General features: G+C 37.0%; 1 long non-coding RNA gene across 1 annotated transcript; it reads left to right on the forward strand.

Annotated features, from left to right (window-relative positions):
* Positions 1 to 55,631: 55,631 nt before the first annotated feature.
* On the forward strand, positions 55,632 to 121,091 carry LOC120504095. The gene is made up of 3 exons (XR_005627935.1): positions 55,632 to 55,724; positions 55,976 to 56,067; positions 120,244 to 121,091. It is a non-coding gene; the product is annotated as an uncharacterized LOC120504095 (long non-coding RNA).
* Positions 121,092 to 124,381: the final 3,290 nt, after the last annotated feature.

The following is a 124,381-nucleotide window of genomic DNA, read 5'->3' on the forward strand; positions in this document are numbered from 1 at the left end:
CTTTTCGTGATGATGGAAACCATAATGTGGCCTTTTAACTGTAGAAATTAACTGAACCTGCTTGATAAACTAATCCATCTCCAGAAGTGCTCTGAATTACTCTGTAGTAGAATTAAGATTTGTCTGTTTCAGAAAAGCTAAATCATTCCTGGCTCTGAGATAGAAATAAATAAAGAAATATCTGAGAGGTACCAGCACAGATGTGTTTGTGCAGCTACAAAGCATTACAACTTTCTGACCAAAGGGGTGAGCACATTAGGGAGGTGTCCAAGGTGCTGGGAAAACACCAACATAACAAAAAAGTATGTTTATGAAATCCCAGAGATTTCTGTAAGGTTTGTTCCTAAGACAATTGTGTTGACCTAAAAGTGTGCACGTAGAAAACAAAATCTATACTGTTACAGCACACGCTATAAAAATGTAAATGCAGCTTGGACCATGCTTTATTCATGAATGTTTCAAACTACTGAGACCTTAAAGGAAAAAAAAAAGATGAAATAGTTTCCTCTTTAAAAAGCTTGAAGATAAAATATGTATTTAAAATAATAAATTATACATAAATCTGATTTATAATTCATTGACTATTAAAGTTTTATCACAGAAACAAAGAGAATGGGATATATGTAAATACAAAAATAAGTAAACATAAGCTGGATGCTTGTGTGAGGAAAGAATGAACTTTTGGGTTGGTTTTTTTTTAAATATAGCTGTAGTCTAAAGGAAACACTTCTAAGACTGCCATCAGAATAGTATAACTCAGAGCATTTTTTTCCATAAGAAATATTATTTTTTCTGCTTTGTTGTAAACCCTGATGCTCTCTGGCATGCAGTGCTGGTGTTTATCCAGGTCAGCAATCTTCTGTAAGGTAAGGCAATGGGGACATGTCTAAAATAGTCAGTTCCCATATTTGTTGTAGTCAGTTAGCCAAGGAGTCCTGATTTCACCCTGTGATTTTTATAATGTGTCTACCTGAGCTGCATGTCAGAGGCTTGACAGAGCTGCATATTTAATAAAAACGGATGTGAGAATCAGAGGCCATAAATGAGGAAACATTTCAAGCTTTCTAGGCTAATCCTGCAAACCTGAGCAGGGCTCATGCACAGTCTTAACATCACTCAGTGTCTTCCCTCTACTTCAATACAGTGAAAATATGGGCTACATCTAGGCCTATTTAAATGTATGTACATATGTATAATTAGGAATTTAATGGGCTGTGTTGTTCTGATTCATTCAAGATTAGTTGTTAACTGTAAGAAATTGGTTACAGTCATGACTCTCGTACAAATTGATTTGGCAGTGGGTATAGAAAACAGACCTAGCAAGCTTGTTAATAATGCTATCAACTGCATTCCAAAAATATTCTGACTGCTCTACTTCATGAAACCTTCCTGAGCTGTGCAGCTGCCAAGGCCACACAGAATGAAGGCAATAAATAAGGGTTTCCACTTGAAATTTTGCTGTCAAGCTCATGACTCTTTGAGACTTGTACAAAGACTGCCAGGTTTTTCATGCTTGCCCACTGTTCCATAAACCTGTTAGAAAACAGGTTACTGGGCTTTTGGGGGGTGAGTAATATGAATTACTAAAAAAAAAAAAAAATCCCAAAACTTGGTGTTCAGATTTTGAAGAAACAAAAAAACATAATACTTGATTTTATATTTAACATTTTCTAATAAATATTTTAGATCAGAAGTTAAAAGAGGAAATGCTTGTAGTTCTTCACTGCATTGAGGTGATCATTTTTACCAAAACAATGAATTGATGATGAAATATCTTGAAAGCACCCTTATATTTTAATTATCTTAAAATGTAGTGGAATTTTTCATTTAGTAATGAATTTAGTAAAGAAAATTGGAGGAAAGTAATAAAAGAGTAGGACTAGAAGTAGTTACTTTTATGATCCCCTAAGGTATTAGAGTCCAAAAGAAAGCAAACATCTTAATAAAATATCCTTGAAAATAAGTAGAATACTAATAAAGACTACTTGTCTTTTGGACAAGGGGTAAATTACAGCAGTGATTTTCTGTTTTTTACTATACCAGCTTTTTTTTTTTTTTTCTTTCTGTGGCTGAACCCGAGGGAAGTATTTTGTATGCAGGGCAGCTTGATTAAGGCTAAACTACTGGTAAATCATGAGAGTACTTGAAATATTTTGTCCTTTTCAAATCACAATGGCACAAAAAGAAAATCACTTAGCAACATCTAAGGATGTAAGGCCAGACCCTGAGAGATCATTGGAATGTCTGCACTGCTTTTGTAATTTGGCCAGTTCTTTTACAAGTCTGGTCTCTTTTTTAGCCATCTAATATTTTCCCATTAGTGTTGCTAAACAACCCCTTTTCCTGATGCACTCTTCAGATGCCTGTCTCAGACTGTATTTAATTTCATTCTTTCTTTGAAAGGCTGTAATCTTGCTTCTCTTTACTCTGTTACAGCTGTGTAAATTTAAGTTAATTTATTTTCTTCTTAGGTTTATGCAGCCAACAAAAGAATTCCATCACCCCAAGATGCTCACTGTCAAATATTTGAGTGTGGCAGCCATAAAATGGTTATGAATTCTAGGTCATTGTTGGAGCCCGGATCTTTCATTTATGTTCTTGAATAGGAGTGGAGCCTTTTGTAAAATTTGGTGACTATAGCTAGGACAGGTGGTACTGCCAGTATAAGTTACAATTACCCTTAAAATTTTCCTACTTTAATTGTTACAGAGAATCCTCTCAGGAAAGCTTATTCCCTCAAGAATATGAGTTTTAAGTATCTAAACTGTGCCTTCAGTGAAACCCCATGTGAAGTATTTTTGTTTTCTGTAAAACCGTAGGCCTGTCAAGGAAAGATCCTCCTGAATATTTACAATAAATTTTCTTCAATTTATTGTGTGTTTTATTAAAGAAGAGTAATGGAAAGTACCTGGAGTTTTTGAATTTATTGTAAAACTTCACTTCCAACAGCTTTCCTATGAGAAAAAATTGTGGTGACTTTAATCTTATCCCAATCATAATCTAGGATTAGTACAGGAATTACTGAATCTTTGCATTTCTTTGATGTACTAAAAATAACTCAATTTCTATAAGAAAATATTTGTCTCTTCCTCTGCTGACAGTTGCTGTGCTCCTGGCTGTTGTTGCTACCATTTACCAAGGTAAAAAGAGTCTTTTATTTCTGAGGCTCTGAGCCTTCAAATTGGTAACAGAAAAATAAAGGTGATAGGTTTTTAATTTTAGAATTTCTCTGGTTTAATAATATTTTGTTTATTGAGAAGCTAATACTTTCAGAATTAGATAAAGAAGTGCCAAGGCTGAAAAGTCAAGTGATCTTAATTAATAACTTAGAAGTACAGCCAAAGTTTTTCCACCTTTGTTTGGCTGTATGTTCACAGTACCCAAACAATATGCATATTGTTTTATACATATATATATATATTGTTATATATATTATTATATTATAATTATTGCTCAGTCTCTGGTATTTTAAGGTGCCTTTTTCAGAGATTGGTGTAATTTAATGAAGCATATTTAGGGCTAGATTTTTGTTAATTGATGCTTAATTCTGGAGTGCATTTCTGAACAAAGATTTGCTAAAATAGGTGTTTAAAAATATATATATTTTAGTCTTTAGACACACCCTTTAAATCTGTGAGGCCTAATATATTTGTATTGAAAGCAGGTAATTGATGTTTACCAAGGTTTTCTAATTACTTTTTTTTGTTTTTAATTTCAATTCTCCCGTATAAAAAAAATTAGATTTCATGATTATCTATTTTGTAAGCTCCTCATCTTCCAAATCTCCAGTCAGGCAACACTTGCCATGCCAGCAACATTATTCTAATATCCATGCTGATTTCTCTTTTCTTATATTTTATGAAATATGATTGGATACTTTAACCAAGCTAAGTTATGTTCAGAATTACTAATGCAATTCTGTGATCTAGTTTACTCATAATTAAAGCTGCTGTATAATATTACCTCTTCAGAGTTGCCTGCAAGGCTCTGCCAGAGAAGCTAATTGTTTGGATTAACTTAAAGTAAAAGTCTAGCTTATGATCATAAATGTGCCCCACAGGAATTTAGTTACCTGGGCTGGGGCACATTACAAACTGTGGTTTAAGAACGTGCACTTAAATGCACACCTATTAAGGCTCATTCTTTTCCCATTTATGCTGGTATAAATCACATTGAAATTGCTAGAACTACACTGCTTTTACAGCATTATACTGGGAGCAGAGGAAAGGCTGATTAAATTTATGTTAATTGACACTAATTGGCAGTAAGGACTTGAAGAGGATAAAGTTTTTAATAAAGCATTAAATAGACAGATGATCTGTCTAAACCAACCAAAGGCATTTTCTTAATCTAAAAATCCTGCTGCCTTATTATTCATGTCCTAAAGCTAATTTCTAAACCAAAATCAGATTACCAGTCCTGGACTACATGTAGTCCTAGAGCATCATCATCATAATTAATGCTGGTTTTGTTCTCCCATCTCAAATAATTTTCCTGTTGGTGACCTACCTCTCCAGTGTCAGGGCTAATTCAACACAAATCTTTGAGGAACATTTCCTTCCCATCTCTGTAGCCTCACTCCATTGCTCTTGACTTGGAGCATCTACTGAATATTCCATTCCTTTCTTCAACTGCAAACCTATGTTTGCCAGGTTACACTTGCAAGAACCTTCTTCCTAATTCTGTGTCCTCAAAGCCTCCTCGAAGTGATGTCAAACTTTCTTAAAAGTTGAAGGAAAAAAGGAATGACAGAAGCTGTTGAAGAAAATAATGGCTCCTTGTAGCCCACACAGCCTTCTGCATTTCCTTCTTCCTGTGGATGTTACAGAATCCTGCTGAATTGATATTCAGTATTTGTTCTGTGTATGTGTAGTCTGGAAAGCATTCAAGAGGAGGCAATGTACCCATGTGTGCATAATATATATTATATATATATAAATATATATAAGTATGTATGAAATATTATATATTAAATATAGTGAAATAATATATACAAAATACATATACATACATATGTTTATATTTATATTGATATTTATATTTGTACATACAGAATACTTGTATATAGACATCATGTATTTGTGTGTAGATTTGGATTCACTACTGATATCTGGTTCAAAACAGCACTGATGATCTCCAGATGTGTGATGTGTGTGTTACTGCTCTGTCCAGTCAGTGATCATCAAAACTTCCTTGTCCCTCATGTGGGAGTTCTTTGGAGCTCTATCCAAGTGTCCAGTGAAAATAAAAAATATTGAGTTGTTCTGACAACAGTCCATTCCAAATCCTAGAAGTGTGATTAGTCCTAATTATGCAGAGTATAGGTAGCCAGTAGAGACTGTGTTGGAGCCTGAGGCTCTCAGATTTGTGGTGTGATCCTTCTGTAATCTGGCTCTTCTGCAGAAACAGTGCTCAGCTGCTTTTTTGTCATTGTTTGAAATTTTGCAAGTTAAGGTTAAAGCATGAAGCAGTTTTGCTTTTGCTTGGCTTTACTGATGAACCCTCTAGAACATAAGTGTACATTTTTTGGTACTTATTCATTATTTAATCCTGTTACAAACCCACTGTTTTCACTGGAATTCTTTCCCTGGTATGACACCCATATAACTGCCTCCTTAATTATTTAAAATTACTTTAAATGATTACTCTCTATAGAATCTGACTAGGCTAGATATTTAGAGTACTGGACAGTGAATCTTATTCTGTGTTCCATACTGCTGAAAACATTCATTTTCAATTTAAATTTGGACTGTGGGTTTGCAGATGTAATATTTAAGATGTAATTAAACACAGATTAAAAATTTGATTGCAATTTGATGTAATTTAAACACCTAAATCCCATGTTCATGTCCACTTATTAAGGATTTAGATGCGTGCGTACAAATTATACAAAATTCTGTCATAATTTTTCAGAGTTGAGTCTCCCCAGGGCTACCCAGAGCAGGAAAACTATTTCTTAACATAGTCACTTGGTGCTCTGAATATTTTTTCATGGTTATTGGATTAGTACTGATATTATTTAGATATTTAAAAATCTGAAGATGGAAGGAAGAGGGGAGAAAACTCCTGCTGAACTCTGGCTTCTTATTTATTCTTTAATACTTATATGCATCTCATATTTCTCCATTAGAATCAAATCAACCAGTTCCTGACTAGAAGTTTTAGAATAAAGTTTGTCACAAAGCAACTTTTTCCTTTAGTTTAATCATGCATGTTAAATTTAAATCCTTTAGAAAATGACTGATAAAGAAACCCTGACAGATGCTCTCATATCTGCAGCAACATGAAGATATTGCCATACTACTAAAATTCCATCGTTTTCTTATTAAGTGAACATTCATCCTTCTAATTCAACTGCTTATTCTCAGTGGATCCTTGCTAATAGCAACCACAGGAAAGGGGACCTGCAGGGAAGTGCTGTATTTCTTTTTCACATTCAGCTCCTGAGTTCTGAATATGTTACTTTTCAGAAAAAATGAAGCGATTTCTCCCTGGTGAGATTTTTAGCTTCATCCTCTGTAAAATCTGTATCAAGCAGCCAGGTAGAAAGAAGTATCAGTAATTTACATTACTGCTATGTGTCAAGCAATGCTGCTCCAAATTTAGGAAACAAAGCTCTGTGACAGAGAGGAGGGAAGTAGTACAGGTTTTTAAAAAGCATTGAATCCCTTGGATGTTGGTTATGCATCACTTGTCTTACTATTTCCACCATTGCTTTCCCTACTGTCAGCCTTCCCAGCCTTACTGCACATTTTCTCTCTCATTTATTCTCCAGAAATTACATGACACTTAATACTATCTGATCTGAAGTATAACTCTTCATTTTCTTCATGGACCACTTCAAGTTCTCTGCACACTTTAACACGCAAAGGAAAATTCCCCAGTGTATATCAGACATTAATTTTTACAAATCCGTGGAGAGAAAAAAATTTGGAAATAAATTAGTTTTCTACTGCAATTCCAGGATCAACAACAGCTTCATGTACTTGGCTTAGGCAAGCATCCAGTACAGTGAATGAGCGAAGTCTGAGTTGTAGCACCTGCAGACTGAGAAATATTCTTTTTTTGAGGTATACTTGTAACATTTCATGATTTATCTTTTTCTGGACTGATTCCAGGCATAATCTAGTTATTCTCTGTTGCTTGTTTTCATATTTGTTCACAGACTGCTGTTCTATGAATAAACTAAGTAAGGTCATGCCATCCTTTCCATGAATTTGCCAAGCTCTATGGCCTCCTCAGTATCCAAAAGCTCTCAGTGATCAATTCAGCAGATTAAAAGCCCATTTACTTCTCCATGACAAGCTTGTCTCCCTGATTTTCCCTACTTATGCAGGAAAATTTTTAATCATCAATGAAAATTATTTGTAGATCAAATACTTTTAAAAGACCTCTGTACTTTGAACCAGGCCATTTATCAGTATATTTTCCTGATATCTTAGATCCTCACCATTTATTGATGGAATCTCTTCTCTGACCAGACTTAAAAGGAAAAAAAAAATAAATTGAGATATCCCCAAGATCTAGAATGCCACTTCCAATTTAGAATTATCCCCTATCTAAGTCTGTCACAAAGACAGATAACCCCATTTAAATTTGAATGGATTTGGGTCTTTATAATTAAAAAACCCAGGCAAGGAAAAAAAAAAACCAAACCAATATATAGCATATACCACAATTTCTGTAGCTGCCTAGTGCACCTATAGGACCTGACATAGTTCTTCACCAACAATTATTAAAAAAATTATAATATTGCCGTTGTCCACTTTCATGCAAAAATAAAGTTACAGCTTTGTTTAAATTATACAGTTATATTTAATTCACTTGAACCTAATTGTTTTTTATTTATTTATCATCTTTTCAGATAATTATAAATTGTGAAAGATCACAATGATGACATTCAGATGACACTTCAGCATCCAGAAAATGCAGATGAAAGGAAACCCAAAATGAGCACTACTTTTGTTAAGTAATAAGGATTCTAATAAAGAGCAGAGAATTAAGAATATGCCAAAGCAGGACCTTTTTGGAGTTCTCTAGAATAGAAAAAAAAAAGACAAAGTAGGCCTAGCAGCCTCTGTAAACTGTAGTCATTAATGTCTTAACAGGTCTCAAAATCTGTAAGATTTGTCCTGGCACAAGCATCTGTGCAAATGAGAACCCCTGATTCAAAGACATCATCCTTCAGCTTCTCTAGGCTTTCTTAGGATTTTCTAGTAACTGGCTAGGTTTTGGATTCTTCAGCTGAAAAGCCCTTGCAAGAATGAGCCAGTCCTTCTTGCTCAGTCCTGTATGGTTTATATTAGGTTACATTAAAAACTAAGAGCGTGACCAAGAGGAAAAACCACTGAAACCTGTAATAAGTTTGTTTTAACTGCTGTTCTTCTGCTGTTTTTATCTTTTAGAAGATTTACTGATATACAGGTAATCTAGCCGTTGTTGTTTTAGATATTCCAATACACTTTTCAGTTTAAAGAATTGGAATTTTTGAGTATGACTTTGGCTGTTATCCATGTGGGCGAAAAGAAGCCATGCTTATGCAGAAATATTTGTTTGAAGTAACAGACTAAAAATGCACTTGCAAATCAATGCTTCATTCAGTATAAACAGAAAAACATAAAGATTTATGTTTGCAAAACTGAAAGCATTCAGACAGCTCCAGCAACAGAATTAAGTTGTAGTCTTCCTTCAAAAGCTAGACATGGTTTCCTGTTTTGGAACTAAAAACAATAAAAAGTGTGCAAAGCAGCAAAGTCAGTTACTTGTTAAATATTTTTCAAGAAGAAAGGGGTGAGCTCATGTGGCATTTCTAATGTCTGTATTAGTTACTGGAAATATGAAATTGAAAAATCAGGCAGGGTAAAGCCCTCTTTTCGTCAGGACAAAAAGGGAAAGTACTGAGAGACAGTAAACACTAATTCTTGGAAGAGACTGTTTCTGGACAAAGAGCCAAACCATAGGAATTACTGGAAAGAGGTTGTTCTAGAGAAAGGGTTATTTTATTCCAAGACTTTTGTGTAAGAGTCTTTTAAAATAATATGCTAAGGTCACACATTTTTGTGTAATGAAACCACCACAATTTCTACCAGATATAATCTTAGTAGGAGTAATTTGGCAAGAAGTAAATCTTAATTGCATTTTCCTTTTTGCTCTTTTTCCCTTAGAAAAAATTAAAAGGAAAAAAAAAAAGTGATACTTCAATGTTTTCTAGCTCATACATGCCATAAACTCTTTGGTACAGTGCCTCAATCTCATTGATTCTTACTCAGATGAAAGATTCTGTCTTGTCTTTCAAGTTTTCCTGTTATGACCTCCTCTTCCTTAGAATGCACTTTCCTTCAAATCAGGACTTTATGTTCTCACTTGTCAGTAATCAAACCCAAAGCTGAGTAGAAATTATTCAGATTTATATTGTGCATTGGACTAGACATTAGATTGTCTGAAGTCAGCTCTGGTCCATAGGGGTTTTACAGCATTTCACCTCAGAAGACCTCAGAACCCAGGTAAGACAGCAAATGCTGTGGGGCAGAAGGGATTCACTGACACTGAGATACCAGAGACACTCATTGGAGGATAATACAAAACCAGCAGCAGATGTATGGGGCATCTGTATTCAGTTCTGACTGAAATAAAAAAAAAATATTCTGTTCTTCTTGTTACACAGATCCTTTGGCATTAGTATCAGATGGATCCTCATTGATATAAAGTCCCTGGAGGTAAATGAATTTGTAACATCCATTATTTCTCATTGAATACACAGGGAAGTGTTGAAGAAATACATCGTGTAATTTGAAATGTCTTGTGAAGAAAAGAAGTTATTGATGGTGAAAGCTACCACATGTGGGACAGTGAAGATAAATGCTGGTCTAGTGCACATCTGCTAATTATCTTTTCTGTATTTTTTCCTTTTCAAAATAGTGGGGTTTTTCACACTGTTGGTTGGGTTTTTAATATATTTTCTAAAGATTTTCAGGTGGCAGGTGTGTTGTCAAGAAAAGAAAATGTCCCTCATCAGGCGAAATTAAGAAACTTCCCTTTTGTGAAATAAAGGAACTTCCCTTCTGTGAAATACAGAAACTTCCTCTCCTAGCCCTCAGCAGTCTCAAACTCAGGGAGAGAGCAGTGCTGTCTACAGCCCTTTGTGATGACGGGATGGAGATTTGAGCAGGAGCCCAGAGTTTTCCCATGCAGAAGAAAATAGATGCCAAATCTGAATTCTGGTGTCTGCAAGGATTCTGAGTTGGTGCTTTTCACAGAGGAGCTCAGCAGAAGGTGGTAGCAGGTAAGAGCTATTTTTACAGAAATCATATTGCATTTTTGAGAGGTATGGGCATAAGTCTCTCACAAGAAACCACAGGAATCTCTTCAGACCTGCAAATTTCACTAGGTTTGAATGTCAGGTGATGGCAACTACAGATACAACTTCCCTTTCTATCTCTCTAAATTGCCTTCTCTATAGAGGATCTTGAGGTTGTTCACATGAAATTAAGCACAGTGTTGTCAACTCTAAAAAATCCCATAAATCTCCAGCTCCTTTCATTTTCGGGTGAAAGTTTCTCTATCCAAGTCTTAATAATTTTATTTTTTTTCTTGAGATGTCTAATTATTCTTTCAGAGACATGCAAAGGAATTGGAAGAATAGATTTGCAGGGAGTTGTTTCAAGATCTGGTTTTGTTCCCGTGTTCTGGGGGGATGAGGAGAAGAGTCTTACTGATAATAAAGAGAATTTTCAATTGAGGCAGTATCAAAGATTATCTTCATAAACCTCATTCTGAATTAGTAATGTAAAATGTGGCTGTCATATCCATCAAGAAGGTAAGCCTTTCCTATTATTCCTCTAATCACCAAAGAATATATTCATTGTGAGAAAGTATTACTGCATTATTTATACTACTGTGTGTTGAACAACTTGTGTGGGACTACCATTCCATTTTTGTAACATCATGTTTTGGAGATCGTACTTTACCAATAAAGCCTATGATGTTCAAAGTAAATTAGAAATGTAAATTACACTTTGTTATGGCAGAAAAAGAGCTCCATGGTATATATTTTTGATGTGTCTATGTATGTTTGAAGTTCAAATGATCATAAAGTATATAGTGATCCCTATTATTTATACTTTCCTGCTTGGCATTTAAAATATCAAGCATGAACCTAATTTCATTGTGATAAATACAGACTTTGAGTAGCATAAATTAAACAACAACAACAACAGCCATTCAGGATATAAAAGTCCTTTTTAAAGACATAAAAGCAGTGATGAGTTAAAAATTAGAGAGTGAAGACAGTTTTAGTTTTGAGATGATTCCTTCTGTATTGTTACTGTTTTTCTTGTGTTTCCTTCTGTTACTACAGTAGTATATTTATTTCTCAAAACATATATGCCAATTAAGGAAGATTTACCCACCACTGAGCAAAAATATACCCTACTGAGCTACAGTGATATTTCTGTTGTCGTAATACATCAAATATGCATTTAAACAATTAGTAAAAATTGCAATAAACATTTTCACTCTTTTGGCTTATTAAATGTAAATAACAAATACACTGGAGTAGCAAAGCAAAATATTCAGAAGTTAGGAGAACTACAAAATTAGGTTGTATATGAAAGCCTTTCTCTTTTTCTTTTAAAAATAAGTTCTTGAAAACTAAAGACTAGAATAAGAGAGTTTGTAATGTACTAGAAGAAAAGAGTTTAGATTTTTCTTCTGTATTTTGTGTACTTTTTTTTTTCTGTTCAACCCATCAGACAAAAAGACAATAAAATGATACAAATCTGCTGCTTCAAGTCAGCCCACCAGATGAAAATTGAGCTCAGGGCATTAAGAGGAATTTCTAAATAAGTTTTCATACATCCACTCAAATTATAAGTTTTGTCCTGAAGGTGGAAGTGACCAAGAGTACAGGTAAAAAAAGCAAGCTAGGACCAAACATAGGAGAGTTAAAAGTTTTCCCTGCTGTTGGAGAACTGTGAGTGTATGATTGAGAGGTCATTGATGTAAACTAAGTATTTTTCTTCCTTTTCTGAGTGCTTGTCCTTCCACAGGAATTTTCACCTTTTTCAGTCTTACAGAGAGGTCAATCTCCTCTTTTCAGATGTTTAATGAATAATGGTTATTAATACCTACACAAGTTTATTGGACAGTAAAAGGGTTTTTAAAATTTTTTTCTCTTGGGAAAGACTCACCTTGGAACCGCAGAAGCTGTCCCCAGTTATCAGCAGAATTCACTGATAGACCTGTGTGTGACAACTCTGTAGTGGTTTAAGCCCAGGTGACAACTTAAGCACCACATTCCCCCACCAGTAGGGAATCAGAGGGGTTAAGGATAGAAAATTCATGTATGGAGATAAAGAAATTTTAATAGGGAAAGCAAAACAAGGAAACACACAAGCAGATCAAAACAAGGAATGGATTTACTGCTTTCCATGGTTGGGCAGGTGTTCAGCCATCTCCAGGAAAGCAGGGGTCCATCACACATAACTGACTCGGGAAGAAAAATCATTCCACATGTGCCCCCCTTCCTCCTTTTTTCTCTACTTTATATCCTGAGCATGATGTCATATGGTCTGAAAAATTCCTGGAGTCAATTCTGGCCATCTGTCCTGGCTGTGTCCTCTCCCAGCTCCTTGTGCCCCGCCAGCTCACTCACTGGCAGGGTGTGTGAGAGGCAGAAAAGGCCTTGGCTCTGAGTAAGGCCTGCTCAGCAACAACAGAAACATCTCTACATCATCCACAATCATCTCAGTACCAACCCAAAACACAGCCTCATACCAGCTATTGTGAAGTAAATTAACTCTACTCTAGCCAAAACCAGCACAAACACTTAGAAGTGTTTGTCTGATGCTTTAATAATTGCAGCTCTTAATTATTTCTCCCCCCCTCCCCTTTTTAATACAGTGGGCATGTAGCCTTAAAAAAAACAAAACAAAACAACAACCAACCAAAATCAACCCCAACAAATCAACGCAAAAAGCAATCCCCTAAACAAAAACAAGAAACCTGGCTGAACATCCAGAGTCCTAGTCATTAATTAGAGGAACTCACAGCAGAGCAGTTAAATCACACCTGTGCCACACATGTGGCCTGTGTAAGCTGGGTATATTTTTTTTTAACAATTACAACATTAATTCTTAACAAAACAGCAGACATCTGGTCCACTTTGAACAAAGGATCATAGAAAAAAGCCAGATTGAAACAGACCATCTAGTCCATTATACTACATTTAGAGGTAATCTAAACCTGTTGCTTCTAGAGCAGCCAGACGTGATCTGTCGTGTGTTACAGCAAATGAACAACTGCTCCACTCTCTGCTTTTCCTAGGACTTCTGTCAGAAAATTAATTTTCACTGTGGCTTATGTGATAATCAGAACAAGCTGAACTATGCATCAAAGAAACATTGACATTTTTAATATGATTGTTTTCTTTCAATGAATAATTTCGGTAGATGTGGTAGCTATTTCTGACAGTATGAACATGAGACTTCAACAAACGTCAGCTTGTGAGTTTGTCATATACTCTTCAGGCATTTACTGTTCATGTTAGTCATGGCTTGATTTCTTTTTTTGTGCATAGTAGAGCTTAAATTGCTTCCAGGAATAAGAAATGGTATGTCTGTACCTTCAAATTCTTGTGATTTCAGATATAGGATGGTACTCTGGAGTCCTTGACCACAGACAAACCTGTTCAGGTTTTACAGAGTGGGTTGACCCTGGCTGGATGCCAGGCTCCCACCAAAGTCCCACATTACCCCCTGCAACTGGAGAGGGAAGAGAAAATATAACAAAGTGTTCATGAGCAGAGATATAGACAAAGAGAGCACTCAGCAAAAAATGTCATGGGCAAAACAGACTAGAATTAGAGAGATTAATTGAATTTTTTCATAGCAGAATCAGAGCAGGCTAATGAGAAGTAAAATAAGACCTTAAAAAACACTTTCCCCACCACCCTCTTCTTCCCAGCTCTACCTCCTCCTTTCCAACAGCACAGGGAGACAGGGAATGGGGGCTACGGTCTATTCCCACATTGTTTCTACTGCTGCTCAGGGAGAGGAGTCCTTCCCTTGCTCCAGCATGGGCCCCCTCCCAGAGGAGACAGCTCTCCATGAACTTCTCCAATGTGAATCCCTCCCACAGGAGCAGTTCTCCACAGACTTCTGCAATGTGGGTCACACATGCAAGGGGTGAGTCCTTCAGGCACAGCCTGTTCCAGCCTGGTCACAGGTCACAGTTCCTACTGCCAAACCTCCTCCAGTGTGAGCTCCTCTCTCTATGGGTCTGCAGGTCCCTGTCCCCAGCCTGCTCCAGCCCAGGACTCCCACGAGGTCACAGCCTCATCTCAGACCATCTCCACTCTCTGGAGTGGGTCTCCTCCATGGCTGTGGGTGGATCTCTGCATCCCTGTGCCCTCCCTGGACTGCAGGGGCACAGCTGCCTCACCTTGGTCTCACCAGGGGCTGCAGCTCCAGTGCCTGGAGCACCTCCTGCCCCTCCTTCTGCACTGACTTTGATGTCTGCAGGGCTCTTCCTCTCACATGTTCTCACCCTGCTCTTCTCTGGCCACAATTACCTCTGAGCCAGAACTTTTTTTTTTTTTTCCCCTTCTTAAATGTGTTCTCACAGAGGCATGACTACCATTTCTGTTTGCTCAGCCTTGGCCAGCAGCAGGTCCATCTTCCAGCCACCTGGTATTTTCTCAGGTGGACATGGAGGAAGCTTCTGGCAACTACTAACAGCAGTAATCTCTGTAACCACCCCCCAACTACCCAATACAGGATTTTAGTCAGGTATTACATTATAAGACCAGTTTGGGGAAGTTTCTGGAAAGAAATTTCTTCATGTGAAATTATTTGTTTTTTTCTTTCACATATATGTTGATGATTAGTTTAAAAATATCAATGATTGCATAAAAACATGAAGGTTTTCAATATATGCTATCTTCCCATATCTTTGGAAGCTTCATTGATGTTAAAAGAAAAAAAAATGTAATTAATATATTATTTCATTTTTGATTCCGTGTCCTTACATTAATGCAACATTGCTTTCATCCAGACTTCTTCAACTCGCTTAGAAGCTAAATAATTTCCTTACTACCTCTGCATCATCCTGTCTACTGTATGACTCAATCTTTAGATTAAGATCTCCCTTCAAGAAGTAATAATGAAGAAAACAGTAAAAAAGAGAGAGTTCTGATCTGTCTTCAGCTTGCTTTCTTATGGTTTCTGTCTTAACATTTTCCATTGGCAGAGTTTTGAAAAGACTCAGGTGTTTATATTTTCTCCTGTCAAGACAGAGTAGATGAAAATGTTTTCTCTCAGACAAGTATATTCAATTGGCCATTTCCCACTTAACAGTAGAAAGGAAATTAAAAGAACTGGAAGTTGTATTTATTCAAGGTCTGGAAGTGCCAGACCTTTTAAGAAAAAACATTTGCTCAATATTCTGTAGTGCTTGCACAATGCATTCTAAATAATAGCTAATTGCATCACCCAAAGTATTGTTAACAAAACATTTTTAAGCTCAATTTCTCTAAACTGCAGAGTGAAATATATGGGTATCTACATATGCGAGTAAAATGTATGTATTGTCAGTATCTCTATAGATTTTGCTCTCATTTTCAAAGTAATCAGCTAAGCTTTTGCCACACAAGGCAGTTTTGGGAGCTTTATGTAGAAGTCCATGAAAAGGAGAAAAAATATAATGAAATAAAAGTATTAGTAAAGCTCTGTGAAATACAGAGTAGTAACCTCGTCATGCCACATGCATTCTTCTGGCCCACACATTACTCAATATAATGGAAAAAGTCCAAAGAAATATTAACTGGGAGAAAAACAAAATTGAAAAACAGCCTGCAGCTGATGGCAGAGGTAGCTGTGGATGGCAGCATATAGTTCATTCACCAGTGTCTTTGAAGAAAGGAGTAGAAGTGACATTTTAGCACAGAGATAATTGTCAAGGAAAAGAAGAAATTTCCATTAATGGAGAGCTGAAAACTAGCCTCAATATCTGAACTTTCTCTTTAATAGAAATTGAGTTAAATATGCATTCATGTCTCACTGAAAAAATTCTAGGCTCTTGTTCTGATATATTTCCTGTCCCCATTCCCTGTGTAATTGGGACTACAGATATGCTGCATGTTTTCAACTGAAGCTCCCCAAGAGTCTGGTGACTTCTGCTTCCAAAAGCAAGGGCAAACTATAAAGGATATCCTCAGATCAAATGGATTTCTTCCCTACTGTATACTTCGAAAATGGCTAGGGGCTTCAATGGTCCTATGAATTTGTTCTAATGTTATATCTAAAAAAAACTAGGTTCTTCGTTAGTATTCTCCATTTTGAATATTTCTCTCTTTTCCTTTTGGCCCCTCAGGGGTAAAAGAAAAAAAATATATACTACTTGATCTTCTACCTTTCTATTGGTTTGGTGTTTTTTGGATTTTTTTTCCATGTCTTTCTTATGATGCAGATTTCTGCTGTGATATGTGTGTGCCAAGATCAGGTAACATGGTTATCAGCCATGTAATGACAACATGATTCTTTTCATACACCATTCACACTAGTGTAAGTCAAGATAGTTTATTTCTCCTCCTGTTTTACTGGGGAGATCAATATCACTTTGGTGTCATTTACCAGGTACCTCTGATCAGGTATATACCAAGACTGATATGAAAATTATAATTTCCCTGTAATATTTTCCCTGTGAATGCTGCTTCTCCATTGTATTTGCTTTAAATCAGATTCAGCACCTGGCAGCCTTATTTTGTATTCCAGCTCAGACTGTAAATGTGGATTGAATTTATTTAATTGAAAATGAAGTTAATGATAGATCACTAAATTCTATCATATGTCCCTGAATGTTGAAATTATTTACTATTGCTAATGTAGACCATAAACCCAAATTCCTCTACAGTCATCAATTCTGGCTAGAAATTTATTCAGGGTGTCATCTTCACCTCTTCACTGCTTGATTAATGTACTCTCGTGTGGTATGTTTAAAGAATGTAGAATGGCTGAGTTGGTTGACTCCTATGGGGTCTTTGCCTTTTCAATTCCTTCCATCTCTTTCAAATTCCAGATCATTCTTGTGCCACGTGACTTTTGTTTGTTCAGAACAAAACTTCCCCTGCACAATCATTCAGGAAAGGTCTAAGGAATTCATAAGACTCTGAGATTCTTGTCTGCCAAGCACAGGAAAAAAACCAAACCATTGGATGATCGCTCAAACCACCCAGTATTTCTTTCCTCTTGTTCTTCCCTCTTTACCATCCCATGCTCAGATCCTGTTTGAATTATGAAGAAATGTGTTTTAAAAACATGCCAGAGATTGATGTGCAAATAAACAGCATGAACATTTGCATGCTGCTTCTGAATGCATCCTTTATGCTCTTCTACCATTTTACAGAAATGAGTGTGGTCTGAGCCTTGAGAAATTAAAAGGACACATTACATGTGCCAGTGTGCAGAACGGATTATAATGACCCTTATCAACTCCAACAAAACAAAGAAATCTCTGAGAGGACAGAAAAAAATCTACTTAACCAACCTTCTGCAAGTTGTGATTTTCATCCTCTATGCACATTCATGCCTGTTCTCATCACGGATTTTTTTTCAGTTGAAGGAAATTTTAGTTCTCACTATGCACTCTTCTTTTTCTCTTTGCAAGAACAAAGCTTTGCACAGTGGGCACTGTGGTAGATTATCTGGTGGGGTCTTTGTCATATTCACAGATCTTGAAAAGTGCGTAGGTATCTCTGGGTTCACAGAAAATGTATATTTATCTCATTAATGAGCTGTCAACACTTTCTGCTTCTGTAATAAATATCCGGGTGCTCATCTTTGCAGCCTGTTCCAAGGTACAGCACAACCAGCAAATGTATTCTCAAGGTTTCACAGCAGTGGCACTGCTCATGCTTCATACAGGACTAGCAGCAGATCAATTAACAAGTGATTACCTGCTTTACATGGTTCTTTTTTGGGTCATTAACTTCTTGAGGAATGTTTAGGAAAAGTACTATCTCTTGCCATGTAAACTGTTAAAAAAACCCCTAGTCAATTACTATGTAAATCACTCATTGTAACTAACTTGGTGTTACTGAGATTCTCATAGAGTTGCTCATTACTGGTTTTGACTCTCAATAGTTGAATACAGAAATATGAAATATACATAGAAATATGTTTTGCTCTATGTGACTTATTGTAAACAGTAAAAATTGCTGGCAAATTATTAGTCCTGTAGTGAAATAATATGTTTTAACTTTAACTTATTTTTTCATTTACACTTACTATCCTTTATTTAATATATAAAGGAAAACACAAAGGATTTGGGTTAACAAATGCAACCTCCATATGTATGGACGAGTCTCAGTAAATATCTAGATTTAAAAACATAAATGTGGACACACCCTGACTTTTGGTCTATTTACTGGGGTTTTTTTAGTCATCTGATTTGGTTTCCCTTATAAGATCAAGACACCAACAAATGAATCTGAGTGATTCCTTTTTGGATAGGTGACCCAAAAAATTATGTGCAAGTTTGATTACAGTGGGCTGTATGACCAACATGTTAGAAATCAGCTTTTTTAAACAATTGAGTGCTGGCTACCAAAAAGTAGACTTTAACATTAAAAATTTAGAATTGAAAGGATGTTAAAGGAGACCACTACCATTGGTTAAAGTAAAACATACTTGGTGCATACATATTGCTGCCAACACTTTCTTAAAACCTCGGATTAATTATCATTTTGATATCTTTGCCAAGCAATATATCTTTGATTGCTCTTAGGCTGTTACAGCTAATATTTCATTTAAATCACATTCATGGCAAATTAAACTGATTCTTCTTGCCCTACACCTGATAGAAATGGTGAAAAATACCTTGCCTCTTTCTGTGCATGTTTGTTTCCTTTTCAAAAACTAATGACTTTATCTTTCATTTTCAACCTTAAACTGTTTGTTTAAAATTTCCTCCAAGATTATGTCTACTAAAATGTCATCAGTCTTGTCATTTTTCCTTGGAATCTCTTCAGGGCATCTATTACTTACTATCTATCATATATATGTATATTTTTTTAATGATATCATGGTTTGGACTAGAATGAACACTAATTGCTCTGGAAGACAGGAAAGGCAGGACCTGTTTCTATCCATGGTGCTGAAAAGGCTCACATAATAGGGAATAATTTATACATAACCATCTACCACAGAACCGCAGTAAATTTTGGAATTCAGAGATAGTAGTAGCTCCTATAGATACTCTGAGTGAGATATATTGCAGCACAGGCATCTGGTTTGAAACAGTTATTGGTGGGCTACAAACTAATTCTCTCTCCGAAACTCACCTTTTTGTGCCACTTTACCATAAATTGCTCATGACCCAAAGGGACATTTTGTTCTTGTAAGTTTTGCAATGTCTGTTGTCTACTAAGCTAGAATTTCAATTAGCATGAGATGACATCTATGGCAAGAAGAAAACATCAAACATGATTTTTAAGTGCAATCCAAGAGTGATGGGTTTTATTTAAACAACTGCTTCTGCTTATTGCTACCAAAGAATAAAACTAGATTGGAGGGAGGGGAGATGTTTTGTAGTTGTTTGTTTTGTTTTGTTGGTTTTTATTGAGTTTTTTTTTTTCCTGTTTGTTAGTTTGTTTTAAAAAAATGCTTTTATTTAAAGGTTTGGTCCAAAATTCCAATGACCTGATTTTAATCCATAACAAATTCCTCTGTCAAACTCACTGCGCCAGTTCATTCCCATGTCTCTTATTTTAGATGAATGTATAAGTGGGTGTTTGTTAACATACCAGATAAGTTCAGACTTAAGCCTTGTCTTTAGAGGTAAAATCTAATTCAATATATTTTTATTATTTGCTTTATGATTTCTAGTATGGTATATCAATTACCGTTTTTAACATTTTTCATGTCAGATCCAATGCAAATTAATGAAATTATGCATATTGCTTGCACTTTAAGAAATGATGCACTGTGATAAATTATTGAGTGAAGAACAGAAAATATAGCTGGCAAATCTTTTTTAGAATTCTATCTTTAGTTAATCACCTTTATTAAAATGCCAATGAAAACACATCACTGTAAAGTGAAAATTGCTCTGTGGTAACTTATAGCTGTAAAACACTGATGCAATCATTTGCATTTACAGCACCACCATCCTAAATGATGGGTCTCTGATAAAAAACATAACTTAAACAAAGCCTCCAAAACACTTTGTCTTACTATGTGGTATGGCACATAAAATTAATAACAGTGACTTTACCAGGTAGAAAATCACCACTTTAAAATGAAAATAACTCCAAACTACTTGCAAGATAATGAAACCAGAACATTAAGGAATACAGCAATATGATCATCCCTTATAAATTACCACAGTTAGACCTGTTTTGCAAAGTATGAAGATTTCTGTCGATTTCTGTGGGACCAAAATTTAATTAAATTTGCCTTGGAAGAGGTGAGGTTAATCTGCTATATGTACACCCTTTTTAGATTTGCTGATTAAATGCCTACTTTGTTATAATGAAGGATAAGCTTATATATGGTTGTAAACTGCAAATTAAATAAGTACCAAATTAGATAATGGTGTAACTGTATATTAATTTATCTTGAGGACACATGTTAAGTATTCCCCTTTGAAATGTTACCTACCTATGTTGTTGAGATGTGCAAATTATATCTCTAGTTTCAGAGCAATGAGTTGCAATTAGTTTTGTTTTGGTTATGCTACAGGTCACCTTGCATTCTTAACTCATTACTTTACAGAGAACAAAACATTTAAACTATCATGAAGGCACTGGGGGAAAAAAAAAAAGCCAAAACCAGCAGTAGTTTAAATAGAAGCTTGAAAGCATCTGGAGATGGAAAAAGGATGAATGTGTCAGAAAAGAAAAAAAAAAAAGAAGTGAAATGAGAGAATTACAATAGGAGAACTTTCTGGTCTCTGGCCATTGCAAATTTTCCTATGCACTCACATAAATCACAGAGAAAAAAAGAAAGAAATATTCAACCAAAGAAAATTTCCCATTATATCACATGCACATCTTTGCTCTTTTCCTTTTCAAAGTAGGCTCAGAAAGAACAAAGGGCTCAGAACTGCTCAATGATATTATGCCAGGGAGGTACTGTACTTGGGGTTCCATTTTTTCACCTCAAAGAGGATTTAATTCAGCTGTCAGAGAGGGCTTTTTAGTTTGTAGACAGAGTACGGACAGGAAGAATTCTGTTTGTTCTTTAAAAATAGTCCAAAATATTCCAGTCTTTGTGAAAAATTCTTGAAGCTTGAATAGGAAATAAATTCAAAGTCAAATTCCCTATTAAGTTAACCATGATGCTTGTTTCTTATTCCTCAGAGAGCAGTATATCACTGTTCTACTGAGGCTAAAAATAAGCTTCATATAAAAGTGAGTGCTCACTTTATCAAAGTTTTTTTTTTTTATTTTATCTGAAAGTCAAACAGGTCTTAAAAGTTACCCCAGGTCAGTTATTATTCTAATTTAATTTTTTTTCACTGGTGCCATTATTTTGTGATCTATCTTAGGCTAAAGTTACATACCTGGGCTGTGAAAGACATGTACAATAGGAATTGAACTGACCCAGTAATGCTTCCTCTTTTTAAAGAAGTGATAACACAGACAAAGAGCACCAAGACAAACATCTTTCCATAAGTCCTTTTTCTTTTATAATTTAGAGAAAGACAGTCTATAGTACTTTCTAAAATAATGTTATAGTGCCCAAGAACCCTTGCTTCATTTTCGTATCTTTACCTTGCATATGAAAGAAGAAATTTTTTTGTACCATCCTGCTAGGAATTATATATATATAATTGAATATAGCTAGAGCTGTACAAATACTGTATTTTTGGCTAGATTTTAGCCTACGTCTTCCATTTATTTGTGTTTCAAATTTTGTGGAAAAAAAAACATTTCAAAGAAAAAAAATGAAGGTAGATTTCAGCTTCTGGTTTATATATTAAAAAAAAGCATTTTGTCATATTACAAAACAAAATCTTTAAAGACTTTGGGTCATCAGTTTGGTTTACAGCACTTCACCATCAGCAATGACAAATTCAACTGCAATCTCACTATGAAAACAGTTTTTAGAAAACATGATTTAACAGTAAACTTAAAAATGGTATCTGTAGGTTTGGACTTAGAGAAATACAAGCAATTTTTTATATGTACATTTCTATTTTTACTATAGTTGATGATACCATTTCAGGGTAAGCTCACTTTAACATCCTGCTTCCAGCTAAGATAAAGACTGAGCAACTCTACACATTATCAAGAATGACTAATATGCAGGGAAGAGTCACAGTAAACTTTGTTACACCACAGGTTTTACCTATTTTGGAAGGAATTAAATAGTTTCCTCATTTGTTCTGTCTTTCTATATTGTTTTAAAAATACAAATTGTCATATAAAAAATAGACTTTCTCTTTCTTTTGTAGGAACTAGAAGCAGGCACCAAGGCCATCACTGGTGACAAGGAAGGTGTACCCAGCAGAGCATTTATAGCTTGGACTCAGTTGAATGAACTTGCTAAACTAGATCCTTCACTGGTGTAAATGGAATGCAGTTCCCACTGATGCTGAAAGAAATCACACCGCCTGAGAACCCCACATCAGAATTATCTGAAATCCTGTAGGGGAAAAGATTAGGATGTGACACAGCACTTTTTTCATAATACAGGAGCAATTTAATTCCAGGAATTCTTACTGTGCAATTTTGGAGTTGTAAGTATATTAACGTGTTTTTTATTGTGCTTATGCACAGGTTAAAAAAAATTACAATTTATTCCTTCCATTAGGGAATACTCACACACACATATATAACACATATGTACATATGATTTCAAGTCCAGTTCTAATCTTTGGCTTGTGATAATATTGGGGTAAGACTTTTATGTATTATATTCAAATGAATGCATTATTACATTGATTTTACACTGGCTTAACTAAGTAATCTGGGCATCAGTCTACTGTTAATGTAAAGCAGAATAACTAATCTGATTTACTCCTAATAAGAGACTGGTTCTATAACTTATTCCTGAATTTGTTGAGGGTTTTTTTTCCTCTCCCAAAAGACAAAATTCTTGTTTGTCTGGAAGGGTTTTTTAACCTATTGGCTGAGTGATACATTTCTGTTTATCAGCCACCTGCATCTCCTCAATGCATTCTGAGGCAAAAAATCAAGGCATAAGAAGGTCCAATTTTAAATTCAATCAGTTCCCAAGTTGTCTGATGCAATGGTTTCCATTTCAACAGCTGCCTCTGTCTGCTTCACCCACACGGAGGAACCAGCTTCCTCTGGAGATCTGAAAATGTACAGTTGGCAGCTAAAATTCAATTTAAGCCTGGCCAGGTACAATTTTATTGGCACTGGTCCCAGGTCTTGCAATTGACTTTTAACCCCCTCAGAGCTTCCCTTGTGTGCCTGATAGAGCTGTGCGCTGCGTGACAACTTCAGTGAAGTCCAAATGCTGTCTTTTGTTGCTCTGTGCAGCAAAATATTTTGAGCTCATAAACCATCAGCTCTGCATTTGAGTGGCATTTGTAAGAAGCCTTCATGTTAATTATCCTCACAGAAAATAGCAAGTTATATATGCTGTTATAAACAACTGCTTTCTAAAAGCTACACTGGAGAACACTGCTCACTTTCTCGAATCCCAGAGTTTCATGACCTCTAATGTTCAACTTTTTGACTTTGAAAATAATTTTCTTACTTTATAAACAATTTTCAACACTTCCAGTTTCTCTGATAATTGCTCCCATAACTGAGCATTCAAAATGATTCATAGGAGTAACAGGTTAAAGAGTTTGTCCCTTAGCAGAAGAGTAAAGGGATTCTTTTTTCCCTAGAATTTGTTGTTCTAATGGGTAGCAAATTCTGATTATTGTGGACTAATGTGAAGTACTAAAAATTTCTCTATCCCAAAGTCCTTCCTCATGTTAGGGCTGCATTTCACTATTTTTTGGGAATTCAGCATAAGCAGCAAATCAAATGAAATTGAGAGCACAACACTGGCCTTCAAAAATTCAAACTGAAAACATCACAGCAAGACAGAATTTGTATATTTTTATTCCCTAGTCTTTGCAGAAGAGTTCAAAATAACCATTTAATCATAGTTCTGGATACTAGAAACCATGCATTCATTAATTAGAGTCATATGTTAATTTGATTGGTAAAAAAAGGAGTTGGTCTGTGCATCATCTGTGACAGTAACCTTCTAGATTAAAGGGTAAAAATTTGCCATACCAGAAATCTTTAATGCCTACACATGGTGTTTGGTTCATCCTTTCACAGCAGGCTACCAGCTAGCCACAGGTAATGCAAAAAATTTAAGCCAGAAAGGTATTTTAGCTGCCCAAACCTACCTCTGCCTAGAAAGCTACTCCTCACATCCACCAGTATTCTGCAATGTGGAACAAGAGGGGAATAAAGCAACAGGAGGAAGTTACTAGCAGAAATTATTCATCACAGCCTTCCTATTCTGTCTTCTGTGATTTACAGACTGGGAACTGGCAGTTTTAAAGGTGGGAGAGAGGGGAAATCTGTTTTCTTAGGTGATGTTCACAGGTCTTTGCCTCCTTACTTCTCACTGCATAGTACTATTACCCTGGTGGTCTGAGGTATTTCATCAGATGAAAGAAAAGAGGGAGCTTTGAGTAACTAACTGAATTCCAGATCACTTGTTTTTCAAGAAAACAGTGGGCACAAATGTATAAAATATGAGTATCTGGGAACAAGTGAAATGAAAGAAGTTCTTTCAGATTATTTTTCACTGTGAAACCGAGGTCAAAGATTGAGGGTTTGGTTTGAAGACCAAGCATGGCTGAGTCCGTTTGGATAAAACACAAGCATTTGGAGTTTGGGTTGTTTCTCCTATTGGCCATTGTTTTGACTGAAATATCAATAGAATCTGATCTCAATTTTTGTTCTTAACATTGCAAAATACTATGTTTTCTTAATCCTGTCTAGCATTGAAGAAGAAAATGAGGAGTCTCTCTAGGTTTTGGGCTGGAGAAAATTAAATATTAATCTATGGCCACTTCTGACTCGTTTTCAATGAAATGGAAAGAGTTCAAATCAGTGTTAGAAAGAATCAGAATTTACAAGCACTTGTTTTGCCCAAAAATCCATATTTTCTGAACTTTTAAAATATTTCCTGACAACAGTAAATAGGAGCAGAAATAGTGGTTTGTTTATTTTTAAACGGGACAGGGGGAAAAAAATAGAGAAATTAGTTATATCAGTAAGTTATTGAGAACTGGGAAGTTATATTTCTTGTCAGAGGAACTATGCTGTAATTGAAACATAGCTCAGGGACACAGCAGAAGTGGGTGCCAAGGAGCCACAAACTTCTGCTAAGGAAGAAGGGATGTGGAAATAGAGAGGAGTGAAGTCAGCTTTAACTGTTTATTTATGCAAACAGCCATCTCTTGTATTGCTTGAGGTTAATTTCTCATTACTAATGATTCAGCAAATTCATTGTGCAGTGTTTTGCCACAGTGTTCTCATTGAGACATTCAGTTATAAAAGCAAATTATATTTTCGAACATCAGGAATATTTTTCTGTTTTCTTGGGTTTTTCCGTGCTGTGAGTATTTGTGAACAAACCTTACATCTAGAAAATGGCAATGGCCAGCCAAGGCTGTGACTGATAAAACCTAGGCTTAATGAAGTTCATTTGCTAAAATTGTCCTTCAGGATAATTGAGATACAGCACCTTGAGCAGTGGGCCATATCTACTGCATCAATTTGGAAATGGAATTCTGTTTGTATGGCAGTTGCTTTTAGATAATGTGTGCAATTGTCTATGAAGAGCAGCTAGATAATTCCTGTGAGTGACTCGTTGAGTAGTTGCATTCAAATAAGTACTGTAATAAAACTTAAGATTGTTTTCTCCAGCAATTCATCAATAACTTACTGTATACAAAAAAGTCAGTACTGCTCTAGAAATTTCTGCAGATAATTTTCCCATCTAAAATACTATCACAATCATTCTAAAGGGTATACTGAGGTAGCTGGAATTTATGCATGCAGATTCAATTTACAATAATGTAGGTTAGGTGAATCATCATTGTTGGGTATGGGTATGGGAGAAAGGTATGGGTAAATATGCTGTTGTGTGTGTAGAACTTTGGGAGACTAACAAGAGAAAGGAGAAATTATTTAACCAAAAGAGATATTACCTAAGTAGGAAAGTAGAAAGACTGAAACCATATGATCTTCATCTATTGCCAAAAGAGGCTATGAGATATGTGTGTACATACCTGCTTTTAATAACAAGCTCTCTTACTGGGATATCAGTGACAAATTCTCAGTGATTGAGGAATGTTGTTTGGTGGTATAAAAAACAGTGATTGCAGGTTCCAGGTAGAAATGCAATTAAAGAAATGAGCACAAATACTGAGTATTTCATGGCTTGGCTGAAAGACAAGGAGGTGGCTTTACAGATTGGAACATTTGACTGCCAAAATTTTTATCACTGTAATTTCAAATGACCCAAGAGAAGACAAAAGTGTGCAGGGAGAAAGAGGAGAACAATTCCCCAGAGGCAGAATAGTATGGACAAGGAATAGGATTGACATTGCTTTGTTTTCAGTGGCTTGTTTGCTGTACTTTGATTCCATTTATTAGAATCATAAGTTTCTGTGAAACTGTGTAGTTGTGCATAGAGAGTGAATGTGTGTGTTTGTCTCCAAAAGAGAAGCTGACTATATGTGGTGTGCCATGTGCTATGCACAGAATTTTTCTGGTAATTTTCTCCTCAGATAACAATTACCAAGTACTTTTGTTGCAACAATTTCCAATAGTCTTTACAATTTCATTGTTCACAGGTTCTTAACTGTGGCACTATACAGTACAGCATTGTGAAATTTATTCATAAAAGTGGCTTCAGTTTCCCCATGATTATCGTTGTCTTCAAAAGCAAAGGCTTCAAATTGTTCTAAAACATCAGCAGTAAATATTGTACTGTTGAACTCAACTCACTGTGATTAAAGAGATTAGTATCATTGAGTACAGTAGTCATCTCTCTTAAAGTTTGAGTTTCACAAAAAATAATGAGAAGCCCTTGATCTCTCTTGCCCAGTGATATAGCCTGTGGGAATAAACAGAGCTAACTTTGTATGTTGATAATGGGGAATAAAGTGTATTACTTCAGGCTGAAATGAATCTAGGGTTTGTGTTTGGATATTTTTTTTTTAAATTTGGATATAGCTAATTGCAACACTGCCTGTAAACTCTATTAAAATCTTGTGGTCTCAACTTTACCTCCCGAGATGTTGTGTCTGGCAGTTTGCCTGGGTTGCCTACAGAGTGAAAAAGCAGAAATATTATGTGCAAGAAAATACAGTGGCTGTAACACAGACTATCATAGGCAGTGTCTTCCATGTCATCCGAAAGTTTTATTAATTGTTCAAAATGTTACCTGAAATAACATTTTTTTGCTGCCCTGACGTTCCTGAGAAGGTTCTTTTTCACTGAGGTTAAACTTATTTTGCACTCCAGTGAAGTATAATGGCTTGCAACTCCTTTTGCTTACCCTGTCTACAGGGTATCCTGCCTCAGTGAATCCTGTGGAAGCTTATCAACCAATGTGTGCCCCTTCAGAAGATTACCTCCATGAATATTTAAGGAAATAATTCTGTAGAGATCCATCACATTGTTACTGCTTTAAATATTCCTTTGTAAATAAACTTATGGGTCCCAGAGGAAGACAGCATGCTCAATTACCTTCTAGAGTGCATTTTTACTAAATGCCAGGGTGAAGAAAATGATGGCCAAGAACAGACAAGACTTTTATTATAAACGGGTCTCAGTAGAATTGAATATGATTTTTAGCAGATTAAGCACTTATGGCTGCATTCCACAATTGAGTACTTAAATTTCTGTGCATATTCTTTACATATATTTCCTTCCCTTTTTAATGGTGATCCAAACTACAGTTTTGGGTTTGGGGCTTTCATGTATTTTTCATTTTTCTCCTAAAACGTTGTGTTCTGACAGTTCTGGTGCACAGTGATTCACGAAGTTTTCTTATCCAATTCTCAGCTACCCATAGATACAACACATTTAGTCTTCTCCATCATTCTTTGCTCAGTCCCATTGAAGCTGCTGTCACTGCAACGTTTTACTTTCTTCTATCAAGGCAGGCATGAAATTTCCAGTGGAGCGAATGCGAATGCTAAGGCAGCTGCATGGGTCAGTAGGCAGATGGAAGGGGGGAGGGTTTGGGAAAGCTAAACAGTTTGCATCCTTCTCTAAAAGACAGCAAACCACAGGGCAGGGATCTGCAAGCTGATGATTTGACAGTGCAATGCCCTTTAGTTGTTTGACTGGATTTACAAGTTCTGTTTAGCTGACAGATATTTTGGCTAATACCCTTCCTAGTTTTTTTCCTTTTGACTATCAGAAGTTCTGTTTAAAAATTTAAGGAAGCTCTTGTTGGACAGCAAAATAAACAGATTCCTCTTACAGATAGGAGATCAGACTCTCTAAGATTTTTGTTTCTATGAATACCCCAGTGAATATAAAATATTGACCTAAACAAATACAGTTTACTGAGAGTGCCAGTAAACAATCTGGAAAATAATTCAGAGGATGTAGCTTTATTTTGTTTGGAAACTGCTATTCCAAGCTTACAGAACACAGTCCAATATATTTGTCTCCTCTGTGTATTTTTGTAATTAGTCACTCTCCTGACTAAAAATCAAATAATTGCCTTTTAAAGAAACCAAATGAAATAAAACCAGGCTAAGTAAGAATAGTGTGTAAATACAAAGGAATTTGCAGTAAGTGACATTTTAGTGATTAAATATTTTTTGAGTTTCTGAGATAATTGTTAGTAAATATTTTGAGTTTCTGAGGTAATGTGGTTTTAAATATACTGTTCTAAAATCCATGTGAGAATCAAAAGGTAACTGTTTTAAAATAATAGAATCAGTGGTCCTGGACAGAGATAGACAAAGACGTTTGTAATGGTAATTACTATAATCAAGAGAAAGAAAAAGAACTTTTGCTGAGATCACATGCTTACTGTTCACTGAATTATACCTTGAAATCGTGTGCAAAATTAATCGTTTCGTTGAACCCAAAGTCTCCCCTTGAAGCTTTTGAGAATGGACCAGCAGTACTGTGTATTGCCAGAAGTGGCCAGGGATGAAGCACTGAAAACACAAACTGTCCCTCCCCTCCCCCTCCAGTTTCTAGTGTAAATCTCAGGTATCTGATGCTATCTCTGGGAATGTGGTTATGAATATCTCAAACTCCAAAACACTGAACAGCAGGAAGTGTGTGGGCTGAACCACAGATGGAGGGGATGAAACCAAGAACATTGGCTGTCAAGAGGAAAGCAAACAGCAACTTTATTACATTTTGGGTGTCCTACATTCCTGCTCAGCCCAGCTAAATGTTTCACCAGGTATGCCTGCATTAGCATAGGATTTGAAGTTCATCTCCTTACTGCCCTTCCTTCTGTGCACTGGTTTCATCACAGAGTAGCCTAATGGCATGCAAATGAGATTCCTTTTGGGTTAAAATAAGCCAGAAGCCATGATCCAGGAATATGTCTATTTGCTCCAAGCATTAATGTGCATGAGCCTTCAAACTACAGTCATTCTGAGCTCAAACTCCCCTATGCATGTCATAAATGTATTTCAGGTCCTTAAACAGCAACTTTTTTTTTTTTTTTTTGTTCTCAGCAGACCCATTCCTATTTGTTCAGACTTTGTCATTGAACCTTGGACTGTATGTCAGTAACAGAGGAAGGACAAGTTGACACAGTCATTCTCATGTCTAATTTCTGTGAATATAAGAAGCATTCTATGAATTCATATAAAGCTTAGTGCAATAGAGAGACTTCAAGGATTTAGGTTTTGACAGCAGTTACTGAGGCTAAAGGTGAGAGAGAGACCGAGAGGGTTTGCTTGCCAAAATTTTCTAGGTATCCTATCCTGGTTTTTTCTCTACTGCTGAATTTGAACAGTCCTTAAGATAATGTTAACTGAAACACTGATGAAATGTGCTAAATATGCACAGTGTAAAACCCTGCTTCTGCTAGACCTGTCTGGCTTGCATAATCCCAAATTCTCAGCAGTGCAACTGCACAACAGAAGCTGTTCATAATTAATGCCTGAAATCCCCCTAACCATGCTGCTGCCCGGGTGGCTCCAAACCAACCACATGTGCAGCTTCAGAAGCCGAGTCCGGTGTGCCCAGATCCAATGGCACGAGGAGCTGCAGGGATTGCTCTGCTCCCAGACCTCCTGCAAGGGCATTTGTACTGCAGCTACTGATCACTTCTCAGAGCAGCAGCTGTAGATGCTGCAGTATTGTGTGTACATTTCAGGGTTTCCTCTATGGGTATGGGTGTGTACACTGCTGCACTGGAAGAATATTTCAATGATTAATAAATGGACTGATAAGACAAGGTCAACCTGTAGTGGAAAAAAAAAAAATTATAGGTTACTACTCATAGGAAACCACAGACAGAAGTGTGAATGAGGAAGACTATTACAGCTGTAAAAAGCAAAATATATCTATGTCTAGATTTCTATCACAGGAGAACACTGCTGTTGTGGTGTAGTCATTTGGGCCCTTGGATCAGCAGAAATTTATCAGACTTAAGAAGACTGATAAGTGAAACATAGTAGACATGCTGATTCCCCTAACTAAAAGTAACTTTAACTCTTTGCATCTTTATAATATGTTCTTTATTAGTCATTGAAGAGCCTAAATGATGCCTAAGCAGCTGCCACTCTGCAGCACAGGCACACAATGGCTAACAAAAGCTTTGGTATTGACAAAGTGACTTAGGGATAACAATATTTGTTACCTGAGTCCAAAAATATTCCATATACATGTCTATAATCCTTGCCAATATGTATTTATCCAGAATCTATTCATCAATTCTTTTTATCTTAGCATACTGAATAAAGTTCTTTTTCAGGTGTGAATGCAAGATAAAATTGATGTAAAGCTTCAAAATCCATTGTACAATTTAGAGGTGCTGTCTGATTAAATGACAGATTAAAACTGAAATCAAAATCTAATTACTAGGTCTTCATTTTCCATTAAATATATACTGTTGGTGTCAGGTACCCTATTTAGAAAATAAGTCAAGGACACCAGCTGGTTTTTTCTCTGTATAATTACTATTCTGATATCAGTTCTCAAACAGATTTAGTCAGAAGAAAAACCCCAAGTAATGAAACTGTTTTCCTCCTTCACATACCAGCTCTGAATACAATGTATCCTAAGTGCACATATTGTGAATTTCTTTAGGCAATGGTATTGCTAAGGGTGTGGGAACTAAATGCCTTAAACTGTTATCTTCCTCTGCTGTATGCAGCAGCACTCTGGGGAAATAAATAAGAATCAACATTTAGTAAGTCCAGAAAAGAAATCTGCAATATGTGTCTGTTAAAAACTTGTTCTGTTATTTAGTAATGTGCCTGCCTGTGAGTGTAAGTGTTCATCATCTCAGTTATAATGAAAAGTAAATTGAGGAATAAAAAACTAGGATAGTTTGTTCATGATTATAAAATGTTGTTTGTTTAGATAAGAAAATAACAATGATTATTATCACACACTATTGCAGACAAAAAACCACTGCATCAGAGCTATAATTCTATTAATAAATTAAAACCATGGGTAAATTAACTCATCTATGGTATTTTAAATAATACAATGCTATTGAACGATATACATTTGATATTTTATAGTTGGCATCATGAATTACAAGTCAGCTGTTCAATTTTTCACCAGAAAAAATAGGGGTGGAAAATGCTGACAATTCACTTAAGTACTTATTAATTTATATGCTGTTAATTACTTTGACTCAGATTGCTGCATGTTGTAACAACAATAAGTAAACCATCTGCTGATGACACAGAGAAAGAACTTGAAATTTTATTAATTAAAAGGTTTCTGATTATACAAGCTTAGAGTCTTTATCTGCAAGTTTATGCACTTTCAGCAAGGGTCAGTCTTTGGATGTGTTCTTGCTCAGGATTTCTTGATGTTAAACCTTTCCTAGGGAGAGGAAGGGGACTAGAAGAAAAAATTCCTTGCACACACAGAAATGGTAAAGGGACAGAGAAGCAGAAAGATTTTTGTATGATTCTGGATTGAATCCTATGGATTGTTCTAGCATGTTAGAGGAGTGGCCTATGAGTTAACATAACTCATGCATCAAGTTTTAAATTAACTACAGGTAGTGGCAAGCATGTGTGTTCTGGGTGAGATTTTATGTACTCCCAAAATTAAGTTTTCTGGTTCATAATTGTGGGGTTCTTTGTTATACCATGGTCTAAGTGGTGGGCCTGAATAGTTTAAGTAATTGATGCCATCAAAATTATCATGGGGAACAGAAAAATTCTCCTCCTCACTGGAGCTTTTTCTTAGTGACTTAAAAAAATGGCAAAAGAGGACTGATGATAATGCCAGTGTGTCTTTGAAGAAACATGAATAAGAGTGTAGATCCTTCCACAGAAGCTTTCTTATTTCTATGGATGAAAAAGAATGATGGGATGATCAAGGGGCATGTTTGAGTAGGGGTGCACGTGTGAATGTGGCCACAGGCTCTGAAAGGAAATTTTTGGGGTTTACATCCACAATGACACCAGAAATAACTTGCCATTTAGCTCCTGTTAATGTTGATGATAATATTTGCATTCAGTAGAGAGGCCAGAATAGTCATTAATCTCCTAATCTATGGAGAACATCTGTTTAGTGAGAAAGGTAGGTGTTCTTGCTGACAAACAGAAACAGCATTTTAGTACCAAAAGCTCAAGCCAAGGAAGTCAACCCCAAGCTGCAGCCACAAGACGAAACATGCATATTCTTCCATGTCTCGGGCTGCAGAACATAAACCTCCCAGACCAGTATCCAGTCAGAGGCCACTGGGAGACCCAAATACTTCAACTTTCTTGTCATTTACGTAATATTTTAATTTTCTGGCTACATTGCTGTTAATAGAAAAAAAATATTTGTTATATATTTAAAAAAAAATATATATATATATGTTGTAATTGTTTCTTAAAGAATGAGGCAGCTAAACCTAAGTATTCAGAAATTGTATAGCTTGCATTTGTCTTCCATGATAAATCTTTAATGACCAGATATAATTTCAAATAAGATTTATTGACTGGCTTCTATAAATAATATTAGAATTTTGCAAGATATTCTGTCTAATTTTTTTATAAATATATAGTTTTATTTTCCATTTGAATGGTTATACCTATTTAGGTTCTGCAGGAAATAGGATTGGAGGGAAGAAAACTGTCCTACAGAATATAATTGTGCTGCTCAATGTCTAAATGTTGAGGAAAGTTTTGATAATGTGGAATGTCAAATCACTCAATAGGAGTCAGGTACTTCAATGCCACAATCTGTAAATAAATAAATAAATCATGCTAAAACTTTTTTTTTTCTCTCTCTTCTTCTTTAGGAAAAGCTTACAGGAAATGCATACACTTAAATATTCAGGTTGCCATATGTCTGTTTATGGGAGCAGGCAAAATTTAGAGGCTTCAAACAGTTCATCCTGGAAGCAGATCAACACTCTGCTTGCCTTTGTTATCACAGAGACAGTTTAGAAACGGGCTGACAGTTTTATGTTTGACAGGTACCTTTGGTTACACACATGAACCAGGAAGGAATTTTGGGGCAGTTTGAATGTCAGTGGTGGGATCAGCACTTTCCTGTGGCCCATGAAATGTGTGTGAATGCTGTTCATGACTCGAATGTACTCGGTTCATATTTTCTTTGAAAATGGGAAGAACAAGTTGCACACAAGCAGTTCTTTTCCTGACAGATCTTCTGCACTGATGTCTTTTTTTTCCTACACACAGACAGGAAGCCCCTCTCTCCCTTTGGTGCAGGCCCTTATCAGTGTAAACACTCTCCTGATAAGTGCTGACATATAAACCTGTGTTAATAATGTTGCCCCATGTTGCCCATCCTCAAGCATCAAATAAAGCATATTTTTTTCCTTCCTCCCTCATGGTTTTTGGAGACTTATTTATTGGACAACTAGCTAAAATTAAACACATTAAGGAGATTGGCTACTCAGTGAAGTTGTGTTTTATTCCCATAAAAAATCAGTCATCTAGTTCATGCCAAAATTCTGGTAAAGATAAATTCTTGTAGTTTTATGTTAAATGCTGGGAGTAAAACTAGATTACCTGTAATCATCAAATTAAAGTAAACCTGCCTTATCTTCACTAGGTTTCTACCATAGGATGATTTAATGTACTATTATTTTTTTCCTCACTTAGCAATGGAACCATTTGTAAGGTGATGATAAGTGTGTGGCCTCATGTTTCTCTAGTTTGAAGAAGCTACTTCAGTTGAAAACATGCACTTTTTTTTGCTTATACTAGAGGTAAAGCACAAGGGATTTGCTTGGGACCAGCCAGTTGGTAGGTGGAACTGGAGTCAGAAGAAATTATCTGGGTGGGTTTGCTGTATTTTTCACCATGATAGTAAGTATACTAATTTAATTGGAAAGCATTAAATAATTGAGTTGTATTTTGCAGTACTGAGTTTGTCAGCACAGTTGCAGATTATAACAGCCCCACTGTGTTGCTTGATAAATCGTTGTCTGCTAGGATTCAGAATAAACTGATTTAAAACCTGCCTCAGTCAAAAAGCATAACAACTTTGTGTCTGTGGATTTTAGTGCAGATGAAAGACTTATAAATATAAATCGGGGTTTTTTTAATCTTCCAAGAAGTAATATATTCAAAAAATGCACAAAAATTGAATCCTATAATAAAAGCAAACTGATCTTTAAAAAAATTTAAACACCTACTCAGAACAGAAATATTTCTCTCCAGATTAGATGGTGTTATTTGCTATTCTTGCTTGAGCTAGTTGCAAGAAAACTGTCCCTCATAGCAGTCCTTTATTATTTATACAAAATCAGGAAGGAAATCATCATACTCCAGTAACATTGCAATAGGAATTTATATTACCTAGTTATAGATAGAATTTTTTCAGTACATTAGAATAGAGAAACACCTTCCCATGTGTTTGAATGATTATTTAAAATGCTATATAACTCCAAGGTTTGGAAGAAAATGCATATAGGTTTTTCTTTTCCATTTCCTCAGTCTCATTGCCTCCTCATTCTTTCATTTTAAAAGTCAGTTTATTCATATAAATTGCCAAGAGAATTTAAAGAAAGTTTTGCTAAATTGTGCAGAGTTAGTAGAATTGTGTGTGCTTGTGTTTGTGCTCCTTAAAGGATTTATTGAAAAATTCAGAACTGCTAATTCCCATGGAAGATTCAGACAATAAAGACATGGCATTTTAGTTGTTTTCTTAATTTATTCTGGCCATGAGACCATAGAGTCATTACAAAATATGATAGCATCAATATGTTGTTTTGTTCAAGTAGCTCCATTTTAGAATACAAATAAAAAATTCTTGGTACGTCAGCTAAAACTGAACAAATTATATAAGAAAATTCTGTTCACTGAATTCTCAACAAAAGCTGAAATTAATAAAAGTATCCCCAGGGAGATAGTTTTTTGTGCAATTGCTTGTCTCTGAGTGTTTCAACTTATTAAAAATAATTATTTCAGATTTTCCTTCCTTCTGTAGATTTTTGCTCTCAAATATATACTGATACAGTATTTTTGGTTTAAATAATATTTATTTTCAGTGGGTAAAAGAATCTGACTTTTTCATACAAAATATTACCATTTTTACTCATCCTTTATTGAGCGTTCCTTTTTTTTCATGCCAAAGATCGGCACAGAATTTTCTCTTTACATTTCTAGATGCTTTCAAAATCAGCCAATCTGTTATCTCCAGTTGACCAAACCAGACATTTTTCAATAGGAAATAAAAAACAAAATCAAAAAACTGTTTAATATGCATATATCAGATTTTTTTTAAGCAAAATAATCAAAGCAGATTCTGTAATATTGGCATTGTTGCAAACAAATACTGTGCACATAATTCTTTCTTTTTGACACTAAAATTGCTAAAGTCAATTAAGACATTAGAAAATAATTAAGCATTAATTATATTTTCCCTTCTAATTTAAAAATAATGTAAACTACATCATTGTCTTATTTTCAGTGTGATAGATCTTTGAGCAATCAACCCAAATTGTGGTTTTTACAGAACTGTCTAGACTTGTTGAATATGGGATTTTCCCCTCTGGTTCTGATGTATTGGAAAAGACAAGATTTAAGAGATGCTTTGAGGATTCCCCTGCCCCAGCCCACCTGTGTGAATGAAGGAAAGATTGGCTGGAATTACTGCCAAGGATGTGTGGAACAGCCAGAATTCATCTCACCTGGGTTTGACTGAGGGGACAAACCCACTCCCCCAGGCAGCACAGGGATTTACACTACTGTGATGTCACTGCTACAACAAACTCACCAGCAGAAACATCAAAATCAAGGTACATCTCTTTTGAATAGGATAAAATTCTGCAGTTTTGCACAAAAATTCCTCTGTTTTGGACGTTGTCTACTGTTTTTCTTAGTCTTAACTACTGCAAGTCTGTGTTAAGTACAGAAATAATTTTCTGATGAAGACGTAAAGTAGTGCAGGCACTCTGATAGCCCTGAGCCAGACTGAAAAAAATTAACCACCACTGAATTAGTATCCTGAAAAAAAGCAGTTCTGATTCTTAAAATGATAGGATGTCTCTATAACACTGGTGTCTGGTGTGACTTCTGATGCTGTACATTGCATTCCTGATTGCCAATCTGTGGTAACACAGAAACTGATAACTGCATCCAGGTAGGGCAGTGTTGTTTAAACCCCCATTTCTCAACCTCAGAGTCAACTTTTTTTTGTGTGCTTTTTGCTTTTGTTGTCTTTTCTTTTCAAATTGCTTGAAACAGTATGAGGACTGTGCTGCAGCTAAGCAGAGTGCTGTTCTATAGCACAAAGCTCAGCACGTGTCATATATGCTCAAGTGTAGGATATGGCATATGGAAATACTTGAAACTGCAGAACATGATCAGACAGTTTCTGAGGGTTCTGTGTTGTGGAAAGGGCCAAACCTGGAACAGTTTCATTGCCTTGTCCATTTAGCAGCTACTGGGGTGAGGAATCTGGGATAGATCTTTGGATTTTGTCAACAAGTAGACAAAATGGCACAGCAAAGGGTACATATACAATTAACACATGGTGTGGGTGATGACAGACTGAGGGCTGGGAGTAACCAGACATCAGCTTCAGAACAGCTGTGGGTCAGCTTGTCCCTCTCAGTGTTCCTGCATCCTTTATTTCAGATGATTTTCAGTTGTCAACTATTCTCTCATGCTTTCTGCACCAGCTGCTTAAGCAACACAGATTTCCAAAGCCTACTGGCCCATGTGGAAGTGTAAAACTGCGTAAATCTCATTAGTGTTCTTGAAAAGCTGTTATAGTCAGCCTTCCTCTCCTCCTCACAATATGGTAAAGAATTAAGAATCATCTCTTCCTTTTTCACTTGAATAGTTTGTGGCAGGGCCTTGTCTGAGAGTGCAGTTTGGCAGTTACTTATTTTCTATTGTGATGCAAGGAAATTTGACTTAATTTTGTTCAGCAGCTTATTCTTCCCAAACTCCAGCAAGCTGGATATTGAGGAGCTTGTCATCTCCTATTTTTCAGTCTAGCCAAATGTGGGGCTTCATGTGGAAATTTGCAAGGTTGCAGGGAAATCTAGCAGGACTAGGGTAGGCAGTTTAAGAGTTTGGCTTTTAGTTTGTTTGCTTTGTATTATTGAAATATTCATTCACAGAATAAAGCAAACTCTGCCTATCTAATTGAGATTTGAATACACCATGCTTGTTTCTGTTTCTCTCCTCTCTAAGTATGATTTAAAGATAAATATTTAAGGAGATGCATTATCTTTTGCAAGGGAATGGGCCTTACTTTTCATCAGGATACACACCATATAATTTGATCTCCAAATTATTGCAAAAGTGGCTGCATCTGGAGTGTAATAACACTGCATTCCATCTTACAGAATAGTTAGGAGTTTTGATCTAGGGAATTCTAGAATTATTATTGAAATAAAACCTCTATGGCAGGGAGAAATTTTATTGTGCTGTTGAGAAATTATTTTTTTCTTCCAAAAACATGGACACTTGGAAAAGCATCAGAGATTTTAGACTGCCCTAACAGTAAACTTTCCACTAAAATTTAGCCTGATCGCAAGCAATGACTTTATGGTGGCATGTCATACTGAAATTGGTTGTAAAAGTTCATTAGAAGTTACTATGAAATTTCTTATGCTTTAAAACCAATAATTTTTATGCCAATGTTTTGAATGTGTTGGGGTTTGAAGCTTTTTGCCATTTTTCAAGGCTTCGCTGGTAGGAATTCTGTTGTCAGATTTCTACTGAGAGACCTTGACAAAAGGAAGATTTCAAAAGAAAAGGTCTGAAACAGATAAGAGTCCTTGAGAGTTGTAACCCAGCCTTTGGAAAAGGCTTTTCTTAGTCATGCTTTTTTATCAGACTTTTAAAGAGGATTAACCTGTGGTTATGAATGGGGTTCAGTAGGTGGAGAGAGGAGCAGAAGCTTTGCATTGTAACACCTAAGGATGAATCAGAGTAAATTACCAAACTCAGGTACTGACAAGGGATTTTTCCCTCTGCTCCTTGCAGAGGAAAGATGGTTCCATGTGTCCTTTTCCCATCGATTTCATTCTTCAATTTCAACAGATTGTAGTCTTCTACTGGGGAAAAATATTGATAAATTACCATTTCTAGCATCTGTATACCTTATACATTTATGTATGCATATGTCATTGCTACCTTTAATTGAAAAATTAAGGTAGCCATTATCTCCTGTTCTCATGACTTTTCTAAGTAAAATGGAAAACTTCTGATTGTAATTAAAACTTTGAAATATATCTTAAACTTTCCTTTTAAGTGAAAGTAAGTCTGCAGGCAGAACAAATCTAAAAGGTTTCACAGATATTGTCTGCCATAAAAGAAACAAAAAATCAACAACATAAGTATTTTAATGCAGTTTTTACAGAACAATAGTTGGAAAGGCTAAAAAGCCTGATGACAGTCTATAATTATGGATGCTAATAGAATCATGGATCTAAAGAGAAAAGAGATAACCAAGAGAACTCATAAACATCAAAAATGCATATCAGGCCTCTTTAGGACTCTTAGAAGAAATCAATAATGCTAAAAAAGAATATAAGTCACTGTACTATTTTCTTATGAAGCATTGACCCTCACAAGCTCAATTTTTTACAAGTGAAATTTGGACATACTGTGGAACATTATTTGAAGGAAATCATTGCTAAGACAGTATGGTTGTACACCTACAGTATATAAGTAAGAGCATTTTAGCCTTTGAATATGTAAAAGGGGCTTATAAGAGGCCAATGAGAGACTTCTACCAAGGTTCATGATGACAGGATGAAGAGCAACAATTTTAAGCTGAAAGAGAGTAGCTATAAATGGGACTTCAGAAAGAAACTCTTTAGCATAAGGATGGTAAGAGGTTGGCCAAGGTTGTACAGAGAAGTTGTAATGTCCCATCATTTTGAGTTTTCAAGGCCAAGTTGCATGGGGCTTTGAGTAACCTGGTCTAATGGAAGGTGCCCCTGCCCCTGGCAAGAGGATTGAATTAGGTGAGCTTGGATGGTACATTCCAACCCAAACCATTCCATAATTTTAATTCATTTTGCAGAATTACTTCTGTTTAGGATGCGTGGTTAAATCAACATGATTTCAAATCACACAGATGTTCATAGACCATGAGGAAAGGTAACTGGACTTTTCAGTGAATATAATTTCTCAGTACTGCTGTTCCTCCTCCTACGATCTTGTTAACAGAATCTGTCCTTTTTTCTCTATTGCTTAACTTATCCTGTGTTCTGGGCTCTGAACGTTCTCCCGGAATCCCATCTGGGCCAGCATTCCTGCTGGTCTGTCTCATCTCTAACTTTCTACCTGGGAAGATATTACATGGTTGAGTCTGAAGTTTGTGCACATTTGTGCTTCATTATTTCTCATACCTGATATAATATGAACCTCAGCACTGATAAGGATTTTATGCAGTGTATGTGCCAGTTTTTAATAAATTTCACTCATGTCAGATACCTGAAGGGATTATTGCACTGCTGTTTTGGTAAACACTTTCAGTGTGTTATAAGCTGTGTGAACACATCAGGCATTACTGTTGCTCAGACTCCCCTCAATAGTGGGATGACAAAACAGAGACAGTAAGAGAATTCTAAAAGTGGAAGATATGAAATCGGAAACTACTTTTGGTGGCATTTCTACTACACTTCAGTTTTGCAATCAGTTTGGTTGGTAATAGATTGTCATTCCTTTACTTCTCTGGTAGGAGTCAGAGAGGCTTTTGTCTCCCTGGAATACAATTCCTTCCTTGGCCTTATACAGTTGTGCTTGACTACCAGATTGATTGAACACTATATTTTCTTCTGAGTTTCAGTGATGGTCTTTACCAGTTCCTATTCTTCTGCCTAGAATTTTCCCCATGACTATTTTGACTTCCAATACTCCCCACACAACTGATTTTGGGTACAAAGGTGAGATCATGCTACTTTCAGGGGTGCAAAACATAAATCAGCCAACAAATTGTTACTTCTTTATTCCAGGCTCCACAGACCATTTTTTCACTCTATTTGTCTTATTTAAAGTGAGCACAATGCTTCCTTGCCAGATACAAAAGCAAGAAAACCATGATCTAAGTCATTGCATCGAAAACAAATAAATATGAGTTACTTTTTGTTCCCAGTTTCTTTCTGCATCTATCCCACATCTCTGTTTACTAATTTATCTATTTCTTTTTCAATTCACTTTTTAAAGTAATTTTCTTCATGTACTTGTTCCCCTTTGAGAGACAAATTCTTGCTCCCATCAGTTCTTAATATTGTAGATTGTGTTTGCCTTAATTTTTGTTTCTACTTTTTAATTGTTTTCAATTAAGAAAAATGTGGATTAAATCTGTTTATTTAATCTTTTACTCAAAACTCAAAACCTTTAATTGCAATATTAATTCCCACTTGTATCCTGTAATTTCTCACAGTCTGCCACAGTAGTGCTTGAATAGGAACAAATGTTGCTATTAAGGAAGCAGCAACTTGAATGTTTTCAGTGGGGGTTGGTAAAAATACTTCACAGCTGGGAATGAACCTTTGACTTAAGACTTAAAACTTAAATTAACCTAATTAAACCACTGAAGTTTAGACAAAGTATCTTGCTTTTTGGAGATGTCTCATGAGAAGAGATTTTTTTCCCAGGAGATTCCCAGTACTTTCAGAAGTGTAACAAATACATGTTCTTCAACTCTCAACTTGCTGCTGCACAAGGGGCACTTCTGAAAGACAAGGGGGAGCAGGGGGGAAATGAGGCATACAGTGTCTTGAGACAAAGTTGGCTTGAATTTTGCCTGAAAATATATGCTGATTTTCATACAGCCATCATTTTTCTGGCAATTATCCATGACTATAACGATACCATTTAAATGTTCAGCCACATGTTTAGTGATTTTCTGTAGAGATTGCTAGTTATATTTCTTCTTGGAAGAGCAGACTTGCCTCATTCTTCCTTGAACCCCCAGGATTTGTTTTTCTCAAAGCAGAATTCAAGAAAACATTGGTTAAACTTTTTTAAGTTCCTATTGCCTTGCTCTTTTGGTAGTCATGATTATCACTATGTTGTATTATTCTGATATATAAAATAAATTGTTATTATCATTTGAAGTTCTCTAGTAATAAAACCACATAAGGGGTTTTTTCCTTGTGTTACCTTGGTTTGATTTTTTTTTTTTCTTCTGGGAAAAAGTCAAAATTTTTAAATTTTATTCATGTTTCCATGAAAGACTATATTCCGTCACATATAACTTTTTTGCAAATAATTTCATTGACATCAGCTGAAATTTTCATAAAGGTTATTACCTTACATAACATGAGCTTTTCTTTAACTGATTTCATAGATAATCCTACTGCTGTCACTTATGATGGTCATGACTTAAGAGCTATTGAAAATAAATTGTTTTTTTAATGCTTGGTATAATGATAATGGTGGTTATCAGAGTGTGAACCAACAATTGACTATTAAATTCTGTCTTAATGTGTACTAGAGGTTGTTTCAGAATAGGAAACTGAGGCTAGATTTCAGTGATTCTCTTGCTCAGCTTCTCTGAAAGAATGAAATGTCAGTTCTAACAGGTAAACTGATTAACTAACCTGGTAAACTAATGCACTTCTCTTAGCAGAGAAAACAACTTGAATTTGTAGCTTTTGTTTAAAGCAGCAATTTTTGTTTGATACTGTCTTTCAGATCTGAGATCTCTTAACTGAGGTTTTAGATGTTTTAAATAATTTTCTAGGCATTGAGTTCAATAGCTAAAGTAGTACTTCCTTTTGCTTTTGTATTGTTGAATTGGGTTTACCAAATTTATATTCCAGCTTGAATAGAAAATATATCAATATGATTTCAAAATCCTCCTGGTATTAGGTAATTCAGGTCTTTTCTTCTGTTGCAAATTCATGCTTTATTTTTTTCAGTCATAAATTTTAAGCTGGTCATGTTACACAATGCTGTGTTGACCATGAGCTTGCAAGCTGGCTCTGATGCTGACTACATTACTAACAATTGTAATTTCTTTTAATTTCCAAATTCCTTCTTCTTTTAAATGAACAATAAAAGCTAATGCCTGACACTTACCTTTTACACCTGTGCAGTATGTTACCTAAAGCTGTAAATGGAATCATCCCTTTCAATTTCCATTTTCTTTTTTTTTTTTTTGCTTCCTTTTGGTCAGCTTTCTATCTCTTCACAAAACCTTCCTGTTTTCCAAGTTCAATTCTGTAGATATTGAACACTAATCCATAACATTACAAATTATGCTCAGGGATGGTATAAGTAACAGTCATGTCCATGTATTTCTTCTTTTCATCTATAGCTGCAATAGCATTAGCAATTTCTAGTAATTGTGGGGTGAGGAATAGGAGCGGGATGTGGATGGACATGACTGTCATTTCTTGGAATTGTGTTACATATTTATGTTCTAATACAATACTCAATTATCCAGCCCCTTATGTCCAGCATAATTTAGGCCATTAGACAAGTGTTTTCTGGTAAGACACACAGGAGATATCCTATTAAAGATGCCATTTACTCCATTAAGAGACTCAGGTTCTTAATGGCCTTATGAATCAATAGTACTTGGGACATTTGGGTCACAGGATCTAGAACTATGAGCTTCATTGTTTTCAAGACAAAGGATTAGACTTGAGTTCATTAAAAACAGCTGCTTCTAATGAAGGACTGGCTATAGAAACAAAAAAAATTGTTTCTCCCCCCACCCCTGCAAGCTTATGCTGTTTGATTTTGTTTATCCAAAGTAAAAGATTCCATTAGAAGTATTACTTTAGTTTCTCCAATTACTTGAAATGTAATTAGAGGTCTTCCTTTAACAAATGGAAACATTATTGTGTTTCCTGGACCAGGCAGTCCTAGCAGAGAGAGAATGGAAAGACAAACCACATTTTCTGGCTAGCACATATTTCAAAATATTATTAATTGTTACATGATTTTTTTATTATTATTATAATAAAAAATTATAAGAACACATTCTTATCAAGCTTTGGATAATGCTCTTGGACATATGTCTTGATTCTTGGGCCTGCCCTGTGCAGGGCCAGGAGTTGGACTTTGGTGAACTGAGAGGGTCCCTTCCATCTCAAGGTATTCTATGATTCCAAGCTTTTCCTAGCAGTCACATTTCAGTGCCAATAGTGAGCCTTCAAGAGGATGACTGTCACATTTTTTGTGTTGTGCATTAGATTACAGTTACACAGAGCTGAGCACCTGGTTCCAAGGCACTAAACCTGACATTTACCTGACTTCTTGGCCCTGTGGAAGTCCAAAATCTAATATGCAGTGTGTTTAAAATGGTAGGGTGCATGCCAGCTAAAATTAGTAATATGTGCTCAGCTCTATCCTTTCTATAATCATCCCTTATATATTTGCTTTTTTAATTTGAAACTTTTCTGTGATCTCCAATCGTAGTCCAAGTTTCTGTGACTTCTCATTCCTCTTGAATTTGTTTCTCTGTTATTTATTGATATTCACTTCAAATACATATTTGAGCCATCCCAAAATTTTAGGGGTCAAGGCATCAAGATAGGACAATCTATTGATTGGGAAGATTTTCAGCAAATATAGTGGGAAAAGCAGCTGTTAGACACATAATTCCAGTGGTCCAGCAATTTAGGCAAATATAAGTGCATTTCAGTCTCCCTGAACTGAAGATTTTCAGGGAAGACCACTTTCATCCAAGCTGAGAATTCATCAGAACAGTAGAGTGACTAGAATATTTTATGGTGTGAAGGTTGAAGTTCTGAGCAGAAAATAAGAGGTTTTTGCAATGTACTTATCCCTGACAGGAAGTGCCTCTTCCCAGCAGTAGTTGTCGTTTGCATCACACTTATGCAGTTTTAATATTAATGTGCAAAGTAGGAAGTTATGTAAGATGTCAAATTTGCATTTCTCTCCTGCTTTGAAACCTGCTTACCATTTTCCTTAGCATTATAACAGCACGTAGTTTTGCTCCTATTTGCTACTTTCAAAGCAAGATCTCCATCCATTGATTTCTTTTCATTCCTCTTCCCCAGTATATCTGCTGCCTTAAATAAAGCAGGTAAAACCCATCCCTTATAGGAAAAAACAAAACTAAAATAAATATGAATACTGTAGAATCCTTTTATTTTCACTGTAGTTTGCATTTCTCCTCCTTACAGATAATCTATGAAACCAGTGCTGGATCTCTTGTTGTCGAGCTATAAAATTGTTCATGACAGAGCAGTGCAAAATGTTCCATGGAACATGTGAGAGTATAACCTACATCAGTCTCTCTGCCTGCAAGTGTTTTCTTTCATCTGATTAATCAAAATAAAGTTGCTTAAACTTTCTGGCTTCGAGGCAAAGTTTTCTCATGTTTCTTTCTTCTCCTTTCCTTTCATCAAATGTCTGCAATGCCATTCTGCAGTTTATACAGAAACATTGAACCTCATCAGTTAAGTTTATAATCCCAGCATGATTTGAAAGCACATATTGTACTCAGATGCCCATTTTTAGTGTCTCAACTGCAGGACATAAATGGAAAGTGGGTCCTATACTAGCTCCTGTTTCTGAAGGTTCAATAACAAGTTTTTATGGTAAATTAAGACTGATTGTTCACAGTAAATCTCTGCAGTCTACTAGTAATTAGATGTGATTCACAGAGATGCACAATCTCTGTACTTCAGTAGTGAGACTGACCTCATTTGCCTCATAGTAATTTTTACATATTTATAGACTTATCAAGAATATTATGGTTTTTTTTTCTTTTTTTTTTTCCTTCATTACTGTTAACTAGATTTAGGAAAGATTTATTATATTTAGAACTTGAGGAGCAAGCAAGATAATATAGAGCAATTAAATAAAACAAAAACAAAACACCAAAAACCAACACATAAACAATAGAAAGGCAAATGTCAAAGGTACCACTTCAATAGTATTGCCTCAATAAGCTTATTCTAAAGCACAGGAACACCCAGGCATAATGGTGATTACAGCCTTAATGGGCTGGTTTGATTGCTTATTTGAGAAAGCTCCCTGTTTTACATTAAATTCTCGAAAACTATTTAAATATTGATTGAAGTCTCTCAAATGGGTGCATAGTAATCCCATTCTTTATTGTCTTCATTGGTTTCTAATGACACATTGTTTACAAAATCAAAAAGAGTAGTTTTAGCTCTATTTATTCCTTATGTCTCTCTGCTAAATATGCACTCTTAGCCTGACTCTTTTTGTTGCTGTCTCACGTTGTAAGTCAGTGTTTTAAGGATTGGGATTTAAAAGGAAATAATATCCCATTGAAATTTCATTGCCTCAGAACATATGTTCAGATATTTCTAACAGCCTTCAAAGTAAAGAAGAAAATGTTCTTAAAGGAGGCACATGTCTTCAAAGTGATCATCCTGAAGCAACAATTTGCCTCTGTTTTAGAGTGGGATGTTTATTTTATGTGCTTGTGGTCTCTTTGTTACTCATTTTGACCCCTGAAATGGTAATATATGAATCATTTATTATTGTATTTTTAGTTGTTACTACACCCACAAGACTTTTTATTATCAGCAAGAGTGGAGGTATTAAAGAGATTTGTGGGCCTCAGAAGGCTCAAAGCACAGTAGGGATGAAATTACAAAATTATATTGTTATAAAATATATTTCTAAAACTGTGTACAAAGGCCCGGTGTTAATGAAAGTAATTGATAGCAAATACTGATTTCTTTTTACATCACCAACAAAGCTTTTTTTCTGAGTAATAATGAGTCTCTTTTTAGTAACAATAGGAAAAAAATGAGTCTCATGAATCATTTATGTGGCCTCATTCATTGCTATTATTACTTCTGCCATCAAATATTTTGGGAATTCAGCCCCTTTTTCTCTCTGTCTTTACATCTTATGTAATGGCCTTTCTTGTGCTTTTCAGAAGGAAAATTGAACTTTCTTTTCCTCTAATGTACAGAAAAGTACCAGATCTTCCATTCTGATTCTGAATAAATGTTCCTGTTGCTCAGGCTTTTTAGCTGTAGGAAGCCATAAAAGATGAATAATTGCTACAGGAAAAACAAGATAGGGGAAGTAAAACCCAATGTGCAGAAGGAATCAATTTTCAAAAGGTCAACATCTTCAGCACAGAATTTGCGTAAATTGGACAATTTCACAATATTTTAGCTGTCAGTTATTCCACGATACTGAAAATCCTCAGAAAGTGCACGGAAAGTGGCATACCCATGTAGTCAGTTTAATTTCAAGTAACATTTGGTAATACTTAAAGCAGGACAATGAGTGTCAATAGACTTTGATTATTTTGTACTTTTGGACTTTTCAACAAAATTTCTTCTTCTACTCTAATTTTGTCAATACGCCCCTCACCTTCACTAATTTCCATCTCAATGTGGAATTGTTGTTCCCACATTCAGGTTTTATTTCTGGCTTATGTTTTCTTAGTGCCATTGTAAATCTTTATTTTACATATTTGTTTATTGAAAATTTCTGTGCTCATAATCTAGAATCAGCTGAGGTTGTTGATTTTGTTAATGGATTAATACAATAAATAACATTAGAGTGTTAGAAAATAGGCTTTTTTTTTTTTAAATGAGCCATGCTGAGTACAATCCACTACCCCAGAGTCCCAAAATGTAACACATATTACAAAAATAATCTCTGTGTAAATATCAATGCTAAAATTAAGATTGGTTTAGTTTTAGTTCAGTTTTGGTGAAGTTACACTATGACAATTGCAACTTTTATTTTTTTTTAGATGCACATCAATTTAATTTGGAGAAAATTGGTTGTTCATTGAAAAATGCATAATATAATCTCTCTATGCCCCAACTTCTTCTTTTGAAGAATTTTTATGATTTTTTTTATCCTTCTTATAGTTTTGTAGGCTTTTTTTGTATGAGTGGCGTTATATTCCCATCAAGTGACATGCTCACAGTTAAGTTTTTACATAAAATTTGTAGCTACAAAAACTAGAGTCTGTATCCCTCTCATAAGTAACATGTGACATCTTTTAGAAGAAATTAACTCCAATGTTTATCTTTATCATAATTTTTGTGTTAAATATCTATTTAAAACATTAAGAATTATTGGTTTTGCCTAATATAAGAAGACTGATAATAACCAGAACCACTGTGCTTTTGTGTGCACAATAGGACAACAAAGTTGGAAGTTATCTACTCTAAGCAGAGTCACACAGTATCCTAAGATACAGCCTAAGATAAAGCAAACTCTTTACTTCACAGTGTTTCACTGATTCTTTTTCTTGGAAACGATCATAAAATATGCCCTTTTAATCTCTGATCTATTATTGAAGCATTTTCCTAGTGGACTTAAATGAAGGAATTAACACATCTAGTAAATTACATTTTTTTTCCTATGTAATGTCCATTATGTGGTAAATCACATGTTTCATAGCATAAGTATTATCTGAAATGGGGATAAAAAAATCAATGTCAATAAATGAAGGAAAATTATGTAAATCTGAAAAAACTGCTGAAGCTTTTCAATCACTATTTCTTTCCTTCCCTTCTAAAGAGAACCTCCTTTAGTCTTTTAAAACATAATTGCAATAACAATATCCAACGTGGAAAACTTAAAATATAGTTAACACACCTATTTATTTTTAAGGAAAAAAACAGTGTACAGAAAAGTCAAATCAGTACATAGTCTCATCATTTTTCAGTCCCTTCTGTTCAATTTTTCAGTATTAATTATTATTATTATTATTTATTGGTCAGGTTTTTTGGTTGGTTTTTTTTTGCAGGTTGGAGACAATGTGTTAAGTTACTGGATTTTCATGCTCTGGAAAGCTGCCTTGCATCTCTATTCTGTTGGAATCTGCACGATTCCTGTTTCCAAGCAAGTAAGAAACAGAGAAAGAGATGACCTTTGCAGCTGCCATTTTGAAAAAAAATTCTTCAAAGGTTGTTAAGAGAGAAGCCAGAAACCTGGGACGGCAAAACAGAAGAAAATAAAAACCCTTAGTGCTGCAGGGAGAGGTGTTTTGCCAAAAGATGGTGGCAACGCATGCTCTGCTGGATTTGTGTGGCTCTCTGGGCACAAGGAGCAGCAGGAGGTCATGCTGAGATTGCTTGTGATGCTGGATGACTCACTGGAGACAAGAAGAATGATTCTAAGGCAACAGATTCCAGCATTTTAATCTTCCCACCAGTCTCCCAGAGACTCTTGTTGCCTTCAGCACTGTGTGGAAACACAAGTTTCTCTGGGCTTTTGATTTCCTTTTCTAAAACAAGCCCTCCCAGCAACTCAGCAGTGAGATGTTAAGAATTTAGAGAACAAGATGTAAATTTCTTGGAAGAGATCTGCAAGAGACAAGAAATTACTACAGCTGCCAGAGACAAAATGTGCCTGGATTGATGGGACACCCCTGGCAGGCTGCAGCATCCCACACATGGCCTCAGATCAATATTCTAAGATAGAGAAACCAACCCATGACTTGGTAGTAAAAATGAGGGCTCTGGGAAAGGAAAACACTTCTTCAGACAGGTATTCTCAAACTGCCAGCACTTAAAATAGCAATCCTATAAACCTTAGCAAGGATGATCCCTTTTTATTAAGGTCAGATGGAAAATCAAAAACCCCTATTAGGAATGATAAGAGACAGCCAAAGTGAATGGCACTGGAAAGATAACAGAAGTAAAAAGCAAATATCCCAGCCACCTAGACTTCCCCAACACAGACCAGGGCTGGACCTGATAGTAGTTGACTGCAGGTTTGTTGCATTTCTTCCTTCTCCAAAAGTAAAACCCCAAAGCCCACCCAGCCCTCAGTGCTCTTACAGCTCTCCTGAAGGGCACAGCCAGGTCATCTCACAGTGTTCACTTTCTCTGCCCCCTTGGAGCTGCAGTCTGAGCTGTGAAGTGAGGCTCTGCCATGTGTGAAGAACCACATGAATTAATTCTGGTTGCAGTGGCCACCTGCCTAGGGATACTTGAAGTTATTGTTATTCAAAACATATGTTCTATGCTGTGCCTGAGTCACCAAATTTAAATTTGCATTTCATTGATATGAGCTTTTGTCTTCTGAGGCTTTGAGATAGCTGGTACTTTGTCTCGTGGGACAGAGGTCTTCAGGACAGCATAAGGGACATCTCCAGAGGGCTTTGAGCAGAGAACATATTTCTTTTTGATGTAGAGGGAATTAAACCAGACAAGTTAAAAACCACACTAAGAGTATAAACATCTAATGAATCAAACTGCCATTGTTTTATCCATAAATGACAACATGAAAAGTAATTTAAACCCCCCCCCCAAAAAAAAAACAAACCCCAAAACTACAACCCACATACCAAGAAAGGAATCTCAAAATTACTCTTAACTGCTGAGCCAACCAAACACCTACTTCCATTCCTAACAATGTTTTACATCTCCATCCAACACCTCATACAAATGTTTGTGTCCCCTCAAAATAAATCTAGTAGCTAAGAAAGGCTATTGATTCACAGTTGTGAGAGATGTAGAAATAAAGATGTCTTACAGGTAAAAGAAACATCTGTTCACTCTGCAATAATACAGTTCTCATTATGGAGTACTCCCACAGCTTTTAAGCACAGTTCAATAATGTAGGGATAAGACAGACAGTGCATGGAGGAGTTTGACAGTTGGAATTCAATATCTAAAGGTGGTACTCAGCCATGAGATTCCAACGTATAGAGGAATTGCAATGAGGTCTCCAATCTTTGCAAGCCAAGTGTCACAGCTTTACTCTGACCCTACCTAAAAGCACAAGCTGGTTTCAGGTTGAGGTGTGATTGTGTTCTGAACTTGGGACATGAGTTACATCCACAGAATTTGCCCTAAGTATAAATCCATTAGTAGTAGTAGCTCCAGGAGAGGCATCTTAATCTGGACATTCCTGACAACTTCAGCATCCCAGTCCTCTCCCTCCAGCTCTGCCCAGCAGGAGAATGCAGGACAGGGCACTCTGCTTCCCTTCCAAGGAAGCTGAATCTGGACTGAAATAAAAAGTTTCTCTTACAGCCAAAGAAGGAAGGTTAAGAGCAAAAGGTACAATTGTAAGTATGACTAAGCAGGCAGATTTATGCTGAAGAAAGACCTCAGAAAAAGGGGGGTTTGGGCTTACAAAGAATTAAGGAACAGCTGAGTGCTCCAAAAATACAGTATTAACAATCTCTATCAGCAGTAGTATTTGTGTGGCAGAAACTCAGCTTTCTGTTATAGGACCCAGTTGCTATAGAAACTTCCAACTGGGAGCTAAATAAAGTAATTTCTATGCTAGTGTTGGTGTCTGTAACTTCAGCACCTGATGCTAACCAAATTGTGCTCAATAAACAAATTTAAACTCTAAAAGCCAGCAATGAGTTCTCAGTGTTTTCTATACAACTGATTAATCCCAATTGATCTTGGCTTAGAACTCAAGAGCTTGAGAAATCATAGAAACAGATAAAAGACTACTCAGGACAAATATGTCTCTCCCTTTGTTTGTTTCTTCGCTTATTTCCTCCTTCTCCTACACACCTCTTTCTCCTGTCTTAGTTATTTTTTTATTTTGAAATTACCTTTTTCATCGCTAACTTCATAGTTAAGCCTGGCATCTCTGATCCTCTTTTGGCAAATTAATTTTGCATTAACCTCTGCTTGCTCTTGCATCTCTTTCATATTTCATTAAACATTTGATTCAGGTTAAAAATTTGAGAAGCAATGTTAACAGCTGAGTGCAGATCCTTCCTTCTAGATCTCCAGTGCAGGGTCTCAGGGATGAGGCACAAGGGACAAGTTTGCAGAAGCCTTCACAGGCAACTCATACCATGGGAACAGCAAGAAATGCTCATCTCCCAGGGACCATGGGCATGGGTAAACCTGGTGAATCTGGATTCCAGGGAATCTAGGGTTAGAATCATCTTCTCTTTAGGAAGGAGGAATTGTTCCTGTTGTTGATGTAGCACTTTCCTGTACTGACTAGCAAACAAGAGATCACCCTAAGCATTTCAATATGCAGACTCTATTTGTGCATGACATTAAATACAAGTACAGTTTATTAGATTAAATAACGCTGGTGCTAGGAGTAGTATTTTTAAACAGATTTAAAACTTTTCAAAATTTATTTCTTACTATTCTAGAAGCAGTTTGAATATTTCTGCAACATCTGGCAAGATGGCAAGGGTTGAAGCTACAAATGTCACAGAGCAATAGCAGTGACTGCCCTTCCTTTGACAGATTGGCCCTTCCTTTATGTTCTAAGTGCCCAAAGCATGTGAAGGAATGGACTAAACACCTGGGAGACGTGGCATTTCTGGGAGCAAGAAAGCAGAAGAGGAATGCAGCTGTGGTGGGAGGTGGAGTTTTTCATCAATCCCAGCCAAGGTGAGCAGCAGCAGCCATTGCCTTGTCCCTGAGAGGGGAACCGGGGACACCGAGTGCACAAAGTGTGTAGGACATGAGGGTCCTCACTCTAACCCAGTGTGCAGGGTGAGACCTAGGGGGAGGGAGAGGTGATCAGGAATAGCTCAGCAGCTGCTGGAGGAGAAGGGCAGGTGGCAGAGCTTCTTGGAAGAGACCAGGGCTGCCACTCCACAGCGCTTTGCAGCCACCAGCGTTCACTGGAAAAGAGCAGCGGTGGCTGCTGGCACAGGGCTGAACAAGGCCTTAGGGACAGGCTGAAGTGAGGGCAGGGCTTGGGCAGAGGAAACTCTGGTAAACCAGATCTTATGGCACCTCTCTGACGTGTGGTGGGTCGCTGGGCTTGGGCAGGGGGTGGCAGGCAGCCGGGGCTCCGTGCCGGGTGGCCGGTGGCGCGTGGTTCCTCACGGGCTTTGGCAGGCAGCACGGGCAGCGGGTGAGCACGGGCTGCCTGAAGGCTCCCAGGCAGCAGCAGGAGGCAGCCAGGCTGCCAGCCAAGCCTGGAGATTGCAGGCTCCTGGCCCTGACAGGAGAACAAAGTCTAGCTGGTAGACATACTTGCTTGGGAAGAACTGGACTGGAAAGTAGGGAAAGCCTATCAGTGTCCATATCAGGTGTCTATCAGAGAGTCTGTCAGTGTCCAAATCAAGGCCTTACGTCTGAGGCCAAAGTCTCTGACACAAACCTGGTGAATTTGGCCAGGCTTTGAAAGCTTTTGGTGGTATTTTTCTCCACCTGAGTCAGTGTGATTATATCCTAACATAAACTAGCTGGGACTTTGGAAGAAGAGCGGCACTGTTCATATCTTGTCAGAAGCAATGTGTGTGGGATGTGTATTCATCTCAAATATACATATATCTATAGCTGTGCATGTTTATACATAGGCATATACGCATATCTATGTAATGCCCTGCTCAGTGCATCGGGGGAATGGCTGCTCAGAACAGAACTGACTCCTGTTGCTCACACCATGGCCAGGCACTGAGGAGATCACTCTGAAAATATGTAAAATATGATCCAGCAAGACATAAAAGTTGTGTTTGCAACCCTGCTGACTTCAGGAGAACCTACCCACAAGCTGAAATGCTCACATATGCTCGAATGCTGTTGTTGAATAAGAATGAGCTGAAATTCACACATTAAATTAGACCATACTTAGCTGCTGCCACATGTAGGAGATGCTTCCAAGCCTTTGGATGACAAAGGAGGCTGTGAGGAGAAGGCAGGGAAGTGTCTTTAACTATTTACTTCCTGTAAAAAGGGACTTGCCTTGGAGGAAATGAGCAAGACAGGAAGGTGAGGATCCTAAAATGGGAGGCAAGACTTGCTAGGCACAGAAATTTATGTTGTTAAAAACAAGACACAGGTAACTTTGGAGGGAGGCTCACAACAGGGAGCTGTGAGGGGATGATCTGGAATGCCCCTGTCACTGAAGGTTCTTGTGGAGCCTCAGGATTTTGTAGCCCCATACTTTGGTCATGCAAAAATACATACATTTCACTTACTTCTTTGGTGAAACAGAGGCAGATATCCTTACTTCTAAAGGGTAATTTTTTTTTTATTTGACTGTAAGGAAGACATACTTGAGTCTTTAAGAAGCCTTTGAGACTCTTGTTTTTCACGAACCCTGATTTTAAGAATTTTCTTCATTTCAAGAATTGACACTCAATTCTGATGTCTGGTGTTATTCACAGTGTCTTTTCTGTTTGCACAAATTTATGGAAGACTTGAATAGATACTTAAGTAAAACTATACAGATGCAAAGCTACCTGTTTTTATAGAAGTGTTGCTTTTTACCTTGCTGTTTCAAGAAGATCAAGTCCTTGTGCAATCCACATACACAGTGAGTCACAGCTGAACTTCCACACTGTTCTGTTGTATTTGCTACATGCTTCACAAATAAGCCAAAAAGGCCACACTTCAGTGCCTTTCAAACTGCAAAAACTAAGTTTGTAACTCCTCTACATTACTTCTTTTCTCTTCCTTTTTGTTCTTTGTTGTTTCTGTCTCTCCAATCACCATTATATCCTTCAGTGATTGGGGAACAGCATTGTTTATTTCTTCTTTGCAAAAGTTTCTGGGAAACTTTCCTTGCTCTTCTTATTTGCCACATATTTTTTCTTTATACCGCTATTTTTTGTTACCTGAGAGCTGTTGTAGAGAATAGGTATTTTAATTTGCATTCCTGACACATAAGATCTTCCACTAAAAGTGTTTGTGCTGCAGAGCATCATAGAATTCCCTGTGATAAATCTCCCTTCTGGCAGGATCCAAGCTTCCAAATACTCTCACAAAACCAGAAACCTGCAAGCTGGTCTCTTGGCTGCCATATATCTCAGGATCCTGAAGCCAAGCCTTCAGGTCTTTTTCTGCTGAAGTTATGAGGAGAGACAGAACCATTTTTCTTCCAAAGGTCCTGCTCAGGTTGCATGCAATGAGTTTCATGCAAGGAGATCCCTGTGTTTCCAGAGACTGACTGAATTTGGTGAATTCCTGATGAAGCACAAAGGACTTAGCCTGGAGAATTCTTTTAATGAAGAAATGGACAGAAACACTTCTCAGTGCATCATTTTAGCCTTGATGACAATTTATTTAGAAATGGAAGAAATCTTAATAAGGTACTATTTGCCTAGACATTGTAGAAAGAGGCAGGCTATGCTGGTGACTCACACAATTGTTGTCTCTGATTTCTCCAAGTTTCACAAAGGCCTCTCTTACAGTTCTTCATTACTAATCTAAACAAAGTGACCAAAATATAAATTGTGTGGTAAAATAAATTATGGCCTAAAACTTACTAGGATATACATGCCTACTTGATTTTATATGCACTAAGGGTCATTGCAACAATTACTTACAGCATATTGACTTTAGAATGTGCATAATTGTTCCCAGGATCAGTGAAGAACAGGTCACCTTTCAATAAACAAGAATCTAAATGAGGGATGAAAAGTTATAAGTCCCAGATCTGAATTGCTCTAAAATATGGGATTTCAGAATATATATCTAAGGGTTTGCAGGTTAACAATGCTATTTTTTTCTGTAAATTTCAGCAGAAAAATCTAGCTAACCATTTTAATATATTGGCTTACTCAGTGTTACTTTATGCAACAATCTGCTGTACCTAAGCATATTTTACGTTAGAGAAGTGATTGACTTTTATAAGGAGAAAAAGTCATTTGGGGACATAAAGTTATATATAAAACAAGGTTCAGGTTCTTAAGTGGGAAGATGATAGGAAATTACTAGAACTTTGTGAAAAGAATTTCCTCTGGTTTTCATCTTATATAATTTTTTGTTATTTTTGCATCTCAACTCATTTTGAAGGAAAATAAAAGTGAAGACCTAGAGGAACACCATCAACTTTCTGTCATTTCATGAAAGAACACCACCTATTTGTTAATTTATTTTATAAATTTGATCAAGCGTTATTTTTCTTCTTTTTAAATCCCACATTCCATTTAATTTGAAAGAAACTTTTAACAGCATCTGAAAAATTATAGTGAGAAAATACTTTCTTACAGACAACTTTGTAAATGCTTTGTTTATACCTCTAAGGGGCAAACTGAGCTGATACTTTCCACTCCTGACAAGTCTGTGATGAGATGACTGGCAGCAGCTGGTGAAGTGGGAAAGGTTTTTATCAGAGGCTGCTTCCCTCAGAGCTGCCAGGTTTCACCTGCTTCCTGGGATGCAGGAGGGTCCCATAGCTCTGGGTGTTCCCAGTGGATTGGCAGCTGGATGGGCCAGGAAACTTGCAAGTGGAAGGAGGTGAGGTTGTCTTGGTTTGTTGCCTGGATTTATGTATTAATGAACTATCTTTTTTTTTTCTTTCCTGATAAGGTGAACTTGTAGGCAATGACTTTGATTTATTTAAAAGGCTCACAAATATATTCCCAATGGAAAAGGAGAGTTTGGGGCTTTTCCTTGAATTATTCATGACTGTGGGGTTTTTTGGGTTATTTTGCTATAAGGGTAAATTTCCTGCTCAACTGTTTCCTTCTTGCCTTCCGTTTTGACAGACTGGTACATCTCTGCACACCCATTCACTTTTCTCCTTGATTTTGGTGGCATATGGGCTTTCGACATTTTGGAGAAGGGGCAGAAGAAAGAGGTGAGAGATGTTATACCTTTATTTTCTAGGAATAAGGTATTTCCATGGTAAGGGCATGCTTTAAAACACCTAATTCTTTCAGTACAAAAATGGAGTAATAGTCTCATAAAGAAATAAACAGGTAAAATTACTTTCCTAGGGCTTTAGAGAGGTAACTGTTGGAACCTGCATTGGAATTCATGAGCACTGAACCAGAAATTATTCCATCTCTACCTAGCTCTAAAAAAAAGTTTACCTTGCTGAAAGTCAGTGTCCCCATTATCCATTGACAAAGGGTATAGTATTAATTAATAGTTTCATGCAGTTGAGTATGACTCTAAGAAATTCAGAGATCTCTGAAACCTAGTGGAGGTCTCTGTGCCTATATTTTGATGCAGAGCCATAGGTATGAACATAGCCTTCTTTCCCAAAAGCAAGTCTCCAGGATTTTAATGCATATGTGTTTCTGTATTTTTAACTCAATGCAAATGAATGTAATAAATGCATGTACCAGTAGCAAGACACAATTTTTAACAGGGCTTTAACTAAAGCTCATAATCTGGAGGTTATTGCAGCTGGGGAAAAAATAGAAATAAAGAAGCTGCAAAGATGGTGGCAAAGGTGAAAACACTGATAAGGGATTCATTTAGTCAGAAGAAAGTATGGGTGCAAGGAGACTACTTGAGGCAACTATGCTTTAGCAGTAAATTGACAAAGAAACCTCATTTTAAGCAGCTGAATGAGCAAATGTGAGGAAGGAGATTATGGTCTTTCCATTTGATTACAAGGTCAAAAGTACCTATGGGAAGGAGTGGTGGGGTTACTTTAAGGATTGAGAAGGCAACTGTCCACAAGGTTGCACAGGAGGCAAAGAGTGCGATGGAATGACAAGCTGGAAGGTTATAATGTATGGTATTTCATTATCATTCTATTATTGATCATGATAGACTATTTCATGGAGTTAATCCAATAAGCTAAGAAACGTAGGACTGGAATCACTTAAATCTGGGTTTATTTTGTATGGAAAGTTGGTACAGGGGGACATATGTCCATAGCAAAAGTGAGTAAAATAAGGATTTAAGTGGCAACATGTTTCACAATGATGCCATTGCCAAGTCTCATCAAGGAAGTGTTGATGAAATCCACATTTCCAAAAGGATCTAAATTGGTCAAAAATAGGTGGGACAACTGTAACAACAAGGGCAGGACTTTGTTATGTGAGGGACACAACTCAGAGAGGTAGCTCTCTGTGGGAGCCTGGGACAAGAGGCTGTGAGCTGCCACCCTTGGCACAGCAAAGGACACAGGGAGCTGTGGCACAGCCACGTGAGGGACACTGAGAGACACAGCAGGAGCTGATGGCTGGGGAGAAGGAGAGAGACTTGATGTGCTTGGACTGTGTGGGGATGAGAGCCCAGGGGTTCCTTTGCTCTGGGTCCCTCCTTGGAGGCACCAGCCCAGACTGTTTGTGTTTTACTGCACTGTGGATAAATGGCATTGTGCAATGAGACATTTGAGGCTCTGCTATAGAAATCCTGGGATTGAGCCAGTGATGAAGCCTGGTTTGACTGTGAGTGGGTGTGCAGGGACCCAGGCAGGGACTCACTGGGTCACTGGAGCCACCCCTGTGAAGGGTGACAGTCCTAGCAGTGACAGTCTGTGACATTGGGAGTGCAGCTGGTGCAGACTGATCTCTCTGGGAAATTTCTTTAACAGTAGGAAAGAGATACCTGGTACTGAGAAGCGCTTAGAAAATCCCTGCAGAAAATCTAACTGAGATGTTAATTTTCCTACCAAGAGCCCCAGGCTTGTCATTGACATTAGGGGAGTACTGAAGTGCAACAGCAAATGTTCAGGCAGGTTGCTGAGATTATCTGCTTTGCTAACCAAAATACAAAGAAGCAGAACAACAATTTTGTGTGTATGTTATCACCACTCATAAGGGTTATTACAAAGCAACAAAAGAATGATAGAGAATAGAATGAACACTTGCTTAGGAAAATAAAATCACTTTCATTAAATGTGCTTAAGGAATATGAAACCTGAACTTATATGGCAACTCTTTCAGCCTGGACTAGAAACATGAAGCATGAATATAAAACTTCCTAAATGATCACAAACATCTGAGAGGAGGTTGTCTAATTCCTATGCGCTGCAGATATTGGCAATACAGGAGTTCAAAGCTCAGGCTCAAAAAGTCACTTTTTCCTAGGTGGATGTTACTTGATTTCTGACAGAGCTGGCAATGTTCTCTCTCCTCTTACACACTTATAAGCTCTGTATGGCTTGTCAAGCCAATAAAGCCTCACTGAACTGAGACTGCTTTCTAATTATGGTATATGACAATACCTGTGGAAACTCATTGCCTTCAATAAAATTGCAGAGGTGGAACTGATTGGAAGTTAGTGAGAGATCTGGTAAACAATGCTCAAGAAAGAATAGGATTCAGTGTTCTCACTCTTAGTTCAGTTGTTTGCACGGAGCTAATGAGAACAAAATCTAGTAAAACACTCTCTGTGATGTGAATGGCGATGCAATCCTGCTGAATAAAAAGATGCCATTGCCACAAAGACATCTTTCAGTATAGAAGTACATATTTATACAATCAAGAGAGCCTCGATGCTTCTCTAAGAATATTTGTCTTTCTTTCCTCTTTTAAATCTAACTTTTAATGCTGTCATGTCCTCACAACAGGTGAGGCTTCAATCCATGCAATATGGAAGTCATCACTTATTGCCTCTTTTACATTTTCATTTCAGTTTGTTGTTTGTTTGTTTTAAAACTGCCTTTTGTACTTTTGCTCTTTATTTTACTTTTCTTTTGCTGTGGAGAAAAAGCTTCTCCACACTCATATATCGTTAGTCCCTGATGAACATTTTGCATTTGTTTACTAAAAATGCAGGGTGTTTAATGGCAGATTTTTTATAAAGAATAACATGTCAGGGTATTGTATAGAGCAATAGATAACAGTGTATCAACAGATTTATTGAGTTTATCTGAATGCATATTTAAATATGCCAAATGTGCTTTCAACTCACTTCTGGCGTGTCTTTTGAATCTCATTACAATGCAACCTGGAGGGAATTTGGAATCTGAAACAGAAGTAATTAGTTCTTTCTTTAAAAGAAATTTGCCCTTGCTAACAAAATATGAGCCAAGGCCATTATGATTCTTGCAGCATTTAGTACATAGAAACTACTGCAATTCTATGTGAAGGTCTCCTGTGTTCGAAAAGGCTCAAAATCAAAAAATTAGTGAGAATTTGCTCATGATATAACCCTGACACCACAATGAAAAACAAATACTTCTCATTACAAATAAAATAACAAGTATAGTGACTCTTAAGGATTTCCATCCCAATGTATTTTTTGACCCCACGTGTTGTTGGGATAGACTGCTATGATCACAATATAGTGAGTGGAATTAACATAAATCAGAACATAGATGATAGTCAAGGTTGGAAATAGACAGGTGTTTTTAACGTTTCCTCCTTATTTCTTTTTTGTCAGTACAAAACTAATATGTCATTCTTGATACTCAATATTCATATCAGTTTTGCACACTCATCTGGGGAGATTGATATTGTTGTTCGCTATAGGCAACCCCCTTTTTCTTGAGGTTCTCATCTAAAGAGATGCTGAATTGACATCTGGAAATAGTATGGGATATACAGAGGGCTTCATTCTAAATGGTCATTGCTGAGCAGAAATAAACCAGAAGAAAAGCATCTGTTCCCAAGGATTTTGTGAAACTCTCCCGATCTGCATTTCTGATGGTTCAAGAATAGCAGAAGTGGCAATTTCTCAGCCCAGCAGTGTTAAACAGGATGTCACATAACTAGTGTCAAATGGAGTGTCCTGGACCTATGGTTTTAAAGCTGAGGAGGGTTTGGCACAACCTGATCTGGTTGTACATTTAATATTTTATTTGTAGCCATTAAAATAAAGAAAAAAAATAGGGTTTTATTACTGATTTAGCATTCTTCATTGCTATTCTCCCTTCATTTGCTTCAATAGAAGTGCTGTCAATGTTTCCAATTCTTTAATAGGGATGTTTGATCTAACTTGGCATCTTGGTTTTTTAGAAACCTTTTAGAAGCAAGAAAGTACAAGGGTGTGCATCCAGGTTAAATGTTTCACATTGATTAAAAGTGCGTAAGGCAACATCTGGTCACATAATGAAGCCAGTTCTGGAACAACTGAAAATAAACATTCTGATTTTTGATTTTTTTTTTTTGGCTGCCAGCCTCAGAGTGATGCAACTGATATCTACTTTTCTTTCCCCATGGTTAGTAAAGTTTCTAATGCTTCAGTGAGGTGCATTGTGAAGTCCATGTGGGTAAAGCAATTTTGTTTTGTCTGTACATATGAAAAATTCCTCTTTTTCTTCACTATATGTTAGTGCACTCTTTTACTATCAGCCTGACACTTCAACTCTGGCATTACCTTTTGGAAAACAGTCTTCTAAATTGTAAAGGTTTAAGATTCTGTTAATGCTTAAAAGAGGTTTTAAAGTGCTGAATGCAATGGCAATGTGCATTTATTATTATTAATGCAGAGCTGAGGGGTAAAAAATTGTTTCTACAGTTCTCTGGTTGAAATTTTGCACATTTATCCTGCTGTTTGTCCTCATGACACTTTACTGGCACATCCACCAAAACTGCTGCTGTCATTGGAAAAGTGACTACAGTGATCCTATCAGTGAGTGGTCACAATGGAGCAAGTGGATTATGCAGCTGTAAGAGAATCATAGAATCACAAAGAAGGTTTGGTTGGAAGTCACATTAAAGATGATCTCATTTCCATGGGCAGGGACACCTTCTACTAAACTAGGTTGCTCAAAGCCCAATCCAGCCTGAACTCCATGGATAGAGAATCTACAGTTTCTCTTGGCAATCTGTTCTAGTGTCTCCTCTTTTAAAAATATCTCCACAAATCTCATGTCTTACTCACTTTAGTCAGATTTCTTCTTTTTTTCTTCCTTCTGCACTAACTGAGTTATCTCCTGTTGGACATCCCTTTTGTAAAAATCTCACTCTGAGTAATGTTACTAGAAACTCTTTATCTTTAATTGATGTTGATCTCATAACTTTTTAATTCTAGGATGACTTAAGTGGCATTGTTTGTCTCTCTAAGGGGAATCCTTATTGGTTAAAGAAACGTTGATATAAACACAGTTAACAACATTTCATTCAAAGGAATGTGAGTTCCATATGAATTACCAGTTTTTGTTTTTGGATTTTTTTTCTGGTCAGTCTTTTCCCAAAAGAAACAGTGCCTTCATTCATAATATTTTTATTTATACTAGTGAAATATCATGCTGATATTTTCCTGTGATTGAATTACATTAAAAAAGTTAAAGGTTAACATCTTGAGAAATCACATTTTTCTGAAGTAGCTTATAGTGGTTTTACAGTGTGTACTAAAGAACTGCAAAAGCAGTTTTGGGCTAGTTCCAAGGGTTTGGAATGTGTGTCCAACACACACAGAGGCATGTATGGCAATACCTGCTCCAGTCCAGGAAGTGTGATAACCATGCTGAAATGGCATTTCACCTGACTCAATAAGCTTTACTTCTGAGCAGGACTTCCTCTTGCAATTCCAAGAGCACCTTGGCCATGGAAAATTTCATTTCTGCACTGCATGACCACTCAGACACACAGCCTGTGCACTAAGGACTGGTTGAGCCTTTGGACTGTGGGGATCTAGAAAGCTGTTGGAAATGTGCTACACTGAGACAGTCATGACCATGAGGGTATGCTGGCAGTCACCACTTTGTCAAAGAAGTAGTGACACGAAATTTAGGGAGTATGATCCTCTGCTGGCAAATCCAGCACAAGCAAATTTCATAGGCAAATGCAAGGTTCTTTTTGAGGTTGTCCTGGCAGGGAGGACAGCAGTGTGACCCTTCTGCTTTAAGCCCATTTTTTTTTCAAGCTTCCAAATTGTTATCATTCCTGCACAGAGTCATGAGGAAAGATTGCTCATGTTTCTGTCAATGCAATCAGATAAAGCAATGGGAGTCTCAGACATACCATAATAATTGACTCATGAATGCAAACCCATTGAAATTGTCATTGTCCATCTCATTAAGAAGTGCTGTTTCCATTTTTTTTTTTTTTTGTATTAAAAATGCTCAGGATTTAAGCATTGTGAAGACTTTTTTTTTTAATTGTCTGTCAAAACTTCTCCATCTCATTAAGAAGTGCTGTTTCCATATTTTTTTTTTTTTGTATTAAAAACGCTCAGGATTTAAGCATTGTGAAGACTTTTTTTTTAATTGTCTGTCAAAACTTTGTGCTACAGGTCTTGCTTTACTGGATTTATCTCATTGCATTTTGTACCTCCTTGACTGCATTTCAATAAATGGTGTCTTGGGGGTTGTGTGCTCTGTGTTGGTTTGTCTGATGAGGATATCCCAGGACTGTGCCTGTTCAAGTCATGCTGTTTAAGTATTGGCATTCCCATTGGAGTTGGGAACAATGGTCTTGAGATGGTGCCTTTACTACTGAATAGGTCTTCTACTTTGCATTGGCAAACGGATGGTGGGATCCTTCTTGGGCTTTATAGTCCTCCTTTTGGTTTCCTAAATTAATTGAATTCTAATTTGCGATTCCTGATTGCTTCCATCTATGCATACAGAGCGCAGGAAGCTAATGCTAGCACCTGTCTTCTCATTTCCTAAAACAGGAAAAACAGGATAGATAACAGCTCTTTCTTTCTGATCTCCACTGACTGTGTTGCAGCTATGTTTTATCAAACTGTGCCTTACATGGATAATGTAGTGATTAGTAACAATATTAAACACCTTTGACCTTTACTGACACTCTTAAACAAATGTCTCATTCTTTACTTTTTTTTTTATTCTATAGCATTTAAGTAGCACTGTGTGTTTTAGATATTAAAGCATTACATTAGTATGAAATGTCTCAAATGCAGAAGTATCAGCTACATAAAACCTGGCTTGCTCTGACTTCTTAGGGAGGTGGTTCCATCTATTAAGTCTTACTTTTGCGGTGTGAAGCACAATTTACTGGAGCAGCCGGTTAAATCTTCTAATGGTATAGTGCATTTAACTTGATATGTTATTTGTCTTGCTCTTAATGAATCTTTGATCAATTTGTACCTAGTTCACATTTTTTTCTGTGCTTTACTGTCCACTGGAAAAAAAGAATAGCAGGGGCTTAATTTAGAAAGGTCAAAATGGTAAACAAATTTAAAAGGGTCAATGTACTTCAGAGTGTAAAACCATGTCAGGTTGTGGAAGGATCGTTTTGGTCCTAATTCTCTGCATCACATAAAGGTGTCGGTCCTTCTTAGAGTTCCCTGATGCTAACAAAGGCAGACAAGAGCTGGCTGGTGAGACTGGGCTTTGCTGTTGTTTTAGACTTCTACTTTTTCAGCAGAGTATTTCAGTGTGTCACAGTACACAAACAGCCCTTACAGAGCAGTAGCACAGAGTTGTATTACTTGCTACATGCACAGCAGAGCCAATTAATAGTGATGAGTCTATCTGGTGGATTTGATTTGGTAAAATGTGGGGTTTTGTTTTATTTTGTTTCTCACTTCCACACTTGTGGCAGGCACGTGAACTCTCCTCATGAATGACATAATTCTTAATATTGGAAAACTACTGCATGCAACATAAATAAACAGTTTGCTTTTAGCAACATTTTGAGGGCCCAAATAAATTTTTTCAAAGAGCTTGACCTTGGAAGATGGAGGATAGGAGTTTGCTTTTTTTAAAATAAAAGTGGTTTCCTTGGAGAAAAAGTGCTCAGATCCATGTTTTCAGCTAGCTTTGTAATCAGACGCATTGTTGAAATGTTTTTGGCCAACAAACAAATCCTATGATGATTTCAAGGCAGGGTCAATTAAAATAAACAAATGTTTTTGCTTTCTAGGGAAGCTTTTGTGTCAGTAATGAAACAAATTATGAAGTACTTCAAAACAAAAATAAACACAGACTACAAGAGTTTTCATTTGGGAACAAGTAGCTCATAGAATGGCAGGGAAATGTACGGCTTATGTGGAAATCTTGTATTGCTACTGCTCTAATATCAGCACTAGTAGTCCCATTAGATTAATTACTCTAGAATTCAGAGAATCTGCTCATTTGTAGAAGTCCCCATTAGTGTGAAGCAGGCCTGTTGCAATGAACTCAAACAAGGATTAAGAGGCATAAAAGAGTAGATTGTGGCTGTTTTTAATACTTTTTTTGCAATGGGTGCTTTGCAGACTCTGTCTACAAAATAAGTGACAGATTTTGCAGTGTGGTCCTTTTCTGCAATGTGGCCATGTAGTTTAAGCTGGAATCTATTGCTTTCATGGCACAATGGTAAAGAAAGTGTGTTTCTCTTGCAATTCTCTATGGTCATTAATAAAAACACTCAAGACTAGATAAATAAATTTGTTAAACTATACCTATCAAGGACATGTATTTGGGGAATCATCTCAGTGATGTGACTTTAAAAAGGCAGAAGTCTCCCCATCTGGAGCAGCCTGAAAGACTAACATCCACCAGTCACCTCCAGAGAATGAAGTGTCATTTTTTGTTTCTTCTATCCCCTTTGTGTGTTTAGCCACTTATGTTTTATGGGATTGTGGCCTTGTCCACGAAGCAACCCTACATACTGATGTTTCATGTCAGGGATAGCAGTGAACAAACTGCTATTATAAATGGTATTATTTCTGCCTCTTTAACTCATAGCCAGCTTGCTAACAGCACTATTCCTGCTATCATCAGTAAAGACAGCAGTAAACCCTATCAAAGTGTGCCAGTAAAAGGAAGAGGAGATTGGGAGTGGCTACTCAGCCACTCATCCTACTGGTGGGATGAAGAGGTGGCAACATTGCCAGAATAAATAGAAGGCAACTTTACTGATAATTACCAGTAGAGCAAAGATGGTAGTGGTAAGAGTGGTGTAGGAAAATAAACACAGGCATTGCGAAAGTTAGCCATTAATGTATGTATTACTGGGAAATAGTTCCATTACTTTGTTTTGCAGATATTTCTATAACAATTGGGGGGGGGGGATATAGTATTTAGAGATGTTTCTTTCATATTTCCAAAGCATCAATATAAAATATAACATGACTGCATGTTTTTTTTTCCCTTGTGCTGATACTTTCAAGGCTGTGAGGAGTAGGCGGTTATTAATCCTGTCTATGGGTTTTCTTTGTTGTGTTTTTGTTTCATGAGCTGCATCCATCTACTGTTTTCCTGACTTTCCTTTGTAACTCCAGCTCTGCAAATTTGTGCCCCTTAGTGTGACATAATCTAAGGAACATAAGAGCTCACATGAAGCTCCCAGCCTCAGAAGCACAAAGCTTTGCTTGGGTGAGGTCTTGTTAGAAAACAGAAATGTTACTAATGTTAAGAGGAGAGGAGCTATTCATGCTTTCTGTGGAATGTAAATTGGAACTGGAGTTCAGAAACATTTGCAAGATTATAACGCTCTTTTCAACTCAGCCTTTAGAAACATCAGCTATATCCAGATGTTTGAGAAATGAAGCTTATGAAAGGCCAGCTTGCAATATCTCTGCTTTCTTTTTGAAACTAAGATGAGGATCATGAGCCTGTGATGTGAGATGTCACAGGTGTAAAACACGCTGAGAAAATTTCTTCAGTTCTCATAGGACAAACTATATTACCTACTGGTTTGTGAACATTTTTTGGTTACTCTGTGATTCATGTGGACTTCTCACTTGCAGAAGAAAACTAGTTTAGCTGTCTGCAACCACAGACTTCTGCAAGTTATTCTTGGCTTCTAAGCAACTGCAGTGAAAGGTTTGTAAAATATCTAAGCAGGATAGCAGATTATAATATTTTGGTTGTCATAGGCAGTCCTTAGTATGTTACCCTGCCTTGTCTGGTGACAGAATGATATATTCAGCTGATTGTGCATCTGCTCTTGCTGCAAACTTGTCAAATGTAAACTGGTAATTGTCAGGGGAAAGGGAAAGGAAGGGCAGAATTGGTCTGACAAGAATGGATGCTTACTGCAACATTTTTTTACTATTCACTGCTAGTTTGAGTTTCTAGAAATATTGAATTGGAAGTCTTCCTACCAAATCAACAACTGGCTTTAGAGAGCACTGGTTTTAAGTGTAAAATGAAATTACTTTATAAAAGAAAACTGAAGATGTCATTTGGAGAGGGGAAAAAGATAAAATAGTTGCATCCATAATTTTTAGGGAGGAAAAATTCTATATTTAAACGAATTGCAGAAAACTCATGATTCTGTGAGAGGTAACTCATAAAGATGGAAACATTTTGCTGTGCTTTGAAGAGCCCCACAGCAAAAATCTTTGTAATGGTCTATGTCATGCACCAGCTGAACAGAGACCAAATCAGCCAAAGGCAAGAGAAACTTTGGAGGGAGAATAAGACACTAGGTTTTCATGGCATCATCAGTATAATTACATGGATTATGTGGAATGCAGCAGATGTTTAAACATCATGCCTTGCTGTTGCTATTTTTCTCTCAAAAAAGAGGTCATTTAAGGACTTGACCTATGCAGATGTTTCAACCAGCTGTGCACAGGGCTGGTAATTTGGGGTCACCCTTTAAAAACAAAAGATTCTTGGATCCATAGAATATTTTTTGGTTTTAAAATATAATAGCTTTTTTTATTTATTTGTTTAGAAGTAGTGTCTCAGTCAGCAGAATCATTGTAGTCAAGAGGCTGCTCACTTTGCAGGGCTCTGGAGCAGTGCACCATTTTTACATTTTCTTTATGCCAGAGCTCCTCTGGGCATGACATTTAAGTCTCTGGTGCCCCTAGAGTCACTGAGGAAAAATGAGGCTTCAGATTAGAAGTGCTTAACTCAAATGCACAAATCTTCCCTTCTTTCACTGTTGCTCTCCTAATGCTGTGAGAAACTTTTGTACTTGCTTTTTCTGTTCCTCCTTCTCATTCCCATCCTGACTGCTGTTTGCTTCCTCCTCTTTTCCAGCTGTCACCACTCTTTTGTTTCCTCTCTCTTACTTATGTCTCAGATCTTTTCTTCCTGCCTTTGACACCTTCCTCATTTTTAACTTGTCTCAGCAAAATTAATTTCTTGTCCAACTTGACAGTCTTTTCAAGTTTCCTTTAGTCACTAAGTGCTTGCAGAGTACTTAGTTAGAAAAAGTTTGTTGCCTGTAATAGATGTGCATAACTAATCAATGTAAATGCATAATATGGAATTCTAATTAGTGTTATAATCTGAAAGATAACAATGAGGTCTCTCTTCCAGTTCAGGTTTTCTGTTACTAGTCAGCATGCTGCTGACTTGAAAATGGCTGATGTTTTCCAGAGCGGCAAAAACAAAATTGTGCTAGGTGTTCCAATGCTTTGTCTTGGTATTTCTTACAGAAAGGCTAACAGTATACCATTCTCTTTTGAAAATGTTTTATAGCTGTTTTGCACAAGATTATCTGGGTAGACAAGGAAACTAAGAATTGTAACATTTGTCCTTGAAACACCAGACACAGCTATGGCAATGTATGTAAATAGTTAATTGGGCAAGACTCATGTGTTGCAGAATGACGGTCAGATTATGAACGTTGCTGTATGTGTACAGGTGACATAATGGAAAGTTTTCCTTGTACACAACAGTCTTTATGTCAATATGAAAACTTTCTGATGCTGTTCTGTAATGGATGTTTTTAACAGCACAAGACAGGAATGTAATCAGATTGAACAGTTTCCATTCTTATTCATAAGGTTGATAACCTTACATGCTGATTGTAGGTGGTGTACACAACAAAGCTTCAACAGCACACCTTGCTGCCTGAGAATTTAACTGGTTTGTTTTGTAGAGCCTTTGTTTATGGTAGAAATTGTCATGAGTGCCTTTTCCAAAGTGGTCGCTGGAAAGGAGACAGTGTACCATGATGCCATTTCTGTTTCTTCAACTACTGCAGTCACTTGATTCTAGTGGACTTCTGCACACCTAACAGAGTATTCAGGTTTTCATAGCAGCGTTTGAAGCAAAATTCTACACAGTTAAGCAACAAAGGAAGAAAAGCCTGCATATGCCTTTCTGAAAAATGTCAACCAAGCAAGTCTTCCATCAGGAATTTATATATCAATCTAATGTAAGTTCAGGGTATAAATACATGGTGTGCTTTCTCTGAGACTTATCCAGATCACTCAGCAGCTGCGGGTGTCCTCAAATTATAAATGGGGATCAGTAGTGAAAATATTTTCTGAGCCCTCTTGCATCAAAAGACCAAAGCAGCAGTGACATTGACTTTCTGTCCTGTGATTGAAAAGATGAAGGATGCATAAGGTGGGTAAGGGCAATAAATACCTGTCTCCAGACACAAATCCAGAATGTTGCAATGAAGAAGATTAGTGACTGCATCTTTGAGTTTTGTTATGCTGAGTTTACAGATCTTTCAGCCAGTGGGAGATTATATTAGTGCAAAATGAGCAATTGAAACCAATGGTGCCAAGCAGAGCACAAACACAAAATCAGTGTCTGATCTGATCCCATGGAGTTTCAAGTAAGGTGCCAGAGGAGCAATTAAGAGGCAGGGTGTATAGGAACAAAGTGAGCAATGACTTTCATGTCTTGATGGTATTTTTATGTTTGGCTGTTTTTGTGCTTTTTCTGTGGATTCATGTTAGGAAAAGAGGCATTTATTTAAAAGACAAAGGGAGTGAGTGTTAAAATAGAATGCTGAAGTAAAAGATTGACATTTCCAATCTGACTGAAGTAAAGACTTGAGGAATTTTTGTATTCTAGAGCTACATGGAACAAACCACCAGACACCATTTTGGGAAACATGTTTGCTCCAAAGAGTACAGAAGGCATGGTTTCAGTCTAAAATGCGAGTTATTTATGATTCAGGTGAAGGAGTAAATGTCAAATCAGGACTTGTTTCTCTTTAAAACAAAATTGGAGATTTTTTTGGGTTTTGTTTTATTCCTAGATGTTGAATTTATCCTGTATTTTATCTCTGACATTTTTATTTAAAAATTGCAGTCTAATCCCAGTGTAGTATTTAGCTTTTCTCTAATTCCCTGACTACTGCAACCATTGCTTCTTGCTCAGCCTTGCTATGCAGCATCTGTTGAAACTGTTATAGGTTCCAGTTCACTAGATACACTACCAGAGTGCAAAGGGCTTGAAGATCTGTAGGGACAAAAATGAACTCCTTCACAGAGAGCAAAGCTCACTGTTCTGATCACGGCAGAAGGAGCAGACTTTGGGACAGTCTGAGACTCACTCCTGTTGAATTGGGAACACGAAAACCAGAACTTCAGGTTACATGTTGTAGATGAATCTCAAAAATCTGTTTTGCTTAGCAGGAGGTAGATTTGCCATCCACACCCATTTCTCTGTTTTCTCTTTTTAAAGGCCAGACACTTGCATTCAAAGTAATGACTCCTTTAGTTCACCACTCCACTGCATCAAAGTGTTTTGGTAAAACGAGACTCCTAAAACACCTCTCCCTCTGGTGTGCACCTGATGAGTGGTGAAGTGACACTGCACTTCACCAGCATTGTCCTGGAGGTTTCCTAAATGGTGCTGGCAGGGTCTGGGTGACTGCATAACCTGGGAGGGGGATGTTTCAATTAGACCCCAGTGATGTGTCCTCCATCTTGAGCCCTAAATCAGAAAACTTTGTGAAAGGCACAAAGGGCTGAAATGTAAAGGCTGCAACATTGTAAGTATTTCAGTATATTGAGTTATGCCAGCTTTTGCTTCAAATGTGCCTTCAAGAATATATTGACTCCTCTTAATAAAAAGAAATAATAAAGATTAGGATTCATTAACTGAAGAACAGGCTGAAATTAAGTAAACTGGTAACTTTTTGATGTGATATCTGAAAATTCCCCTACAAATTGTGGACTAATGATTTTCTATGTGTACAAAATACACAGTTGTATTGATAAGAAAAGGTAGTACACAAATTTATTTTGTGTATGCTGAGTTTTACAAGAACATTCTGTGAGTTCAGCTTAAATTCTGAATTTAGAAAATATGTCCAAGGCTCAAGTAATGCTGTCGAAAAAAATTGTAGCGAGGACAGCTTGTTTAAAAATCTAAAAATTATGGCTTAAGTATATCAGATGATTTGGATGTCCATCTGGAATTCAAGTGTGGAATTCTCTGTGTATAACACATGAGAAGACACTGAAATATAAGGACCATTCAGAGCATTGTTTTCTCATCAAGTACACACATATCCAGCTGTTTTGTGGGGTTTTGTATTCATTGTACTTACCTGGAAGTGCAGCATTCATTACATTCCTTTAAGCGTATTAGCAATGTGGATATAGGGCACAGATTTGTCTGAACCTGACCCGAGTTGAGGACTTGACTAAAAAAATGAGGTGGTGTTGGGAAACTATGGGCAAACAAACAGTAATGTGAGAGTAAAAGATGCATCATCTCAGCAGTCATGTAGATGGCAATTAAATCTTTCCTCTGGAGCTACTCAGCATTTTTCATTTTTATTGTTGTTTGGGTTTCTTTGTTTGCTTTTGTTTATGTTTTTTAATTTGTTTTCCATCTGTATTTCTTGCATGTTGGACTTCATTATATAAGCAAAAATTTTTGGACTGGTAAGAGGTTAGTTTTTTGTTTGTATTTTCTTCTTTGCACTATGTCTACGAAAAAGGTAATGGACAGATTTGAAGGGAATCATGGACACATAAAAGTTGGAAAAGGCATCTGAGATCATCAGGCTAACACTGCCAGGCCCACTATTAAACCATGCCCCCAAGAAACACATCTTCACGTCTTTCAAACACTGGGCAGCCTGTTCCAAAGTCTCAACACCCAATCTAACCTTCCCTTGCTGCAATTTGAGGCCATTTCCTCTTGTCCTGTCAGTGAGAAGAGTCTGATCCTGCCTCACTACAACCTCCTGACAGAGGAGACCTCCTTAGAGAATTAGACGGTTCCTCCTGAGCATCCTTTTCTCCAGGCTAAACCCCCTCAGCTGCTCATCATCAGATAGTGTTCCACACCCTTCCCCAGATTGCACAAATTATGCTTGTCTCCATCTTCTGGTTGGATTAGGAAAGGTCCTAAAATGTTGGAGATTAGTTCTGTTTACTGAAAGGTTTGGTTGGTTTTTTTTTGTTTTGTTTTGTTTTTTGGTGTTTTGTTTTGGGTTTTTTTGGGGGGGGGATTGTTTTTTTGGGGGAGTTGATTGTTGTGGGGTTTTTTTTAATTATTATTATTTTTTTGCAATGTGGGTTACACAGAAAACTGCTGCTCTTCTACTATCTTATAAAACATGAAAAAACTTAATACCTGCTACCAAATTTGCTATGCCACTATGACTAAACTGACTCCTCTATAATTCCATATACTTGTAGAAATATGTGTTTATGTGTACAGAGCCACATGCACTATCCTCCTCCCTTCTGGAGGAATTTATCTCTATCCTGAAGATGTCCTTCAGTTTTCTGACTTGGAAGAAGTAATGTTGGACTCTACCTTTTCTTTCTTTTCTCCCTACTTGTACCTCTGTGTGCCTGTATTTGAAAATACAGCCTAGATGTTTGGTGTATGACAGCAATCTGAGGCTGGTGGAACGGGGAGCTTTGGGAGTGTGTCACTTGCTCACAGGATTTCCTTTCTTTTTTTGCCATGAGCTTTTTTCCCCATGAGATAAGACTTGGAACTGCATGGCATCTTGGATGGGTTTGAACAATCTGGTCTTATCAGAGGTGTCCCTGTCCATGGCAGGGAGGTTGGAGCTGGGTAAGCTTTAAGGCCCCTTCCAACCCAAGACATTCTATGATATTTAGACTCCAAAATAACACTTGTTACTCCTACAGTTTGAGGCACAGGATATATATATATATATATATGTGAATATTACTTGCTTTAAGAACAGTATTTTCCTGGAACACATTTTTTTAGTTTAAATGGTCCTTAGAGATACATGTGTATAATACATAGGCATAGATATATTTACAGGCAAAAATATGATAGTAATATAAAAATAACTGGGATCTGAATCAGATAAATTTCATTTTTCCTCTTCCTTGCAAAGTCTTCTGCAAACCAATTAATCAAATAATTTTTCCCCCATCTGTGAAATAGTGTTCATACTCATCTTTAAGCAATTTTAATCTCTGTTTAAGCATCACTATCTGGAAGCAGCGATATTAATTAGATCAGTGCAAGTTCTTCCTGGGCATAATGACAGCTATATAGGAATAAATGGCTTATCAGGTATTTTTGGCTACGTGGAAAATAGAAAACCTTACAGCTTCTTTGAGTTTTGGCAGTGACTTCACAGTCTCAGTAACACTGCAGAACACTCAGGCTTTTCAAACAGTAATCCAAATGGGAAAGCAAACAAAGTGTTTCATCCTCAAATTTAATGCATGAGAAAAATGACTGCATCTTGGGACTCACATTATCGGTAGAGGGAAATTGTGACTTTTAGAAAGTGTTAGTATAAGCATTTTTAAAAATACTGCAAGACAAAGAGGAACAAATAGAAAAGCTTACTTAGAATAACAAATGGTAAAGCTGCTAATAATATTGTGGTAATTAAAGAACAGAAACAGTATCTGGAATCAGACTGAATGAGCATTTGATACCTATAGAAGAGCTCTAGAATGAATAATAAATATTTTTGGGTACTTAGGATATTGCTACTGATGATAATGCAGTTTGTGACTTTAAATTGTTGGTTTGAGTTTTTTTCTGTAAAACTGCCCACCACTGCTAACATTGATCATTGCTCTTACTCATGTCCAGGTGTTGCTTGAAAGTAGCTTTAAATGCCAATAATGAACAACCTTAGAGGTTCCACGTCTCACCAGATATACGTTGTGGGCTCAATCTCAGATTTTTCTGGGTTTTTTGATCAAGGAAAATAGCTTCCTTTGTCTAATATTAGTTCGTCTCCCCGTGTTTTTTGGGTTTTTTTGTGGAATCTTTGGGTTCTTTGTTGAAGAAAGAGGGGCTTTTTCTTCTGCATTATGTCATCTTAGGTAAAATCAGTGCACCTCCGAAGCTTTTATTCTCATTATGCTATAGAGGAAAAGCCTGGGAAATAATAAAACCCTTATTCAGGTGGACAGGAAGATTTTCATCTCATCTTGAGATGTGCCAGAGTACCTCATAATCGGCAAACAGCTGCACTGTCATTTCCTCTAAGGTGCAATTTTGTCCTGAGCACTGCAGAGGAGGCAGTGAGAGCATCTCCTTGGGTCTGAAGGGTTGGGCACCTAAAGCAGCAGGGGCAAGGTTTCACTCAAATGGCAAAACTATTTTCTGACCTTCTGATGTGCTTGGAATATTGATTTGTTTGGATTTTAAAGCATTAATTTTAAATTTAATTTTTCGAGTCAGAAATATTATCATGTTTTGTTGTATGAAGAGGATTATTATTTTTCTTTCATCAGATATTTGCTAACAAATGTGTCATCAAGGCTACTTGGTATTTTGAGAAGTCATGTATAGTGTGCATAGCACATAATCAGCTATAGATTGGTAAATAAGAGCAGATTAGGGTTCTAAATAGGGAGTATTTTCTTCCTAAAAGACCAAACTTTTTCTTTTTTTCCCCATAGCATCAGTTTGGTTTTTGAAGTTGAAACTGTCATTTATTTACAGGAATTTTGCTAAGTGTACTTCACTTAGGAGTTTTATGAAGTGTGCATCACTTATGGAAATGGTAAAATTTGGAAACAGATCTTCCAATTCAAATCCTCTACTTAAAATCCAAACTAACAACTGTATCCCTTAAGAAAGTGTTTCAAATCTTGTGTTAGGTTATAACATTCTGAAGTATGGACTGTGGAAAGGTTTCTATGAGAGAGACAGGTGTTAGAAAGAAAAACAGCATGCCATTCCAGAGAAAACTTATATAAAATAATTTGCTTAGCTGTGGTTTCTTCCCTTTTGTATTTGCTTTTTGTGAATAATCTGCCCTTCTCTGCTTAATATTTGCATGGAGAAATCATTATTATAAAAAAAAGAAAAGTTTGCAAAAGAAGATGGTTTCTGAATGCTGGGATTGTAATTTTTGTTTAACTTGAAGTAACAAAAAAATTATATATTTTTTAAATCTAACTGTACTTCGTATTGCATTCCTACTTGCATGTAAGCAAGAGCAATGATGATGGAGTGGTGCTGCTAAGGTGGAGGCAGTGAGGCTCTTCACGCAAATAATGGGGAAGTTGCCCCACAAAGGAATGAGTTTGCCCACATCAATTCCACCTGCATGAGGGCAGAGGCTCCCTGGAGGAGCTGGAGTGCACTAAATCCTCTAAGATGGATGGGGCTTTCTGGGAACAGGCAGCATCATGGAAATGCCAATGGAAGGAAGACCTCTAGGCAGAATTGGTACCAATGCCCTTAATTACAGAGAAGAACAGTGATGGCAGCTAGGACTGATCTTTCTGAGACTCTTTAAAGGCTTACTGGTAATGCATCATAGAAAAATATGAGCTCAGGTGGCCCAGGAGACAACTGCATCAACAGAAATGGAAAAATTAAGCCACACAATGTCCTCAACCACCTATCATAAAACCCCGAGCCTGCTTTCCATCTTCATGTTAATTTTTCACTTCTGCTTTATCCCTACTTGAAAGTACCTCAATCCTTGCACAAATTCGGCAGCTGTAAAATAAATGCACCCACAGCATTAATTAAGGATAGCGTGTTCCCCATAATACATTCCTTGCAGATGATACCAATAGACTCTCTGAATGCCTCAACTTAAATCCACTCCAGCTCCAAGGAGGCCTTCACAAGCAGACTCCCACAGATGTACCTCTTGTTATTCTCTGGGAGTCAGCAGAGCCATTGAAGAGAGGAGCCAGGCACGGAGCTGAGAAAGGCAATCAACTTTCTTTTTGTTTGAAGATGGTGGGAAGGCTTTGACCACAATTGCAGCTGCACCTGGGCTCCAAATTGCCTCTCAGCCAGAGCTCTTTGACAAGGCCAGGCACACCTCACTCCAGTCTGACAGCATCTCCTGTGAGCCACGTTTACACAAACAGGACAAGCCTCGTGTCCTCATCCAGAATAAGGTCCTGATCAGCTGTGGGTTTTTTTCTCTAATTAGCCAGACAAATGCCCATAACTTTGAAAATTATTTGAGTAAGGATGCCCACTAACTTTCAAAATAATTTAAGTAAGGAAGGCATTAGTATGTAATTTGGCATTTATACTTATTTTATGAAGCATTTAAGTATTCTTCAGAAGGAGTTGTATTACACACATATCAGCTACATATAGGACAGCTTGATTCAACAATGAAAAAATAAACAGGGCAATTTTATTCTTTATTGCCCAGTTTTCCCCCTTCATTTTCACTTTGCTGTCTGAAACAAAATTAATAATAATACTATTTCTAGCACGTCTGAATGTCTATTGAAATAATAAATCAAGCTTCCAAGGCACAAGTATGACTTTAAAATACATAAACATTAATGATCTTCATTTTTCTCAGCTTTGTCTTTTTGTTTCTAATTTTGATAGCATATCAAACCATGCTTAATAAACCAGATACCCAAGTTAAATTGTGTACTGCATGTAGAACAGTTTTTACCATGCAGACACATAAATGGGCTTGGCAACCACTTTGAAATATAAAGAGATTCATAAGCAAAATATTCACCCCAAAAATCTCCAGTTCAAAACACATCCAATTAGAATTCAGAAAGCAGATGAGTTTTTAAATGCAATCTTAAGCTTGGAAGGAGAATCTATCAGGAGATAATTGATTCCACCAAACAGAAACAATCATTGAAAGTGTTCTGCCACCAGAGGATCCTAAGGGCTATAGAAATGGTAATAACTCTATACTTTTCCTTATGATATTTCTGACAGATTTCTACAAGCCTTTGTCCCAGCTCACTGAGCAGGCACCCCTTCTTCGTCACGCTACATTGCCCTGCTTTTGTCCTGTTTCTTTCCTGGATGATGAAGGCAGCTGGGCTTTCACCTCCCTTTCTCCTCCAGCAGAGCCAGAGGAGAGCCACACATCCAGGGGGCTGTGAGGGCCTCAGCAAAGGTGTCACAGGCCAGAACAGCATCACCTTGAGCTTCTGGCTCTGCTCGCATTGACAAAAAGCACAAGGGAAAGGAAAGAAGAAAGGAGGGACAGGGCCATCACCCCTCTTACCTCTTTGCTGCTCCAGTGGTGAAGGAGCAAATATCCTGACGCTTCAAAAGCTTTCTCCTGTCTTTTGGTTACCCTCTGCTCTTTCCTTCTAAATCTCCTTTTCTTGTGGGGAAAAAGCCCTATCCCAAGCCTGGGCTGTGTGCCCTGGGTGTGCCACAATAAAAATCCTTTTTTCCTACACATATGAGCAGCCCTGGAGGAGGGGCCATTGGTGTCTTTATTCCAAACAAATCATTTTATGGAAGTTATTTAAAATAACTTGATTATTTCAGACTTTGTGCCTTTTCCTTCCTCTCAGGAACAAATTGAGCAGATCTCTGGTTGCTTTAAGTTTACAATTTCTAACCTTCATTATTTCCAAAACTGCAGTGAAAGACAAATATTTTTCCTGATGTACTCAACTTTTGCTAGGCTTATGCAGTGGACAATCTGCTCCTAAACAGGAGTATGATATGTGCTTTGATTTAATATTCTATTTGTCTTTTTCTCTACCTGTACAAAGAATGTGCTTAGACAAGCCTAAAAGGAGTCTGTGGAATAATTGTTCTGGCCCATATGAAAAGTTATATTTTACCCCTTGTTGACACTCAGCAATTTTACTGCTTTTTAGTTATGCTCTGTCCTCCTTTTCATCATGATTTAATTCATTTAGAGCACTTCTAAGAAATAAATTGTTTGCTCTGTGGGAGAGGATGATTTATTTTTGGGGGCTCTGTGCATATGAGTGTGGATATATCAAGCTTATCTTTTGGTGAGATTTTTGTTAATCTAGAGTTGTGCTGACTGCCAGTCTTTCCTGGGAGAACAAGTTCTTGGAGCCATTCTGGTCAGCTCTGGTTGACTGGTTTTAGTTAGACCCAGCCTGAGCATGTGAACACACATGCAGATTCTTAGAGTCCTTTAATGACCCTTTGCTCAGAAAGGGAAAAATATTGCCATGACTTAGGTATATGGGCTGTGGTCTTAGTCTCACATACATGAAAGACTATGATGTTTCAGAGTAAAGGAACCAACCCAGCAGGATGGGTGGGTAGGGAGACAGAATTTCCAAAAGCAAGAGCAAGAAGAGTTGCTGCTAATGTAAACACCAGAGACCCTCCTGCTTTGAGGTGTAGTAAAGAAAAAATGTATTTTCCTCTCCTTCTAGTGAGATATATTTGAAACACAATGTTGTTATAAACTTCCTATGTATTGTCTCTGTTCTGTTTGCTTTTATCAGTTCTTCTGAGCCCTGCAGTTGGGTTAATTTCAATACTGATAATTAAACACTTTCTGCATTAGAATTCCCCAAAACAAAGCCAAAATATTGCTTCCAATTCATCTGGCTGAGTTAAGAGATTCTGGATGATGTATTACATCTTTTTTAAGAGTTAAAAAGCTAAAGTAATAGTTATAAATAGATGTATAAAATCATGCCACTGAATCTCGGAAGCACTGCACTCAAGGAGAGCAATACAATTGACAAGCAATTTAAGCTGGAGTGTGAAAGGATGCAGAAATAACAAGATTTGCATGAAAAATATTGAGATCATGAGAACATCAAATTTAAACAAAAAACTCGTGTGCCTCATGATTAAATCATGAGAACTGGCATTGCTGTTATAGCATTCAATATGCTTGGCTTTTGAAAATAGTTTTATAATGAGGGTGGAGTGTATATATCTGTACAGAAAATGAGCATTGTTTGTATCTAGCTAGCTCATTACTATGAGAATCAGGAATGCAAGACTCTCAAATCTTAATACAGGTCAGAAGATCTCAGATGCTTCCAGCTATGGTTGAGCCCACATTGTCAGGAAGATAACCCAGAGCAAAGACAGAAACTGACCCTGCTTTCAAATCAGTCAATCAATCAGTGATTAAACAGCGCCACCAAACAAGAAAGGAAAAAAAAAAAAAAGAAGAGGGAATTTCAATCGGGAATTTCAATCAGGTAGCTGATTGTCTATTTATTTCATCTTATCAGTGACAATCATTTATCTTGGGACAGAATACAGTTACATCAGTGATGGTGGCAGAAGGGTCTGAAGAAGGGTCACTGCAAAGAGACTCACTCACATCCATCTGGCTTTACTCTTGCATGACTTACAGCCACCATGACAGATTTCTTTCATTTTCTTTTGCTGCTATTGTGCTTTCTGACACGCTGCATGGTAGAGAAAAAGCTTATAGATAACTTGTTGTCTAAGGTAAAGTACAGACTTTCTAAATCAGTTTATGCTTTCATTGTATACTGTATCACTGCAAATGAGGATGGTACTTCCAAGGATTCTTTGTTTAATTCTATGAAGGAGTTGTCATAAATTAAGGTGCCTCAGGAGCATTCATATTTTCTAAATTCTTTGCCAAAACTGAAGTGTCCAAAAAAACATCCTATAAAACCACTTAGCTCTGAAACTTAATATTCCTCTTTTAATTTTATTTGTTCTCACTGAGATTTCTTTAATACCTTGCATTCTGAATATTTTGAATAAGCATGTAAGATGCCCACATGGGGATTTTTCCATTTGTTTTTAAAATAACTATCATCCTGATGATGATGAGGAGCAGCATTTATATAGGCAATCATTTTGTCTTAAAGTGAATATAGAGGAGAGTAATTTCTGCTGTCTATAAGTTGCTAGGCTCAGCTGCTTCACAGCATTGTACTGAATGTGAAATACAACCCTGGAAAAGATTCAGACTGCTCCCCTAAATAAGCAACTGGCATTTTCTTTTTTTTTTTTTTCTTTCATTTTAACATTACAAGTTATGAATTCATGGACACTTCACACCACCTTATTTCTAATTAAAAGCAGTTAAGTCAAACAGGACAGTTGGCTCTGTGTTGTAATTCCTGGCGGAATTTTGCCATGTCACTTTTCTTCATATATTTCATAGCTGACATTTTGCAACACAAATCCTTTTGTCTTGAAAAATCAAAAATACAATCACATATTCCAAAGGCTGCAGAATTTGGATCCACTTAGTCTAGATAAGAATGTCATCCTTGTTATTGGTACAGCAAAACAGAAATGTGGGTCCTGCCTCAAAAATATATTATTATTTTCTTGGGTTTTGTCCTTTTGAGTTTTCAGCTTAAATTAATGGCTGGATTGCATTTGGCATCAACAGATCTTCAGTGTGTTTGTTTAACACAGGCTTAAAATGTTGTGACAATAATGTGTCCAGTATTACAAGAGTTGTGTTAATAAAACTGCAGCACAGTAACAGTAAAATAAACCATGAGGGAGGAAAACTGGGTATTGATGGGCAATTTCACACTGTTCACCATGACTCTGGCAATTAGCAGTAAAAATGAGATCATTTTACCTGGAAAAGGAGTCTCTCTCCAAACAGTGCATTTTACTATTCTCATCTGCATTGCAAACACTCATGTGTTGGAAACACCCCAGTAAGAGCAGCAGACCTTCCTTCCAGCCAGAAAGGATTTCTTCCTGTTGGCCATGAGGAAGTGGAGGGAGAAGGAAATTTCTCCTGCTTTGTACCCTCCTGCCTCTGCCTGCCTTCCCCTAAAATGTGTATTTAGTTGAACTTCTTGTCCTTTGGGACAGAATCCTGTGCTGCAAAAAGCAGCCAAGGCAAGGGAAAGATTGTCTTTAATGGATCCTCCCTTGCAAAAATTTCCACCTAGCCAAAATTCCCTTCCTGCTGCCTTGGTCAGCTCAGTCTTATGAGAGGAAATGCCATTTGTTTTCTAGGAAGTCTGCCAAATCCAGGAGAGATTATGAGTCTGGGATGCTTAAGCCCTGAAAGAGTGAATAGTTGGGCAGTTTTGAGGTTCTTTTGAAGAATCAAAAGCGACTAATCTTTGACATGACTTATACAGCCAGAAGAAGGAATTGCTTCACACTGGGGCTGAACTGGAGAGGATAGCCTGGGAAGTTTGGGGTGTACCTTTGTGCCCCATGGTAAAATGGGATGTTTCCTGAGAAATAGATAGACCATAATCCAAATTTCAGTAAAAAAATTTAAAATGTAGGTTTAAAGTGAGCTTTGTTGGAAGGCTTCAACATTAATTATTTTTTGTTGAATGGGAAATAATTCTGCCCTCATAATACAAATTCCAGTCAAAAAAAAAAAACAACAAACAACCAAAACCCTAAGCCCTGCTGGACATTTTGCCAAATTTTATTGTATTAGAACCTTAGTAATAATTTTCTGTTTCCATGTTTGTACATTATTCAGAATAGTACTGGGTTTTTTGTAATTTTTCTTTCTTTGTACTTAATATTGTATGTATTTTAAATATCAGTGTCTGTAATTGTCCAGGAATGCAAGAGAAGTGTAAATATAGTTCTCAGCAAAGATTAATTTATCTTTGGTCTTGTGTCTGTCTTACAGAGTAAGAGTACAATTAACTGTAATTTGGGGGAAAATCCTGTCGTGGAGAAACAAAATCTTACCTCAACTTTGCTTCTCCAGTTTGCAGAAGCAAAAATGAAAGAGAGAAATCCTTGTAAAACTTTAGAGCCTTTTAGTGCTGAAGTTTATTTAAGGGCAAGCAATTTTGGAAATAAACTGGAGAGGTTGTTTCCATTTTGTAGGTTTTTCTTTTGCTTTCACAGTGTCTTGCATGTTAGAATGTCCACTAAAGAAAAACATAACATTTTCAAAGTTACATAATCATTTGTTCATTGTTAACAACAGCCTAAAAGTTATTATTATTCTCTATTTTTTTTTAGAAAATCTGTAATTTTACAGACCTTTTCACTGCAAGCAGTTTCTTTCCCTCTCCTCACTCTTTTCCCCTGGATTTCCATTTTAGAGAAAGAGTGGGAATATCTACCTTGTTCTTTTTACACCACCCCTATTTCTGTACTTTTCTATTGCTGGACTTTACACATCACACAATGTGACTAAGTGTCTGTCACATGCTGTCTGTTATCTCATTTTCTCCTCAGAGGAAGAAGTATGGGCAGTGAAGTGCTATGTTTTGATTGGGACATAAGTTTTTTAATTTCCACACATTGGTCTGTATTTCTGTTAGTATGTTCAAGGTCATAAAAACGTAGTTTGTGCTTCAAGGGAAAAATAGTCCTTTCTTCATCCAGGATTTCTTGTCTCAGGGCCTAAGAAAACTGTGCTCATCTCAGCCAGCAGAGCACGTCAGCCATTGGTTTTCACTCTCAAATTGGGGGGCAATATTTCACACCTTAGGCCATTAAATGTTCAGAGCAATTATACTTTTCATCTCAACTATTTCTCATGTGGAGAGCGGAAGAGAGATTTTAGTACGTGTCTTCATTAGTTAGTGGTACTGGGGAGGTGAACTGCAGTTCAGCAGCAGCAGGCAGAGCTTCCCAGGAGGTGATTTTTAAAATCACTAAATAAGTAAATAAACCCACCAACATGTTGCTGTAATGTAAGCAAAAATTCACAATGAAACAAAATGGAGGTCAAATATCCATTTTATTTTGTAAAATTAGGATCCAGACACTTTCTGAAAAGTGGGATACAGAAGGAAAGAGTAGCTAATATAGATGACACAGAGAACTCGGAGAAATCAGAATTCATTCATGATGTATGAAAAAAACTGAATAAATGTGGCATAGCTTTCATGATGAGAGTACATATCCTGCTGCAAGATTTTCATCTGCCAAAAAGTCCTGTTTGTCTTCTGAGACTCACTTTCAAGCTTAGAGCAAGTTTCAACCACTCTGCTGTCTTGGTAGAAGGTAAGGGGCTGGAAGTAGAAGATGTCCAAGTCCCTTCTTACCCTAAGCATTTTATGGTTCTGTGTGTCAGGGAGAATATCCCAACCTTTAGATGTTGTGAGCCGTTATATGGCTGCTGACTGTTTTACCAAGTGGTGTTGAAAATCAATGTTAAATTAGAAATAACCATTAATTTTTCAGTGAAAACAAAAACGTCTGTGTTTTGCAGCAGAACCAATTTATCAGTCAGCACACTTAGCCTCCATTCTCTTAAGAAGGACTCAATATTTTAATTTTTTTTTTGCAGTACGGTAATATTGTATGGGAGAGGCTTGAGGCTTCTTATGCCTGTTTGCCTGTTTCCAGGCATAAGAAGTTGAGAAATGTGTTTGAATGTCTACCCAAACTGTGACTGATACAGCTACTGAATTGAAAAGGCTGTACTCCCAGGACACAGGGAAATCACTTTCTTTTGAATTACTTGAAATATATCAGTTAATTCTGTTAGCTAGTTGCTTTGATTGCCTATTTGGGTGCTAGAGAGAATCAGACTGTGATTAGTCTGATTTATTTTAGCTGCCTACCCTAAGTCAAGGTCAATCACATACCTCGATCTTGCAATTTCCTTTAAAGAAATTCCAGATGAAGAGCTCAAATGCACATTCCAAAAGGCTGTGCAAAAAGTGAGCATTTTATTCATCTGTAGAAAATTATTTTATGTATTTTTCTTTTGCCATAGGCTGTCATTACATTTGTATAAGTCATAATAGAACATATTGTCACTTGATTTAAAATTCTACTATTCAGAAGACTTCTTCCAGTGTGTAACTGTAAAGAAACCTGCCTGGTCTTGGAGGCTACCATTGATTTTTAAGAAAATGTCAAAGCATCTGTCTGAATTCCTATCTTTGCCCTTAAAGAGAGAAATACTTTTTCTAGCAGCAGTTCTTATTTCTTTGAAAAGCCTTATATCAATTTGAGGTGCAACGAGAACCGGCCTAAACCTTGGGAACTCAATCTTATTCCAGTACTTCTCTCACTGCATTGATAGACATTTTGATGCTTTTCTCTTATCTTTTTGCCTAATCTCAGTGCACAAGGAAAAATGCACCATTTCTTTAAGTTTAAGGTCAGGGGAGTGTGTCTCCACTGGTCCATGAAATAAAGGTATGATGTTCCACTGATGAATGCACAACTGTTCACCTGCAATGGAAACAACCACCAACAGAAAGGCATATCCAAGGATTATACAAGTCAGGAAAATGGACCTCTGATAAACTGTAGGCATTATAAACACTGGATATTTTCATAACTACAATTAAACCTATTTTTGCTTTCAAAATGAGGAACAGCAACACAGAAAAACAACCCTATTTTTCTAAGAGTATAATTTATAAAAATTTCTTTTGGGAATCCTGCCTCTACTGATATTGTTTAAATTTGTGACATTGATCTAAATAGAGAGTAGATACAATAGTATTAGTAGTAGGCATTATGTAAATTTAATAATGTACATTTCATTGCAGGCATATCTTTGTGATGTCATACCATCAAGAGATATATAGTGGTCATTTCATCTTGCAAGGGGTTACCACAGACACCTCGCTGTCACAATCAATTATCATCCCTGTTAATGATATGTAGGTGAAGATCAGGTTTATCATGAAAATGACCTTGAAGATTCCCTAACTCAGCCCAGCAGAGACAAGGAAATTTCAAAAACCTCTTAGCAGCTGTAATGGTTTCAGGTTTTTGCTACAATGAGTCTCACTGTAAGGGAAGAAGTTGAAGAAATTAGAACGATCAGCAAACCAAAGACCTCAACTAAAAGAATTTCTTGGTTAAGTTAGTATAAACTTACATTCCCACTCTCATTTGAAACAGCAGGGTTTTTACCAGGACAGTTCATGCCCTTACACATGCCTGTGAGTAGGAAAAGGGCAGCTGTGACAGCTATTTGAGACGACCTTATGTTATACCCTTGTAAAAGCTGATGGCAGTGATTTCAGCAGAGCTGGCATTTTGCTCTCCCTCCGGTGTCCCCTGCTGGTGACACATCACAGGCAGGTGGCAGCTGGAAAGGGTCTCAGTCCAAAGTTAGAAAAGAAGGTAATTAAAAAATGCTTGTAGTAAATGTTCCATGATAAAGCAATGTGCAAAAACTATTTAGGGATTATTTTTCCAAAGTTCTCATGTTAAATGAGATAGCCTAGCAACCCAAAAAAATCCTAAGTTCAAAATCTGTATTTTGAAATAGTACTTTCTGAAATTGGAAATATGAAGTTGGTACCATAGGAGTTCTGTTTAAGCAGGAGGAAATGGTACCATCAGCTATGCATGCAGTGAATAAAATATATTAAATCTGTCATGCTTTCCTAAGCTTGCTTAAAATGCAAAAAAGAAAAGGAAATGATTGAACAATATGCTTCTGAAAACCGTCCGTACAAAAATACCAAGTTTGCCTTTTAGAAGTCATGGATATTTTTACACTAGTGAAGCATCTTTGAGTTGCTGATTTGTCTTTTGTTAAGAAAACTATGTTACACTGTGTCAAGCTATACTTGATGCACCTAAAATGTTTAAGATACTCTGAATTATCCATTGCAAAAAAGTCAGACACACACTCTCATGCATTCACTCTTGTCCCATTTATCGTATTGACAAGTAGAAAAGACATTAAATGGAGTATAAATGATACAGAGCCTTGTGAAGCAAGGAAACTTGACTTGATGCTCTGCTTAGCTGACAGAAAACCAAATACTTGACAGCAGTCACAGCAGCAAACATGGCTGTTAAAAGTTTTAAAGGATTGCCTAGTAGAAGAAGAAATACACTTCCAAATCTTCTCTGAGGTACACATACAGCATCTGTGAAATGCACACCAAAATCTGAAAAAGAACCCTTTAATCTGCCCAAAACGAAATGCTCTCTTTCAGTTCAGTTGTTTTCTGATGTATACAGGAGATGTTGCAAGTCTCAGACTTGTTTGGAAACAATTTCTCTATGACTGTTGAGAAACAAATTCTATGTTTTATCCTAAAGAACTGAATGTGTTTCTCAGTGGTCATTTTCCCATTTGTGTTACTTTCATGCTTCAAAAGCATCTTAGAATTAAATAATAATATATCAGGTGAATTGATGTCTGGGTGATAGGTTATCACTTATCAAGGTATTCTGAAGTGATTAGTGCAGTTCAATTAGGAAGGAAAAATTTCAGTAGGGAAGATGGCAAAGTGCAAGGATTTTCTGCATTTCTACGGAAATGTAGAAAGTATTTTTTTAAAAATTAGAATTTTTAGGTAAATACCTACCGCAGGTTTATTGTTTGTATTGTAAAGAGTATGCTGCTCTTTAGTCTTTATGTACGTTTCTGTGAAAGATATAAGCATATTGATATGGCAGATCTGGCAGGTCCACACTTCACTGCCCATGAAACAAACTGAGGAAAAAAGAGCCCAAGGTTACCTACACATACACAACACACAGGAAATGTGTTTAATCTCACAAGGTAGGGAATTAAAGATAACACATTCATGTATTTAGACTGTTGCAAGGTGAATAATTCTTAGCTATCAATGAAGTATGTAGCAGTTGTCACTCCATGTTCAGAGGCTGGGGTCATATTATTGAGGGTCCCTTGGTTTTTATCCAGGGCTTTTTCAAAATCATTTGCAACAGGCAAACATGATCTTCCTATTCTTCTGCTCCTTTATTCATACAATATACTATTTACTGGGCTTTTAATGCTTCTATAGCGCTTTGATATCAGAGTTTCAAGTGAAATTTGCTGCATCTGTACAAGATACTGATTTGTTTGCATGAACTGGCCCTGGAGCACCTGAGTACAACCAAAGAGATGTATCACCAGGGGAAGCAGAATCTAGTCTGAGGGCACTGGTTGCTATCTTAATAGCACCGATGATCTGTAGACAGCATCAATTAGTCTCATACTCTACGCAGTTCACAATAACTGGTTTTAGTGACACATTGTTATTACGGTTTTCTGGGATTCAGTTGTTCTTGTGGTTCTAAAAATCAGACAAGAGAGTATTTAGTAGTAGCAGGTGTTAGCAAACTATCATTACCAAGCTCCCTCAGAAACAATTTATGGTCTATTTTATAGATCCTACCACGCTCATGAATCTAAGCTTCATTCCTGATGCAATTGATCAAACTAAGCCCTGTAAAGGCAGTAACAAGGCAGAGGGAGGGGATGGTTTTTAGGATTCTTTAGTAAGTGAGAAAATGAGGAGAAAGGAACAGTATGACACTGTGCTGGTTAGTAAACCCAGCTGATCAATAATGTTATTGGTAGCAAAGGCTAAAATGTCCCACTCTGGGAGCCTTTTGTACAAACACCATTGTAAGTGGGTGAGTACGAAAATGGGAGGATGTGGGGATGTATAGGGGAAACAGACACAGTGTTTGGGATTTCAGGCCATTCATTATTTACAAAATGCTTGTGGCTGGCACCGTTAATTACTTCACTTCTACAGAAAGTGGAGGGCTTGTTCTGCTTTTCAGTTGAGAAGAAGCTCTTTACTATGCAACATTATTTATGTGTTTGCAAGGAAGCAAACTTGTCAGTTGATTTCCTTATTTTATTTAAAAGCTGTAATCATTACAAACTGGTGAAGCAATAGTTGAGATGAATCATGGCTGGTGGGGAGCTGCAGGATAAAAACATTCAAAGCCCCTGCCACAGCCACACTTGCCATTGGAAGGAGCTGAGGCTCCTGCTGATCCTATGGGAATTCACACCACGGGGCAAGGAGCTGGCTGGGATTAGACCAGTTGCCTCTGCCAGAGCAAGACAAAGAGAGGAGGAGAAAGAACGTGCTGCAGTTGTTTGACAGCCTCTGGTAAATTATGCCTCTTACCTGTAAAGTCTCTAAATCCCCTTTCAGCATCTCACAAAGAACAATAATTGTTTATTGATCTCAACGTTAACAATGTATCGCTTGTTCTTCAATAAGGTCTAGAAATGTAACTCAAGGGCAATAACTGCTTTGGATAAACAACAGACTTGATGGATGTGTGGTTTTTTTTTTTCTTTTTCTAAACTGTGAGCATACTGTTGAAGCATTTTGTTGTTATCTTGATGTAATCCTTGTACACACCTGTACCTGTATGGGCTTCAGTCTGTCTTTCAAAGAGGCACTTTTCTTAGCATTGTTTAATACTTCCCTATAAATGGCTGTTTTAAAGCACATAAAAATGCAGAATTCTGTTTCAAATAGTTCTTTTTACCTTCCTGCAGCATCTGTGCTTTGTCAGCTGCTCAGATGTTATATAGAAAAATAAAAAGCAAAGTGATACGAGATAAAACACTTGGCAGCATAAACATAAGTGGAGGAATTTTCCACACACTACCAGCATTGTGTGTATACTAGGTGGGCACGCAGGAACAGAATGTGTTTCTCAGATAACAACCAGCCAAACTTCTAGAGGATTGTAATAATAGAGAAGTTGGTACTCGTGTATATTTAGTGGATTTTTAAATGAGTCTATTCTTCTTCAATTCAAGATAGAGTGGTTATGTTTAAAATGAAAGTGATTTGATGGCTGCCTAGCAGAACACCAGGCAGAGGTTCTTCCTGGCCTTTGATAATGGCACCAACAGCAGGAGGCTCTAACCAAATTATCATATAAAACTCTGTCTCATGCAGAATGGGTACAACAACATTTCCAGATGTAGGGCTTTCTCCAACCTGGTAGATCTGGACAGCTGATAAACCCTAGGGTATCTCAGCAGCAATTAGTTAGCTATCTTCAAATCTTGAAAATTGAGGTTGAAAGTTAAGTAGCCACATAAAGCTAAACACCTCTGGGACAGGGCTCGGGTCCAAGCTAGGCAGAAATGACAGAAAATCATTGAGAACTGAAAACATTAAAAGGTCAGAAATAAATTGTGATCCAGCCCTGTTTGACCAGTTTATCAGTTGGTATTTTGGTCTCCTTTTAAGAATAAAACGACATTTTCCCTTCTCTGAAGCTGTTTGTGTTGGCATTAAGGATTTACCTACCATCTAAATATGTCATCTTATTTAGATGTGTTTCATACTCAAGAAGGGTCATGTTTTTAGAGGAAACTTTGACTCTGGAAAACTTTTAGTGGAAATATCAGTGATAAAGTAAGAGATGAGTGGCAGAGAACTGGGAAGATGTGGCTGCCTGACTTAGTTGCACTACAGAACATTCTGGAAATCCCTCCTTGCAACCCAATGAGTGAAATTCTGGCCACAAATAGGCCAAAACTGAAGCTCTGCTTGATTTCCTTGGAATCTCAGATCTTTAGCCTATATAACTTCATTGCAACTTGGCAGATAAAGTAGATTTATTCTAGCAAAGACTGTAAATTAAAATATAATTTTTTTATGACTGTACCTTTTAAATCATGCATATGCACACCTTTTGGATTTTGATCTTTCTGGGGTATTTCAATCACTAAAATATTTCCTCTGCCCTTATCTACCATATTTAAAATTGCTCAGAGGCCAATCCTGAAAGTGTCAGGTTTTCCTAGAAATTTTAGACCATTCCTATGAGTTTGGAAATATTAATTCTCTTTGCTGCTATAGTCCATGAGGTTCTTGTAGCTGCAGTAGTTTTTAAGTCATTGGGACCTTGGACTGGGTGCCTAGAAATAACAATATTTGTTTTGATATTCACATTGTGGTCCGTGGTTCCCCTTAGCTCCCATTTCCACATCCCAACAAGGAATTAGTCCCTAGGCTTGTTCTGCTTGCTCAGTCATGCTGGTACCTCAGCATGATGCCCTTCAAGACCCTTGTCTTTGCTTATGCCAACATACTCACTGTAGAGAAGCCAAAACTCAGACTTTAGCAGAGATCAAAGCTGTCTCTGCTGCTTGAACTGAAGTTGTTGCTGTCCATTATTTTAAATGTTCTTACCAGAAAAGCTCAGTCTCCTTTCTCAGGCAAAACTTTTTCCAGATGCTTCAATTTTATTATGTATCTAGGTGGATTTATATGGAGACAGCTGCTAGATAAAAGATGGATATTTTCATCACTATTTCTTCTATTCCAACTATTTGCTGCATTTCATTGTTTATTATGCCTTTTTTTTTTTTCCTGAGGTTGAAAACTGCTTTTGGCTTCATATATTGGCTCAGTTGAGATGGTGTTTCATTCTTCACAACTGTAGTACTTTGAAAAGGTTTTTGACAAGAAACTTCTTTCTAGGTGCTTTCATTAAATTTCAAGATTATGTTGCCCTGGAAATTCTTGGACTGAAGATGATTTAAAAGAAAGGACAGAAAAGGAAACACAAGGAATAGCTTCACTGAATGTAGTGGAAGTGTTACTGGAAATCCTGTGAGTGTGTTTCACAGGATACCACCCTTCCTTCTAGGTGAACAATTTCCTAATCTGTGCCAGACAGAAGGAATAATTATGTTTTACTGGCAAAACAATTAGTAGGAAAACTAAGCTGAAGATGAAAAGAACAGCAAAATAGAGAAGAAAATTAAATTTTTGGATTATTTTGTTCTGATTTATTTTAGTTACTCTATTCCTGTTTCTTTAAAAATCTTAACACTGTTTTTTGAATATAGGGCTCCTTCCCTAGTGAATTACGTTTTATACCTGATGAATTTGGGGGTTGCTCTGGTTGATAGGTAATGGTTCACATTAAGACATGTGCCATCATCTCTCCAGATCTTCTGAGCCACCAACAGACTAAATATTTCATACAGAGCTTTACAGAATTTAGAAGGAAATACTGTTTGGAGCACACTAAATCTATTATCTTTGGTTTTGTGTGTCCTGAAATACATGCTGCAGTCTCTTTTAAATCATCTCCAGGAAATGTATTGAGACATATTGGCCATGTCACTGTGTGTTGTGTGGAACTGGGAGTGATTTAGACAGCCAGTTCTACTTTTTAGGTAGAAGATTGTAATTTAAACTCCCCTATAGATAGTTGTGGTAATGGGCACTTTAACTATGTTAAAGTTGCTACTTGCTTTTCCTTCAGGTATGTGCATTAGAAATTCAGCAAGATTCCTGTGGAATAATTGTGATCAATATTCTTAAGTCAGCTGGCACTAAAAGTGCAAACTCTTAAACATTCAGCTATAATTCTAGCTCATCTCTTTTATTGCCTTCTAACCACGAAGGAAATTGGTGAAATTTTCTTAAAGGGTACAAATACTGCATTTGCTGTCATTCTTTTTCTCCTTACAGCTTGTCAATGGGATTGGCTGCCATAATGGAATTCTTTACTAGCTTTGATCCATTAAGAAATTTGGTGCTTGCTGGAACCCAGTGTGGGCTAAAGTCAGTATTTAGGACTGAAACCTTCTGAAGGGTAGATATTCAGAAGAGAATCTGCAAATGCTTTGTTGATATTACTTTTAGGTTTGATTTGGTTTTATTTGGTTTTTTGTTTTTTTTTTTTTCTTTTTTTTGCTAAAATCCCTTGTTTTTAAATCCCTGCATGTTTCTGTGTAGATAAGTTTCATGTTGACCTGGCAATGCTTGGCATTTCTATATTTACCGTCTTGATAACTGTTTTATAAACCAGTTGTTGGTGATTCTGCTTTTGTACCTGAAGTCAATATGGGATTCTTTATTTCCTGTAATGGACCTTTATTCTTTATTCTGTAGAGCTTGGTGTCAACTGGTATTCATTCTGATTTATCCCAGAATACACTTAAACACCCAAAGGTGTGAAGTGGCTACAGCAAATGGGCAAAAGTACATCTTTAATGAGTGCAGATATCTTTTATCTGATTAGTTCTGATATAAAGACAGGAAGGAGCACTCTTTTTAAATTTACATGATTGTTTTAAGGGATGATGTCTGAGATAGAATGTTTTTCTCTGTTATACTCCAGAAAATTGTTTCATTCTCTCTTCTGTGTTGCCATTGTCCCTGTTCTCACTTCTGAGAGTCTGCGGCAAAGGAGCCATCATATATAAGAGGATTAATTTCAGGGAATATCTTTGAGCAGTATCTAATGCTGGAGATTATCCAAATTCTAACACATTGCTACTGTACACCTGTGAACTGGGGTCCTTGAAGCTGGAAATTTAGCAGATTAGGAGGATATTCTTTCAGAGAAGAATTTAAGTACTCTCATATCAGGATCAAACCTTTGTCAAAATCAGTTTATTTCTTGGAAGAAGCAGAAATATGTTAAGTGACATAGGAAAGAGAAATAAAAAATTGAACAAAAAAGTTGAGCCTTGGGGCTAAAAAGTCTTACAAGTAGAGTCAGCTGAAGAGAGTCACATGAAGTGACTCAGAGATTCTACTTCTAGCTGCTGTTGTCAGCTCTGCTTACAATACATCTAATATATGAATGAATATTTAGTTGGTGAAGTGAACATTTTATAAGTACCTATTTTTTTTAAATCTGAGCATACTTCAAGGATGAAGTGTGTAAAGTAAAAGGAATACTCCGGGCCTGTGTGCCGCAATTCCTTTGGCACATGCATCATTTTATGATAGGAGGTTACAAGCTGAATGAAGAATATTCTGTCAATGGTTTTGAGTAGCATTAACACGCTCTTGGCTGTAATTTTACAAAGCTCTTCCAAAACTTCTTTCTTTCTTCCTGCATTGCTGTGATACTGTTTCTTACGTTCAGCTCATCATTTGTGCACAGGTCTTTGTGGTAAAAATTAATTTAATAGTTTACTGCATGCAAAGGAAGTGGGAGGAAAATTTCAAGCAAAGGAAAATCAAAGTGCCACACCTGAACAGGAATAAACTGAAATACAAATAAGAGGGCTGGCTGGATGAAAATAGATGGTCGGAAGAGGACCTGGGGTTACTGGTGAACACCAAGTTGACCATGTCCTGACAGTGCTCTCTTGCAGCAAAGGGCATCAGCTTCCTGGGCTGCATGAGACAGAGCATTGCCAGCAGGTCAAGAGAGGTGAGGCTTTCCCTGTGGGGAGAAAAAAACCACAAACCATGGGGTAGATGCAGACATTCAGGTCTTTAGCAAAATACCAACAGATGGCTTTGCAGCACTGCTCACTGTAGCTGGATGGATCAGTTGCTCATATTCTTCACCTGCATAGGTCTGTGTTTGGCTGGAGTCTGTTCTCAAGCAGATGGTATGGCCAAGTTCTCATCATCAAGCACAGCAAATTCACTCCAGGATACTTTTGCCAAAGACAGAAAAGTGGAGTCCTACAATCTTTTTATGAACAGAAGGCTTTTATTTCTTCTTTTTCCACCTTGTTGATATGGCAACCTGCTAGTCCCTACCACAGAGAGTAAAGGCATTTTGTTTTGTGTCTCAATTACGACACCTAACAGCCCTTCTTACAGCAGAAGGGTTTTTTCATCTGAACTTTTTCTTAGCTGGGAGTGATAAAAAGCATCAGCACTAAGCATCAGCATTGATCTTAAGGTATTCAAATACTAAGCTGAGATTCCAGAAATAAGAAAGGTGGTTCTTACCCATCTGAGATTCAGGAAGCTGAAATGCAATTCATCAAGCTGTGATGGTCAAGTGATGTAAACCTGTGAAAAGCAGAACAGCCAAAAAATTGGCAGATGGGACTGGGGTTGTCTACATATATTTGAACATGCACCCTAGGGCTGTGGAGTTACAGAGTTTAAATACATCTTTCCCTTTTAAGTCACTTTTAAGTCATAAGTGCCTATGACCAGACAGCAAGGAGTGCATAGAATGTGTGACTGTGTCCAAAGACAGAAGTAAGAATAACTTTCTGTATCCATATATAGAAAGACAGAGTTGGTTTTGGATGTTTTTTAAAATTTGTATCTTATTCTAATAAATTATGTAGGGTTGGACTTTTTTTTTCAATTTTCATAAAAACTACTTATGATGTCCTTGCGGGTGGCTCTGTTCATGAAAACATAAGTAAAGGGGAAAGGTGAAACTATGCTGCCAGTTTTACAACATTGCTATTATTTAATTCCACATCTCTGCTGTGAGGTAGCTGTAGAGGATCTGGCTCATAGATTAAAGTATGTTTTTTTCTTGTGTCATCTTTTCATAAGAATTCATTTCCCAAATGGCTTTACTTGTACATATAATGTATTAGAGAGATAATTGCAATGGCAAAAATGGGTTAGGGGCATGAAGAATAAATAGAGATTTCACCTGTTAATGTTAAAATGGAAATGTATAATGTTAAAATGGAAAATAAAGCAATGGATTATTGAAGAACAGAGGAAGTAAAAGAGTTGGCCTTATTCCTACTCTTATTTAAGAAGTAGAAGAGACTTGCCAATTTTTGTATAAGAGCTGTTAAATATGATACAGTTTTGCTGTACTAAAGGCGACAAAAGATTTTATACACCTTTTCCCCCTTGTCTCTGATATATGTTTGCCTAAATAATGAAGAAAGATTTGTTGTAAATTATAGAGATGGAGATACAGAAACACAGGGCCAAATTCAAGCAAATAATAATCCCCATCTTGCATAATTTATTCCATATATTTCAATAAATTTGAAATTCTGATCAACTGGATGACAAAGTTTTGAAAATACATTTTTACTTTATATTTTAGTGTCAGCTGTGTCTGCAGGTTTGTTAGCTTGTAATTTATTGTTCATCCACTGGCTGTCCCTGTAACTTTTCATAGGGTGGTTAATACTAAACAAAGTCCAACTAAGTTGGACTGCAGAGAGTGGAGTCTTGATCTTGGTGTTTTTTGGATCAAGTTTCTTCTGCCTAAAACAAGCTGTATTCAAAGCACTATAACTCTGTGCTTGCTCTTAACATTTTTTTTCAATATTTAACAAAGAACCATTGCAAATGACCAGCCCTTATCTGTGTATGTTACCTGTATGTAGAGACACAGAGATGTAACAAACAGTATTAATTATAAAGCTATACAGAATATAACCAAAACCTAATTAAGTTGTCATGTAACTTTCTTCTTGCAAAACATCTATAAAATCCCATGGGCTTGGAAGTCTGTTTGGATATACGTGTTCAGCTGTGCAGGTCAAATTTCTTGGCTGGAGTTTTCTAATGAGATGACACAGATGCTTAGATAAAGTCATCTTTAGATGACTTTAGGTTAAAAAAGAGAAATAAAAAAAACCCCAAATCCTTAGCTTTACTTTAAGTGCATGATGACTTTTCCCTTTGCATTTCAAATCTCATTAATATATTTTCACTTTTTTTCTCACATCAGCTTCTTCTTTCTTACCCTTTCTGGCAATGACCATATCTGTGAGCTAACTGCATAAGCAGTACTCATTATTTGCTTATTCAAGTATTGCAGGATATTTAATTTCAGATTTGTGAATTAAGGAGAGACAAGATGCCTCCCAGTTCTCCAGGTGATGCTTAAAAGAGCTCAGAATTTTATAGTTCACTAGTTAAGATACCTTTCTGAGGTTAAGCTAATGACATTTTTTATACCTTATTAACTATCTGATGGTGCACTAACAAAAATATATTAAACTTTATTTTAAACTTTATTTTAAAAAAAAAAAAAAAATGCAATCACATAAAACATCAGTTAATACTGAAAGCCCCAAGCAGTATTGCAGAGCTGCACTCTAAGTTTGAATGTAATATATTATGAAAAAATAGAATGTTTATGATCCAGTGTTCCTGTAATTTTCTTTATCTCTAAGTGATTTTTTCATTTTCTTTTTCATCTGTTGTATCATGAATGGGTTAAAAAACTGAATATCTCTTCCCAGCCATGATTCCTTGTGCTCAGAAGGAAATCAAATATACAGAGGAGAAAAAAACAAAACAAAACAAAACAAAAAAAAAAAAAAACCAAAAACCCAACCCAAACCTCAAAGAATTACAAAATCAGTTAAGAACCAACAGCTATTTTGGGGTCTCTGGAACACCAGGGAGCAACAGGATAAATTATTCAAAATTTTATCTCATGGGATCCATCTCTGTTGATCTGCTTTAGTCTGACTGCATCATTTCCCTAGCACAAGTCCTAAGTTATGCAAATATCCCCTTTCTCTTGGTTAGAGGTGTCTATTTATCTTGTATTAGCACCTAAGGGTTCAAGCCTTACTGCTGCACCATGTTCTGTACAATTTCTCTACAAAAGTATAGAAAGAAAAACATTTCTGTTCTGCAGAGCTTCCAATTTAGATACTGTGAGAGGTAATTGATATTTCAAAGTAAGAAAGGGAGAGTAAGTTGGGAGTTAATTCTGAAAATAAAAGGAATTTTAATCTGGGGCAATAGCATGTAATCTGCTTTATACCTTTGATGTGTTCACAGGTCGGAAAAGGGTAAAGGGTAAAAAGCAACACCTGCAGCTCCATCTTGATTCTGAGCAAAACAGAAACAGGAATAGTGAATATGGTTGGATGTGTTAAAAAATGGTGCTGCTGTTCTCCTTCATCTTATTCAGATAGTCACTTTTACCATCCAGCCTTCAGCACTGATACTGCTGACGATAGTAGCTATGAAATAGCAAACCCATAAAATATCTTATACTCAGAAAGGAGCTTGCTGAGATAAATGAGGGAGTTGATGCCAGAAATCTATGAGCCAAAACAGTTATTTTGGCAGAAAATTTTGAACAGATAGAAGTGAAGACATATGGCATTTAGGCCACAGGGGTGGAAACTGCAGCAGTTGAGACACACAAGAATGAAGACTTGGATGAACACTCATTTTTCTTCTCATTCCAGGCAGCTCAAGTGCCTGAAGAACCTTCAAGATCTAGATTATATTGCATGAGATGATATGGATGGACAGCTAAAAAAAGATTACAAATTGTGTAACTCAGTTGGAGAAAAGTTAAGGTTTTCCTGAATCTGAGCCTAGAGTAACAGAAAGATGTCTGGGGAAGTAAAAGTGAGAGGGTTCTGTTTGAATTGTGCTGAGGTTGGTGGAGAGCTGGGCTCTCCAAGAGAGCAAGAAAACATTAAAAAATAAGGCCAAGTTAGGTATAGAGAAAAGAAGGAATTCACCTGGACTTTCCTTTAGGAAATATTGCATTAATAAAATATAAAGTGTGTGTCTACTCCATAGTGTCAAGATTTTCCCAAATGTCCCTTGTTGCCATGGAGATGAGAGCCTAAGGACTGAAAAATAGTTTGTTGAAATTTAAAATTCTACTCTGTAATACTAAACGTGGGTTTTGCCTGAAGTGTGGAGACTCTTTGGGTCAGAAGACGAGCAGCTTTTGCTTTCAGAAAGAGTTTGACACTGTCAGGAGAAGTATTGTCACTACTAGTTACAAACAGCTAAAGTCAGTGAATATCTTCTTTCTTCCTGAGAGGAGAAATTGTAAGAAATGAGAGTGGAGTTTGTGAGGTTCACCTCCTTTTCTCAAACTGAAATGCTCTGACACATGGAGCAGTGTCAACTAGGCAGGACAAAACACACTTCAAGCTAATAACTGCAGCAAAATGCTCCCTCATCCGTGCGGGATCTGTTCCCGCTGTGCGCAAATTACATAATCCTGTGGATCGCGGGGCTGCGAGCGGTGGGAGAAAGAAAGGGGATTGCTGAGTGAGGACAAAACCCTGCCCTCACATTTGTATCACCAACACAAAGCCAGAAAACCTGTTTCTGAAGCTATGGGTATGCATCTTCTAGTATTTTCTAAAAATATGCCCGGAAAGCTTGCTGCTTTGAAAGAAAAGTGCAGTTCAGGAAATTTCAAAAGGGGAAAAATAATACTGTTGCATTTGCTGTTACTCCTCTTTATCCTTCATTTTCTCCATATATTACTCAAAACTGAAGACAAGGTTATGATATGAACATCAAAAGAAAACTTTTCCTAAGATGGATAACAGCAGGGCAAGGTCAATAGCAGAAGTGATTTAAGCATTTGCTAAAATCTGTTGCATTATTCCATTGCAAAATCTGCAAGGCGAAAACACACTAATAAGCACTGAGCCACATTATTCTGTTTATGTCTCTCTGGAAATACCAAATTTGACTTTCTTGCCACCACTTCTGTTGGCTATTATTTCATGTTTGCTTGAAAGATGCTTAAGAAGAATTTACAGGTATTTAGGAGTAACAAAACCATTCTATGAGCTTTGAAACAGAATAAAATATAAATTATTAAAGCTCAGAAAATTTTTAAATAATTTTCATAGTATTACCCTAATACTTATATAAGAAAAATAGTATACAATTTTTTCATTGTTTAAAAAAAATTACTCCCAAGTTGAAGAAAAAAGTTTACATAAAACGATTGGCTGAACATATTGATAGTAACAATAACAAACACTAGCAAAACATGCTCCCTTTGGGACAGTATCACTGTCATGAAGAGATATAAAAACATGCAAGGAAGGAAGGGGAAGTGGAAGGAACAAAGAGAAAGATGTAAAGTAAAAGCACATTTACACATTTCATAACTATAGCTACCTCCTCAAGTGAAGCAGAGGGAGAGGTGGTATAAACAATATTTTCCCAATAAAATATTATTGCCAGGAAGAAAGTGTTGATGTAGCACAAGCTCCCTATAGTGTACATTTTTTATTCTACAGCCTGTTTTCTATAGCACAGTGCTCATCATAATTGCACTAATAAGTTTTGGTTTCCTGCAGTGACCAAACTTGCCTTGGCAGGAATCACACAGGCAGGCAGGTCCTGGCAGCATCATCTGTGACCCTTCCCATGTTCCCAGAGTACAGATCTCCCCTGGTCAGGAGTGGCCACGAGGCATAAATTGTTTGGGTCCATAGGTCTGGGAGGAACCCCCTATGAACTGTTAATTCCCTAGAAATCAAATCTGCCAATTTAGGAATTCTTTGCCCTATTGTTTCAGCAATTCAAAAATTATTACACCACTGTGAAATTCCTTTAATAAAGACTTCATAAATATTTAATGCATATTAGGCCTTAAATAGAAAATATTTATAAGGAATAAATGGTGTACAATTAAGATGCACAATTTCCAGTAACTCTTCTTTTTTTATTAATATTTAGAGAATTTCTTGTCTAACCCTTTTTAGCAGATCATTCTGCTTGGGGCTGCTGCTGCAATGGTGCCTCATTCTTGGTCTTGTCATTTAAGTTCCTCATTTAATTTGAATACAAAAAAATTCCATCAGTTTGATGTTCTAGTTTCTTATTGATTTAAATTAAAACGAAAAAATATATCCCTTTGTATACCACTGAATATTTGAGACATTTAAGCAGCTTTGAAGAAATCTTTTTGCAAAACTTTCTTTTTTTGTGTTCTTCCATCACATAAAGGGGAAAAGACAAGTAAGATGATGAATTTCTTGAACTGAATCTTAAATCTGTAAGAAATATGACGATCAGTAATAAAATTTTGCTTTGCCAAGGCATCTCGAGGTTTTGTTTTCCTCTAAATTAATGCAGCCCACCAATTTCAGTGGTTTGTTGTTTTTTTTGTTTTTTTGTTTTAATCAGATCTTTGCTTTCATTGTTTATGGCACAGATTGCTCTTGTGATAAGTTACAGGGTTTAAATGACCTTTGCTTTTTCACAGTTGTGGCTACTGCTGTTGGGTTATATGAAACCCTCCATTTCTGGCAGTAGGAGCATTGTATCTCAGCAGTGCCTGCTGCCTCCAAGTGGGAAGCCTTGGTTTAAGTCCAGTAAAAGCAAAGAAAGAATGGTGTTACCTTCCGGGACACTCAGGTCAGAACCTGTGAGAACACCAAATCTGTTTGCCCACAGAGTGCTCAGAAAGCTCTGTCAGAGAGGCTGGTTGCAGTTTTTAATCTATTTCCATTCAGAGCTTTAACAAATCAAGTCTGAAAGGCAGAAAATACCTCCTGTTCAAAGAAGTACTAAAATTATCAACTTCAGTCAAGTAATCTTGCACTAGATCAGAATCCCTCGGGGAAATATTTACATTTTGCCAGTTTACTCAGAGGAACAGCTCTGGGGATCTGGAGATATCCTCTGCATATATATATTAATTTTTGTGGGTTTTTTATAACTGCAGGAAACAGTGCTGCCAGAGCTGAAGCTAGTGATTTAATCATAGGATTGCTAGAGGCTGCACTACCCTATCTGCTCAGAAATCAATATCTATACTCTCAGTTATATTAGAGAAATGTTTACTTCTTTACCTGACCAAGATATTAATTTCTATATGCTGTGTTTCTGATTTTTTTCTTTTTGAGCTAATGATTTGTGGGGAAAGTAGCCTAATTTATTTTGAAATCCTTTAATACTGCACAATTTTCCCGTTATTGACTGGTTATATTGTGTGTATATATAGCACCATTCCCATGCATCAATATGCTCTGCAGAGGATTTGGAATGCTCTGTATGTAGGAAGCGATGCTCTTTGCTAAAACACAGCCATCAGAAGGGCAGGGTGTAGTAGCAACCTTTGTGTTGCTGGTGCTACTGATTTCAGCTCAAGAGGTGAATAGGAGAACTCAGCTGGTACATCAGGAGAATTTAAGCAGGTGAAATGCAATTACCTGTGTTGGAATATGATCAGGATACCAGTGCTAAACCCTAGCCTGATGAAATGCGCTGTGGGATTCTTAATGGCCACAAGTCAGGGAACGTTTTATTTCTCATTCCCGAGGACAAAACCTCTATTAGCAGAGTGCTTCTTGTCACTCACTGCAGTGATGGTTTAATATGGACCCTTAGGGAGCAGTGTCACCTCCTGTGGCAAGTCACCATTACCACATCTGCTCCCTGTGCAGGGAAGGGGGACATGGGGCCAGAGGAAAGTGCAGAGGTTTGCTGCCTGTGATAAGCAGTCCATGGCAGGACATGGGGCTGAGTGGGATGGCAGGGACTGCTCCACTGTGATTTTGGTAATGGCTGCACATATTTCATGGTGGGAGCTGTCCCCAGAGGATTCCCATCCACAGGCTTCGTTTGTTTAATGAGAACAGATGAGATTGCGGCTCAAGGTGCTTGGTTACAAAAAGCACATTAAACATGTCAGGGCAGGTGATTCTCCCACTATAAAAATTGACAGTGTGGGATTAGCTGCTGCTGTGTTGGAAATCTATTAACATTTGAAGCAGTTTGAATTAGAAGTCTTGATGGAATTACAATTACTTTCCTTCTCCTCTGTGAATTTTGCTGCTATCTTTGTGTACCTCGTAATGAGAAGACTTATAAACCAAGGAAGATGTTTTCCAAAGTCTTATGTGGAGCCATATTTCTCTGTCAGATTTAAAAGCCTGTATGGATAAGGGTGTAGGAGAAAACGGACAGAGGAAAGTTAAGCCAGTGGGTTTCTGCTTATCAAGTCTGACAGCACACACCAAAGCATGGAAGTGGTAAGTGGGGAGGCATAAAGGTCACAGCCTTGGGAACAGGCAGGTGTTGGTGGTGTTCAGAATTACCCAGGACATGGGTAAGAGTATCCTGCTTTCTATACACTCAGTGCAGGGTGATGGAGGTAGAATAATAAGAGAAGAGTTGGGGAGTTGGGCTCATGTAACTTTTTCTGGCTGGGATTCTGTTTCCTTTGTGTTCAAGCTGACAGATAGGAATTAACAATGTGTGCTAGTGGCAGAATATTGAGGATATGTAATGATTTCCTCATAACTGCATTTAAAAATGAGGAACCTGCAACCTTCTTCACTCATCTGATGACTCCTAGACTGCCTTATAGCAGCAAATTTAAAAAAAAAATTCTGGTGATGATTTTAACTTGATGTGAGGGGAGTGGTGCCAAAATTAGTGCAGCAGGAGAGGAGGTAGAGGCAGAAAAATGGGAGGTGGACAAGTGTAGCCACCTGGTTGCAGAGCTCAGGATAGAAACCTGGGAGAGAGTTTTGAAATATACATTGGTCTGCTGGGCAGCCACAGAAAGGCAAAAAGAAGAGAGAAAATGATGACTAACATAATCTGGGGGAAAAGTGAGTGGCCTATCAAGAACGTAACCCCTGAGAGAAGCGGTTGCCAAAGGAGGTCATGTGGTGATCTACAGAAAAATTGTGAGAAGGAAGAAAACCAGAAAGGCCTGAGGTCAAAATCCTGGTCTCAGTATTTTGAAATGAAAACAGTGAAATAAAATGCACATTATGGAAAAATGTTGCCTGCTGTACGGACACAGGTATGTTATTGCATATTTTTCCCTGGACCACAGTTTGCTTTAAATTAATGGGGACAAAAAAGAGGTGACCACCAAACATGAGCTGCAAAAAGGAGAAACACTATTAGATGATTATGCATTTTTTATAAAAATAGCATTTGTTTCTCATCCTGTATTTCAGCTCTCTTACAGAAACTCAGGGACATCTTAGATTTAATTTTCATCATCAGTCCTACTGTTTATTTTTTTAACTTCAGAATACTTTAGCTCAAAATGTAAAGTTATTGTTTTTGGAACTTGACCTCTGTGTGTCTCAAATAACTCACCTTTGGGTTTAATTTATATTTTGACCCTTACACAAGTGCAGTACCTATATACTCAAGTACATCTCTCTTTTGAGTAATCTGCCTTCTGCTCATGGAACATTTCAAAATATTCCAAATTATTTTTCTCTTCTATGTCTCAATCTTCATCTATGGGTGCTAAAATGTCACTTTACATTATCTAGTCACCATAATATATTTCAGTTCTTCACCTGACACAGCCATCTTTCAGTCATGCCAATAAAATAATAATTTTTTTATCTCAATATACAAACTCATCAGCAGACCCATTTCCATTAGGGCTCTTTGGGACCTCTGGTCAGCTTGTAGACCTTATCTCTGGCAGGCAGAGTGACATTTCATGCACTTTTCACCCCTCCTCCAGCCATGTCCAGCTTGCCTCTATTTCCTATTTCTTTAGATCCTTCAGGTAAACCTTCCTGCAAAGAAAAAAAAAAAATCAGATGCTAACTGTATATATATCACATCTGAATTCAGTTATTTTGGTTCATATATGCAAAAAATATATTAATCCCTTTATCTAAGTAACAGTTCATCTGCTGATAATGTCTGCAGTTTTAAAGCTCTTGAAGTTCATTGCTTGAGGGTTATATTTGCTTTAGTTGATTAGGAAGAAAATCATCTATGAGATCAAAATATAGGATTAACATTTCCTGAATATAGCACAGGTATGAAAAAGGAGAACTTTTAAATTTTGGAAGCACAAATGTATCCAAATTATGAGGGAAAAAAAATCTAACACCATTGTTGACAGTCTATCCAAAGTGTTTAGGGAACTGACAATCTGGGTTTTCACATATCATAGGTTTTGATTTTTTTCATGCATCAAAAACTTGATTTTGATATTAGTAAAAATATAGATAGTAATCCAATTCTGAAAACACTTTATTTCATAAAAAAAACAATAATTCCATTGTATCACATGGAATTATTAAATTTTTGTTGATCTTTTAATATACTTTTCAATTTCTACAAGGAATAAAAAGATTTTACATTATTTTGGGCAATGCACCATTAGAAATTTTTAAAATCCTGTAGCCCACAAAGGTCATATAGTCAAATATCCTGTAATGTATTTTATCTTGCTTTCTTAAAAAATGTAATTTAAAAAGTTCATGAAACGGGAGCGAATCAGATGGAGACACTTCCTAAAATCTGTAATAGAAATAAGTCCACTGTTAACTCCAACACAGAACATTTGAGGAAAAATGGAAAATAATTATGTTTTAGTTTATAATAAAATCCAGAGCAGAAAGGAAATGTCAGACAGGCATCACACTTTAAGTAACAAGTGAACAAATCAATATTTGCACTACATAATGAAAACTGACTTAACCACCTTCTATGTACAGGTGTGGGGAAATAAATATCTTAAAATTTGGATCAAAGAAAATATTCCTCCTTCATTTTAATAATGAATGAGCTTGGAAACTAGCTGTACTTATTTAAAGAGATGTTCCTTTGAATTTATCTTTTTTGTATAAAATTATTTCTGGGCATTTTTGTTTTGGTTTTTTTCAATAATTCTTTTAATATAGTTAGTAAAAATACCTTAATAATATTGGGTAAACTAAAATAAGTAGAATTTTGAAGCACCTCTGTCTCCACTAAAGGCTATAAATAGATTGAATGTTTCCAAGCATGGATGAATGGAACAAATGATTTATCAACTGGATCAATATCACTTGCTGTATCTAAAACCAGCAGCACGTGAAAAGAGAGCAATATTTTTTAGGCAATATTTTTTTTCCCTAAGCTTTTTTTTCCCCTCCAGTGCACCTTGCAGTCCTGTAATACTGATGTATACCAAAAAGATCCTCTGCTTATTTACCTGAACATCTGTCAGGCAATTTGCAAGCCATTTTCTATTCCTGGATTATCTTGATGCCTGCAATAGAGGGATCCCCAGAAGATGATGTGGCCCATAGACTCAGTCTTGTGCAGCTCTAGCTATACAGAAGATACACCTGGTAAACTCACTTGTAGTAATTGGATAACTCTGGCAAAAACAGAAGAACCAGGGTGCTGAAAATGAATGCACAGGTGATGCTTTGGAGGGTGTGTGGTCACTGCTCTATTACCTTTTTTTCTCTCTTTTGAACTCTTTCATAATAGAATGACTGAGTTAATCCACAGCATCTTAAAACTGCTCTTGCTTTCCTCCAATGGCTGAGTCAATTTTGGTAGCTCTCTGACCTTTATGTTCCTTGATCATTAAAAAATAATTCTCCTGGCCAGTCCTCATGTGTGATGGATTGTCAGGAGGCAAACAGCCCCTATTTGCATTAATGAGGCTCACAAAGACCAAGCAACACAGGTAGCAGAAATGCAATTTATTTACTTCCATCCATTGCCCTCGCAGCATGACAGCAGGTGTCTGCAGTTTTAGGCTATAGAGGCCTTCTCAGGGCAGCTCTTTGGGCAAATGTCAGGTTGTACTTAAGGACTATGCGGCTCAGATTCTAACTTCTGTTGCAATCTTTGATTCTGGCCACAGGGAAATTTCATTTGCTAGTTCTTTCCCAGACAACATGAAGACATCTTGACTTTCTTGCCCTGGGAATGCAATAATTTTCACTACATATCACAGTGAGTGAGTCCATTTCCCCCAACAATAAGATGGGCTACGGACACCTTGTGTTACAAAGACTTATACCAACTTCATCCCATAAAAGGTTTGAGCTGAAGAAACAAAAATTATTTCCCCTTCCCTTCAAAATCTTGATGAAGGAGACAGAATTCCAGATTTCTGAGCACCTACCTTGTATATAGAGTTCAGGAAGGAGTTGGAAAATAATGAACAGAACTGACAGAAACTTAATATATAAGAAGTGCTTTCTTATTCTTGTAGACTGCAATTGTATACATAGAGCATGTATAACCTAAGTAGATACATAAATACATGATACATATAAAGTAATGTACATCTATGTATGTTTTATATATACATATATAGTTATGATTACATTAAGAAATAAAGGGGAGATGCTTTATAATTAATAATTTATTACTTGTGGTAATAAATTATTAATTATAAAGCTTACCACTTCTCATGCCAAAATGTCTTACACAATATCTAAACACAGACAAAGGGTCAAATTCCTTTCCTGGCAATTGCATACTCTAGACCAGTCTATATCTTCTACTTTTGTCCTAGAGCTAGGGAAATTCTCTTCTTTGTTCCTGTCATTGGCAGAACTCCCACTTCAGCGGGATCAGAGCTTACACCAAAATGTTACGCGGTACATGTCACCTGCCTGGTGAGACTAAGGCAGGAGCTGTAGCACTTCATTCCCTCCCCTGTTTTCATGCAATACAAAAATAGCCTTATAGCATGTCATCTTCAGGCTGAGGGCTTTGCAAGCAAGGAAACATGAAGATTTCAGCCTTTTTGAGCATGAGGTTGGAGAATATGTAATGTTCTCTTCCCTCACTTTAGAGCTTGCTAAAGTGAATAACCTCCATGCTTCAAGATCTACCTTTGCTGGCAAGGAGAATGTAATGGCTTACAGCTGATGTGCAATGTGGATATGGCATGACTGAATACCTGGATTTAGCTGAACAAAATAACTGTGCTCAGGAGCCACTTGACATTTTCTTTTGTCTTTTTCTTTATCCTTGTTGAACAAATGGTTGTGTGTTCTTGCTTACCTCCCAGCACCCGCTGTCCCTCTTTCAGAGATTAAAATGTGGAATTTCTTGTTCTGGAAACATTCTAGTTTTTGAAAGGAAGGTTATGTATGGAGGGAATTATGTATTCCACTGTCATTTATGTGGATAATTTGGAACATATTTGTGAAAAGGTTTGTATTTGCAGGCCTTACATTCTGAAGCTATCGAGAGGTGCCAGGGAGAATGCACTTCTCTTCCTCATGCTCTTACAGAGTCCTTGTGTGATGCTAATCAGAGCAGATTTATAGAGTGCATAGTAAATAAAGCCTGAACAAAGGCATGTATCCTTAGAAGAAGTAAAGAAAGTATTGACTAGGTGTTACTAAGAGTAAAGTGTCTATTGTGTGCTCTGAATGGCACTAGTACTGTAGAGAAAAGGAAAATCACAGGATTAAAGCCAGCCTGTAAGCACAGCCACAGCATACTTTAAAGTATCCATTTGAAGTTCCCAAGGCAACTTCAAATGTCATTTTTCTAGGTTGCTTTTGGTTTGGTTGGTGGGGTTTTTTGCGGTTTTTTCCTTTTTTTGGGGGGGGTTTGTTTTTGTTTTGTTTTTGGGGGTTTTTTTTGTTTGGTTTGTTTGTGGGTTTTTTCCTTTTTTTTGGGGTTTGTTTTGTTTTGGGTTTTTTTTTTTTTTGTTTGGTTTGTTTGTTTGTTTGTTTTAGAGTTTGATTTTTAAATGTTAATATTCTTTAAAAGGGGAATTTTTGCTTTCACTCAATATAATTGTGTCTGTGCTGATTCATAAGTACACTTTCTGACAATAACAGCTAGCCTTACAGATTTTTGAAGAAAACTTGGCAAAGAGACCTAAGGTTAATGCCTGGTATGAAGCTGTTATTCCCAGCCTCACAGTACACACAAAATTACTGACCTACCTGAATAAGAAAATTGCTATTTTATCATGGGTTGATTTGCTGTCTGGATAGATCTCTTTAGCTTAAGAACTTTCTGTTTAAGTAATCCTGGAGCAATTTGTTTTGTTTCTAGCTAAGCCTGAGCAGTAACTGTGTGGGATAAAAAAATTATGCAGAGAAATGAAACATTTGAAAGTCATAGTGGATCAAAAATGGCTACCTTACTAAATTACCAGAGGCTGGGGGTTGCTTTGCAAGGCTGCAAAGAGTAAGCAAGAGATACCAAAAAAAGTTTAATTGTATATATTGAAATACTATATTAATGAAAATTGCACAATGAATTACTACAGCAATTCAGATTCATTCACAGCTGGTGTGTAAATACAATAAAAATGTTTATGCTATTTGGCTATATAAATTCACAAAGAATATAATTGTTTTTCCCTCAAATTATTAGAAGATAAAGAATGAATAAGTTACCTGGGATAGGCAATGTAATCACAAAGGCTATGGAAAGACTCTCTGCCTTCTTTGGTTCAGTCTTTACTGTGGCAAGGTTGGCTTTCATGCCCCTGACATGTCCTATGTCCAGTGTCAGTCCCTGGAAATGTAGGCTAATAATGGTAGAGGAGGACGAGGAAAGGGATAGCTTAAAGAAATGGGAGAAGCATAAACTTATGGGACTGGAAATGGTCAAGGATGATGAGGGAACAGTCTGAAGTCATTTCAAGGCTTCTTTCTGTCATCTTGGAAAGTCTGTGGCCATTTCAGAATGTCACAAATTATGAGAAAATGGTAAATCAGTCTACACTCATTAAAAACAAGGGTAAATAATCAGATAATTATAGGCCAGTCAGTCAACCTTTGGCCTTGAATGAGGCTGTGGAGCAAATTCTACTGATTTTCTTTATGTAGGGATACAAAATACCCCCAACATGTTGACTTATTATCTACTTTGCATTCCCTAAGAGAAAGTTTTGTCTTACAAACCTCTGATTGCCTTTGGAGATTACAAAAATGGTTTGGTGGATGAGGAGAGAGCACAGGATGTTGCTTATTCTGATGGCAGCAGAGTTTTGGGCATGGTCTCTCACAGTAGTATTTCTGCAGCCAAAGTGGTAAAAATAGGCTGGACAGATGGAAAACTTGCTAGGCTGCCAAATATGATCAGTAGAGTGGAGTCCAACTGGCATGTGATTATTAGTGGCATTCCTCAGCAGCTGATACAGGGGCAAATACTGATTAATGTCTCTATTAATGAGCAGAGTGGTGGGAATGATGATAAATCCTCATCAAGTTTGCAGATGACACCAGTGCTGGGACCAACAAATAAGTTGGAGGGAAGGACTGTCACTCAGAGATAATTCAGTAACCCCAAGAAATGGGCTGACAGAAATGTCATGGAGCTCAATAGTGGCAGACTGAGGAACATAAGGCTAGGGGAAGATCTAAATGTCACTTTCAACTTCTTAAAAAGGATTTATAGAGAAGATGGAGCTAGACTTCTGTCAGAGTTTCACAGCAAAAGGGCAAGAGGCAGTGAAGGGAGGCTGCAGGAAGGAAAAATGTAATTAGATCTAAGATAAAAAAATTATTCACTGTGAGGATGGTTGAACACCAGTCCTGGTTGCCCAGAGAGTTTTGGATTCTCCATTTCCAGAGACAGCTAAATTTAAGTTATCCCTACACTGAGATAGGAGCTGGATACAGAAAACTCCCAAAGTCTTTTTAACCTGAATCATTTAATGACAACAGGAGAACCGGTGATCACAGAATTCCAGGACTCAAGTTTATAGTGTTAGAAAAGTCCTGTTAGGTGGTCACATCTCTTATTTACTAAGGGAAAAAAAGAGATAATTGTTTGATACAGGTACAAAGGAAGTTTTGGACACACTTCCCTGTTTGTGTGAATGTAGGACAGGAACTACCACAATTGCCGTGCTCCACAAAAACTTGTAGAAAGCCTTTTGGTCTCTGAAAGACAAATTGTAGCAAAGTAGCACATCACACATACAGCTGAGATTTGTTTGCAGTGTAACTGAGGATGGAGCTCAGCCTAATTTATGTCCTGCTGGTAAAACACAGTCTAGACTTTTGGAAGGACTTGGGTAGGAAGTGTTAGCCACTCATTTACTGAGAACTGCACAAGTTTATGTATAACTCCTGTAGTAGAAACTTCTCAAATTTTCCATCCTGGAACACTAGCAAATGCTTCTAAATACTTTCCTTTAAGGGTTGCAGTTATCCCTAGAGATCAAATGGTGCAACTCCTGTTCTGTACAGTAATTAACCAATATGTAGTCCTACTGACTTAGATCAGATAAAACCAGTTTCTTACATTTGACTAACTCTATTTTAGTTTTGACCTTTTCATGCACATTAATCTTCTAACCAGCTTAATGCTGATCTCCTATATGCTACTCACATCAGTAATGAAGGTTTTCTTGTCGCAGACTGGTGTAAGAAATTCAGAGTTTCAAGACCTGTTTCAGTTTTTAGCAAAACTACAGTCATCCTAAGTAAAGAGGAAAGACTTAATGATTTCAAATAATTTAGAATGTATTTGTAAATATTCTGATAATTTTGTTTCATGCTGTGACAAACTCCCTGGGATCATTGTAATTTTGGTATTTATGGTCATTTGTCTGTCAGCATCACTCTTTATATGCATCATGAGACATGAACACCAAGGTGCACTTGCAAAAGAGGTTAATTTAAAATAAATTAATAATTAAATTAATAATTTCTTGCGTATGTCAATAAGCAAGAATTATAAATATATCTGCATAAAATAGTTGGCTGTACATACACTAGCTTGCACTATAAAATGAAGTTAGATTTAAATATTTTTTTTTTCAAGAACGAAAAACCGATTTCTTTGAATAATTTTTGAGAAACTCAGCACAAGATGTAAACATCTGTGACCATTTTCTTGTGACAGTACAGTCTTCAGCCTAAGGAACTCATAAATGACTTTTTTTGATCTTGATTCTTCTCACTTTGCAGAGATGAAAATCATTGGTCTAAACTTTGGGGCTTTTTTAAATTTTGGTTTTGTTCTGAAGTGATGTTTTAGCTGTGATAATCACAAAAATTACCAAAGAAGGAGAATTTATGTTGAAAGTCTCTCTTTAAAAGTCAAGCATGACTGCAGGAATTTTAATTGATCCTTCAGTCTGTGCACATTTGATGGACATTGAAAAGAGAATCTTAATTTTCTAACATTTTGTTAAGAACATTGAGATCTATTCTTTCCAAGATGGATGCAGGACACTACATGGGTCAGGAAACTGGTAATGAAATCCCAAGTCAATTATTACCCAACTCACAGCCTCAGATTCAGACATGGTGATGACTGAAAGTCATTACCATCAGACAACTGCTCCATAAATTTACGTCAAAGGCAATGATGATCCCAGTCTGGCTTGCTAAGGGCATCTGTCCGCTTAATAAAATCATCTCTGTTATTGGTTTGGATTTCAAAGACTCAACAGGCATAGAAAACAACCATTCAGACAAAAAACCCAGGAGTGCAGAGGGGTTGTGCAAATAAATACACACAGCCTGCGCTCCTCCCAGGAGCTTTCTGGAATCCTTAATTGATTCCTAGACCTCAGCCACTCTGGAAGGATAAGCAAACTAAAGGCAGTTTGCCTGGCTGTTTTCCTTGAGAGAGTCTGTGAGATTGCCTCACAAATATAAAGATGTTGCATTCAATCACTGAGGTTGGAAATGGGGATCTGTCTCTCCCAAAAGCAATAATTTTCTGATATAGAACTTAAGCATTTTCTGAAGCTCATGAAGAAGTTTTTCAGTCCCGCGTTCCCACTGTTGCAGTTTAATGTTTATAGGATTGCATCTTCAGTGTGAGGCAGTGATTAGCTCCCTGTTTCAGAGGAAAACAAGACATCTGGCAAGCTGTCAAAGCCATATCTTTTAGTACATGTCCTATGTTCTTTTGTTCTCAAAATAAGCAGCATAAATGTGATGAATGTATGGATGCGAGCATATAAATAACTAGTTCAAGGCTTCTTTCATGCAGCCTTGTAAAAGGTATGAAATTCAGGAATTTAGGCCAGCTTATTTCCATAGCTGGAAAATTATCTTCTTTTATTTAATTTTCTACTAATAGAAACAAAAAAGGGTTTTTCTTTTCTCCTATTTCTCATTGTGTGTGCAAATTTGTGGGTATTTCATAAAGTAAACTTATTTTTTGCAAAAGAGAGGAAGGGGTTTTATTGTAAACATGGGGTTGGGTTGTTTTTTGGTTTTTTTTCCACTGCACTGCATTTCCAAGGGAGATTAAACCTCTTATAAACTGATTCTGTTCAAAAGTAATTTCATGTAGCAGCTACAGGCCAGTGGCTATTCAGCATTTCTTTGAAACAGGCCTGACAGGTGTGCAGGTGATGATTGCCCTGTTCAGTTGCATCTTCTTAAGTTAGTTTCCCTGCTGGTGTAAATCACTGTCACTCCATGAAATTCAAAGGGTACGTTTGAATTTAGTTACAGCTGCATTATATCAGAATAGCACATTCTGAGTATGTGTTGTGGGTATATTCAGACCATGTCATCAAAAGCTGAGGCAAGACCTAAATAAGAAAGCTGGATTTCAGTATCTTCTTTAGTGAGGAAGAAAATGGTAAATGTAGAATTCAAAAATACGTATTTTGGGTTTGGGATGCCTCAGTATGAGTGTAGGAAAAGTGAAATTTTAGATTTCATTTTCCTTGCCCTTCTCCCCTCACATCTCCATTTTCCTGTTGCCATGCAGACAAACATCCCCAGTTATGTTAGAATGCCTGTTTATAGCGCTTTCGTTCAACCCAATCAGGAAATTGATTTGGGCTAATAAAAAGGCAGTCAGGGAAGGCTTTTTTTCATGTTTAAGAGAGAATCCTAATCAGAGCTGTAGCACAGAGTAGCAAATGATTGTGCCAGCATAGTAGAAAGCAAAGTGCACCATGAGACAGGAGAAGGAATAGTTTAAGAGGTGCCATTGCCACCAAACACTTCACATTTGAAATTATATCTTTAGAGTTCCTACAAACATGACACCATGAGACAGGGGAAGGAATAGTTTAAGGTGCCATTACCACCAAACACTTCACATTTGAAATTATATCTTTAGAGTTCCTACAAACATGTAAGTACTGCTGTGTGTTTGTAAAACAAAATGCTAACAGCTGCCCACCAAAGACCCCAACAAGTAAAAATGAAAGACAAGTGGGTTTGCTTACCATAGATTCAAATTAAGTGGGGAAAACTGGGTTGATAGCAGCTGTACGTCTTCACTTAGAAACCAGCTGTATGGTATTTCAGAGATGCTGTTTCTAAGCTTCAGGGTACGAGTCAAGAAATTTGACTCATAACCTGACATGAAATAAAAAGCAAAGCATGTGAGAAAGCAGCAGACCAGAGGGAGCAGATTTGTTGGCTGTTACCTTGATACTTTTTTTGGTGGATGATAAAGGTTAAAGGATAAAAGATTTTAAGCAGCCAAGAGGGTGCACAAGTGAAGCGGGGTCAATATCACAGGAGGAAATAAAAGACATGCTCTGCCCCAAAGTCTAACATATAAAATTGAATAAGCTGTCAGCTTTATGTAATATTTACTCTAGGGTGGAAATTAGTAGTTACCTTAGCAACACTAGTATCACCAGAGACATAGCCATGCTGACTCTGATTTACAGAGATGCATTTACTTTGACAATGTATTAAGTAACCCTTCTGAATGTTTTACTGTGCTTTTATGACGAACGAGGCACTTTGCAACCAAGAAAAATGGTTTCTCCAGATTTCAAAACACTACATGCTGGTCAGACCCTTACCTGGCATAAATCTAAGGCTTCATTTGCCAAGGAAATAATGTTGATTTATTGCAGTGGAAGAACCAGCTCATCATTTTGAGCAGCACCATGGTTTATTACCATTCACTCTTTTAACTCGTCAGCTATGAGGGGGTTTGATTTTGTAATATCATGGTCATGAAAATAAGAATAGTTAACAACCTTCAGTACTGCCAGACCTACTGGGCAATTCAAGTGTGACTTTACCTCCAAATTCAGGGTTGGCTGAGATTTCTTTCTGCCACACAATCCTTCAAATATTAAGAACACAACAAAGAAGTCATTACTGAAAGCACAGCTTTTTATCAAGAAAGTTCTGAATTTGGCCCTATTATACTGCATGGTTCATATTGCATGCTAGTTGAATTATTTAATCCAATAAAGTTGTCAGCAGTCTGAGCTTCCTTATACACATTCCTTATAAACATACCACACAACCACCTTCAAAAGCTACATTAAAGTATACTGAATCTTATTTTAAGTACTCCAAGCAAGAGTGAGTCTGCTGTCTTCCAGGCTAAATTATTAGCTCTCAATACATGGAAACTGCTCCTTATTTGGATGCTGAATTCACTAAATTTTTAGCTTCTTCAGCTCATGTATTGTGAGTGAATTCTGATACTTCAGGTTTTCAGGTTGCTTTAAAGTATAAGTACACTATGTACTCTGGAAAGTTTTAGCATTATTTTCTCCATAGCAAGCAAACCAGATTGCATTTATGGCATGACTCTCTGAGTTGTTTTGGGGAGCTTCTTAGAGTTCCATCAAAAACCTCTCCCTGAAGCACAAGCACCAAGTGGTGGTACATGTTACCCTTCTGCCACCTGTAGACACCTTGTCCCCAGAGGAAAAAACACATTCCTAATTTTGTTTCACTTTTTTATGCCTCCCAGGTCTACAGCTTATTGGGTGCAAGGAAGCCAGGTATTGATTTTCATTTTGTTTCTCCAGTTATATATTCTCTTTCCACCTGGACATCTTGTCCTGTCAATTTTGAGAACTTGTTCTTTTGGCCAGGATTTTCAGGCATGTGTCAGCCAATTCTAAATGGAAGGTTCCAGCCTTCTAAATGTGGGTTCCTGCATTCATCTTATGACCCACTTCATATGGAAGTGGGTCATAAGATGAATGCAGGAAGCCATAACAGGCACCACATGTACAGAAATATAAGGAATTTTCCAGGGGAACACACTGTGCATAATAAAAAAAAAAGATACAGAGTAATCTTGTGTCTAAAATATGAAATCTGTGTATAGACTACAAAGATACCCACCCCACATACAAACAGTGGCATGCTGTGAGGTTTCCAAACATGCATGTATTAGGCAATTCCCAAACAATACATATGTGCTGCAGTTTTCCAGCAAATTCCAAATTAACCAATAACTAATGCATTTACCTGCATCACTGACACTAGAGCTCACGTCAAAGATGCTGCCTGCAAAGATTCAGTAGCCTTTCTTTGGTTGATGTTTTCTGGAGCAAACTCTGCTGCCCTGCAGGGTAAAATCTTTGTTCTTTATTCCAAGTGAACTTTCTTATATTTTGCTGTATTAATATGCAATGTTGCTCCAGCAACATCCCCATCAGTAAATTTTTACCTTTGTGTAGGAGATATTTTTCATTTTTATTATTGTTACTTACTACACTGTAACCTTCACACTACTACAGTTTTCACTAGGCATCACACAGACTGCTGATAAAATGACTCAATAATTTTGGAGAATAGATTTATCCTTACTGGACTTGGGTAATAATGCATTTACACTCTATAATCAATCATAGTTTATAGTATTAAAAAACCCCAAAAAACCTAGTATATAGGTTTTTAGATATCTGCCAGTTATTCAACTCTTATTCTAGGTATTGCACCATGTCAATTATTAGTTTAAAAATCTTGCCAAATCATAGTAAAACAAGGTAAACACTTTTAAGAAACATTGGTATATTCCACTGTCATATGGAATATACCAACATAGGCATGTGATTGTGTCCAGAAAGAGATAACAGTCCTGTATTTTTTAATATGACCCACAATTACCATTAAATATCTCACAATTACCATTAAATTTCTGGTTTTGATGCCACAGAATCTTGAGTAAATTGCCTTTTATTTGTGTGTAAAGTCTAAATCAAAGGGCTGTTTGTTTAGCTTTTATTTATTCTTCACATTTCTAAAAATTTAGAATAGCTGAGTGAGATCCCCACTCCTGTATGAGATTTCTGTGATTTGTGAATTTTTAATAGATGTTCAAGAGATTACTAATGGTGCAGCATAACCCTGGAGAATTGTGGGAACGTGTGAGTATCCATGCCCTTGTTTTGCTAAACATATGGGAGACAAGATTATGTATATGTGGCTGCTTGCTCTTGGCATTAGAGATCTGTCTTGTATTCCTTCCTTCCATGAGCTATTTGAAGCCTTTGTGGAATGAAGGGAGCAGATTAATTCCTGAATTGCTTACTCTACCACTGAAACACTAGTGAGTGACATGTGTGTTTGTGGCTCTCCTTTAGGTCACTTTTTCTCTTCTGGGTGAGTGTAATCATGCTCTTCACTGCAACTTTCCAGTTCAAATCCATCCTGGCTGGCATTATTCTTGTACTCTGTGCTTTCTACTGCACTCATTTCATCCCCCAAATGAGCAATGCAAGACTTGGTATGCTATTGCTTGAACCAGATCTTAATGAAGGCCACCTATTTTCTTTCATTTCATTAAATTTAATGTGCAGAAGTCTAAACAGCTGTGCATAGAGTAGAAACGTTCCCTTAAGTGAAATGTTTGAGCTGTAGAATCAGCCTTCAAGGTGCACAGATGAATGCAGTGCTCCTGAGCCGTGTCTTGGCTGGAAAAGACAGGTGTCTGCTAAGAAAGGCAGGAGCCTCCCTTGAAATGGAAAATGTAAACCCCCTCCCTCTGAATTGCTATAATTTTGAAGTTAAGGGGGCTCTTAGGCAAAGATGTGGGAGTAGGAATAAGTTCTTTATTAGGAAAAATAGAAAATGCAGTAATACAAAACAACACTGACAGAGTCAGAAATATGACCTGACACTCTGCTGGTCAGGGTGGTGGTAGCAGTCCCATTAAATGGTGGCTGCAGTCCTTCTGGAGTGACAGATGTGGTTCTGGTGGAGCAGGGATCCTGTAGAAGGAGTTTTCCTTTGAAGGTTCAGTGGTGCTGTAGATGGGCCTGGCCTTTCTTTGACAATCCAGTGGGAAAAGACCACATGTGGTGGTCCAAATCTCAGATTTTATACAAGCAGGAATGTTTGGCTCCTCCCCCTGGGTGGAGCATCTCACAATGGGATGATGCAATTTTATCAGTCATGCAGTGACACTCAAAGGCCCATTAACAGAAGAGATCTCCCCAGAGGGAGGATTGGTTCTGGAAGAGATAAAGCAAAACTTCCCAACTATTAGGAGATAACTGCCCCACCTCTAACAAATGCCAAAAGAATACACACCCCCAGCTACATCTTGCATTTGCAGCTTAAAACACCATGGTTCAACCTCTTGCAGAACCAAACTTCCTTGCAGAACAGGTGAGTGCAAGACTGGACACTTGGACTCTGAGGCTTTCAATTTTTGAGTTGCTGAGATATTCTCTTTGCTAGCAAGCTACCCTACAAAACAGCTGCCATGTGTTACAGGTGTCAGGAGTTAAGGAATTATGTCCTAAAACCACAATGAATATGCAAGCAAATGTTAAGGGACCGGGAATGGGTTCAGTTTAAGTGACAGAATAAATATCTTTTGAATTGCTTTGAGAGCTGCAGAAGTGTCTAGAGAATGGATGATCCTGTGAATCCTAGTGCATCTAGTCCTGCAGTGTTGCAGGGGCATAATACAAGTCCATGAAATAAGACAGATCATGGGTAAAACAGAAATGTGTAACAGCTCTAGGGAAAAAAAAATTAGAAATATGTTTTTTGACTTGTAAACACATGGATAAAAGTAACAGTGCCACTTCTGAAAATAAAAGTTAAAATCAACTCCTTAGGTTCAAAGAAAGAAAAGCAAATATTTTTTGCATACATTTCTGGATCCTGTGGATTTCTCCCATAACAGTTCCCTTGGAATGACTTCTTTCTTGATAGGAGGAACTAATTTTTATGTATAGGAGCAGTGCCTGAAGAAATCATTAGGGCAATGAATATTTCAGAAAGAGCATGGGGAGCACTTCGGGGAGAAAGGCATATCAGCAGGAAACCTGTTCTGAGGAAGTTTATGGCATTTTAAATCATTTCCTGGCCTCTTTTTTGCACGTTAGAAGATCATTATATTGGCAACATATTCATCACAATTTTGAAAGCTGGATTTTTCTCTGCTACAAGGGGAGAGGGTCAACAATAGCTGTGTAAGAAATGTATTCTATTTGTTAACTTATTTGCTGCAGTAATGCTTGGGTTCTGATTTTATTCTTTGTTGGCTTCTTTTGGTTTTTAATAGGAATTACGAATGACCAAAGATCATAAAAAGCTAGATCTTATCAATCCACAGGTGTGAGGGGTGAGAATAGGATACTGAACACAGCAAGAAGTAGAAGTTTGTCTCTTGCTGCTGATCCTGTGCTTAACCCTTTTGCTTTTGGAAAATAAAAAAACGCACCAGCTCCTCCTCTGCCTGAGTTCCCATAGAAGTGAAATGAGCTGCTGTCATCAGAACAAATGTTTGTATTTTCTCTGTGGAAGGTAGGAGCTCAGAGTTCCTGCTGCTCATTCCTTTTATCCTCGGGAGCAAGCCCAGTTTGTGATTCCAATTTGTGAAGGTAACCATGGGGTAGAATTTTTTTCCTTCTGCAAGCCACCACACACCAATAACAGGAAGAAGCTGTGGCCATGGTGACCTTTGGAGGCCTTCCCCACCCAGCCTAACAACCTGGCCCATGTCAGCACATTCACCTGCAACTTCAGGAACTTGTGTTTCTGGGTCCTCCACACTTTTAAGGCTTTTAAGATGGTCAAAGACAGGAGGAAATAACCAGACTAATCTTAAACCTGCTGGAATATCTTGGAGGATTGTGGATAAACCAATGTGATTCAGATCTTATAAAAAGTCATCCCTGGATTTAGCCATTTGAGGAAGAATTGGTGAACCTTCCTCATGCTGAAATGCCTTCACAAGGGGGAAGTTGATCTTGGTTGCTGCCAGGCACCTATCCAACTTCTCTCTCACTCTCCCTGCTCAGAAGAACAAGGGGAGAAAATAGAGAGAAAAGCTCATGTGCTTAGGTAAAGACAGAGAGATCTCTTGCTAATTATTGGTACAGGCAAAAGAGTTGTGCCATTACTTAACTAATGAGGAGATTAGTTAACGGAAAAAAATATTTCTAATTAAATTAGAATTGAATAGTGGGAAACAAACACAAAAACTAAAGTATCTTTTCTTTACCCTATCCCTTTCTCCCTGGCTCAACCTCACTCCTTCATCTCAACCCACTCTATCTCTTCCCTCTTCCCAGCACTGTAGGAGGTTGGAGAGGTGTGGTCAATCCATAACAGCTCCTTTCTGCTTTTTCTTTCTCTTAACATCACCTATCCCCTGCTCCATCATGGGCCTTTCCCTTGGGCTCTAATCTTGAAGGATAAACCTGCTCCTCTGTGGGCTCTTCATGGGCCACAGTTCCTTTGGGAAATATCCATAACTCTAGCATGGAGTCTCCCACAGGCTGCAGGGTGAATATCTGTCTATTCCAGCATGATTTCTCCAAGGGCTGCAGAGGAAGCTCTGCTCCAGCATCTGAAGCCCTTCTCCCCCTCTTCTCACATCTTTTTTTTTTTTTTTCCTTTGGCTACTGTGTTCTGCCTTTCCTTAACCAAGTTTTCCTTGAGACATGACCAGCTTTGCTGTATCCTGTGGTAAGTCAATTTTGGTGCCACACAGAGCAGTCCCTGACTTCTTTTGCACCTGAGGGTTGCTCTCTTTTACAAAACTGTACCTTGGCTGGATGGGATGGAGTTAATTTTCTCCATAGCAGCCTCTGTGTCTGCTGCTATCTCTGTCTTTATCTCAACTTGTGAGTTTCCATCATTTGTTCTTTGAATCTTTCTCCCATCCCACTGGAGGTGTGGGAACAAGTGGGTGAGTGGTTGCAGGCTTAGCTGCTGGCCAGGATCAACCCACCACAAAGTCAGGATTTTGCCCAACAGGTAGCCTCAGGAAGACAGCAGCTCCCAGCTTCTGCTGAGCTGGAAACCTCTGCTTCATGTATAGATAATATACTTGTCACAGCTCAAGGCAGCCTGTGTCACAGATCAGGAGCTCCACAGCAGAAGGAACCTCTCATTACGGAGGAGGGGGACAGGAACTGTCTCGAGATGAAACCTCACTAAAAAGGTTTTAAAACAAATTTTAGAAATGAATAGGAATAAATTGCCAGGGCCATATGTCATTCACCCATGAATATGAAACTGGTGAACTGCTAACTGTGGTTTGCAATATATTCATTGTATCATCCTTAGTACCTAAGGAAAGAAAGTGCTAAGTATGACAGAAACTTCTAAGAACTCCAGAGCCATCCTAGTTAATATAAACAAGTAAATCAGATTTCCATGAGAATAAAATTGGTAGGAGCTGTAAAATAAAGAGGATTAATTAGCAGATCCATGAATAAATATGATGCAGCAAATGAAAGTCAATAGGTTTTTTTGTAAGGGGAAGTGATTTCTCCCTCTATGTGACAGACACAGGTGATATAGTCAGTGTCATTTACCTAGTTATGTAAATTAGCCCTGAAACACAGGGCTTCCTGAAAAACAGGAAATTATCGTTAGGAGGTGGCTTTGTTGGATGAAAATCATTAGGAGGTTAGGTTTTATAATGGAAATTCATTATAAGATGAGGCCCCAGGTCCTCTGTTTGGGATTTAGAGTGCTTAATATGCAGGCATATTTTCACCTTGGAGAAAGGGATGAATTGAAAAGTTAAACATGGCTTTACAACATTGCAGCCAAGCAGGCTGCAAAGATGCCTTGTGTGCTGAATAATTAGATAACATAGGGCCAGGTGGTAGATATTCCCAGTTTTCTGTATGTCTTTTTACATGTGTGCATAAATGCATGTATTTGCAGCCCCGATGAACTCTAAACAAGCTGTCACCACGAGTGACCTGTGCTCTGGGAAGCTCTCAGTTTTCTGAGGAGTCAAAAATCCTCGATTTACACCATTCTGTGTGTTTCTAGTACTACAAGAGTTTGAATGCCATGATACTGCATTTACCCTACCTCAAAACAGCATGGGGAGAAGAGGAAGGCAAATCTGTCTTCATATAACAAAAGATTTAAAATACTAGGATTATTTATCATGGAAAACAAGTGACTGAATTAGAGGTATGGCCTAAAAATCAGTTAATGAGGGGAAAAGGATTTAAGTATCAATACCTAATTATTATATAGGAAGTAAGGGACATCTGTTGAAATTATTGGAAAATAAGATTAACGCAAGTGAATTTTTTATTTTTTTTTACTAAGCATAAATTGTGGTGAACATTGTCATACATTTCCATGGGCTTTTGCATACAAATTAGTTCAAAAAGGACAAGGGCACTGACAAGTGTTAAACTTTGGGGATCTGCATTTATCTGTCATCTCAGTAAATTTGTATGTTTTAGTTTGCCAGATTCAGCACAAAGATGATAAGGGTGAATTTAATACTATTTTACCTAAACATTTCTTCCTAGTCTATAATTTTACCATCCGTGGCATACTGAAGAAATGTAGCCTTTTCACATGAATTAGTTCTTTTCATTTAACTTCTATTTCTGTTATTTTAGTGCAAATAGCAGCAAACACACATTGGAACCCCTCCTAAATTCATTACCAAGTTAGTGGATAGTCATAGATGAAGGGAAGCAATTTCCCAGATTAACTAAGAGATTACTTTTCAATGAAACAATACCTTGCCTTGAAAACAGAAAAAAAAATCAGTAGTGCAAAAAAACATGTTATTTACTGAATGTTAGATCAGCAAGTATTTTTTAATCAGCACCAGAAGAGTTGTTCACAGAGGCTAAATTTGTCCTGTTTATACATGTCTCCAGACTACTGGTTGGGAAGACTGGGATATGGGAAATAATATTTTGCAATTTCCTTAAATTGTTACAATCTCTATGAGAAAAGGAAGGTTTGCCTTGAAACTTTCTGTGGTATGCACATCATCCTAATGATAACTAATATTAATAATATATATGTGCCATATATTATTTTTCTGCAGCATATATATATATATATTATATATATATTTATATTTATATTTAAAGACAGTTGCTTTACCTAGCAGCACTTGTATGTATTCATCTTGGAAGGAAAATTGGGAAGAGAAAGAGTGAATGTTTCCAAGCTAATGTAGACAAGGACAAAATTTCTCACCTGCAGGAGGGGATAAAGGCCAAGGCTTGCTAAAGATGTAACCTCAAGAAGAGTGCCCTAGGCTGTAATTGGGCATCTGTCTGCTTTGCTGTGGTGCAAGGCTCCTACAACAAATCATGTGGAGAGGCTGGTTGTTCATCACACTTCAAGGCAGAAAAAATGCCTAAGAATTGCCTTTGGTAACCCAGCTTAAGGAATTCATATTCAAGATTCTTAAATGATGCAACACCTTTTGTATGAATTCTCTATATATGTTTGTTTATGGTGGTATGTCTCATGATTTTCACTGGGGAAAAATGTTATATTTTTGAAACATCTGAAAATAACAAGTTTACTGAAAAATCTCATTTGTAAAATTTTCATGTTTTCTTTTTCTCTTCCTACCATAGAATCACATCTCAACCTTTAAAGGACAAGCGCCGCTGCCTTGTGAAAGCGTACTCTCAGCCTTGCTCTTCAAAGTTCAGAGCAAGAGATGCTGCCAAGATTTATGCTTCTGTGGCAAATAATTCACAGATGCCAACTCATTGAAGAATCCAAAAGCTTTGTCTTATGCCAGGGTAACTTCAGCAGTATTTTCCAGAGCTGTGGATTAAGTTTGCTGAAGCAAAAAAATGACGATGTGTCTCATCTATTTCAACAGCACTGCCAGACGTTACGATTCATGGTGTTCCCTCTTTAATGGCAGCTATCTCCAATGGGCAGTAAAGAATGACCAAACTGACTATCAGATGGCAAGGAGCAGAAGCTGGAACAGCATTTGCCTTGCTCACTTTGTACTTGACTGTGTATCCAGGCGTTCCCGTCTAGACTTGCAGGGGTTGCTCGAGCATTTAATTACTTGAATCCCAATGAGCTGAAACTGCTTGGTTCAGGAGATAGCATAATAAAGGCATTCTCCTGTGGTGGCTATATCATTTTTTTTAAGCATTACTGATGAGCTAGAAATAGTCACAGATTTTAAGTGTTGCCAATGATTATATTCAAAAAGCATGGAAAATATGAGCCTATATTTTCTGCTACACCCATGGTCCTTCAGGAGCAGCAAAAGAAGGGAATGTGGGCTTCACATGGAACTACCTAATTCTCTGTCTGACTACACACCAGCTTTGGCCACTGTTATGAATTACACCATATAATGGTCCCAAAAGAGGACAGTCGTGCTAAGCCCTCCCACTCCTGCATTACTGTGTAACCACATCAAGGAATGTGAGACCTGACTTCATGTTAGCTCAAGTTTTTCAGTGCCTGAAGTACTCAGACTAGAGGTGTCTTGCCAATATCAAGGTGGCAAGATGGATCAGACTAGCTAAGAGATTCAGGGAAGATGGAAGTGTAAAATGTTGCAAACTTGGATTCTGCATTTCACATGTATTTGAGAAAACATGGATGTCTTCCAGGTTTGTGTATGAGTGGTGTCAGTGGGGTATCTGGTATCCAGCTAAGCATGCAGCTACCTTGTGTCAGTAATTGTAAATGAGACAATCTCAAATTTGCTACTTCACAATCTTTGTATTGGGTTTTAAATTTCATTTTTTGGTTAGGTTTTTTTGTTTGTTTGTTAGGTTGGTTGGGTTTTGTTTGTTTGTTTGTTTTTTAATAGCTTTTCACATAGAGTTTGCATGAAAGAGTGAAGGTTTCCCATGCAGCAGAAGAAAAAGTGCATGGACTTGGGATACAAATCCAAGAGGAGAAAAACATTACCAAAGAAATCCAGATAGTTAGTGACTCATGTAAAATATAACTTGACATTTGAGCATGCAAGATGATTTGTGGCATGTGGCTTATATAACTCCCAATTTTTTATATTTCTTTATGGGGAACGCTGCCAAATCTGGAATAGAATATATGATTTATTTTTATTTCAGGATAGAAATTGTCTTTTTGATTTTCAGTCTGCAAAAGATGAGCACTTGCCAGTGAACATTTATGCACAGCCAAAAAAAGAAAAAAAAAAAAAAAGAGAGCATGCTTGAGCCAAGCAGGAGCAGAATTAGTTACAGACTGGTTTTCTCTCCACAGCATGATTTATATTGATACATTCATTGTGTTAAATGGCATAACTTTGTATTTTTCACTAGTTTAAGTAAGAAAAGTTCATACTGTTGTAATCCTTATGGTTCTGACTTAGGTAAGTAGAATAGGAATAAGGATTCTTCCCTTAAAGATTAATAATTCTCTTCAGGGTTCCACTTAATTTTACACTATGGACTATATAATTTTACAACCATTTGCTATCTAGGAGATAATCTGAGCTCCAGTTTAACAAGCCTTACTTATAGCATGGGATTCTTTCACTTTAAATGTTCAGTGATCTGGGATTACCTTCTTAAGGCATCTTCTGAACGGGTTTGCATCTGGGAAAGAGGTAATGATAATCAATGCTAGATTTGAAGAATGGCAAAAAATAACAAAATAAGATCTAAACTTCTCTCAGAATGCTTTCATTTCTCCTGGTGGGGGGTAGGGTGGGTAGGAGAGGGCACAACAGGCCCTTGAAGTAGCAAAGAAAAATAGAGAAAAATTTGTGATAAGCATCATATTCTTATTATTATTACCTCTTAGAGTCACTTCGCTGCTGATAAGGCTTGTGTGCTGCTTCTTCCTCCAAGCTCTGTTTAAATTCCTAGTTTAACCATACATGCCTTCCCTCTGCTTAACAGTGATTTGACTGTGCCTGTAGCATTATTTTACTGTCATAGAAGGATACTTGGAGGTGATAATACCATGCAGTGCAACTCTGCTTTGCCTAGTACTTGCCTGTTTCTTTAAAATATTCACTTTCACTTGTAATTCCAATTTGGAAAGACAAATGCCATAATCCATGGATAATTAGGAGTCTAGACTAATTCTGTCATGTCAGTGCTTTCTTAATCTACCCTTAATCAGATTAAACACCTTAATTTAGACGTTATTGACATTGCGGATTGCAGAATTCCAAGGAAGTTACTACAGTGTACAATGCAGTTGGAGTTGTTATAAATAGAATTTACTGGCCATTTATAACTTGTAATATTTTTCAAAGTATAAAAATTAATTAAATGATCCAAAAATTTATTCTAACACAAGGAAAAATGAAAGTATGCATCCATCAAGATCTTAACTCTATTTGTTCACTTATCTTTTCAAGAGAGAAGTCACTAAAACAAAGTAAAGATGAGGGAATTATTTTCTCAAGAGCTTTTTGCAGCTGAGATGCACAATGAGTTTCACTGTATGTATTAGTGAATCGACACAAAATCAGTCCATTCATTACAGAAACCACAAGCTGTTCTTTATTTCAAAATCAATTGCAATCACAAATATTTTGGTGCAATTGTTGGCAATAGCCAACATGCAGGAGGACTGGCTTAAATCTGGAATTTCTGTTTTGTAGCCAGTCCTGACTGTCTAACATGGTTTGCACTGTGATAAAGGATGTACTGTGATCCAGGCTGATTGTATGTTGCTAACAGGATTTCATTGAATAAAACCACAAATGATACCTGAGAATATATCAGGAAAAGTCTTATAGTGAAGATGAAGAACTTGTAATTACAAAATTGCATCAGCAATTGGGACCAAGTTTTATTTTTATCTCTGTCCCAAAGTATATTTGAATAATTATCATTAGCTTTAAAAGACATTCTCCTTCCATGATTTTGCTAATTTTCTTCTAACTACTTTTTCTCTTGATCAGAACAATATGTTTTTAAAGCTCTTGATTTGGGAGTGTGTACTTGTGATGGTGCCAGTCAGTTCTGAACAGAAATTAAATTGTGACCTTGACTCTGGAAGGTTATGACTGCTTTGTACTTAGTCATTGCTTAGAGCATCAGCAGTTGGCACGTCACAGGTAGTGCCCATTCTCTTTTGAGTCAGCTTTGGCAAAAGAGGTCATCACAAAGCATCTGTATTCTCACTCAGAATATCCTGTCAAGAGGTGTATTTAATTTTGAAGTTAAAATAACTCTTGCTCTGATCTTAAAACAGAAGGCCAAATTTATCTTGAGTGAAATGCCTACTAAATTTGTTTTACTGTGGATAAGTTTATTTCCCTGTGTCAGATTTCAGCCTAAAGCTATTGCTTCTGAAAGTTTATTTTGTGATGTCTTATATGTGTTTGCAGAAATGTTTCTCTCTGTAAATAATGCCCAAAAGCTGTTGTACAACACAGTACAATACTATTAAAATGTTGACTCTATGGATATGAAATATCAATGGACAATTGATGACAGAACAATGGAAGAGATTAATTTATCTTAAAGAATATTATGCTGTTCTTCATGTCTCTCAGACCCACACAAAGTACTGAATCAGATTTTTTCCATTATTAGCACTATAAACTTTAACTGATACCTGCACAAAATGTACTTGTATAATACTCATCAATCACAGATGCTGTGATCTGAGAAATAATAGTGTTAACTTGGCTTGGAGAAAAAGGGTACCATTTGGTAAGTTGTACTCTTTTATGTCGTTTATGTATTCAGGATGTTTTTACCCTTTAGGTTTTGTTCTTAAGCTGCAAATGGGGAAAGAAATGAA

The sequence above is a fragment of the Passer montanus genome, unplaced genomic scaffold (genome assembly GCF_014805655.1).
Source record: "Passer montanus isolate IOZ18808 unplaced genomic scaffold, ASM1480565v1 scaffold28, whole genome shotgun sequence".
Classification (NCBI taxonomy): Eukaryota; Metazoa; Chordata; class Aves; order Passeriformes; family Passeridae; genus Passer; species Passer montanus.